The sequence below is a fragment of the Hydractinia symbiolongicarpus genome, chromosome 13 (genome assembly GCF_029227915.1).
Source record: "Hydractinia symbiolongicarpus strain clone_291-10 chromosome 13, HSymV2.1, whole genome shotgun sequence".
Taxonomy (NCBI): Eukaryota; Metazoa; Cnidaria; class Hydrozoa; order Anthoathecata; family Hydractiniidae; genus Hydractinia; species Hydractinia symbiolongicarpus.
In genome coordinates this window covers 18,235,433-18,357,328 of record NC_079887.1, presented here as the reverse complement: position 1 = coordinate 18,357,328, position 121,896 = coordinate 18,235,433, and the positions used below count along the sequence as shown (strand labels likewise).

The 121,896-nt window shown below is 35.4% G+C and overlaps 2 protein-coding genes and 1 long non-coding RNA gene across 6 annotated transcripts; 2 read left to right on the top strand and 1 right to left on the bottom strand.

Moving 5' to 3' along the window:
- Positions 1–206: 206 nt before the first annotated feature.
- LOC130623394 (uncharacterized) lies at positions 207–6,359 on the bottom strand. Its single transcript, XR_008981136.1, has 2 exons — positions 6,267–6,359; positions 207–3,181 (listed from the first exon to the last, which is right to left on the bottom strand). It is a non-coding gene; the product is annotated as an uncharacterized LOC130623394 (long non-coding RNA).
- On the top strand, positions 5,629–7,360 carry LOC130623393 (uncharacterized). 2 transcript variants are annotated; one of them, XM_057438871.1, is made up of 3 exons: positions 5,629–6,801; positions 6,874–7,006; positions 7,103–7,360. In XM_057438871.1, the coding sequence occupies exons 1-3, from the start codon at positions 6,735–6,737 to the stop codon at positions 7,314–7,316; spliced, it is 414 nt and encodes a 137-aa protein (XP_057294854.1). In that variant the 5' UTR covers positions 5,629–6,734; the 3' UTR covers positions 7,317–7,360. The 2 variants fall into 2 exon arrangements, with proteins under 2 accessions (XP_057294854.1, XP_057294853.1); XM_057438870.1 differs by having other exon boundaries at positions 5,629–7,006.
- A 2,865-nt stretch (positions 7,361–10,225) lies between these two features.
- LOC130623391 (sphingomyelin phosphodiesterase 4-like) lies at positions 10,226–91,790 on the top strand. 3 transcript variants are annotated; one of them, XM_057438867.1, is made up of 19 exons: positions 10,226–10,367; positions 10,827–11,018; positions 36,202–36,371; positions 56,293–56,508; positions 56,585–56,684; positions 57,093–57,154; positions 57,305–57,450; positions 62,014–62,089; positions 62,371–62,427; positions 62,631–62,782; positions 63,721–63,811; positions 64,118–64,203; positions 64,368–64,491; positions 64,583–64,619; positions 70,309–70,433; positions 88,852–89,070; positions 89,527–89,673; positions 90,565–90,693; positions 91,006–91,790. In XM_057438867.1, the coding sequence occupies exons 2-19, from the start codon at positions 10,841–10,843 to the stop codon at positions 91,327–91,329; spliced, it is 2,439 nt and encodes an 812-aa protein (XP_057294850.1). In that variant the 5' UTR covers positions 10,226–10,367; positions 10,827–10,840; the 3' UTR covers positions 91,330–91,790. The 3 variants fall into 3 exon arrangements, with proteins under 3 accessions (XP_057294850.1, XP_057294851.1, XP_057294852.1); XM_057438868.1 differs by having other exon boundaries at positions 10,259–10,397; XM_057438869.1 differs by lacking the exons at positions 10,226–10,367; positions 36,202–36,371 and having other exon boundaries at positions 10,880–11,018.
- Positions 91,791–121,896: the final 30,106 nt, after the last annotated feature.

The window sequence follows — 121,896 nt, the reverse complement described above, 5'->3', positions numbered from 1 at the left end:
AACTGCAACCGTCATACATCGACTCTGTAGATAGTGTTTCTAAAAAATAATTTTTTTGTTATTATCATTATTGCCCTATATCTGAGTAAAGTGGATAGAATATTTGTACGAAAATATATTTTACAAAAACCATTATATATAAATATTTTCTCGTCTGTTAACCTGAATTTTTTCTTAATTTGAAATAATAAGTGAGTTGCATGTGAATTTGAATAAAAATAATTATTTGAGGAAAATTGCCATCAAAATTGGATTTTGTCATTGATATACAATGAAGATCAATTTTATCTGTGATTAGCACAAGGACCTTTAAAGAAGGAAAATGCGATGACTGCAGCTATGTGATAATTGCAGGGAATTTGATAGCAAGCAATAATTAACGATAACTATTTAGCGATAATTAGATAAAAAACAATAAATTTATTGCTAAATAAAAATTGATCACTGTATGGCCACTTGATTTGCTACATAGCTATAAGCAATGCTAAGCAATATTTATCATTTAGTTGATTTGTTTTCTCTGCCAATATCGATAAAAGCGCTATATTGCTGATGCATAAATTTCACAGCTAATTAAACAGGAAACAAGTAAGACAAAATTCTTTGAATGTTTGTTGATTACACATCCTGCAAAACAGTGTTTTTAAAACAAAAAATGGACATAGCTAGTCTAGCATATTTTTTGGAATGACTTAAGTTGTGATCAAAACAAGTTGTGCAGCTAAATTAGGGATTTGTACTACTACTATTACGGTAACGAACAACCAATATTCTTCTGTAACATACCTTGTGCTTAAACTCTTTTCTTTAAAAATAAATTTACTCCCGGAGAAGCTTTAAGTTTCTTCAACCACCGTTAGGTTCGTTTATGGCATAAAGACAATGGTAGACAAAGTTGGAGGGTCTTTTTAAAAAGCTGTACATTGGTACACATGTTGATGTTTTTATTTGTGTTTATCCATCATTCAACCTTTTTCTCATCTGAATGTTTTACTTTTCTGTTTTTAGAGAATTTTTAATTTTAAAATTGAATCAAATAAGCATTTTTTTACCTCAAATATTTTTTTATTTTATAAGATTGAGTTAAAACCCAACTTCAAGAGTGATTTTTTTACTACTGTTTAACAGTAGTAAAAAAATCCTGAAAAAAACGCTGATCATGCCTTGAACATGGTATTTTTGATACCGCAATTTTGTTAAATATAAAAAAATCTTCAGGCACTGACACAATATAGCTTGTCATTCTGCAACTAATTTTACTCACACTTGTTAAATTACACAACCCTTCATCAAATTTACACTGCATATTCCTCTGAATTTAGAATTATGGTGCTACTTGGTGAAGATAAGTTTCGCTTGCTACTAAAAACTTAATGGTTTTCATGGTCTACTCCTGCATTGTACCTATAGTAATATATGTAAAAAAAGAAGATAAATAAACCTTTTCTTTTTGATTACACAATTTGTGAAGTTAGCTTTCAGTTACAGTCTGGTCTTTAATGTTTTTCAGATTTTTTTCACAAAGTTACTTACTTGAAAGTGAAATCATAATGACCCCATTATTGGCAAATAATGAGGTCATTACATTAAATTTTTCTTTTCTCTATTATCATAATTTTAATTTAATATAGTGTAAAAATGTTAGTACAAATCAAATTTTTTCAAATCAAAAACATCTTCAAATTTTGCCCCAGCCTTCAAATTTTGCTTCAGCAAATGCCAAATTATAAGCAGTTATAAGGCTTTTTTTATGATTATATATTCAAATTTTTCATACTCCTAGATCCCACCACAATGACAAAAAACTTCTCACTGCTCACTTCGCTAATATATATTTTTTTAATTTTAAAAAATTAAAAAATCTGCAGAGACATTTGCTTTTGACCATTGTCTTTGGCAGTTTTTCTGCCACAGTGATATGTTACTTCTGCAATCTTTTATATCTGACATTCGAAGACTGTTGCCCGATATGGAGGAAAATCCAGTTGATAGGGAACAGCCCCCATTCAACCTGAATTTGTTTCTACTATTAATAAATCATTCAAATTCAAAATAAGTTATCATTATTTTTTACCAAAGATTTGTTTAGCCTCAATTATAATGTATCATCAATAAAGCATTTGCATTTCTAGTTAATATGGATTTAATCATTTTCTATAACAGCAAAAGAGACAATTTTAACCTCTGTGGAAAAAAAGCTAAATTAAAAAATAAGTTTCGAAGGAAAGAGCCAAATTAAAGAAAAATTTTCTGAAAAAAGATTAAAACTATTTTCTAGAGAAACAATGGAAATTAAAAAATAATTCTCTGAGAAAACAATGCAAAATAAAAGACTGAAAATCAATGCAAGATTTGTGCAAATGCTTACCTTGTTGTGAGCATAAAATTCTAAAGCAGCTGTTTCTAAATATGTCAAAAATAGCAACTTTGAGTACTTCGAAAATTGTATACTTTATTTTCATTTCAAATGGCTACAAGGTTTTTTCCCCATTGGAAAGAAGCTTGAATACATTCTGGGCATTTATTGACATGGAAATATATTCTTGGTATTTGTTCCTGATAATCGTGCTTCTTAAATTAGAGAAAAACTTTGTAACCAGGGCTTCTGAAATAACATCCACACCCAACAAACAAAATAAAGTACAATACTCTTCCCTTCAAAGACGACAACGAAATCAGTAAAAATACAATCAAGACACCTTACTCTCAAAGATTCAAACATCCTTTATGGATGATTCCATACATTTCAAAACAAAAAATAGCAAATGCCTTCTCCCCCAGCTTTTTTTGCAACAGAAGTGGCTCAATTTATTTCTTTGTAACAAAAAGTACATGAAACACACACTGTTGGAGTCCCTTTGTTTACTGCTTTTGTTAGTGATACAGTTTCCTAGAGAACGAATGTAAAAACACACATTCCGAAAAGGAAACAAAATGTATAAACAAGAAAATGCTGTGCATATTAACAATTACAAAGGAGAAACGATGCTTTTGTGTAGAAACAAAATTTATTATATTTCATGAATTATTAAAACAATTAAACAATTAAAATAAGAGATCAATTTGCACCTTTTTTCTGCACTTTGTGAAGGTAATGATGACCTGAGCCGAAACCAAAACCATCATAACTTTTTGGTCACTTTTGAAACTTGTGTGCTTTCTTAATCTAGAAAATCAGTATCTAAAAAGAAGAAAATAACATGGATCAAATATCCTAAAGTCCTGAATTTGCTAAATAGTCCCAATGTAAAACAAAATGCAGCTTAATAACTAGTTATATATCTACACTAGTTACTATGTAGCTATTGTTTTTCTCAGCAAGTATCATACATTACTTTAAAACAATTTGGATGGTGTTTAACACAAAAAGAGCAAATATTAACTTATTCTTACATCAATGACATCAATTTTTAATTAGAATGCATTTGAAAATGTGCTTATAGCTCATTAAGGTAAGGGGACACGAGGGATATTTTCATTCCCACGCTATGCAACATGTCCCATAGCATGCGCATGAAATGTTTTTTTGTGATGTCACTTCTGATTAGCTGCAGAATTGTCTTATGAAAAACTTTGATTTAAATGTTCCTACATCCCAAAGTATAGATGTGAAGTAAGTGTAAAGTTTATTCGAAGTTATTGGAGCTGTATGCGCTGTTGAAGTAACTAACCAGATATTATTATTTTTGTAGTATACTACAAAAGTATATCCTTACTATCCCATAATGCAGAATTTGTTTTATAAAAGTCAATTAAAATTGTCTTTTCCTCATCAGATAGCTTTGTCTTTTCATCCAGCATTTTTGCTTTTTCTCCTGTTTTCTCTCTTCACTAATGTTCGACTCAAGAAAAGCAATGTTTCTTGCATTTTCATTGGTCAATTACACTACATAGTGTAATTGACTGCCTCAAATGATTTTGCAAAATATTTGTTGCATGATATGGGGACACAAGGCACAAATGTGTCATAACAATAATTTTGTCCCAGGATGTTGAAGCAGGTGGTGACACGAGCAACATTTGCTATGCAACAAAATGTTCATCAAATTTTGTCCCCGGAGCACAGGTACAAAACAGATTCAGATATATTTTGTCCCAAAAGTTGTGGAGCAAAAAAATGTTGCTCCATGCAACATTTTTTGCTCCATTGCAGTACAAATTAGATATGTCCCTCGTGCCCCCTTAGCTTTACTATAAGCACATGATCATTTTTTAAAATTTATTTTAAATTGTCAAGAAAAAATAATTATAACCTTCAAAAAACTAACACATTAACTTAACATGAAGACAATTTTGTACCACCTAAAATTGCAGTTTTTGACACTATAGTAGACGAAAAATCACATGTTTATGTTAAACTGAAAATGACTAAATATATACACACTACATATACATCCCGTAAACGAACAATTGTAGCAATCATAGGTATACATTTATTGAGATACTACACTTCAAAATTGCTAAAATATTACTACAGGATTCCTGACAGTAGAGCTATATATATTTAGAATGACAAATTAACAAATTATCAAAAAGTCTAATAATTCTTAACTTATGAAAAAAAGATCATTTTATCATCTGGCATATATATTTATTATTCTGCATGCTCCTTGCAGGAAGTTCATATGAAGGAGCTTAAAAAGTTGTTTACAAATCTTTCCACTTTTTTGAAAAATCTTAAATGGTTCTAAAAATTTATTAGGCAGCATTTGTAAACGTTTTATTTCCACCCTGTTTAATGTCAATTGCTAAAACCTTGCTGTATTATATTAAGTAGTTTTGTAAGCATCTGTACATATTACTGTTTGTTTTGTATTACTGTTTTGTATTACTGTTTTGTTGTATGATTATGTTGTGTATTTGTGTGTGCTAATTTGTTTCTGCTTCTTTTTGTTTTTTTGTTTTTATCTAGCTACTAGTCGTTACAGGTTCGCCCGTCCTTTTTATACTGCATTGCATGTGTCTCGCTACTTGGCGCAGCTAAGCTACCATTTTGCGTGACAGACAGACAGATGTATATGGGTATTATAATATAGATGTAGCTACCTTTTTTACATATCAAGTCCCTAAATTGTCACCGGTCATAGTTTTGTGTAGTTGGGCCTCACATTCTTCGAACCCTGCTTCTTGTGGTTTCATGCTAGCTAGCTATAAATAGCGGTATGTATATTATTGCACTGTATATATTATATATATTATCTATTTAAATTGTGAAATATTTTTTTGTCCTTACCAATATATAAAATAGTTTTGAGCAAGCTACGAAATAGATGATTTACTTACTTACTTCGTCAGCTTTTATTCAAAAGGACTGGCCTGTGTGTCCAAAAAAGTGGGGAGCAGCTAGCTAGGTATAGTAAATCAAAATATCATTCTTTCTGTGATCTATTTATTAATATCAAAATACTTGAGTCATCTATTTTATAATCAGAAAGATAAAACGGTTGAATGAGGATGATCCAACATTACATTAACAATTAAGTCCATGCTCTGAGAAAAGACTCATACTCATACTCTTACTGTCAATCTACCATTATGGACTGCTCTATCTACCATTATGAATTATTTAATTCCGTACAAATAACCAAACAAATGTAACTCTAAAAACCATCAGCAGAAACCCAAGGGGGTGCCGAATAATTCAGGGGTGCCGAATATTTCACTACAGGATGCGGCGCTGACAGTCAGAGGTGGTGCACCAAGAGGTTAATAACAGGTGTGAAATGCAAAAGAAGCTAGAGCTCATAAAGAGTAGGTTCTTGTGAGATATGATAGAGGAAATGGAATCACAGGAGAGAAGCTCCGGATGTGATTGAGAGATTAGTTAAGCCAGAAAACACTACTAGGAGAAGAGCTCCGGATGTAGTGGAGAAGAGCGAACACTACTAGGAGAAGAGCTTTGGATGTAGTGGAGAAGAGCGAATTTATTGGGAACACGCACGTGAGCTTGAGACAATCTATCTATCTTCTCCTCAGCCTAGCATCCTCACTCGATTCCGCCAAATTATCCTCAGTTTATTCTTACAAAATTGAAATAAATTTTCTACTACAAGTTTGTGTTTTTATTGGGAACTACAGCAATTAATATGTCTATTAATCATTACATGCCATAGTTTGATCTATTGTTAAAGGTTCCCTCCGACGTTTTAATGATGCTACCTAATTAAGTTCTATTCATATAAGTATTTAAGAAAAGAACATTCGTTTTTTACAGAAAAGTTTAGTACAGCAAATAATTGTAAATAAACTTTCAAATTTTGAGCTACCTCACTTCATGCGGCTTTATCATGCTCACGCTTCTTCTCGAACTTTGAAATTCATAATGGCTGCATAATTGACGTCACAAGGACCAAAGAATTATAGGATGCCTTACGGTGATATATTCTACTGACTAAATCGTGTTTAGAATGCCTTGTTGATATGTTTCGAAGTATTAAATATTTATGAGATATAGAAGATTCATTAGCACTAGAAAAAAATTTTGTTGTTTGCTTAATGCAGAATTATTTGTTTTCTTTTAAAAGCAACACGTTTGTTAAGTAATGTAATCTTCGGATGAGTCGGAATCAAAATGTTCTAACTTTGTACTTGGCTTCCAGTTTAAACCTACACGTAGGGGGGATTTATCGGAGTCATCGTGGGTGACATATGACAGTGATAACGATGGGGAAATAGCAGAATTAAGGATTAGCCTTCACGCTACGTCGCGGTGTAAATGCAACAATTGCCCTCAAATGAGCACTGAAAATGAATGTTTTTGCTGTCACAAACTGGAATCAAGACATATATATAACCTACAAGGTGTGTACTTTTTAGCAGGATATACGAAACATTATATGCTGATTATTAAGTTATTAAAAATATATTCTTTAGAAATAAACTGTATAGTCAATCACGAAGATTTCGACCCGATTGTTTTAAGGAAAGGAAATCTCTGGACTGCTTTGGTTGGAATGTATGATAGAGAATCGACATATCTTCCTCCAAGAAATGACGTTCCCAATAAGTAAGTAGATGTTGTTCCAGTCAAAACACGCTGTTTATAGAAATATGGGTTATAAGAACATAAGTTTGATATTTCAGGTTAACATTTTTCTTTTAGAACATATTGCTATGCTGCTTACCGACAGTTCACGTGGTGGGTTCACAACAGACTTGGCAAATCTGTGCTAAGGGTCATCCCGTCATGTGCAGTGAAAAAAATTTGTGATGCTTATCCAGAGCCTGACGGGGTATACACAGGATATATGGAAGGGCATGTAGTTCCTGAAAATGAGTTAACATGGGTTTTCCATGATGCCGAAAATGTATTTTAACTTAATTAAAAAAATAAAAAAAAATAAAAAATAATAAGTACAAATTACATAAAATAAAACGTAAAACAAAATTATGTCATTCGTGAGTATTTAATTGAGTTTTCAAAAATTTCCTCTCTACAGAGGGTCTTTCGGCAGGGGTAATGAAGGCTCGTTTTCTTCCCGGGCGGCAATTACAGGTGCCTTTCACCTACCAATTATATTACATAAAATCACGTGACTTAGTCTTCTTTACCAACAAGACAGCACATTTTTTCCCTTTCCTTTTTTACCTCGCTAATAATCGCTCGTGGTTTGTTATCAATCACTAACCAATTCTGTTAAGCATGGCCAACAAACAAATCGAGAAAGAATTATTTAGAGGTAACCCTTTTGTTATAAACAGACCCTTCGTAATGACTGACCGCTTACGCCAGGTCGGGTTGTTTTGATTCTATCATGGATCAATTTCACTACCCAAGCAGAAAGTGGTATAAGAAACAAGGCCTGTGCGTCTGATGAAGCCCTTGTTTCTTAGGTCATCTCTTTACCCACACAACATCCTTTCTCTACATACGATACTTCGAATCCTCCACTGGAGAGTAGGGACACCCAATCAAAAATCATGTGTACAATATGAAAAAGAAAATATTTTTAAAGCTAATTAGAATTGTGATAGCGGAACAACTTCTTAATAATTAATTTCATATAGAAATCTCGCTTCGTCGTTTTTAAAGGTACTGTCCGATTAAAAAACAATATCTTTTCTTTTGTTTTATTAAGTATCAAAAATAACGAAGATTGCACTCTTAAACAACAAAGATTTATCCAATACTTAGCACCATCGTTTGTTTGTTTTGATCTTGCTGCACTAGCCTACCATCTTCACGAACTTTCGAACGCGGCAAAAGGACTGGGTCAATTCATTATTCAGCACATTTTTGCTTGTGACGTAGTTACCTGGCTTTTTATTAGGCGAACCCCCCCGACTTGCGCATCGAACGACTACATGTTTATTTATAATTTTTTTCCTTTGTTTAAAAAAGTTCTTCATGAAGATAGCAATGAATGAAAAATAATTCGCAGGTTCTAGGATTTCAATTCGAGCCGGAAAGAACAGCGAATGATGAGCTAGTTCCGACTTTTCAAGACGTAGACGAACATAACATTGGAAACCTTGTTGCTCCTACTCCTAAATGTGAGAGGATGCCCTCTGAAGTGTAGAATGTTTTTGCTGTCACGAGACAGGCTCTCAGTCTTTTTCAGGAATATTTGAGTAGGTGTGCGATGATTCGCACGTGTAAATCAAGTAATGCGTGCGATGTAAAACGCACGTGCAAAGAATGTTACGCCTGCGATACGAGCTCCGAGGTTATTTTTGTTGCGCATTCATTTTGCGGTAGAAAAGTGGGGGACGTTTTCAATCGTGAACCCCAAACACGATGATCGAGCGTCTACTGGTATAGCGACTCTCTCAATCTTAACTTCCTTTTCTACATGTCCGAAATAGTATGCATGACTATACTGTCATTTTTATATTTATTGTTTATTTTTCACAAGCAAATAGGCAAAAATATGCTTTGTTTTCAAATTAAAAAAAACCTTTATCCACGTGGCTTAAATAAAACTTCAAAATTCATTCAAAAAGTTCAGCTACACTTTAACAAAATTTTTACAGAAAAAAATTTATACCGCCCGTGGGTTTCGGTTTTACAGGCATAAAGAAAAAATCCATTAAATTCGGACCTGCTATGGTTTCCAATTATTTTGTCAAATGAAGAAATTATCTACAATTAAATCCATGATAAAATGTCTATTCCGCCTGTAAGTGCAGTTTTGCAGACCTGCTTCATCCGTGCTCCGTCGGCGTTCACCTCCGCATTAGTTAAGAACCGCATGGCTGGATTTCTTGTGTAAGACCTGGTTACCAACGACGAAGGGGCCAGGCAAAAGAGATTTATGTCTACGTAGTTTTTTTAACTAAGTCAGGAGTCGGTGAATTAGCTAGGATGGTCAGGTTGGCTATGAATAGGCTTGCTCGTGGATTAAAAGGACCAGGACTATTCAATAATTTCTGAGATCTAAAAGTGTCCGACCAATACGGAAATCTATCGGACGTTTTGTCTGACGACTGTCCAAAAATTATTTCGAGGGCTGCCATCGCACGCTACAAAATGGATTCTCTGACTTTTGGTTTTTCCTTATACGGAAGATTTTTTTTTGGATCCTTGAGAAGCGAAAAAAAAATTTTATCCTGTTTTTTTCGACTGTTGTTAGTGCAATTCACAACAGCGCACCACGACATTATTCTGCCTCTCAACCTTACTGAATGTGCGATCTGAGTCTAATCTCTCTGTGGCGGGACATCTAGTGAAGAGGAAACTAATTTTTAATTATTGATTGGTTGTCTTTAGAGTAGCTGAAACAACTATGCAACCCTAAGGCTAAAGTCATATTGAACTTCAAGTTTTATTAGCGAAAGCTTCTTACTTAGGTTCGTACAGAATTAGCACAGTGTGTGTTTACCTTAAGGTCTAGACACATCTCTCGCCTTCGATTTTTTAATTCCATATGAATAATTCATAAAAAGCGGTCTTTCCCAATTCAGGGGGTAAAATTACCAAAATTTTTAAACATATAATAAAATATCAGCCCTGGCCCACGTTTTATCTATTTTGGTCAGTTCGGCGCGCTCCAGGTAAATACGTCACACGCGACATATTATTTCAGCCTCGCTTTAATGCCTATCATCCGCCATCCATATAAACACTCGAAGCGAGAGACCGCATGCTTTTTTTGTAAACAAGAATGAGATATTGTTCAGTTGGTGTTAGGAAAGAAAACAAATAATTATTTAATTATTTTATAAAAATTAGTTCCAAATAAGAATTTTTTGTCAAAATTTTAGTTGATTTTTAATCGGACAGTATCTTTAAGCTGCAAGACAGTCTGTGGTTTTGGCTCTTGTGACGTCAGGAGGTATCCTGATGTTTTTATCAAGATTTTGAAGCGTGTTTTTAATGCTGCAATAATGGCGGTCGAAGCACAAGGTTTTATGAAAACATGGAATAAGTAAATTGTGTTTATGCTTTTATTTTGCAAGTAAATCATTAAATAATACTTTTTTCTATAATGTTTTAATGGTTTCTTTCAATTAAGATGAACTTGTTATAACTTCGGAGGCAACCTTTAAAATAATAGAAAGGGTTGCAAAGATGAAAAGAAGGAGATTATATAATAAACTTCTTGGAGGTCCCAAACAAACCCCTTAAATAAAAATGCAATTGTATTACTATCTTTTTAGAATTTGATTATGTGATAGGCACCAATCTTTTTTGAGCCCTTTGAGCAGTTATTGTTTTAAGTTTTTTTGTGCTTTTTCATAAAGTTATAACTCAGCGACTTATACTCAGTGACTTATACTCAGCGACTGGATAGTACTTTGAGTATTTTTTAATGGAATACTTTTTACTAATATACATGTATACTGGAGGCAAGACTTTAAGTTACACCATTAATATTTGATTTCAGGTATAGCTAAGTATATGGCACAGATTTTTCAATCAAATGACAGTTTAAGAGATGGCAATGCTCAAACACCCAATCGTGAAGGATTCTGCTCTTATTTAAACAAGAATGAGCTTTACCCAAAGCATATGGCACTAACAAACTCAAGACAACATAACCCTGGTGGATCAATATTAAAATTAAGGAGCATATTGGGTAAGTTATACATCTTAAGGTCTATACAAGCAGTGACTAAAAGATAAGTTTATACTTTTGACCTTGGATATTTCTTGGTACAGATTTACAAACAATTCAAAAAAAAATTGTTTCATATAATATAGATAGATAGATAGATAGATAGATAGATAGATAGATAGATAGATAGATAGATAGATAGATGTGCATATTTTACATGGCTAGCCTCACAAATATCGAGGGATATACCCTGTCTATTATTTCCAGGAGGGGCCATGGCGTAGATGGAGAGTCCTAGAGTATTTAATGCTCATTTTGAGCTACGCAGACCCATTTTGATATTGTTTCATTTTTTAATTACCATTACTTGCCATACAAATGTGAAACAATTTTAAAATTACTTTTCCTTAATGAAGTCGTTTCAAATCATATGGAAATCATTTCATAATTTTCTTATTTGTTTCAAAATTATGTTTATGTAATCGTTTCACACAGCATAATTCGTTTCAGCCTTTTGATATATATTGTTTTAAAATTGTTTCAGGATGTCAAAGAATAGTAAAAAAATAAGTATTATATTCATCAACTATATAACTAAATGGACATTCACACTTAAAAAGTAAATGTTTATGGAAAAAATTTATATTTCGTAGGGACGTCTCTCGTCATTTTAGAACAAAATGCAATGAGAATACTATAAATAACGGATTAAGCGCCCCTTACCCAGTAAGCGCTTCTGTCCAATTAGCTCTCCAGGATTAGGAAAGCGCCCCTGCTCTAATGAGCCCTATCCCCCTTGAGAAAAGGGGGCGCTTAATAGAATTAGCACAATAAATAACAATTTTTACCAAGACTGTAGGTTTTATTAAAATAAAATCATTTAAAAAAAGGTTGTTTAACTATTTTTAATTCATCAATTGTCATTTCAAAGTGGGTATATTTTTTCTTGATTTTCAAAATTTCTTCTGATAGAATTGTTGCAATTCTCTCGTCCTTGGTGAAGGCCTCAAATTTAGCACTACAAGTCCAACTTCCTGTTTCCTTGACCCTACAACTAAAGCCTAGCCCTGTGAATCCAAAGTACTGAAAGTTGACACAATAGTGCCAACGTTCTGTGGTCAAAGACCGGCAAAATTTTACGGACCTACAACGAAAATGAGGTCAGCAAAACCGATTTAGAGGCACTTCACAGGTCGGCACGTGACATTTTTCTGTACTATCGGGATTTAAATTACAAAATTTTCCTAAACTAATATCTTTTGCAGACGTGTTATTCTTCCTATTAATTGTTAACTTTGACTTTGTTTCCCTGAGAGGGGCAAAGTTGATCTTTTAAGGTCTGAAATAACTTAAGATGAGGATTCTACGTAAAGTTAAAACGGAGTGAAGTGGTTTTCCTTTGTCTGCAACAAATGATGCATTAAAAAATTAACGTTAGTTTTTTTTGCACTTTTTTCTACATCCTTTAAGGTGGCAGTAACCATTTAAAAAATCCAAAAAAAATTTTTTAAATAATTAGTTACGAAAGGTTATTTTCAGACTATATATTCATATTTTTTCTTTTATAACACACTTGTCACGATTTTATAGCTAAAATACTATATATTATATTTCACCAAAAATGTTCAGCCTCTTTAAAATAAAATTCATGATTATTTAATTAGTTCTGCCGAATATAGTTTAATTCTACGTGCTTCCGAAATTGTATAGAAAGAAATGACGTAATTATTAAAGAGAAACGTTAATAACAACAAAGATGGTGCATTATGTAGAAATTTAAGACGATCTTCATTAAGCTACACTGCACAAGCTTTAACTTTCGATAGCATTTTCGTTTTGCAGCGATGATACGTTGTGCAGAAATCTTTTTATTCTGAATATTTTTTTTAACAGTGTTTGATGCAGCAGGGGATGCTAACAAAGAATCTTTTGAAAAAAAACAAAAGGCTAATGTTGTTAACATATGAATGAACAAAAAAACTTCACACACCGTTTTAACAGTGTTAACCCAAGGTTCATTTAAAAACAGAAGCTGATGAAAAATAACAAGATTGTAAAAAGTTGGAGCTCGTAGAAGCAGAATTTTTTCTTGTTTATGATACATTTTTAAATAGAAATTTCTGCTGACTCAGCAATTTTGGTGTGAAGTTAAAATCGTTTTATTATGTATTAAGGGCTATATTTTTAGGAAATAGTAAAAAAAATGGTGTAAATAAAACACTGAGTAAATAATTCAGATAATTGGACAGCTAAAAAAGGGTTATGCCACCTTAAAGGTTAAGGATCGTCTCCACGATCGTTTCAAAAATAATTGGTTCAATTTGTATAATTTTTTTTTAAAACAATCTCTATACCAATTTGAAACTATTTTAATTTTTTTTTTGCAAAAAAAATCGTTTAAAATTCTTTTTCAATCGTTTCAAAATAGTTTAAAATCATTTTGTGGAAACGAAAATCGTTTCGCAATTGTTTCGCATTCGTGTCATAATCGTCTCACAATATCAAAATCAATGCGTTTCAACAGTTTGTTAAATTCAATTCAGTTCAAATCGTTTCTAAATCGCTTCAAATTTAACACCATTATTATTATTATTAAGTTTATCACACGCACCGATTTCTAAAGAAATTTTTTATCAAAATATTTAAAATATCTATATACATCGATCTATGTCGATGTTTTAGCTTCTTATCACCTTATTTTTATGGTTTTTAAACGATCTACGGCGATGTTTTTCGTTTCTACGATCGTGTTTTGATAATGTAAAAACCATCAAAACACGATCGTAAGTCTACGTTTTGCTGTACCGAACAGCATATACTCAGTTTTTCGATTTTTCTGGTTTAATATCAATTCATTATCTTACAGCAGGTTGCAATAGCTTGCATGTCTAAAGAAAGTTTTTCTTCGATTGTCACAACGTCTTTTCCGGGAGTACAGTACAGTCTCAATGTAATCTACTGCGGACGCGAAACTCGCATGAATAGTTACACAGAACAATAGCTTTTGTTTTTTTTAAGAAAATAATTGCCTCGCTGATAAACAATGACCCCGCGCGATCAATTGTTTAATCACAATAGGTTGCAAGATCAATTTTAGCAATCTATGTTGCGCGAACTCTTTTGAAAATTTTAATTGCAGTAATTAAGCATATTTTTTAGATCGCATTTTAAAAGTTTAAAAACGAAAGGCGGCGATAGAAATGTTTTTTAGATCGCATTTTAAAAGTTTAAAAACGAAAAGCGGCAATAGAAATGTTTTTTAGATCGCATTTTAAAAGTTTAAAAACGAAAAGCGGCGATAGAAATGTTTTTTACATCGCTTTTTAAAAGCTTAAAAACGAAAAGCGGCGATAGAAATGTTTTTTTAGATCGCATTTTAAAAGCTTAAAAACGAAAAGCGGCGATAGAAATGTTTTTTTAGATCGCATTTTAAAAGTTTAAAAACGAAAAGCGGCGATAGAAATGTTTTTTTAGATTGCATTTTAAAAGTTTAAAAACGAATAGCGATGATAGAAATGTTTTTTAATCGCATTTTAAATGTTTAAAAACGAACAGCGGTGATAGAAATGTTTTTTTAGATCGCATTTTAAAACTTTAAAATCGAAAAGCGGCGATAGATATGTTTTTTAGATCACATTTTAAAACTTTAAAATCGAAAAGCAGCGATAGAAATGTTTTTTTAATCGCATTTTAAATGTTTAAAAACGAAAAGCGGCATTTAATAGTTGTGAACAATGCTTTTCGTATGTTTCTTAGATTAAACGCGCTGGAATTTTTTTAAGTAATTAAATCAACAATACATTCTCGCGCAATGTATTATAAAACTTCGCGAAAGATTTTTATTATTTAATTACTTCACGCTAATACTTAAGGGAATAGCTTATCAATACATTTACACAATGCATCTCGCTATTAGAAAAAATATAATTGCTCCAATATTTTTTCGTGAGCGCATTGTTTTTTAACACGCAAATATAAACTCGCAAAACACTCAAGGGATTTAATTATAACAAAAGACAACTGACTGCCGTCCTCCACGCAAAGGTGTGATATTAGCGTGTACGCGGTACAGTACAGTCCAGATGTAAGCGTACGCGTACACTCAAGTTTCACACTTTTTCTCTGAGGCGGTAGTTGTTTGTCTTTTGTTCTTATTAATTATCTTGCGAGTCTTGTAAGTCATTAACTTGCACGTAATAAACAAAAGATTATTGAAGAAAAAATAGCTTATTATAACTGCGCGCAACTATTGTCAAATAGTGTTAACATAACTATTCCCAATAGCATATTGCAAATGTTATCAACTCTATCAATGTGACACGAAGAGCCATTGTTTAATATTTTTATTAAACAAAAGTTTTGCGTGGAAACTAAATAAACTAGCGAGAAGGCATTGTTGGTTGCACGGGTTAAATAAAGCTTTTAAGCGATAGAATTTATTATATCATAACAAAGATTGAAACTTTAATTTTGATAGAAAAGCTTTTTTAGATCGCATTTTAAAAGTTTAAAAACGAAAAACGGCGATAGAAATGTTTTTTTAGATCGCATTTTGAAAGTTTAAAAACGAAAAACCGCTATATAAAAGCTTTTTTAGATCGCATTTTAAAAGTTTAAAAACGAAAAACCGCTATAGAAAAGCTTTTTTAGATCACATTTTAAAAGTTTAAAAACAAAAAGCAGCGATAGAAATGTTTATTTTAAATATTTAGATCATTGGATTTGTTCTTTTTTAAAAGAGCTTGTGTTTTTTTAAATAAATCGAGATTAAAATCGCGTTACTATAATTAGTTTCGTTGTTAAAAAAATATAAATTCAATGGCCTTCGCGTTTAATTTATTCTCGCACAGAGTATTGTTTTTAAACAATGTTTCTTGCTATGCTTTTGTTTTTAACACGAAGCAATTATTTTCGCGCAATTTGAAAGGAACTCGCTATCCTATTGTTTTTTTAATGAAAGCAATTATTTTTGCAAGTTGAGCGTAAGCGTACGCTTACATCTGGACTGTACTGTAGATTACATTCAGACTGTACTGTATATAACACAGTGCAAACAGCTTTTTTTTATAATTTGTGACTGCTTGATATGATCAACTTATTCACTTAAATCAGAAATAACAGGGGTTGGAGTTTTAAGCACTGGGGTACTTCATCTTTAATTATGCCAGGTTGTGAGTTGTGACTGTTGTATGCTATAACACGCTTTCTATTGAACAAATAACTCGAGAACCGATTTAATTCAAGATATTTTATTCTGTATGCTAGTTTCTTCAAAAGCATTGCATGAGATAATGTATCAAATTTTTTACTAAAGTCAATAAATACACATCTACAAGCATTTTTTTTATCAACATATTGCCTGATGTCATTGGTAAATAAGGTGGCAGCAAGTTTGATTGATCTCTTTGCACGAAAACCGAATTGTTGTTTACTAGGTAATGAATTTATGGACTATCTTCTCAATAATTTTTCGACAAAAGTTGGTAATGTAGATATTGGTCTATAGTTGTCAAATTTATCTGTTGGCCCAATTCTTATGGAGAGGTGTTATTCTTACAACTTTCCACTCATTTGGAAAAACACCAGTACGTAAAGATAGATAGGTAATGAACGCAAAAGGTTGTGCTATTATTGAGTCTTTCCACATGCCTGGGTGAAGATCGCCTTTTTTCTATTGATTATATGTAGATGATTTGGCACTTCCAGAGTTCAGATATAACTGAAACGAAACTTTGAGGTAGTTTGTGATAAAAGACGTTTTGGTTTCCTCTAAATAAAGTCAATGAGTGGAAATGCAACCTTTTTAAGGTTGCTAACAATGTTCGTAATGTTCGTAAAGTAATCACAGAAGCCGTTTGATATTGCAATTGGATTTGTTGTCATATTTCCCTTTGATATTGAAAGATTGATCGAAACGACTATTTTTTGATTTGCAAGGAAAATTTTTTTTATATTGTTCCAAAATTTTCTTAGGTTATTTGCATTTTCTTCAAGCTGTGTTCTAGCGTAGTTTGATTAAGCAGTACGTATGATGCTATTTACTTGATTGCGTTCTGCATTCATGTTTGATTGCTCTTACATTGGACTTAGGAGATTTTTGCAACAGTTTATCAGGTTCGTTCGTAACCTTTTAAATCATTGGTGTTAACCAAGGAGATAATTTCATCCGAGCTTGCTTTGATATTAGGTGTAAATAAGTTGAACGCGTTTGTCAGGTTATTTAACATGTGCATCCATGCTGTATTCACATTTTCAGAATCGTATCAATCAATCTTGTGTTCGTAAGTAGTCATTTAATTGTTTCAACTCACAATCTGCGGCGATGTTTTAGCTTCCTACGATCTTGTTTTTATGGTTTTTAAACGATTTACGGCGATGTTTTCGTTTCTTACGATCACGTTTTGAAAACTTTTGAACAATCTATGGGGATGTTTTAGCTTCCTACGATCCCGTTTTTATGGTTTTTAATCTGTCTACGGCGATATTTTTGCTTCTCACGATCGCGTTTTGATAATTTTTAAACGATTTACAGCAATGTTTTTGCTTCTTACGATCGCATTTTGATAATTTCTAAACGATCTATGACAATGTTTTAGCTTCTTACAATCTCGTTCATCATGAAAGCGATTTTGAAACGATTTGAACTAAAACGAATTTAACAAGCTGTTGAAAGGAATTGATTTTGATATTGTGAGACGATTAAGAAACGAATACGAAACGATTGCGAAACGATTTTTGTTGCAACAAAATTATTTTAAACTATTTAGAAACGGATTTGAAACGATTTTTTTGGCAAAAAAATATTTTAAAATTGTTTCAAATTCGTATAGGGATCGTTTCAAAAAAAATTATCGTGGAGACGATCCCTAAGGTGACCTATTTTTTTAACTTTATAACAAATACAACAGGTTCGTTTTTTGTCATCTAAGAAGACGATGCATCTATGTGTAACTTTAGTATATCCCTGTCTTCGATATTTTTTGAATGAAATTCTGCGATTTTTAAGTTTCGCAGGCTCATTTTTGTGTCATTTTGAAATGCAAACAGAGATTTTAAGCTTTGCAGGGTCATTTTAGAATAAAGTACGGCGGTTTTTAAGCTTTGCAGGGTCATTTTTGTGTCATTTTGGAATGAAACAGAGATTTTTAAGTAGTGCAGGGTCATTTTTTAGTCATTTTAGAATGAAATATGGCATTTTTTAAGTTTCGCAGGGTCATTTTCTCGTCATTTAAGATCGAATGTTTAAGCTTCATAAAGTCTTATGTTTGTCACTTTAGAATAAATTATGGCATCTATAATTACGCCATAGATTTCCTAGAGAGCATCGCATTACGAAAACTTTTTAAAATATCCAACAATCCTTGTTTCTGAATAAACCATACGTTCTGATGTAAAATTCTCATACCTTTTTCGTCCAAGTAAGGTTTCTAACACCAGTATAAATCAACTGCTAAATAGACCAGGACAAAATTCGATATCTCCACAATAACAAAAGTTCAAGTGCAATATTTCTTTGTTCTTGTACATGTTGAGTTTGTTGTATTAACGGATAAGGATTCATATGGTTGAGAACCATTTAAATCTAAAACATCTCCATTCAGTGAATAACAAACAGAAGTTGTCTTGACAAAGGATGGCTTTTTAATGCAAATTATAAAAAATATTTTTACAGCGACGTGTTACACGATTGCCCTTAATGCTGCTGTCTTGAGAGTTTACTTTCGCAATGAATGAAGACATTGAGTAACTAAGTGAAGTTTATGTACAAATAAAGTTTTTAAAACTTTTTATTATTAAACAAAAGTTCTCACCATAAATTTCAGATACTGTCAAAATTGCAAAAAAATGCAAAACTTATATTCGCTTTTTCTGGGTGATTTTATCAGTAATATTTCCATATGACATTTTGACTTTGTTAAAATATTTGATTTTCTAGCTATTAAACTTGAAAGGCTTCCCCTGTGTAAGGTTCTTACAACAAATCTTTTAGTTATGTTCTCTTGTCGACGAGGCTAGCCGTTACCTTCAAATGTAAATTACTTGGAAAGGAGGCTTTCCCCTGCAAGGTTCTTATGTCAAATTTTCTGCTTATTTTCTCCTCCTTCTCAAATAACATGGAAACAAGGCTATTTATTACGCCACACTCCGTAAAGTCAAGTCTTTATAGCTATAAATAATTGGTTGTACATGATGTGGCAACCATCCTATAGGAACTGCACCTTACAACATTGCCCACAATTTCGAAAAAGTGTGGTGAAGTTGGCACTTTTGTTTTTGTTATCTTTTTCTTTTATTCATCATTATTTTTTAATTTTGAAGACAAGTGGGGGGGGGGGGACCTTTTAACTTTATAGCTCAAAAATCTTTTGTTCCACAACGTCTTGTCCTCCAAAAATTATACTGATGCATACTTATAAGTTTTAGTAAAAGGAGGCTATCTTGTTCATTCAGATAAAGATAGTGAAATGGTAAAATTTAAAATTATTTCAACTTACATAATTTTGTCTATTTTCGTCACCAGGCCTATGTATTTGTGTATCTTTTATGATAAACAAAAACACTCTGAGAGTACTGGAAACAATGTTGTTTGTCAGATTAACAAATAATTACAAGCCTTTAACAAAAGAAAAAAACAACATTAATGTGAAACCTGTTGTTTAAATTATGTACAAGAACAAAATTTTTGAGCATTGGAAGAAGAAAAAGTGAGGAATAAGCATAATGCAAAAGTTATTATTGCCATGACACATGTGGTCTATGTAAACAATATTACAGGTATTTATTAAGCCACCTACTTAAAATATATTTTAAATATTATAAAATATTGAATGAGTTGGAAGTAAAATTAACTAACTGTTACTACATGAACACACTGTCTGAGTCATTGCTATTGTTTAAAAGAAATATTAAATAATATGTATAGATATTCTGTTAACACTACATATAAGCAGTGAATGATGGTTCACTGCTTGTCAGATCATTTTTGTCGTAGGATTTTGCAATTACAGTCTAATCACAGAATAACAATAAATAGTTACAATTCTAAAAAGGAAAGTGGTCTTGAGACCAGGGCATCTGTATGCAATTTACTGAAAAAATTTTTTACCTAGAACTGATTTACCTAGAGCTGTGTGCGATCCCAGTTGACATCAGTTCAGAATTCTTGATTTTATTGACAAGACAATGAAGAATAACGATGAATGACTGCAAGGACATTGAGTACATGTTGACCGAAAATTAATCATAATAATAATCATCAAAAATTAAGTCATTGAGAAGAGGCCTAGGGCGGTTACGTCAGGTCATCAGGAGATTCACGGACCACAAATCAACAAAAAAAATCTGAGGAAAAGTAATTATATAAATGACTATTTTAATAACCCCTGAACTTTTCAAAATCACTATATTTTCAGGATGAAAGGGTTATATGTGTATTTTATTAAATTGAATACTATAAATATTATCATGTCATGCGATCCCAGTTGACATCAGTTCAGAATTCTTGATTTTATTGACAAGACAATGAAGAATAACGATGAATGACTGCAAGGACATTAAGTACATGTTGACCGAAAATTAATCATAATAATAATCATCAAAAATTAAGTCATTGAGAAGAGGCCTAGGGCGGTTACGTCAGGTCATCAGGAGATTCACGGACCACAAATCAACAAAAAAAATCTGAGGAAAAGTAATTATATAAATGACTATTTTAATAACCCCTGAACTTTTCAAAATCACTATATTTTCAGGATGAAAGGGTTATATGTGTATTTTATTAAATTGAATACTATAAATATTATCATGTCATGAACAAGTGAGTTTACTCTGGGCTACATTTCGACAACTACAGTTGTCATCGATGGGAAATGATCAAAATCAATTTCGGCCATTTTGGGCCAAAGTTGAGGAGATAATTAGAGGATCGAAATAAACCAAACAGTTCACAGCAATTAAATTAATTAACTATTTTATGGACCTGGATGGAAACAAACAATTCAACTGATCTATTGTGTTAAGAGGAGAGAAATTTTGTGGAACTTATTTATGCGATTGAGAAGCCTATATAGAATAAAAGTGTGAAACATTCTTGCAGTTGGAAGCTCTCCTCAAGGCATCCATGAAACTAATGTCTAGGCAAACAAATAATTTTTCTCATTGACTATTATCTTTTTTACGTTTAAAAGAGCTACCAAAAAGCTGTTGGTTTTCTAATTTAGTGACTTACACCAAAGTCGAGCTAATGGTGGTGGAAAAATTTATGATCACTGACGACAAAAACAACTACTTAATCATCTTAAATGTCATATTGGACATTCAAATATAACTAAAAATGACAGAAGTGTTCCCTACATATATTGGATATCCATGATTTATTCTACTTACCTTGCTTTTAACTCAAACTTTTGAATAAAATAAACTTTAAAGGAAACCCGAGGTATAAAATGATGTTGGACTTATATTATAGAGCTTAAAAAGTTAGCTAACAAGTCTTTTTAAATTTTTTAAAAAGCTCTTTTTGTTCTCAAGATATTCACATTTAAAGAATTTCAGAATTAATTATGCTGCATGAATTATGATGTCATATTTCAATAATAGCAAATTTAGACATTTTCATTCATCAGTAATTTTAGACCTGTTAAGGGGTGTGCATTCAAACTTTATCAATGCATAGATATTATAAAGGTTAATTGATTAACATAATTTTTTTTGCCAAAATGACACTTGTTTGCTCGTCCCAGGCCTCTTAACCTTTCCTGTCCCGTTCCCGGACTAGTCCGGGATATTGCTGCGCCAAAATAATCCCGATCTTGGACAGGTCCGGGATTTCACTAGGACCACTTTGAACGGCCCACACAGCCGGCCTGTATCTTTAAAACTAACAAGATCGATTTTTTTTAACACTAGAATAATTCATCTTTCATTTGCGCCCGATCTGACGATTTTTAAATTCAGCTACTGTAAGTTATGCAGATTTGCTTTTCAAAATTAAAACAAAGATTGCGACTGGATTTAGCGCATGCTGTGGCTCTGGATCTTCGCCTTTTAGCAGCAGTAATGCATCATTTGGCATCTCTATTAATGAACTAAACCTTGAAGAGGATGGCGATGAGGATGTAGTAGCAAGTGATATCCAATTAACAGATTATTTGGCCAGAGTGATAGTGAAGACAAAGAGTTTTTGGGATTTTCTGATGGTGGGGAAGAATGTGTTGATGAAAGTTCAACTGATAATGATGAATTGGCAGAACCTAGTTCACAAAAAGGTAGAAAGGAACCACACTATCCTGGTTGGAACATAGGGCAATGGAAATCTGGTGACAAGAAGTTGCAAGAGTTGCCCCATTCTGCTGCAAATCCTCGAATAAATGTTGATATTCCTGAGGATGCCGACGAACTTTGTTTTTTCAAACTGTTTATCACCAATGAAATTATTTATGATATAACTACTGAAACTAATTGCTATGCTCATGAATTTCTTTAAAAAGCTGGTGATGGTCTTCCTCCCTCTTCAGACCTGGCTAGATGGCCTTTAAATGGAATCTCTACTGAAAAAATGTCAAGCTTCTTGGCTTTGACTTTTTATTTTGTCTTATTGTTTTATTTAAAGTCTTATTGGTCAACAGACACTATTATTTCTACTCCATTTCCAAGAACTGTCATGTCAAGAATGGATGCTCTATCATAAGTATAAAGATTTCATTGGTAAATATATTCAAATGATGTCCGAATAGAGAACTGAGAAACCGATAACGTTTTAGTATATACATTATGTTTTATATATCTCAAAATTATGTTTTATATATTTGATAAGAAGTTCCTCCTACATTCCTTTTATTTGCTGGTCTAAAGCACTAACTAAGCATAGGTTGTGGTCCGATAAGCACAATCTAAGCATGGCTAATAGACGGATTGCCAACTTTCCTTTTATATACTTACAATTCTTACTGATTTGTCTATTACCGGAGTCGAACTGGGACTTAGATAATGCTTCATGACCATTTTTTAAAAAAAGAGAAATACCTTACATGCATTTTAAACATAGTATATGCTTTAAATTAGTTGTTAAGGTTTATTTTAGACTAATATTATAAAATTTACGAAAAATGTGTTTTTTTACTAAAAATGCCTGGGATCAGGGACATAATGTGTTAAAAAATGCCTGGGGCGTGAAAGGTTAATGTTTTCATGACGAACTCATAACTTGGGATATGCATGTCGGTTTGCAATCAAATTTTGTGAGTAAACATATAGGGCTTATACAAGCTTATATCACAGATATTCACATCGCACTTGTAAATTTTGCTTACGAGTGCGATTTTTTGCACACCATAGCACTCGTAATTTTGATAGCGGGTGCTTTGTGTAGCTCTGGCATAGTTTTATTTAAGAAATGGCCTGCAGACTCAATTAAATTTTGCAGTATTTCTATCAACAAGCGTATGTGGAATATCACCTAAACATTTGAATTTGAACCATCCTTTGGCTAAAAGCATATACAGATTCCATGTTTATTATCACATTAGACGGATATTCAAAATACTGGAAGTCTATCTACCATATCAACAAGGATTTTCTGCTAGTAATAATACTTTCACAAGGGATAAATATTTGCAATTATGTAGGGAATATGGTGTTGACAGCAATTATAATACATGGAGAAATAAAAACTATATGAGTTCATACCAGAGTAAGAGACCAGATTTTAACAATACTCCTGGTAATGCATATTATGATTCCAACAGTTTTGCTAGATGGATTATAGAACATTCGAGAGGCATTTCAACTATTGGTGTACAGAAGCTTAGTGAATCTGTGAGAGCCTATTCATACCTACTACTAACGTCCTAAACTTCTTCAAGATCTAGTATTCTTGGTAATTCGGGTCCAGCTTTAGATTGTCGACAAGTATTTCTAAACTAGTTTGAAAACATAATTAATAGACATGTAGATATAGCAGAGGACATCAAAAGGTTCCAGGATACACTACAATATGCTAGAAGTAAAGTTGATTATGTTGTTGGTGAAAACGTGTATATGTTGCCAAGTGATATGAACCTTAGAATAGGCAAAGTTAATAATTATAATAATGAAATCCTAGTATCGAAATCAGTTTTTGGCTTGGGTACTAATCTTAAAATTAATACAGAAAAGAAAACGGATCCAAAACCTATACCAAAAGAAAAAAACCCAGATCCAACTACACCAAAGAAGAAGAAGACAGATTCTACAATTCCAAAGAAGAAGACTACTGATAATACAAAATCAGAAGTAAGTACCGATGAAATAACTCATGAGGAGGAGAAAATAGCGTTAATATTAACTATAACTACTGTGTTTTCAATATGGTGGTATCTTTTTTAGATAGATTCCCTCTTTTTCTTGTCATAAAGTATGTATAGATTAACACACCTATACCTGTAATAAGTGCCCATGCATTTTGTGATAACTATTCAATGGCATCCTTTGGTCTATTTAGTATCCATGCGACCACGGATCCTATTATACCTGGTAGTGCTGCTGCTGCTTTTCCTGCTAATTTACCTAGCAGGCCAGCGAGTGCTTTCAACTTGCTCTTTATCCATTCCTTGGCACCTCATTTGCCACGAGGTGTATCACCACCTCCACCAACAGCTGCCGCTGCTGCTGCTGATCCACCACTGGTTAATGCTTCAACTAGGACACCAATAGTCAATCCAAAAGCTGTTAGAATTGATACTATTGTTACACCCTGTTCATGAAAAAGATTTTTAATCCTTTCGCCTAGTGTACTGGTTTCTTTATCTACAAAATGTGAAAGTGCATCTTTAATTTGTTGTATTTGTATATTCAACTTTTAACTTACTAAGATCCTCATTACTTTTTCTAAGATCTTCATTCTCTTCATCTATTCTATCTCTGACTTCCTGTTTCTGTTCCTCTGTATAGCTCTCATCATCTTCCATTACGTTAAGCTTTATGTACACCTTGTTTTGTCTATTTTTGGTTTTCTTTATTCTATCATATAGAGCTTTAATTCTATCTATGAGTTTCTTAAATGCACTATTTCTTGATTTTAGTTCTTTATTTAGTAGAGAAGTATTTTCATCACTAATAAAGGATGTATCTATAGTATGTGTTAAATCATCTACTCCTTTCAATGCTTCTGATGCTTTTGTAATATCATCCATTTCCATATCATCATCATCATCATCATCATCATCATTCCCGGTTTAACGTCCGTTTTCCATGCTAGCATGGGTTGGACGGGGTATATTAAGTACCCCGTTCCAATCTGATCTAGACTGTGTTAGATCTAAACTCAACTTCCTTTGTATCAAGTCTGTCCTTATAACCTCCTGCCAAGTCTTTCTCGCTCTGCCTCTGGGCTTTGCCCCAGGAACTATCAAGTCTCTACACTTTCTTACCCAATTATCCCCCTCCATTCTTTCCAAGTGCCCCAGCCAATTCTATCTTCTTATCTGTATAACATCTTAAATTCTACGGATACTTAGCCTGCTTCTTAGCTCATCTGAACTCTTTCTGTCTCTCAGACTGGCGTTACACATTCACCTAACCATTCTCATATCATTCCTTTCTAAACGGTCAAGATCTTCCTGCTTCACTGCCCATTTCTCACTATCGTACAAGATAACACTTCTTACACAGGCCTCATACAACCTACCTTTTAACTCAATTGACAAGACTCTGCTAGTCAACAAAGGAAGTAACTCTTTGAACTTTTTCCAAGCAGAACCTATCCTGCAAGTAACACTTCTTCCAACACCCCCTTCACTGCCCAACATATCACCCAAGTAACAGAAGTTCTCAACTATCCCTAACGAGCCACTGTTGTACATCAATGAAGCTGGAAATACTTCATTCTCTATAATCTCACCTTTGCAACTCTTGCATACAAACTGAATGTCAGCTCTTAACCTTCCACCAATACTACTGCACTTCTTATGTACCCAATGCTTGCAAGTTTGACAAAAAATTGAGTTACTACCAACCCCTTTCCTGCAAACTCCACAAGGCCACTTTTCAACTACAAGGTCACACTTGGCTGCAGTGCTACTAATCATGACTTTAGACTTTGCTGTGTTCACCCTTAGCCCTTTCTCTTCTAGTCCTTTCTTCCACTTCTTAAACTTTTCAACTAATTTTTCCATCGACTCTGCTATGAGAACCAAATCATCTGCATACAATAACTCCCATGGACAACCTGTTCTGAACTCCATCGACAGCGCTTCTAAGACTAGAACAAACAACAAAGGACTAAGTACAGAACCCTGATGTACACCAACATTTACACTAAATTCATCACTAAGTGAATCGTTAATCCTGACACGACTTCTAGCATTGCTGTACATAGACTGTACCATCGTAACTAGCCACTCATCCACACCTAATTTTCTCATAGCCCACCAAATAACTTTACGTGGCACTCTATCAAAAGCTTTCTCTAAATCTACAAAGGCAAAATAGAGATTCTTTCTCTTTCCTAAATACTTTTCGTGAAGCTGTCTGAGTAAAAATATTGCATCTGTAGTGCCACGCCCTGGAACAAAACCAAATTGCATCTTATCTATATCAATTCTTTCTCTAAGTAACTTATCAGTCACTCTTTCAATAACTTTCATTACTAGATCAACCAACTTCAAACCTCTATAGTTACCTCTGATACTGGCTACTTCCACTCTTTCCAAAGTTTCCTCTTTTCCTTTATACACTGGTCAACCTCATTATTCCACCACCAGGTCTGTCTATGTCTAGCTGGTCCTCTCGTCCACCCACATGTATCATCAGAAGCTTCTAGAAGACAATTCTTCAAAGTAGTCCAAGTACTTTCAACATTGTCACTATCAAACTGACCATTGCGGGCTAACTGCTGAACTTTTGCACTAAATTGTCTTGCTACAATCTCTTCCTTCAGCTTCCAGACTTTACGACGGGGCCTGTACTTTCCCTTGGCTTCTTTAACACTCTTCAAGATAATATCACACACCAGCAACTTATGATGGGAAACACACTCTTCCCCCGATATAACTTTCACGTCCTTCACCACTTTCTTATCTGACTTTCTAACCAGGAAGTAATCTATCTGTGTCTTACAGCCACCTGACTCATATGTTATCAGCCTTCTCTGTCTCTTACTGAATGATGTATTGCAAGCCACCATGTCCGTTGCCATTGCAATCTCAAGCAATCTCTCCCCTTCCTTATTTCTGCTCCCAAATCCATAGCCTCCATGCACACCTCTATAACCTTAAATGACTTCCCAACATGACCATTAAAGTCGCCGCCCACCATGACAAGTTCAGTGTCTCCAAACTTTGATGTGACTGCTATCAACTCATCATAAAACTTATCTTTATCTTCCTCACTGAGTCCACACTGTGGAGCATACACTGACAGAAAAGTGACAATCCTATTACCTATCAAAAACTTTATCACTATAATACGACTATTAACACGCATAAAATCTATTACTTTTTCTACCCACTTCTCTGCAACAAATATGCCAACTCCTCCATATCCATCACTATTACCAATCCAAAGAAGCTATACCTTGCCCTCCTACCTTCCACAAATCTCACTGAATCTCCTCTCCACCTGACTTTCTGAACACAACACATATCAACAGATCTACGTTCTAACATTTCAACTACTTCACCTGCTCTACCTCTCAGAGAACCAACATTTACACTAGCCATTCTCAACCTAGTGTTATCTACCTTGTGATGTGATAGCTGGGTAACGGTCTGAGGATGCTCACACCTGACATCTGTCCTACCGTGCCCGACACCTTCACTCCTTAGAGTTTCAGCCCCGTTCACCAGTTTGTCTGATCAACTGTTCTTACGGCCATTAGTAAAGAGTTTTGGCATTGTTTTACAGCTGGATGCCCTTCGTAGCGCCAACCGTTCACAGACCGGACTGGGTGTTTTTTAAAGTGACACCATCACTATGTGGCATTTCATGGGACTTCCACAATCGCCCCTTTAAACTAAGGTATGGTGGAGGACGTTCAACTCCTCTCTTGTGTCTTAAAGAGACCCTTCACCCATCAAAACCTTTATTATCATGGCCTGATCCTAATTTATTAAAATCTCCCTGTAGTTCAGTAGCCTTCTCACTTCTCACTTCTTTCTTCTTTTTCTTTTACTTCTGCTGATATAGATGAATTCGGATCTAAACCCATCTTCCTAAGAAGGGTTTTACCTAATATATCACCATATGTATAAGGTTTTTTCCATTTATTGTTATTTTTTAATAATTTAGTTTTTTTACCTTTTTCACTCTTGAATGAAATATCATCCCCATCAAAGAAAATCCCCTTATACAATATATTGGCAGCATTTTCCAATTTAACTGCTACCTTGTCACCATTTTTTAATATTTTATGTTCATTCCTTAGTATCCTTACTATATCTAGCTATCACTTCCTTTTCTTTTATTTGCCTTTTCCATTTCTTTATTTTTTCTAATGCTTCTTCATCAATCTTGCTCGGATCTTCTTTATTTATTTCATTTTCCTAAAATTTAATTCATTTTCCTCAGTAATTGATGCATTAAGATCGATAAAGTTAAAATTTTCATCTTCATCAGTATCTTTATTAGATTCATCAACATCTGGAATTTCCCATTCTCCTTCTGCCATTTTTTATAATCAAAATATATATATGGCTGAGAAAATATACCCTACATTACCTACCGCTCCATCAATGAATTCACCTGATCAATTTCATATTGACACCGTGAGAAAGTATCTTGAAGACTTGATTAATTTATCTTTGAGCTGCTCTGACAAGCGTTCCCACTAGCAGCTGCCGTATCATCTGTATTAACATTTTATTTCAAAAGGTAGAACAAAAAGATTGCTGAAACTGTCGAGCTATTAGACAGGTTGACCACTTCTATTGGTAAATTCGAACATCAGTAAATCATTAACTGATGGTTTCATCATAGATTCAAATTTCAATCTTGAAGTAATTAATGGCATTAGAAACCGTGACCATAAAATGAAATCAACTATCGAAGAAAATTATCAAAAAACAATTATGGATGAAATACACAATTTAAAAAACGTGATTGAAAAAAAGTAGTGTTTGCCATGAATTGCTGTATGTTTTTTAACTGCTTATATTATAAGAATGGATAAGATTTACTACTCTGATACTGGCTACTGGAGAGGTAAAAGTGCAATAAGTAAGTTAGCTAAAAAAGCTGGTACAACCAATGAGGAAGCAGAAAAATGGCTACTGAGACAACCATTGTATCAAATATATCTACCAGCACCAAGGTATGTTCCACGACCCAATTCCTCATATTCTATTTATGCTACACCCAATGATATACACCAGGTAGATGTCTTGTATCTTCCAAATGATAAGTACAAAAGAGAAACATAAGCATGCTCTCTGTGTTGTGGATGTAGCTAGTAGGTATCAACTAACCAGTAAAAAAAGCTCAAAAGAAACCGCTAAAGCCTTTGATTGGATATATGTTAATACCGAACTAAAATTCCCCAAAACATTGATTTGTGATGCTGGCAATGAGTTTTATGGTGATATGGTGATCTAATTGATATGAAACCTGCAGATGCTATAAAACATACTTTAGTAAAGCAAGGATTCTCACAGCCAATCAAAGGTGATAATGAAACATTACTTGATGTTGGTACTAATGTTAGATATCTATATGAACCTGGTGAATTGGAAGGACAAATTTAACTGGACAAACTGAGTGGTATAGTATAATTGTATAATGCATTGTCTGTATTATTAATGTGGTCACATAAAGTTTTTATCACATCATTGGGTACATCTTGATTCCCATCCCTCTTGTATATGCACTTCTTCCGAAAAGTACAACCTTCAAAAACACTGTATGAAGGTATATAAACAGGAATATCACTAACTACACCAGATTTTGGACAAACTAGTGTAGATGATGTTATGCTCTTTATCTTTTCCACCAATCTATATGATCTTATCATATAATCAGTATCACCAAAATAATCATCCATATGATACCCCATATAATCAAGTAAATCCTCATCACCTAATTCCAACATTTCGCTATCTGTAAGTTTATTCATCTATACTATACATACAGGTTATTTCTTTAAGTCTTAAACACATTGACCATCAGATGTAACCGACATTACAGTAGTATAGTGTTAAAAGTAAAATGTGAATATGTCTTCTTTCTTTTTTCAAACTAAATCATCTAAATATTTAAGCCCTATTTATACGTTTTTAAAACAATAAACAATAACATGATTACATGCACATAAAAGAAACATGTGTCTGGGCATGCCCAACTTGATGACGTCATATGATAAGTAGTACAGGAAATGTGTCCGGGCATGCCCAACTTGATGACGTCATATGATAAGTAGTACAGAAAATGTGCCCGTACCCCCATATCCTATACTACTTATATCCTTCGAAATTATGCATAAAAATATACAAGTTTATTGTACATAAAGCCAGTCTAAGCAACAACAATAACTTTAAAATCTTTTTAGAGGTCTTAATTACCGTCTTAAAGCTAAGAGATATTAATTACCTTCCTAAAGCTTCTTAAAGTAACATTTTTTAACAAATACAGCTCCTCGTGTTGTCTCTGTTCCCTCTTCAAACCAAACTGTCAATTTACTGATATTTAATATATTTTACAGACTGTAGATTATTTTACCGCCGAAGAGAATACTGAAATAAAAAAGTAGCAAATTCATCATAAAAAATTATTTATTTATAAACAGGTTGTCTTACAGTGGCCCACAACTGCCACAGCATCAGAAAAAATAACATGAAAAGAAAAAGTCACAGCAAAAAAAAAAGCCTTGGCAAAAGAAAAAGACACAGCAAAAGAAAAAGCCACAGCAAAAGCTAATAGGGCAAAAGCCACGGTAAATGTCGCAGAAACAGAAAAAGCCATGGAAAAAGAAAAGGCTACGGTAAATGCCACAAAAAAAAGAAAAAGTCACTGTAAACGCCACAGTAAAAGAAAAAGCAACGGCAAAAGGAAAAAGCTAGGGTAAAACATTAATGGTCATATTTTTGCTGTTTTGTGTGCACATGTTTGAGAAACATGGCTGAGAGCACAGACAGAGAGGACTTATTTAATGTGGTGGAGCATTTTGATGAAGAGATGCTGATTAAATACTGCTATAACAAAGGTTTTAGCTACCCTGAGTCACTGTGCTCTCTGGAGATGCATCATGGAATTGTAGTCAGCTATAGAACTCTTTTAGGACGTTTGAAGTGCTATAAATTACGCAGAAGACCAAAAAATGTGAACCTTCATTTAGTGCAAAAAAGAATAAAACAAATAATTAATGATCCAGTCACTGCTGCAGGTTATCGAATTATTCTGCAATTCTTTGCAGCTTGAGGTGATGAGGGTACCCAGGTTAATTGTGCAACGCATTTTTAAAGATCTGCATCCTGTCGGTTTATCAAATCGAAGAGGACATAGACTTCGAAGAAGAATGGTTGTGAACCCTGTAATTTTTCGTTATGGTATGGTAAACTTAAGCCTTAAGGATTTCAATTCACAGGACCATAGATGGATTCAGCCACAAAGTAATTTGGCTAAAATTAGCTCGATCCAACAATGCGTCTGACAACACTGCTTGCTATTACTTAAGCAATGGTTGTCCCATCGAGCTCATTACTGACGTGGGTACAGAAAACAGTTTTATTACACTTATTCATGCTTATTTCAGAGAACCAACGATTAGCGGCATGGTGGTCACAATTTTGCAAACTATGTTCTTCCCCCTCGAAACGTCTGGCAGGATAGTTCATATAAAAGTGGAAGATGAAAATGGAAAAAAATGCATTGTGGTTTTCCTTCTCAGAAGTTCTACGAAAAGGCTTAGATCACGTCAAAGATTTTTAGAACACTCATAGGATCAGAAAATTGTGACACCTAACTGAATCTGGTCATCCGGATTCACTTTATTTTTGCCTGAACAGCAGCAGGGATTACAAGCAAGAAGACGTTGTAGAAGGTGTTTCACGACATGTTGCGGTGAACAATTATTCCAACGAGTTCACTGAATATTTAGACTATGTTACTGATTACTACCAAATTTTGAAACCAACAAACTGAAAAGAGGCCTTTGAACTTTAAGATAAATTAGAATCTTTATGCGAGGACTATTAGGATATTAATTTTGATAGATGAAAACTTAATGAAAGCTTTGGTTTCTAGAGTGGACATGACAAAGGGATACTTAACAAGAAGACAAACATATAATTCATGTCTTTTAAACACAACAAAAGGTCAAACTTTAATAAAAAAGATAATACAAGGAAAAAATTTATGCAACAAAATATAAACTACAAAACGTATGTTTAACTTATATGAACAAACAAATGAAAGTGTTATGTAATTATATCTAATTAGTGTAACCCAAAAATCTGTCCTTTACAAACTGCAAGTTTAAAATACCTCTCAAAGTCAGCAAATGTTCCCATGTGCTGTACAGGTAGTGTGATTTCCACAGATCAAGAATGTACCATAGGAAAACACACTTGTAGCAATCGTGGTTAAAATTAACAGTGATGTCAAAGTGTTCACCACCTAAGGGCTTGTGACTTTGTCCTGTCATCCATTTTGGGATCCAAGCAGGTGATAAATCTACAAACAATTCTTTTTTCTCACCATTCATGTTATCACTATCATAAGTCATTTGCTCACTACGGCCAGTAATTGGTTTTTCCTCCAACATGTTTAAGAAATCTTAAAAAATAACCAAAGCATGTTCCTCCACCACTCTTTTAGAGCATGGCTCTAATGAGAATTGAAGTTTGAGAGTAGAAAATAACTTGAATCAACTGAGTTGTTGCCTTCTTTTTCTTTGACCATAAATAGTCACTTAGGCTTAAAATATATAAGCCTTGTAAGAATTAATTCAAGCAGTTAATTCTCCTTGTAGTTATTCCAATGATTACAGTGGAAGTAACTATTTCGATGTTTTCTCTCTTTATTAACTTTATGTATCCGTTCTCAATGACCAAATCAGTTTCTGATTCGCAATTTTTTCTGATTCTTTTGAATAGTTCTGCATCAGCAGGAATACAATGCTTTTCAAATGTCAAATTGTTCAGATCAATGTTTTTACCGTCCAACATCAAATCAAGCATTTTAGGATGTAACAGCAGAGGCGGAGGTCCTCGTTGAACAATTGATACAGCACAAATTTGCCCACAAGTACGAAAACTCTCATTTTGAATGTCAAGCATCGAGTCACGAGAAACTCCAATTTTGAATAGGCTTTCTCGCATTCCTTCCAAAACATTTGTTAAGAACTCACGGCGTAAAGCTCCATCATCAATCCTATTTTCTCTAGCATAATGGACATCTAATGCATTATTATTGCCTATATTGCTTTCACGCTTCTTTAGAAAAAGGCATGTTGCGAAGCTAGAATCCCGTCTAATGACAATGTAAAACTGTTTTCTTTTTACGATATTATTTCCAACTCTGACAGCAAGGCAGGCAGTGAAAAGACAAGTCTTGAGGTTCTAGACTTGGAAATTCTTTTAGATATTGTTCTTGCAGGGTTTTTTGCATACAGTTCATCTGCCAACACATCCTTCGATTAATTTTTTTGGTGGTTTTACCATAGGTAAGAGTTCATCTAGTTCAGGTCCTGCATCTTTACTATTGTCATCTTTGAAATAATCACGATTAAAAGGATTTGAAGCAATTTTTTATTAAGTATTGCATTATCAGAATCTGATAGAAGGTACAAAGTTATTGATTTAAAATCTCTCCCTACTTCTTCTTTGTATCTTCACAAATTAAATTAAGGGCCTTATACACATTGGGAAAAAATTATGTAAAGAGACAGAAAAATACGGAAGTGAAATTACTGTTATCATGCAACCAAATACATTTTTGGATTTTTTATCGACAAAAAGTATTTAAAATGTTTTAATATTATAGTAACTAGTTGATAAGGCACGTGGAAAAATCCACTGAGGCTTGTTTTCACATTGCCTCTATTGTGCAGAGCTTAAAATACTGATCAAGAAAATGTATATGATCATGTGCTTTTGATAAATGGTTAATGAGATAAGATATAAGAGTTTAAAGATTTTCCTGACGTCAGCAATGGCCTGTCAAAACCCATAACTTTTTTGTTAGAAGTTTGTATACCTGTTGCTTTCATCATATAGATCTTGAAACGCTGATCAAGAAAATGTATGGGATCATGTACTTTTGACAAACGATTGCAGAGATATTAGGGTTTGAAGTTTTTTAATGACGTCATTAACTCGTCCATTCCGAAACGGATTTGAAGACCGAGATATTAGAAATTACTTAAAATCTCTTTAAAAAATCTGCCAGCCTCAAACTCAAGAAAATCTGTGTTGTTGAAAAAGTCTCAGCTATGCACATGTTAGTGTTTGTTTAGGGTGTTTGTATGTAATTAAATCAGACCTACGAAATATAATGAGATTAAAAAGTCTTTCTTTCAATATTATTTGTTTTGTTTTGAGACAAAGTAAAAAAAAAATATTAAAATTAATTGTAGCAGAATATTATCCTTATAAAATAGTTTTCCGCCTCGTTTTAGCTAATATTAATTTTGCTTTGGAAGTAAACTGCCTAGTTTCGTTCTAAAACGACGGAAACACTGTCTTACGGTCTTATAAGGCTTAAATCTAAGTGTTTTTATTTTCAACATGCTAAACACATAACAATACAAAGCCCAGAAATTCCTAAAAACAGTTACGAAAAACCAGCCTGTGAACCTTAAAAACCTTTAAACATTGGACGATAAGAGGTCTGTATGAAGCTCAAATACCTTTTGTATACCGCCCTATTATCTTTACTATCCTAATAACGCCACCAGAAACAAAACGTGTTTCCACGCCAACGCTTTGTCTATGGATTGTTGTTTTAGTATAAATAGATGCTTGGAACATCTAACTTCCTGATTCAACTTAATCGCAGTAATTATTCGATTGAATGGTCTAATTTTGGGAGTGCAAGAATCAATCAACTTTTAGAAGACACTTAAAACAAGACATACTCAAACTGATTGGTCTAAATTGTTCAAATTAAAACGTTATATGTTTTGTATTTTAAAAAAAGTTTTCTTCATAAATTCTGAGTGTTTTTTAAGAGGGTAGCGATATAAGGACCGACTTTGAAATAATAAGACAGCCCGAAAAGATAGAATTTATGAATCCTACAACACTTGATGCAGTTCGGCAGGATAACGGGTTATTATTAGGGCGGTATACACTAAGTGTTTCGTTCTATAATGACTAAAACCTATCGTTGCCATATCTCGTTATAGCGTTACAAAAATTGTGCCATCTAAAAGGCTGTTCATATGGAGCCAATCTGGCCTGTTTGACAGGGCTGCCCTGCCTAGGCAAGATCCCGCCATGTTTCAAAAAGCCTTATAAATAGCATGTGTTTATGAAGCAAGCCAGCAAGCCTTGCAGAGAGTTCAGTTGTTTTTACTAAGTTTTCAGCAAGCCAGGCTAAAAGTTATTTTATTTGCAGAGAGCATGTTTTTCTGTACAGTTGTATTATATGTCTTTTAACCCAAACTTTCTAAAGCAAAGCAGTAAAAAACAGAAATAATTTTGCAATGTGATTAGTTAATCCTGCAAAAACATTTTTTGATAAATTTTGTTCTCTTTTATTGAACAGAATGTTGTTGTGCTGCATTTTATTGATGCGCATCATCATACATGAAATAGTAGTTATCTGGTTAAAATAAAGTACTGGGTTTCATGGCAATGTTGTTTTAAGAAAAAATAGATACTTTTATTACCAATAACCTTTTACAGAGTGCTGCTGCTCATGGATGTCAGCCATTTTTCAAAATTAAAATTTTATTATTTTTCCCATACATAATATTGACTAGTCTTTTAAAGTTTTTGAAAAAGCTCATTGGGTTCTTAAAGATGTTTACATTCAGTTTATTCTGCAGAAATTATATGATGTCATGTTGGCCCATTTTCTATTGTCATTTTTTAAACCGTAAATGCTTATGGATTCAAACTTTGCCAACATAAGAGGTACTTAAACAATATGAAAAGCATTGCAATTTTCCTTAAATGACACTAGCTCCACAACATCAGCTTGACATCATTTACCACTCCATATCCCTTTTAAGGGAGTTTTAGTTAACCATGCAGATACACTTAGAAAAGTAAACACTGCTGATGTTTTACAGGAAATGAAAAACTGACAATCAATCCACAATTTAATGCTCTACAATCAAACAGAACATCTGAAATGCTGGTTTCGAAGCAAAGCACCTTTTTCAGTAGTCGTCATTTAACAACGGAATTTCAATCAAAGTGTAGCGAAGTTGAAAGAGAATGCAGTAAACTATCTGTACAGGTATGTCAAATCTCATTCTCTTTTTAATTTTTTATACTTCAGTGAAATAAAAATAAAAGCCCACCTAAGGTTTAATAACGAATGACTTTTATCACACTTTACAAAAATTTTTTTGTGAAAGGCTTTCATTTTCACAATTTCTGTGATAAATTTTGGTTCAAGAAAAGTTTAAAAAAATTATATATATATGGTTATTCAAATTTTTTTTTGTGCTTGTACTTCTATTTGAAAAATTGAGACAATTATATTCAAACCGAACGTTTTCTTTTGTTAACAAAGTCTGGTTTTTACAACCTTGTCACAAGAAAATCTTTAACAAATACACCTGATTTCTAAAAACCCAAACTATGAATGTTGTCCATTTTGTATAGAACTTATACTTTTATGTATCTGCTGTGAAGGAGCAACGTAAGCTCAGGGAATTAATTTGTCTCAAAGACGTTTTGTTTTGCTTTCATTAGCTATGCTGATGCCAGGTTATACAGCTTTATATAGACTGACCGTGTGATTAAAAATACACTGAGAGTGTGCGAGGTGTTACAAGTGTTACCACCCTATGCCTAAGATCACACTCCTAAAGGAGGTAATAAGATTCCTCTAGCGCAAGCATGCTTATACATCCATTGTAATTTAGAGTTATTATAGTAAACCCTGAGTGTGTTTAAAAACCTTTCATTTTTTTGGTACTTATTTTATGCAGTGCAAAAATTGACGGGTAGTATAGTAGTCACACCCGTACTTAATCACAAACCTTTTTAAAATCCTTTTATTATTATTCGGTATTTATTTTACACTGTACGGCATTTTAAGAGCACTGTATTATACCCTCTACAGATTCACGGGTATTTTAAAAACCCTGGTGTTACTTACTTCAATACTTGCATCCAGACTCTATATAAAAAAAACTAATGTTTATATAAAACAATTTATTGTCAGTATATTATTAGTTTACAATTTTTACATGAATTATAATTTGCTAACAAGGTTTACGAAACGAAAAACGCTCTAAAAATAAATATGTACAATAAAAACTCTGAAAGCCAACAGATGCATTTGAGCTCAATTTAGGAAATAGTATTGAACATAAAAAATAAGTCAAGCAAGGCCATATTACTGCACTCTATTTCTTTATGTGCAAAATAAACTTTTGAAAGATGGGGAAAGTATACAGAAAATGATAAAATATTTTTTTACCTGCACAACAGATTAATTTAATAATCTTACTGTAAAAAAAGGTATTAAAGTGAGTAGAATAAAATCGAATCCTCACTCCTCTCCCCCACCCCCCCCCCCATCCCCCGTTGGATACTTCAATCCATTCTACTATTAACTCTACTCTACTTCCCCTACACCCCAACTGACTCAGAATTTAAAGGGTTTTGGATTCGTCTACCCCACTTCCCTATATGGAATCTGCATAAGATAACTCGAAAAATTTAACTATTCCAATACGATATAAATAGGGACAATTTAAGGGATTAAAGAAGATATTTAAGTTTTTGGAAACAGGTAATGCTGTGACAACTTACAATTTTGATGCTACTGAAGGCCTGAATGTCAATCGTTATATAAGGATGTGTAAAAAAGGCTTACATAAAGTTATAAAAAAGGAACATAGGGTAGCCCTCATTGTGATATAGAATTAAAAAAATGAGACCCAAGTACGGGTAATTACAAATGCGACAAACATTATCTTCAAACACAAAAGAAAAAGTATTTAAACGATCTAGTCAAGTTGATGATATATTTGAGTAATTAGTACGTCAAATATTAGAAAGACTGGAAAAAGTAGGTGATTCTAATGGATCAGGTTGGTTAATGTCAAAAATCCTAGGCATGAATTGATATGTTTAAACCATTAAGAGGATCAACTTATATCGATCTACCACAAAACTAAAGAAAACCATGGCATTAGTAAACGTTAAAAGCACCAACGATAAATGTTTTATGTACAAGATATTATCAGCATTGTATCCACAAGAGAGAAACCTCCAAAGACAAAATAAATATAAAAAACTACCTCAACGACCTCATCTTTGACAACATTAAATTCCCAGTAACCATCAAAGATATAACCAAATTCGAGAAACAGAACAATATATTGGTGATTGTGTTTAGTTATGAAAATAAAATATATATCCAATAAGACTCACAGACAACGAAGAAGCAATTAACCTCCTACTAATATCCAACGAACAAACCAGTCATTATTGCTGGATAAAGAACATTTCAAGGCATCTTCGCAGATAGTATCTTCGCAGATAAATAAAAACAAAAACAAATTTCATATGTAAACGTTGCATCAACCCCTTCCAACTAGAGTCCGCATACAAAAAACACATCGAAACATGCAAAGGAAAAGATGCCATCATGGGTTGACATGCCAAAACCATATTCAAAACTAACTTTTACTAATTTCAATAGATCAATGCTGGTGTCTTATGTGTTATATGCCGACTTTGAATCCATCACACGAAAGATTAAATCGGAACAAGAGATCAATAAAGATAAATCGTATACAACAAAATATCAACATCATAAGGCATACTGATTTTGCATCTATGTCGAAGGTCTAACAGAGTATCAACCAATCCTCTATCGCAGAGAAGATTCTCCAAATATATTTGCTAGAAAATTAGAGGAACTAACAAAAACAATATACAAAAACCATCTGAAACCCAAAAAACCACTAGAAATGAGCAAAGACGATTGGAAAAGATATTAGGATAAAGACTGTCACATTTGTAATAAACCAATAGAATACAGACAAGTTCCATCCAATGGTCAGCCAGTTCATTTAACATGTACAAAAAATAAAGACACAGACACCACAATAATAAATTGGAGAGAATAACTTACAACAAAAAATTGTCACATATGCGACAAACCAGTAAACAATACAAAAGATCACGACCACATCACAGGAAAGTTTAAAGGTCCTGCACAGAACAACTGCAATCTAAACTTTAAATACCATTATTCTTACCATTAATATTCCACAACTTACAATGATATGACTCTCATCTATTCATAAACCAACTGGGAGAAATAGAAGTTGACATAAACTGCATCTCGATGAATGAAGAAAAGTACATCTCGTTCTCAAAAAAGATAACCGTTGACAACCACATCTACATTGAACCAAGATTCATAGACAGTTTCTAGTTCACGTCATCATCCCTCGACAAACTATCCAGCAACCGAACACAAAGTATATCAAATCACTACGAAGGTAAACAATTAGATCTAATAACAAGGAAAGGTGTTTATTCCTACGATTACATGGATAGCTTCGATAGATTCAACGAGATGTCATAACCACCCATTAAAGAATTCTACAGTAAATTATACGAAAAAAACATATCTTCCTTATTTATAGTATAATCTTTAACGGCTGCACGAATAATCTCAGGATTTACATACCTTTTCACGGTATCCACAATAAGATTAATATTAGGGTTTGGAGGGTTATCCCTAATAATATTCAACACACCTTCAGTATTTAATGGAGATGGGTTATCCTTTATAATCTTCAACACACTTTCAGTAGTGTGGGTGGGTTATCCTCGATAATCTTCAATACTTAATTTATGGAGTTAGATGATCTTTTGTAATCTTCACACCTTCAGTATTTAATGGAGATGGGTTATCCTTTATAATCTTCAACGCACTTCCAGTAGTTAATGGGGGTGGGTTATCCTCGATAATCTTCAATATATCTTCAGTATTTTATGGAGTTGGGTGATCTTTTGTAATCTTCACCACACTTTCAGTATTTAATGGAGGCGGGTTATCCCTAATAATACTCAACACACCTTCCTTATTCAAAGCAGTTGGGTTATCCCTAATAATCCTTAACCCACCTTCACTACACGCTTTTTTATAAGAATAACTTCTATAAGAATATCAGGTTGATAATTGCCTAAATTGTAAGAATATCTTAAGAATATTTCCAGGGTGAGTTTGCTTAGAATAAAATTGTTAGTTAACCAAAAAATTAGGGAAATCAAAATGAGACAAGTGTTTAACCTGTTATATTTGGTTTGATAAACATAAAACATAAACATGCTGTAAATGCCTAACAGTGTACTAAAAAATATGTGTGAACATCTCATTAAAAAGAAACATATTCAGCTGTTGTGAAATAGTTGTTCCTGTGCATACATGTGACAGAAACTTTACTCTGAAAAATAAGAATATATTAAGAATACTTCACCCTCATATTTCGCCAAATCATAAGAATACTTAACCCTCAACGAAAAAACACTATTCTTATAAAAAAAGCGTTATTCAAAAGAGTTAGGTTATGAGAAATAATCTTCTTGACCCTTATTTCATCCATCAACTGCTTATTAAAATTATACTCGACCAGAATAAATCAACATTTTATTATCTACACATTATCAGGAATAATCTTCTGCTTGACAAGAAATTCCTTCGTAAACATGGACGCAGTGACAATCCCAACCAACTTGACAGAGTCACGTAAATTCGGTGCGGGGACTTTAAAAAGAATTTTCAGCAACATCGCATAACCAATACTTTCCACTAACAACGGTGGCATGATAAACATCATTCTTAACTTCACTCATTTACATAGGGATTTTTTTAATCCATTTCATGAACCACATTGGATTTTTCCTGGGTAGACTCCTGCACCACAACGGGTTTCGTCATCTCCACATCACGACTCTTCCTGAAATACCAAGCACTCTCACACAATAAAACAACCAAAGCACCAGCAAAATAAATAAGATAACCATTATCCCTCTCATATTCTACCTCCCTTTTCTCAATATGTTCCACACCCCTCAATATCTCCTCCTTCCTTTTCTGATTAAACTCAGCAAGTTTCTTCCCCTGTTCCACTCATTTTGGATTCTTTTTTTTCTTCCTCACTGTCTCCATTTTTATCACTCCAAGATTTTTTTAGATAATGTTTTCCAGTTATAACACTTAAAGGTGCAAGATAGGAACTAAACCTATAATACAAGTCACACTAACTCTCTGCAAAGTTGCATTCAAAAAGGAATCATTTCCCAGATCATCCTCTAACTCACTATCATCAAAAAAGCAAAAGCATTTGAAACAACACTTGAAAAGGCTAATAATTGTTATCCCTAATGATTTCACCATTGCAGCCCCCAATCTAGATCATACTGCAAATGAAGATTCTCAACATCATCTACCGACAAAGCACTAATCTGTTCCTCCTTATAATGTTTCCCGAGATATTGCTTCACACCACTACCATTAACACAGGCAATTAATCCTTCTAATTTCACACTATCACTACCACAAACATCAGCAAAACCTTCCATAACTTATTAACCTCCAAAGTCTCCAAAACACATATGAAAATCCCACAAACAAACTGGCACTAATAAAAAAATTCAAATACTCAATCATTTAATAACCAGCTAATCAACTACCACACAACTACCTAACCAACTAGCTACCAACAATTCACAACTAGGTAACCAACAATGCACAACTAGGTAACCAACAAATCACAATAAAAATACAACGAAAAACAACTACATCCCCAACAAAATCAAACAAAAAACACGACAAAAGATAGCCTGGTTGCCAACTCAACTAAACGACCAACAATTCCTCCCTCACAAAATACCTCTTCACTCTATCTAAATAATACAACGTTGGTTGATTAACACTAATACTTCTATTCACAATCTGATACACATCCACCGACCAATTTGGATCTGTTGCCCTCCTCCTGCCACCCTATAATTCACCATCTTTATACAAATATCTCACAGAGGTACCCACATCCAACAACACCTCACCATGCTTCCTTGGCTATGAAAAACCCTGATAAATACTATCCACCTTAACCGCATTAACAGGTCTCATTCCAATAAGTCTAGTCTTACTTCATTAATACCACTCTGCAATCACTCAACATTCCTCCTCCACCATTTTTCATCTCTTTCCTATATTGATGACTAAACAATCTCTCCCCTAACGTCCTATTAAACCTTTCGACAATACCCTGAATTCTATGTTGTTTTGGATCACCTCTTTAGATGGATGTGGAATGATTCTTAAATAATTTTGTAACATCACCGTAAAACTCCTTTCCCTCAGCAACCATTATTAGATCAGGGTACGTTAATGGTGTAGTCTTGTATATTTTTCGAATGCAGTCATCGTCCCCTTTGTTGTTTTTAAGGTAAGTTGGTATGCTGCTTTGTATCTGGACGCAACATCAACAACACACAGAGCGTATTTGTATGTTTTTTGTTTATATTTGTCATGAGGAAGGTATAAGAGGTCTGGTTTTAGGAATAAGTGATATGATGAATTTGGTCTTAGTATGTACTCTGGTTGGGGTAAATAAATTTGGAATGTTGGTTGTTTTCTTAACCATTTCTCATCATCATTCCTACTAACCTTGCAAACTTATCCACTGCTGATAAACCCTTCCAATACCCACCAACTCCATAATAAATCCTCTTCAATTTCTTATCCATTTATATATAAAAAAATATGAAGATCATGCCAAAGAATGCAGCTTCGACTCGAGGCCTTCCATTTTTTCCAATATAAGCCTCATTTGATCGTTTTTTGACTTGATACTTACTTTACTTATTTCCCTAGTAATCCTAATGTATTCATCCCTTATCTTCTTAAACTCATCACTAACATTACAGTCCTGTGATATTAGAGTATCGATTATCACTATAGACGAGTTCAGTTTATCGATCAGGGTTGAGTATTTGTGTATCTTTTTCTGGCATATTTTGATGAATTTTGATGTCGATATAGGATTGATAGACCGAAGGCTGTGGATAGAGATCCGAATACTAGAGATGCTGGTAAGGCGATGACTGTTGGTACTGATGCTAATGCCCCTGCACCTAAGAAAGTACTAATACATTCAGCCCCACTAAAATACTTACATGCTATGTACGACCTCCTACAATGTTTTTTATACTTGTGCTGAAGATTCTCCTTTGTTGTAATTCACTATAGTATCCGTTTCAATATATATCTGCATTGAAATTTACTTCTTCTGTTGGAGTGGATGGAAGTTTTGGATAGATTTCTTCGACTCCATTTTTATTTGAAGATATTTGTTGATAATGTGGGTTTTGATGATGATGAAAATACTGATGATACAACCGACAGAAAGCTTCTTATAGTGATCCTACACAGACTAATACTGAACAAATAGACAAGGGGAGTACATCAGGATTGTCTTTAAGGACTAGATTAGATAGAACTAAGGTGAATGATCTTTATGAAGAAATCGAGAAAGTTCGGGTATTAGACGATTAAAAACTCTTGGCTTTACATCCGATGAGTTGATAAGTGCTTTGAATTGAGGAAAAAATCGAAGCAAATATCATTGGAAGAAATTAAGTTAAAGGAGATGGCGAATAAAGATGCCAGATAACAGTGAAATAGAGTATTCGGATCGTAATGAGTTGTTGAGGAGGCAGATAAGATTGTTGAGGTGGTCGAGACTGTGATTAAGGATGGACCGACGCTCAAGTTTGAGAAGTGTTTGCGGGAGATAATAGGTCATTGCGGGATATTAGGGGTGCATTGAAGACTGCTACAGAGAAATATGCTATGACGAAGGCGCATTTGGATAAAGAGTAAGGGGAAAAAGAAGTTGTAGGATGATTATGAGAAACAGAAGTTGATTGATGGGGAGAGTACTGAGTTGCGTAATGAATATCTAGGGTTGAAGAAGGAGGTTGAGGATAGGATTGTGGAGCTAAAGGATGATTTGAATATGCATGAGGAACAAATTTCAATCTTAAAGGATAGTTGTCTAGTGAGGTTGTGAAGATTAAGGAGTCGTTTAAGCAATTGATGAATGGTGATGTGTTGTTAAGGGAAAGGGTAAAGACGTTGTTTAAGGAGCAGGGGGTTACCATTGCTACTCTACTGACAGTTATTGGTATGACAATTAGTACTATTGTATTGACTGTGGAAGGTGGTATTGGTGGTGATGTTGTTATTATTGGTGGTAGTAGTGGTGGTGGTAAGGGTGCAGGTGAATGGATGAAGATACAATTAAAATCTCCATCAAAGTTGTTTGGTAAATTTGGGGAGAAGGGATTGGATGCACTGCCTGATCTTATTGGCTCTGTTGTGGCATGATTGTTTAATGCTGCAAAAGAAACCGTAAAGTTTGTTGCCGATCAGTTATGGACAACGCTTGCTGGTGTCAGTGGAATAGTTTTATTATAATATTATTGATGAGTTTTTCAAGTAATAAATTATTCATTGATTTAGTTTTACATTAATAAACACGGAATAACTTTATTTTTGAATTCCTTGTTCTTAATACACAAAATCGCATAGCAAAACTAAAAATTTAAAAGAATTGTGTATTTGCGTGTTTTAAATGTTTTTGGGTGCGTTTGCGTTCTGAGTTTGTACTCGTTGTCAATAGTGTCAATGATGTCATGGTGGTGGTAGGGAAATACCCTCTACGATTGCACCACTGTAATGTTTTGCGTAAAAGTGACTATATAAATATCAAGTCAGACCTTTATTAGAATTGTCTTGTGGTGGACAGACTGGGAGACCACATGGAGCCTTTATTTTAGGAGGAGTGAAGATGCGCAAGAAGTAAAGGGTAAAATGTGTTTGGATACTTCAATCCATTCTACTGAAGTGAAACAATATTATATTAGACAGTACATGTTTTAAAGATAATTAACTCCTATATATACGGAGGTGTGGCACTCAAGGGCTAAAATATGCTGATATCAGGCAGAACCACATTTTTTCAAAATTACCCAGGGTTCCTCGACGTTGTCCATCATATTGGCTAGTGCTGAAACTTGTGAACGAGACGCGGTGGGAAGCTAATGAATCGTGGCTTGGAACTGAAGACATGCAATGATATGCCATGAGTAGTGCAAGGGAAAGAAGAGGAAGTCTTAAGTAATTTTTTTTCATTGGATTTATAAGAATTTGAGGTACCCCACAACGAGAAGTGAAGAACAGAAATGCCTTTCTAATGTCTGATGATGAGGGATGGTCACATCTGGATAATATTTATTTTGTGATTTTAAGCTACCTAGTTAGTACCATGCCAGCACTCCAGGGGCACATTTTTTATTAAATAATTAAGTGATAAAGTACAAGAGTTAAATATATTATTTTTATGTAGCTAGCTACACAAAAGATTTTTCAAGGCATTCTGTCATTTTAAATAAAGATAGCTAGCTAGCTATTTCGACCTCCCATAACAGTGAACAGTTAAGTATATAGCTAGTCAGGTATGCAAGGCATTGCATGTTAGTTAAATATGTTGTCACGACAAACAGAAACCTATATTTTATAAATAAATTTCTGCAAATGTTCAGGTTTCTTTTATCGAACGGGAACCTATTTTTCATAAATAAATTTTTGTAGATTTTCAGGTTTCTTTTATGAAATAACAAAATTTGGGAAAGTATAGCCAGAAGTAATATTCACCTGGAGCGGGAAGACCTAAAGTCTCTGTCCAGTTTAAGACTTAGTAAAGGGTAAACTGTGTCACACGGAGGACACTTACTGTAATGTGTTACAAATCCAGTGGAGCGCTTACTGTATAGCATTAAAGGTGTAATATATTTTTCATAAACCAACATTCACAAGACTTATGATAAAGCCTATTGTTACTTCTGCAAAGCTAATACAGTTGTTTAGCATTTTTCATTTTGCATAATAAGTTCCTGTGGATATTCAAAAATTAATTGTGAGTGGCACCAGGCTGAGCGATTAGTGCAAGTAAACGCTTGCAGATCCAGGTGGAGAAAAAAATAACTTTCTAACCACTTTGTATTTATGCGGCATAAAATTTAGATTATGTATTTGGCACTGTGTTTAGAAGCACATTCACACTTTCTCTGAACTGGATAAGGTATTTGGTCCTAAACCTGCAACACATTTTATCTGTTTGAATTATTTTTAATCCTGAGAATCACTTTGAATGTTTTCTGTACACATGACTTGTCAAAATTGATATTCTGTCAAAAACAGTTTATAAGGCATCTCCAAAAATGGCTAAATTCAGGAACTCAGAAACTATGATAGTAGTAAAAAAAATTTTGGGTTCATTTCATCAAACTGGTCTAAAAACATATAATACCAAGTTTTAAGTCATTATTTCAATTTTTACCGAAGTAATAAGACTTTTACTTAGTATAGTTTTAGCATAGTTTTTCATACCGCTGACACCAAAATGGCTGCAGGGACTAATCGGTTTGAAATTAATTTATAATATTTTAATAATAAACTTTTTCTCTTTATGTGTTTTTATTTTCCTGCAAAAGTTGTTGCATAGCTTATGCATATGACATTAGCATAGGGATGAAAAAGTTACTGTTGCACATGGGTTTTAAACCTTAAAAATTTTTTCCAGCGAAAAATTTGAAAACTATTTAATGACAAAATCGCAAAAGTTTATTGTAAAAGATTTTAATTTTTGTTAATGTTAAAGTAATCCACATAAAAAAGTTTCTGATGTTTCTTATGAAGAAATCTTCCATATTACCCATATGGGGTAACTTGATGAACAATGAATTTTCCCACAGGTGTTCTCAAATATGTGTAATATGATTTTAAAAACTGTGATGTAATTTTCCTCCTAAGTTTTGACTTTTAACCGAGCTAAAAAGCTAAAAAATTATGTCATTGGCTCACTCGTTACGAATGACACCACGTAACAAAGAAACCGTGCTTTGCTATTTCCAGTAACCTATACCGAGATTTGGTTGTGATATATAATAGAATTAATTGTCTTTAATAGAAGTACATAAATTGTTACACATCGTCACTTGAAACTGACCCTGTACCAATATATTGTGTACAAATTCAGGTTAAATGCATAATAAAGCCCTTAGAGAAGCAGCTAATGCAAAAATAAGTACAATATGTGTGAAATCAGTATATATTTCCAGTGTTACCTATTCGATTTGAACTTACTTAAGTATTGCTAACAAGGATTGGATATTTTTCTATTATATCTTTGATTGTCTTAAAACATCAGGCAACAAATTCACACATCGTGTTAAGCCACAATTAAATGTGTGACTTCGGCATTAGGTTACAGGCTGATAAGAGCCGTAAACTGTGCTATACATTCAGGGGGAGCGCCTTAGTAAGGTGTACAGCATGTTGTAAATCAATTGCAGTGCACACATCAAAATGTTTCGGGTATAATATAATTTTCATAAAATAACTTACCCGTAACTTTAGCCAAAAAAAAAAACGCAGTTTAACAACCTGTTGTCACCCCGTCATAGAAAAGACAGCTGGCCGACATTTTTTTTGTGTGGAATAAGTTCCTTTTGTGTGGAAAGTTCCAAAAAAATTAATTGTGCAACCGGGCTGAGCACTTCGTACCGGTGAATGATGTTGCACAACCATATGTGGAGTGCATGATATTGTAGTACCCTTCTTCTCAAAAAAAAATTGCAGCTTTGGTTTAAATAAAAACACATGAAACAGCCTGTTATTTCCCACTCAGCTAAAATAATCACTCAGCAACTTTATTTGCAAAATTCATTGCCAGTTCCAATAAAAACACATTGTAAAGCCTGTCGATACAAAATTAATTGTGGGTAAAATGGTAAATCGAAAATGTTCTCATCAATAAACTCTAAGACTTATATTATATACAGTAAAAGGTGTAGCTAGCTAGCTAGCTAGGTACCTAACTGCATTTAGCACAGGAGGATTATTTGAGTCAGATTGGCGCAGATAGTACAAAAATAACCAATGTTGGCTAGGATAAATAGCTTTTATATAAAAATGAAGAAAAACCTTAAAAGAAATAGCAATAAATAAGATAGCTAGCTCGTAACTTTAGGACACTACCTTACAATCTTTGTTTGTGTAGCCAAAGTTTTAAAATTGGTTAAGATCTATAATTGGATAGAAAACGTGACATTTATATCTTATATATGTATCTTATATAGTATCTTATATATGTATCTTATATATGTATCTTATATATGTATCTTAACATGTGAAAATGTGTACAGAAAACAAATATTACAAAAATAAAAAGCTTTCAGAAGAAACGAAAAATCAAATAGAGACCTACTTACAAACCATGACCACGATTTGGTTGCTTAAGTGAACTTGCTAAATTTCACACTACCATTTTTGTCATTTAGCGAGGCGTAAAACAGAAACGTGGGCAAAAGTAATTTAACAATAGGGAAAGGCAGGCTACAAATTTCAAGGCTTGTTAATTGGTTAATTTACTCCGAAATTTGTAGCTGCCAAAATGCGCTGAAAGAGGAAAAATAAAATGAAATCGCCGTACGGTAAAAATAGTAAATAATCCAACGAAATCAGATGATAGTAAATAAGTGTCAGAATAAGTTTACAACATTCCTCCAAACCTCCTCCAGTAGAATTGAAGATATTAATACCACGCTTTTTATTATAAATATATAGGTTACTTTCTGTCAAAGCTGGGAACCAAATAGTTTAGTACTCCCACTTTATAAATCAAATTTATAATTAAGCAAATACTTTTGCAAAGCGACAACTACCATGTTGACCGCCGTGAAGTTGGGCTTATTTCGCTGCTGATGTGGTGGCAGGTGGTGGTATAACATAAATTTTCCAGAAGATTAACTTTGCAAACGATTGATAATTAAAAGTAGAAGCTGTTAAACTCAGATTGATACCTGTAGATTATTGAGATGGCTCTTCCCTTATGCAATCAACTTCACTATGATAACACCTCCACGCTAATATACTATAATAACAAAAGTAAATTAAAAATAAGATTAACGTTGATGCTGTCTTGTGAACGCCAACAAGCATTAAAACCCATTGGATAATCAAACCATCCACTAATGCAAATCTGACACACAATCATAGAACTATTTTGTATTTCTAAGAATCCAGTCATTCTCGAAATTATGTAAAAAAAATTTTTTTTTTCTTTTTTTCTTTAGAATTTCCACAACTTCTTTTATTTACAAAACTCTAGGTTTAAAAATGCACCCTTTCTGAGCATATTTATTAAACCCGCTGCCGATGTCCCAGATTTTGTCATTTAATCAGCAAGTTGATTTTGAGTGACTATACCCAATTTATTTTAATTTCACCAAGTTCGAGCATTTCTCTTATTCTTCCTATATCAACCCATAATCATAAATCTTGGATAATCTTAGTGCTGTGAAGATGTTTTTTTAATGAGTTGTTGACTGTCAAGCATAGTACTTCCAGAGATTTTTTCAGACCAAAAACTTCTTTTGTCATTGAAACAATGCACCATCCAGCATCTTCAGATTCACTTCGAGCCATTGTTTCTGATGCCAGAGGACTCTTTGTAACCCTATGATGTTTCTTGATCTTCGGGTAACTGGGGTAGTCTCCTTTAGCCATTGAAAAATATGTGATCTTTCAGAAGTTCTGTTAGGCAAACTTGCATGTGTTGCATCATCATTCACAATAATCTTAAGGTTTTCTGAATTACCAAGACTTTTTTTCGAAGTCAGTTTCTTAACAGCTTGTTTGCATCTACTATATTTCTAACCGTTGGATGTTTTCCATAGTTACTCACAAAACAGCTATCAAATGAACAATCAGCTCCTGTTTGTGATGTAACCCACAATAATTGTCCACTTAATTACCACAATGACGTGTTTTTAACATCAGTCAATTGGTTTCAAAGTGACCACATATTGGTCTTAATCAACAGAATATGAAGTCATCAACATGATTTATCAGAATACCACATAGCAGGCCATTGTGATCATGCGATAGAAATTATCATACAAACTCTTCTTTCCACCAAGGTCAAGTAGCACTTTTTCAACTCTATTATACCACATTCCAGATGCATCATTCAAACCATAGAAACAACACAGCTTCCAGATTTTCTCTTGTGCTGTGCACTTTTCCAGAATGCATATGAAGACTTCTCTTTATATTTCATCACCTTGTAAAAATACAGCTCTTATGTCCAAACTTTCTAAATTCCAACCCATTGTACAAGCAGATACAAATACCATTCTTAATGCTTGTCGACTATATGTTGGTGAATCTGTTTTACCAGCTTTTCTTTTTTCAAAGCCCCTTGCCACCAGTCTTGCTTTCAGCATATTTTAACCATCTTCCTTTTCCTTTTCAGTAGTCACCCATTTACAAGATACTGTCTCCTCACCGTTATTATCAACCAAAAGAAAGACTTACTTATCTTCCAGGTTTTTAAATTCTTTTGACTTTGCATCAATCACAGCTTAGCTAATTTTATCAGAAGATGTCAACAAAAGAACATTCTCTTCATTATGAAGCTGTTTCCACCAAGATATTTCCTTCCAATTAATGCTACTTGCATCATTTTTACCAACTAATTTCACATTAACACAATCTCTCGAGCTTCCAGTTCTTTTAGACTGTCTAGATAAAACCAATGCTCAACTACTACTACCATCTTTCTTCATAAATCGAATTTTTGTATTACTTTTTTTGTTTGTAAAAACTATTACGCTATTCTCACACCCACTATTCTCATCACTGCTTGAATTATTGTCCGCAATTTTTTCTTCTTCATACACATTACATTATTCTTTTCTTTTCCATTTGTCATCTGTCTTCATTTTGTTTTTCTGTGATTCTTCAGATACGAACATCCTTTGGTGTATCATTTTCCTTAATTGTATTGTATCACCTTCATTGATTGACATGGATGACATCTGTAAAAAGCACTTCCATGATGCACAGGAATAAAATTTCCATCTACTCCAAGAACTGTACCACAACCTTTCCAACCTTTTGTCACTATATTTTATGCCTTATGCACGTCTTATCCTTTCACTTGATTCAGCTTTTGATGGGCACTGTGTAACACATTCAGATTCTTTCTAATTATCTCACTAGAACAACAGGTTCTATAGCTGGTGGCAAATCAGTGATAACAGATGATAGGTTTATGTTTGCTCCAAAAAACAAGCTAATTTGGCATTCTTTGGTGATACTGCCCCCACAAGGGCTGTCTCCATTTCACACTTTGTATCATTCATTGTCTTCATCATTGACTCATATAAAACTTATTATTCCTTTCCACTATACACTGTACTTGATTTAATACTTTTTATCGTTCATTTCTTGAATGACATAACCGGCGATGCAATTTTAATGCCTAACACAAAATGTAAAACAGAACGGTTTCTGAAGAGCAAATCCAAATCAACAAAAATCAGTTCATTCAGCATATTGTATGTTGTATATTGTCTTTACCCATAAAGTTTTACACAAAAGTCAGTCATTTCAGTGTATTGCAGATAATACATATATATGTATATATAATTTTTGATCATCACTAAATATTAATTATCGCAAAATCCATTGAACTTTGTCAACTGCGTTATTTTCTCCCCTTAAAAAATTGTGATAATAAAGTATATGTATACCGAAATGACTTTTTTTCTAGATATAAATTTAATATTTCAAACTCTGGTTTTTTGACATGGTGTCAAAAAACATAAAATATAAAACAAAAATTAGCTGTGTAAGCTGATGTTTGTTTTACAGTTGGTTACAGTAAAGTATATTTTGGCAAAAAACGTTTTTCAGTATATTGCATGTGATCTTATTTCCACAACAGTTTACACAAAATTAAAAAAACAGCAGTTTGCAACACGAATGATATAAGTGGACAACCATACCATCCTGTCATAAACTTTTTTAACCTAAGTCATAAACCGACATAAATTTCCATTTAAATGTCAACAACCCCTGTAACCCCCTCACACTATCCTAAAAGTTCAGTATGTCTTTGAAAGATTTTGTAGCTTGCTTGTTACATCATAATTCGTGCTCAAAAAACAAGAGAAATTTGACTACTAAGGTAGCTAAAAAAGAGGAATAACAACATAACTCATAAGTTAGAGCTAGCTATGAGATGGAGCCTTGAAGTTAACATAAGCGAGCTAACAGTAGCCAAGACTCCCAGTTAATTATAGTTAAACTGGGGAGACTTAGCTAGGTCTTTAGCTATCTAGCTATTTATGCTTAGTAAAGCACATATAAAAAGAAACACTAGTGATGTAAAAATGATAACATTACGGTGAGTATAACAAACCGAAGTTTTCTGTTTGGCCAGCAAATTTGTTTGGTAGCCAGCCAACAGCTTTTTGTAGCATTTTAAATTTTAGGACAAATACATTAGTTATGCACCATTAATTACGCAAAAATGTAAACAAATTAGCTTTTTTATGTAAAATGCGGTAAAATTTAAAACTTTAAGAATTTGAGGCTCTTAAGTGGCTTTTTTTTGGAAAATGATTCTGCTTGACAACTTAAAGTGTGCTACATAGAAAAGCTACATAAAAACTGAAAGTCTAACAATATCACATTTCAGCTTTACTTTATTACATCTACCTCCACTCTTTACATCTGAAGTAACTTCTCGTAGCTTCTAACTCCACTTTTCTACTTCTATATCTAGCTAACCTTTGTACTTGATAACCCCACACTTTAATTCTTTACTTGGATTCTTCTTTCCTTTTCAAATATGCATTTACTACTTTACTTTTTCACTTTAATTTTTCTTGATTTGATTTTTTGCACTTTTTGGACCGTTAAAATTATATCAGCAAATCAAATTAAGTCATTTTAATCACGTGACGTAAGCAAAGTAAACCTGCTGCCTTTTTTCTGGCAAAATGGACATACTTTTTTAAGCGACTTCAAAGAAAAAGAAAAACACATCCACTCCGCCTGACACAGACAGACGTATACACTCTTCGTATTATTATGAGAGATTTTTTTAGATTGACTCCACTGGATTACATTCCAACGAAAATAATACAGGAAAATTCTGACATTTTTGGAAATGTTTTGTGCAATAGCATAAATTATAACATCGACCAATCCAATTTTCCAAAAAGCCTTAAGAACGCAGACGTCATTCCAGTTTTTAAAAAGGAGGACCGTACGGAAAAGTGTAACTACCGCCCGGTCAGTATACTGCCTAATATCTCTAAGATTTTCGAAAAATGCTTATACAAACAAATTGAAGCTTTTTTTCAACCCATTTTTAACAAGCAGCAGTGTGGTTTTCGGAGAGGTTTTAGTACGCAGCAATGCCTTATAGCAATGATCGAAAAATGTAAAAAAAGCCTAGATAATAAAGGGTCTTACGCAGCGTTATTGACAGACTTGTCTAAAGCTTTTGACTGTATAAATCACAATTTACTTATTGCTAAATTGCACGCTTATGGGTTTGACAAGGATGCTTTGAGATTAATACATAGCTATTTAACTGGCCGGAAACAAAGAGTTGAAATAAACAACTCATTTAGTACGTTACTGGACATCTTATTTGGTGTGCCACAAGGGTCTATTTTAGGCCCACTACTCTTCAACGTTTTCCTGATAGATTTATTTCTGATAACGATTGAAACTGATATAGCTAGCTACGCAGATGACAACACCCCATATACGTATGGGTCTGATAAAAATCAAGTTGTAGAAGACCTTGAAAAAACAGCAAAAAGAATGTTTATATGGTTTGCTGAAAACGGTATGAAAGCCAATGAAGCAAAGAGCCATCTTCTTTCTAGCTTACCACTTGATACAAAAGCTGTCGTTGGAGACACGTACATTGAAAACAGTGACCAACAGAAACTGTTAGGGATAAAAATTGATCGGAAATTAAAATTTGATTTGCATGTAACGGACTTATGTCAAAAAACCAGCCACAAACTACATGCGTTAGCGTGTGTTGCACCTTACATGGATACTCAAAAAAGAAGAGTTATTATGAAGGGTTTTGTTACCTCTCAATTCAGTTACTGTCCTTTGATATGGATGTTCCACAATAGAACATTGAATAACAGAATTAATAATCTGCATGTAAGAGCACTTCGAATAATCTATTGTGACCATACATCAACATTTAAGGAACTGTTACATAGAGATAAATCAAAAACGATACACGAAAAAAATCTTGAAACACTAGCTATAGAAATATATAAAGCTAAAAACAAACTCTCACCTGATATAATAAGTGATATTTTTCTGTTCCGTAGTAGCACTTATAATTTGAGAAATGAAAGAGAACTTTGCTATCGCACAGCAAAAACGTCTACTTATGGCACTGAAACTATCTCAAATTTTGCGCCAAAATTGTGGCAGATGATACCATCAAATATAAAAACATCTGAAACGTTACAAGAGTTTAAGTCAAAAATTAAGAAATGGAATCCAGAAAGTTGCCCTTGTAGGTTGTGCAAACCGTATATTAATGGATTAGGTTTTATTTGACAGGCAGACTTTTATTTAGTATTTATAGCATTTTGCGATTTGTTTTTGTTGTGTTTTTTTTTTTTCCCGAATTTTCTGGCATACCACTTCCTTGCAATATATAGGATCTCAAAAATAAAAGCTATAGTCTAACCATCCTTTATCTCAGGATGATGGTATGCAAAGCAAAGAAGTCAAATTAACTAAATTAATTGCCTTCTTCATTGACTTTAATTAGCGACTTTTCCCGAGAAGCTAGAATTTTTTTTTATTTTTTTTTACACGTCAATGTAAAAGAAATTGTTAATAAAAAATAATAATAATAATAATAATAATAATAATAATAATAATAATATAATAATAATAATAATAATAATAATAATAATAATATAACTGTTAAGTTAAGAAAATAAGCGCAGAGATGAGCAGACGTTTGATGAATATGAAAGGTTGAGGTTGAAAAATATACCAAAAAACGAACTTTTGATCTGCTGTTTCTAAACGAAAGGTTGTTGCTATGAAAGTTTAGAATCTGTAGATAGAATAAGAACATTATTTTTAGGAGGTCGCAGGAAAGTGCAGGTAATCTAATATTTTTAATTTGTCAATACAGCTTCATAAATTTGTAAATTATTTTTCAAATCGGTCACAGAATATCCTGCCTAACCGGTTGTTTTATTTATCATTTCATATTATACTAGTCATTAGCTTATGTAAAATTCCACAGTGTGTCGTCCATCACTACTCAAAAGTCTTTAATTCTCCTCAATTTTGAAAAGTCTCCTCCAAGTCTTCTAATATTAGTTTTTTTTAACATCTTTAAAATAATGGTAAACCTGCTTGCCCACCTGTTAACTTGAAGTAATAACATTTGCTTGAACAGAGGTTATTACTATGATTATAGGTGCGATTATTATCGTGTTATCTGATTACAAAACCCCTTGTTTTTTAATTGGCTTACAGACTGACAGTAGTATAATATAGATCTATACTTGGTATATATATAAAGTTTATAGAAATATTTTGCATTTCTATAATTTCACAATTAATTATAGCAAATTATTTGATATACAAATAAACCTATTTATTATGCGATCATCAGATGTACTAAAAATACACCTTAAAACGTTTGAAGATATATGCAACGAGACCTTACAGAATCTTGACAATACAAAAATCTTAAAACAGTAAATGCTATGAAAGATAATTACTAATCCCGAAGAACTGGTTTATGATTTATCAAAACTATTTTGTTCATGTGGCGACAATTAGAAATTAGTTCTGATCTTTTAATAAACCAATGTTTCAGGTAATGACATGGTATTTCTCCGTTAAATGCAAGTTCAACCGGGACATCCTCTCGCTTTCTATTGCAACTTTTATGATAATGCTGGTGACCAAACATGTTCCCAGACCATTTTGATCAACAGAATTGACATTGAAAATCATGCGTAAAACATTGATCTCATGGCAAGCAGCTTCTGTAATGGAGAAAACTGAAACTTTTAGACTGCACTTTTCATTTATTTATAGCCTGCACTTAATGAAAAAAATATTTGTTGCCACACATGATGCAGTATTGCTGTACATTATCTTCAACTGTTCTTGTAGACAGCAGACTTTGAATATTGTTATACTATACTTGTAAAATTGTTTAACTTTTGCTCTTTTGTAGGAACTAACTTGCATATACCCTCGTCTGTTAAATGATATATTTGGTTTTTCTGGTGGTAAAGGTTGGGGGTTAAACCTATATGATGCAAAATATCATCAACGCGAATTTGATGCAGCTTATAATTTTCTCTCTTTTGATGGAATTTTATTTCAAATCATTGGAAAAATAATGATGCAACAAGAAGCATATTTTCAGTTCCCATGCACACTTTTGCCAGTAAGCATTTTTTAACAATTTAATATATATTGTGAAAGCATAGATTGAAGTTAAGTTCTTGTAATCATTTCTTCAGGTTGGCATAGCAGAGTTTATAAACAAGAAAGGGCAAATGTCTGCTTGGTTTGAGAAAAAGATAATTGTGTTACCTGACAATAAGGCTGTTATTAATTTTGGTATCCTTTTCTGAATAACATGAAGGAAAAAAATATTTAAAGGAGAACTTAAATCACGATAATCGAACTTTTTTTCATTTATTAAAATCACGTACCATTTTATAAAATATGTTTTACTAGACAAGTTTATTTATACCCAAATTTTTTTATGACCGTCTTGACCGTCCCCGTAAATATTGGTCACAGAAAAAACACTACCTTAAGGAAAGAAATTACTGTGCAAGAAAAGATTTCGAAATTAAATTATGTTCAGCCTTAAATATGCTTATTCTTTGCTTAAATTGTATGGAATCTCAGTCTACATATGCTTATAAACTTTATGTATGTATTTTTGTACAGCTTGTGAGACAAAATTTTGTTTTGTAGGCATTATTTCTTAATGTTACATTTTCTTTAACTCGTGTTAAGATGCTATGGAATATTTTCTGGCACTCTTTGCCTGCTACGTAATGAATCCAGAGAAAGTTCAGGTAAGAATTTAAAATTTGCATATGCAAAGAATACTTCTTCAAAAAATGTCATCCTTTTTTCTCTATTTCTTTGTCTTTAATTTCACCATTTATTTCCATATTTGACAAATCATTCTTCATATCCCAATGCATACTTTATTTCTTGTTTAGGACAATAACCACTGGAGTAATATTGATGATATTCTATATGTCAGAATACTGGAAGATTATTTGAAGTCTTTTTTCCCAATTCCTGAGGAAAAAAATTCACGCACAAAGTCGGTACCATCCACCAGCATGATGACTGCAGATTTATGGTATGTCTATAAGTATTTAAAGTTTGGATGATAAATGAATTGATAGGTTAGAGGGATACTAACGCAAAAAATGATTTTTTGTTTGTTATGGGGGATAAAAATTGGTTAAAAAGTCTTTTGGAATTTTTTAAAGTTCTTGTGATGTCATATGATGCCTCTTAAAAATGTTAATGTTACATTTATACCTGTAATTCAAAATATAAACATTATTCAACTTCCAAACTTTGCTTATGTAAATATATCAACACAACATCAGTCCACACTAGCACAGTTGGGTTAATGATATAAATTAAAAAAGTCTTGCTTGTAACACACAATTTTATCGTAATCATAAATGTACTAGTCGATAAGGCCCGTGGAAAAATCAGGCAGAAAAGAACCAAAAAAGATCCGTCATTTAAATTTTGATGACGTCAACAATGACCTGTCGATGCTCGAATAATTTCACAATTTTCTTTACCTACGTCATCAACCCTTCAGTTCCGAAACGTGTCGGTTGAACCAGCTTTAGAAAATTGGTCCTAATTTGGTCCCAGCTAGACTCTAGTTACCCACTCAGGAGTTGACATTAGTTACTTCCACCCATTTCCAAATTATTTAGCCTTAAACTTAAAAGAATAGACAGGCAGGCAGCCAGGCAACCAGGCAGGCAGGCAGGCAGGCAGGCAGGCAGGCAGGCAGGCAGGCAGGCAGGCAGGCAGGCAGGCAGGCAGACAGACAGACAGACAGACAGACAGACAAAAGTTTTATTATAGTCGTTTTAGCCCGTGGAAAAACCCACTTAGGCAGTGGAACAATAAAAAAGATCCCTCATTTAGATTTTAATGACTCAGCAATGATCAAAAAAAAAATACTTGTTGCCTGTATTTTATAAAACCTGAGAAGCTAATCAAGTAATGTTTAAGATCATGTGCTTTTAACGAACGGTTAAGGAGATGTAAGGGTTTAAAAATTTTGCTGACGTCAGCAAGATCTGTGCAATAAAGAAATTTTTTTTAAAAAAATTTCTCAAACATCTTATTGCTATTGTGTAGAGGTTGAAGCGCTGATCAAGAAAATGTATAGGATCACGTGCTTTTGACGAACGGTTACAGAGATATTGTGCTGTAGAGGTTTTTTGATGACGTCATCAACCTGTGCATTCCGAAACGGATTTAAGTTTTCAAAACTTACCCAATTTGGTCCCAGGGTGTCCCTAGTTACCTGCGCGGTGAAATTACAGACGTCACCACCTCGTTTTTAAGTTATTTGGCTTCAAAGTTATAACTGCATTGTAATGGCTTTATTAATTTAAACTAGCTGTATGTCCATGGAAGAATCCACTGTATTTCTCATTTAATTCATGTAACAGATACGTCCATCAAAAAACAAATAATACGGCAGAGCAAATTATATATTGCATTATTATATAAGTGACCAAAAAAATTAAAGGTGTCTAACAACGGCAGTTATGTGATGTTTACATTACTTGCTCTTAACCCTCTTATAATGCGAAAATTATTCAGAAAGAAGTTTAATAAAGCATTTCAAAATACATCTCACTCTTAAAATTTAAATCACTAATAATGTCACATACAAAATGTCTCACAAAAAAGCTGATCAGTGTCAAACACAAATCTTTCTCAATGTATATGTTAGAATCAGTTAGTTTATTGCAAACCCTGCCAAAGGTGGCACACAATGCGAAAAATAAACAATGAATTGTGCCTTTGGCAGAAATTTTTATCTGAGATGTAAAAAAAATAATTGCAAGGATAAATTATAATTGCATGTACTCTTTTCCCACAAAAGCTTCACAAAGTACGATTTGGAACGCATCAAATTTAAATCAAGAAGGATCAGCCATTTCGGTATGTTGCACACAGTCCTCCCTGGTAAGAACTTATACAAAATATAGAAAAACACAGTTGCAAGGTGTAAAATCTAATTCTTCTTCTGTCTATGGTCTTTCCTCATAAAATTAACATGAAATCAGTTCTATCAGTATATGTCATGTATATAATTGTCTTCCACAAAATGTTCACCTTAAAGTTTCACAAGCCACAGCCTGTAAATTAAAAACAACTAAGATCAGGTATTTTGGTCTATTTCATACCATCCTGTCTTAAAGAAGTTTATATAGAATGTGAAAATTGAGCGATAAAACATAAATTGGCAAAATTCCATTATTTTAATATGCATATTGTATATGCCTTCTACAACAATAAGTTAATCCAAAATGTCTAAAAAAAATAGCTTACAAAGAGTATAACAAAGTAGCTCTTTTGGTGTATTAAATATGGCCATACACACAAACGTTTACACTAAATGTAAAGAAAAGGTAATACTAAATCCACAAAAGTCAGTTCTTTCAGCATGCTAATTATGTCCTTGCCCAAAAACTCTTATATACATGGAAATGTCAAAACCACAATTTAGAACAAATTAAATTTACATTTTAAAAATAATTAATTCTATACTTTATTTTTAGAAATTTTTGCAGGAAAAGAACTTATATATGGAAAGTCACCCCAGCCTTACCTGTACATTTTCTTACCCTAAATGTAAAAAAACATGTAAATCCTTCCCCCACCCAAAAATATAATAAAAAATAAATAAATAAATTATCAAAAACTCATGTAAATACTGCAACAAAATCAAAAAATGTGAAAAGGCTACGCAAATTTTCCTCGGTGTCAAAATCTCTGTAAAATAAGAAACACAGGTTTTTCGATGTTAACATGTATATATATAGTACTCCCTGAAAAAAGTTTAAACTTTTTTAAATAACACGTAATGTCATAATCAAAAATATTTGAGTCAGTACATCTAGAACAACAAAAAAACACCACACTTACGCTACCAGACTTACAATACGTGTTAAATATTAAATATATTACATAAAAAAGGTTTCTTAAACTATCCTTAAATATTATTACTTTCTTAAAAGGTGTTGTGGCCTGTTATGTCTTTCAATTTAAGCTTAAAAGGTCAAATAAGTTACAGCCATATTCCTAGCAAAGACCACTAAGATAACTACAGTAGCTAGCTAGCTACATGTAATAGCAACATAAAACTCACAAGTTTAGCTAGGTACTGGGGAGCTTTAGTTTAATGCTAACATTAGCTAGTTACAGCAAGTAATAGCTGGTCAGTTAAATATAAACTAGAGAGTTAGCTAAGTATAAATAACATGGCTACATATATATAAATTAGATAGCAATTCTACTTTCTAGCTAGCTAGTTGTTGTTGGTGGCTGGCTTTTGTGATGATAGCTAAGAAACCCGTCTCGCATCAATAATTTCATCAAAACTGAAAAAAACACATGAACAAGCCTTACAGAAACCTTGCTATGACTAATCTACATAATGATGCTTTTCTTCAAATGTTTCTTTAAAGATTTATTTTGAAGGAAAGAGTAGAAAATATTCAAAAAGAACAGCCATCTTTTTTGTAAACACAGCTTCCGTTTCTTTATGCTGGGAACTTCATTTAACAGTCTGTGTACTTTGTGAATATCTAAGCCCGTTAATTCAAATGTAGCATATATATTCCTATATAGGTACTTTGTCATATGGTATATATATTTATATAGTACATTGTGGTTATATATATAGTTATAACTTTTATGTGATTTCTATGAAGTAACAGTCTAACTATTATGGTGAAATATTAACGTAACGCCACGCTTTAGGGGGCGCATGCGTGATCTGTAAAAAAGTGACTGGTAATTTTTGTCATTGGCCTCACCATGCGCATACACACACGCACAAAGCGTATTAATATATAGAAATGTTTAAACTAAATGGAATGCATACAATTCTTAAATATACAATGCTAATAAAAAATGATAAATACTGATAGCTAAACAGAAAAGAAAAGCTGACGAGAGTTGCGTTAGTTCGCTTCAAAAAATATATTGATTTAAATAAGCATTGTTCTTGTATTTGAATATGTATAAACTTTGAGACAAACATTTTTTCTACAGATGTTGCTAAACGTTTAATAGAATATTGAAATGAATCTATATTGAACATAGAACCGACACATGCAGAAAAAACAAATCCCTAATGGCACAAATGTAAACAACGAACATTTAATGACAATAAATGTGCCATGAAATAACCATAACAACACAAGATATTACGACAAGACATAAAAAAGAACTTCGTATTTAGGCGAACAAATTTTGATGACAGGCGATAAATTTAACAAACACTGCCAATATTTTTTAATTTTGTGAAACTACAAGATATTTAAAGAAAATTATGCTTACTATTGCATCAAAGATAATGATGTCATAAATCAGATGGAAATCTTTGAAGCTAAATATCTAAAGAACGAAAAGAGATTTTTAAAAAAAGACTCGATAAACAACTTTTTATACTCTGTAACATAAAATAATCAGTTTTCCTGTTATAAACGTTAGTTGCATAGTTATTCATAAAGTTTATGCGCATGGTTTCACATAACGTAGTTCTCCTTTATGTTGCTTTCAGTAACTATTATTTAGAATTTTTTGTAACTTCGCATTACGTAGTTAAGATTTTGTTTAATAGTTATGTGATGCTTATATATTTTAGGAAGTCTCACCACGCACATGAAAGTTCTGCTTCAAATCACCAGTTTAATTTGATACAAAGCGAAAGTTTTTTGCAGGTTGTCTTTTTATATGGTCTGTTAAACAAAATTTATGGCAATTGAACCCTAATCTGTAAGGGTTTTATTTGGACTTTGTGTAAGCACGGGGAGGAAGGGGGAGTGCCGCCCTCTGTAAATTGTAACAAGGTAGTACTTTTGTCAACAAAATTTAGCATTTTAATAACAATAAATTGATATAATTATTGTAAATGTAACATTGTATCAAAGCGTTTTAAATTTGTACTACTGTCTTCAGGGGAGCATTGTTACCAAGCCTGTATTAAAATTTAATGTTTTAGATTTTGTGTGATTTTTGGCTGACTTTGAATACAGAAGAATTTACCCAACTTGACCAGGTAAACACATAAAACAGCACAACACATTAAATGCTTACTTTGTAAGTCTAATGTATTTTCGTAGACTGCATTTCAAAGATATTTATTTCATAGATATTTTTCATTGTTTGACAGCCATCCAATAATTCATGTAGGAAACTTCAGTACCTTCTATATGGTAATGAAAAGAGTTTTTAGCCAAAAATACTACTTTCTTCCCATAGGAGTATAAACTACCCTCTCTGAATCACTCACACGTGGTGAGAATTCTTGTCAAGTATTTGCATTCGTTTGTCAACAGCACTTTCGATCAACAGCAAATTCAATCATTAGTCAGTGTGAATTATTCATATGCTCATGTGGAAGAACTAAAAAGGTTTGTGTCGAATCTTGATGCAACTGTGTTATGGAAGAAATATTTTTGTCTGGTTCATCCAATGTTTTTGTTAATATTTATTTTGAGTATTCCTTTTCAAATTTTGCGTAATTAAACTCTGAAATTAGCCGTACTAAAATCCTAAATTGTGTTTTACTTATAAAAGAGACCTGAGTACAAAATTTTAACCGGTCTCTTAAATTGATTATAACCCATATCGCTATGGCAACAAATAATACTCACATTGCGCATTTTTGAAAAACACGAACAACAGGCGACAACGGCCCGTTTAAACGGCCCTTCAACTATATATGGCTACACATATCTTATAATCGACCTCTTCTCACTCGAGTAGTTGTCGTAGCAAGACATACATACGCAAGATATACATACGCAAGATATACATACGCATCATGAATCAAAACGATCCTTTAAGTTTGTTTCCGTTGCACGACATTAAGAACAGTAAGTTGAAAAAAGAAAATTGTTTTTACTAACTGATGAGAATACCTAAGCCAAGGTATGGCCCACTATCACGAGGAGTTATTGATTAGTCCGTGCTAGAAATCAACTGATGATCTCATTATTCAGTTAGTTTTTTTAAAAAAGAACGAAACACAAATTGCCAATATCAACACTTATATATTGGTAGATAACCAGAGCAAACTACAACAACATGTTCGCTCGAACAAACTTAAACTAAACCAATTTGATTGTTCAATGTACGATGGGGAAAGCGAGAGGGAATAACACACTGATTTTCACACAAATACAAATATGGCAGCTTCGGATGCGGTTCTTATTATGAAGAATTAGGTTGTAGGTTTTATTTCATATTTTCATTTAATGTTCATGTAAACTAGTTTCAACAGGTTGATCAACATCCTGTCGAAATTCATAGATGAGGATTATTATTAATAGTCTGTCCTTTTTTACAGTATTGTTTTGCCTGCTGCCCTGAACACAAAGTTATACATGTATTTGGCATATTGTTTTGGACACTGGCAATTGGATGCGTCATTTAGAATGGTAAAGTATATGACTGTATCAAGTTATCCAGAAGTTCCAAAAAACGATTAACGTTAAGTGTAATTATAAGGAAGTCTGGAATTTTATAAACTGCTGTACTAATTTGTTAAGACCTCCTAAGGTCATGTCATTTAAAGAAAATTCTAACCTATTTGTGTTCCGGTATTTTTTCTTGTGTATCTATCAAGCATATTCAGATGGGACCATTAAGTTGATTTGTCTATTAGTCAATAAACGTAACTGAATGATTGAAAAAGTCAGAAATCTTTGAAATGCTTAGCGAGTGCTTTTTTGCGTTTTTTGTAGGTGCTTGAAACTTGGTTGAGTTTTATCCAACCTTGGCGATATACGACAGTGGGAGAAACGTCCTCTGACACCAGCCTGTTACCATGGTAGAGATTCGACAATGTTTATCTTTCATTGGTTTGAAACAAAATTCTAAAAAATGTCAAAACGAACAAGCAGTTTCTTTGCGTTTAAAGTTTTCGACATCGATGTTGCATTGAACGTATATAATTTACAACAGTTCAAAGATTCCCAATTTATTTGTTTTTAGGAAGGGGTTTATTAAAGAAAACATCGCCTTCTACTCTTCATTATTTTACAGCTTTTTGAGTCGAGCATTAAGATCAGATTTTTATTCTTGTGGTGATGTGTACCTCATGTACCGTGTTTTTAAGGTATTAAAATGTTTTTGTTGTTATTTTTTCAACTGTCCTGTCTTTCTTTACTATACCATATGTATGTACAAATGATTACGGCGTTTTTTAGGTTTTTTCTCAGTCAGCACTGCCACAATTGTTAGAAGGTAAGCATAAAAATCTTAGTGACTCCTTCATTATTGAATATTCATTCTTAGTTTTTTGTACTGATATAGCACCTTATCTTACATTCGTGCCTCAAATTACTGACTTTAAGCTTAAGTAAGGAGATGCTAAATGAAAGTTATCTTCCTCTGAAATCTTTTTACGATGCAGTTTATAAGTTCATAGCAAGGGATTAAAAACAGGAAAATAAAATAAAAAAAACTAGACACCTGCCTTAAATGAAACATTGCAAGGTTAAAAACATAAGATATAAAAATGATAAAAAAATTTAACATTGTAACTATGTTATCAGGTGTATTAAATGCCTAAGTTCGAAATAATGTTGAACTCATATTGGAACAAAAAGTTAAATAACTAATACAATAGCTAATTTAAAAAAAAAATATTCGATCAGGTTTATTGGTGCATAATTTTTTTCGGACAGTACTGGCCAAGGTGTTTTTCTAATGTTTTACTGAACACAGTTAAAATATTTTTATTGATATGAAATTACCAGCTAGCTTCAATGATATCAAAACAAAGCATCAACAAGTCAGTGTTTATAGTTTCATTAACATTAAGACACCAACAAGCCTTCTTTAATTATCCTTTTTCAATTTCTCAACTTACGTTTTTTTTTCATTTTAGCTAAATTTAATTTCTGAGAACAACATACAACACTACAAGCCTAGTAAAAAATCATAAAATCTTTGTTTTCCTGCCCTTACTGTACACTCGTAGCTTCACAGAATTATTTTTTTGAGAATTTTGTCAAATAACATTGCGTTTTTGTGTCAGTGATACATTGTTGACCTGATATCACAGCCCACATTCTTAGTACTTTGAATCCTTACTTCATATCCTTTTTCATGACCTTACGTTTTTCTTTCAACTTACAGGAAATTAGAGGGGAATTAAGATTAGTATAGTCTTATTCTCCTAGTGTATGAGATCAGTTCCAAAAATAGTGTGACATTTTTTTTCTCTTAAAAAAGGCTAAAAAATTGAAAATGTGCATAAAATTGACTTACTTGGTTATTTTAGCCTAAAATTTTTATCACTGGTAGAAATAGCCTATTTAAATTGGTGTATGGCTTGAAAATTGCGATAGAGGTGCTATTTTTTGACTTACAACAGAAAATGACTAGGTATATTTAAAGTAAGTCAAAAAATTCACATTACATATTTCTTTAAAATATTCATGGAAACTTAAACCTTATACCTTGACATATGTGCAAATATATAAAGGATGAGATATATTTGAAAACACAAACGTTTTTCTCTAGTAAACAAGTGATTTTGAATTTTGCATTTATTTGAAACAAAATCATTTTAATAGTAACTGTATGAAAAACTTTCAAAGGAAACAAATCACTTCTCTAAAAATACAGAACAAATTAAGTCTACAAACCTGAGTAGACTAGAATCTTAAACTTTAATAAAGAACAAATTAACTATCTCATATATTAAATGTAGGAAAGTCCATTGCCTTCAATAAAATTCAAGATTTCGACATACTCTTTGATTGGCAAAAAAGTCCTTTCTTTGTAGGCTGAAATTGAACAAAAGGGTAAACAACAGATTCGCGAAAAAGGATGTTTTGCACAGACTTGTTGATTTTAATGAACCATACTGTTTCATTTGATGCTCCGTCAGCAGCAAAAGCACAGTATGAGTCTGGCAGGATCAGGTCATCATCTAACCCTTTTCCCATGTTGGTGTTTGATAATGGTACTTTTACTTCAGATCTAAGGTGGTTCTTCTTTAAATCTGCTGTTCGGAGTTGATGTGTTGTGAAAAGAGAGCACGACCCATACATTTGTTTGCACAAATCACACATGCACAATTGAGTAGCTCCTTTGAATCATGTTGTATAGGGAGTAAACACAATTACTTAAAATTTATCAGAGCCTTCAACAGTAGGAAATCTCTTCAATCTTGCTTCAGCTCTTCTTTCTTCCAACTGCTCCTTTTTAATCTCCTTGACAATCACGTTTTGGTGTGTTTTGTCAGCAAATTTATTTTGAAAGAAGTCTACACAATCTTTGGCAGTACGAATCAAGCCCCCAGTTCCTATGAATCTTCTTAAAGCACATTTTGCCATTCCACCAACATGATCTACTTCCCCTTTGCCATGTCCAGTCACACTAAAAATATTATTATTAAATATTATTATCGTATTACAGGAATATTTAGTTGGTTGGCGATGCATTGTATATCATCGAAGTGTTGGGCTGATTTATACTGAGAACTGCAGTTGTCACTCTCAATTGCACACATTTCTGAAATGGACTCAATTGTTTGTAGCAATTGTTCTAGGACTGTTTTTCCAACTTTTGCTCATGTTTTTTTGTCGTCAGAGATGTATGGGTGATACCAGAATGTACAGTGATGCTTTCATGATGCCAGTGCATAGACGGCTCAAACTTCACTGGAAAATTGAGGTTTTCAGAGATATCAATATCTACGAAAAGAACATCAAAATGCTCTCGAAAGATATTAACAACACCCCTGAAGTGTCTCAAATGGTTCCGGTGGTTTATAATTTTGGTTAAATTCGCATCAAGAAACATAACAATGTTGCGTAACGAAGATTCCTTGGTTTTTGCTTTTAAATGCTTGGCTGGTTCCCTTCTTTTGTTAAGATATTCAACCTTTTCAAAGGTTGTGAAAGGAATGTGGATGTTCTCGTTTGATGATACTTTTAATTTTGTAGAAAGGTTACACCATATCTTTTGAATGTGTTGACAAAGATCCTTTTTATTTAGGGTGCAGGCCCAAGGAATGTATGTTGTTTCTGAATCTCCACAATCCGTAGCCCAGAGTTGGAAGAATGATTTGTAAATAGAAAATGTGAGATCTAAACCGTGCTTTTCTACACACACAATGATCCCTTTGATTGCCCACTTTGCATGCAAGTGCAACTTGCAGCAACACATTTCAATGTCCTTTTCTGTCTCAGCCCTTATGTAAAAGGGTTTGAGGGAGACCTTGTGATCAGGGTAAGACCTGTTAAACTTGATGGATAGCTCTTGGTATGTTGAATGCAACATCATCCAGTTATTTTCGTAAAACTGTTTACATCGTTTTGAAATGATAGTTGTTGTGCTTACAAAGTTCAAGCCAATTTGAATGTTATTTCTCTCAGATACTTTTAGTTTAGCAGGACGCGAAGTAATGGTGGAAGGTGTAGCCTGTTGATAGTAAAAGTCCCATATAACTTTCCTAGTGGCATAAGAAGTCATTTTTCGGCAACGTGTCTTAGAAAAAGTGTTTGTTCCCAACTTTCTTTAAAATTCATTAGAGAGTCCAAGTTGATTTAATAATAAGAGAACGACATCAGCAATATGTCCTTTTTCTCCAAGACTCCAACCTTCTACAAGTTCAGAGAGTTCTTCAGCTAACCTGGACTTTCTTTTTCTTGTGTTAGGTGTCATAGCTTTAGCTGAGATTACATCCTTTGTAGGGGTCTCTAACAATGATGAACTGGTGACTGTCTCTTGATCGGTTGGTTCTTGACTACCTTGATACTCGACACATGTATGTCTGTTTGCTGCATTTCAGTGGGCTAATAAAAAAACGTTTCATTTCTAGCTTCAATTTTTTTATTGCACACATTCACAAGTCCAAATTAAAAGCCAAGTCTACTGTAATTTACTAAAACTCCTGAACTTGGTTCTCATTCTAAATAAAACTTTTGACAAACACATTCGTAAAACAAGTAACAAAAAAATAGCAAACAAACCTGTTCTTGGTATCTTGCTATGTTGGTATTCGGAGCTGTTTCTGGAACAGTATCCTCAGTGAATGCCATACTTGGAACAAACATGTCCTCTTCATCAGTTCCATTTGTAACGTAACTCAGACTCCATTGAACCATCTCTTCAAAATCTTTTTCTACTGCATATAGCTCACTACTAAAGTTATTTTCATCCATGCTCCTTCTCTGTTTCATGTTACATCTGTGGACTTTAAAATAGGCTTTCCTTGTAAACTGTTTGTGGCAGGAATTGCAATTCAGATTTCCTTTTTGCCAGAATGTATACTTGCAATGTGACGCTTCAAATGCCACAATTTTAGAAATCTTTTGCCACACTGGATACAATCTGGCAACTGGTTCTCTTTGCAACGGTGCTGTTTTAAATACCATGCTCTTTAAAATGATTTCAAACAAATTGGGCATTTAATTTTGCCACCTACACCACAAACTGACTTGTGATTTTGAAGACTTTGTTTGTGCTTAAATTGTTTTTTACAGCCTGGACTTTTGCACAACCAGATATTTGTTTTTAACTTCATTTTTACTAAACTTTTTACTAAAAACAATAAACTAAAGTTAGCATCATCACAGACTTTTTCTACCAGCTTTTGTATCAAACAACCTAAACATTCTATTTATAAAATGTTAGAATACAGAACAATCTATTTCTAGCAATGCAATGACTTCAAATTTCAAGTAAGTCAACTTTTAACATAAATTCTGTCATCAGAACATTACTGTATGATAGTCTGCTTGGTTAAACAAAATGGAGTAGATCCATTTCAAAGTTAACTTATAGTATGATATATGAAACAGTAAGTCAAATCATGGTCACTTATCATAAATAAACACACAGAGTAAGTCAATAAATGACACATGTATTTGGTCATAAAAACTTATTTTTATAACTAATAATTAAAGGTTCTAGCACTGATTTATCACTAAAAATGTTTAAAATTATCAAAAAATGTTCCACAAAAATAATAACAGTAAGTCAAATAAAGTCACCTGTATCTTTAAAGCATTATGTGGTGGCCTTTAATAGTAGACAAAGTAAGTGTGTGCGAGAAAAAATATAACCAACCTATCAAGTATTTTGTCTGCTATGGAAAATAGAAAGTAAGTCATGTTTTGCCACATATAACCAAAGTAAGTCAAAAATGATCACTCACTATTCACTTTAACCCTTCCAGGATAAAATGACAGCATTTCCTCCCCCAAAAAACTAAAGTAACGTCTTATAATTGCCCATCCTAGTACAGCTATGTGGTAAGTCAAATCCAAAAGTAAGTCAAAAAAAGTCACTTGCATTATCTATGCATAAAATGAAGTAGAGTAAGTCAATTTGTATTGTTCCTTCACAGCCTTATAGCTAAAGGACGTGTCCTAAGTTTAACACCAACCAAGGTTTGGTAAGTCAAAAATTGTCACTTTCAGTCTATTTTAAAGTCAGAAATTGAAAATGTCACAAAAGCCTCCTTTATTTTTGGAAGTGATCATGAAAACCCTACCAAGTCTTATTTCTCTAGTACTGTAAGTTCGGATCAGTGAATTAGAACTATTGTGAAATTGGGGCAATGAAATGACAGTAGTTTCAATTTCCTAATAAAATAAAGAATCTGAGATATGGGAAAAAAATTCAGATCGGACAATGTTTGATAAAAAAGGGAAAAGTCACAGGAATTGTCCACGGGAGAGGATGTTTTCTTAAGATTATATAGTATTTGAAATAAATAGTGAGTTCACTATGGCAACATGGTGGTCGTATTCTGTTAACCCCCTAACACCATCAATGTAAACAAGGCTATGCCATGAGTATATGCTATATTAATTGTATGTGCAAGTAGCACAAACACGACGGCGAACCGCATTGGTTTCACATAAACCTAATGGTTTCATAATAATTAAAACGTCTTTTTTCGCTATTTTAGAAATTGATGCATCAATAGCGCAAACCTCTTTTCTTCAACAGAATTCGGCTAAAGTTGGACTAATCTCCAATTGGATGCGACCACAAAACAACACAAGTTTTTATTTGCAATCAACTAAAAATAAGGTAAGTGTTGCATCTTGTGGAGACCTGTTTCTTAATTTTACTCTTAAAAAATGTGTGTTCTCGATGAGCAAATAATATGAGGAAGTAATAAATTTAATTAAATTGCACATGTAGTTAAAGCTTGCAGTCCTCCCATTTTTGCTTATGTGGAGTCTCAACAATACAATGCGCATTGCCATGTGATCAATTGCAGGAAATAAGTATTTAAAAATGACAGCAAATCTGGAAGTTAATAAGCCACAGTTGTCATTCACAGCATATTCCTGGCGCTGACTTAAACGAAAAGAGATTCTCTCCTAGGTATGTGCCAGGTCGCTCTTATATAACATTATTATTTAATGTTATTAACATTATTATGTAACATTATATAAGGATATTTTTTTCCCAGAAGCGGAGAATACTCGTGTTAAAAAAAATGATTTCTGTTTATACAATAAAAAGTTTTGTGGAACATTTTACACTACTTCGCAGTGCCAGCTGCTTCTGGTTGCCCTCACTCTTTGAGATCAATACTTACAGTGGTACTTAAAACTTATGCTGCAAGGCGGACATACATACTGAAATGGTGTTAATCTTATGTGTTCAGTAGTAATTTTAGGATGTAACTGAAGGCGAAGCTCTAAATCTTTAGAACCAGAATGTGCAACGTTGTTACTGCCAGTGTTACCGAGTGCGACTGATCACAAATAAAAAAAAATTCACGATCATAAGAAAATATGTTTTTTGTTTTATAAACAATGTTTTTCTCTTCGTAATCTACAGGTATAAATGCCTCATGCTTTTACGTATTTATTAGATTGTGCGGTTTGCTGAAGCTCTGTCAGAGTTGACAGCCATAAGAAGAACAAAAGCCTTTCAGAGTAAGGGGAAGGATTGAGTGGAAGTGACACTTTTAGTGGCAAAATTGGCTAGTTTGAATTTCATAGGATTGTAACTTGGAACTTAAAATACTAAACGTGTGATGCAAATTCATAGTTTTTTTTCAAAGTAGTATAATTTAGTTCTGTGTTACCTAAATCCACATATCCAATTAAATCACCTGTGGGCTTATATAACACTAAATCTTCCAAGATTTTTATTTCGTCCGCAAGGAGTATAACATCTCTCTTGTTCTGAAAAGTTCAGTGGCAAAGAGTTTTGTCAGCGAGCGTAATCTATTATGTTTTCAAGAGTTGGTACCTGGTTACACACCTGTACCGCCATTGGTGATTGGAGATCCTGCATGTCCATTACTTCCCAATGTAATGAAGGGATTTGCTACCTGCAACAATGCAAAAGAAGTAATCTCTTATAATAATACGGAGAGTGTGTCCGTCTGTCTGTGACAGGCAAAGTGGATGTGTTTATTTTCCTTTGATGTAGCCGAAATTTCCTTTGAAGTCTCCGAAAAAGTTATATCCATTTTGCCAGCGGGTTTACTTTGTTTACATCACGTGATCTAAATGAAGCAACTTGATTTGCTGAAAAAATTTTAACGGCTAACTCCCGAAAAATGGTAACCCTCGACACAAAAGCAACAACAAGAAAACAGCCCCTTCGTCTTGAAAAATTGCAAAAAGTAATTCAGAGAAAGAAAAGTCCAAGAAATGAAGTGAGAAGTGGTAGCTAGAGCTAGAAGTAAAGTAGTAAAGTTAGAAGAAGAAAATAGAAGCTAGAGGTTGAAGTGGATTTGAAATCACAAATAGTAAGAACTTTGATGTTTTTAGACGTTTAGTTTTTATGTCACTGGAGCAAGCAGACTCGCATTTTCCAAGAAAAGCCTCAAATTCTTGAAGTTTCATATTTTAGCGCTTTTTTAAAAACAAACCTAGCCACCATATTTGTTTATGTTTTTGTTGCATAATTAATGTATCCCCTGGTGCGTAACTAATGTGTTTGTCCTAAAATTCAAAATGCTACATAAAGCTGTTAGCTGACTAACAAACGGAAAACTTTGGTTTGTTGAACTTACTGATCACTGTAATGTTACATTACTATTGTTTCTCCTTATATTTTTTTTTTTTTTTTTTTTTTTTTTTTTTGACATTTATTCGGGTTCCATTATACAATGGTTATTATCCCTATAATAACATAATAATAACAACAATAAGAATAAAAAGTTTAGAACAAAAATGATACAAGAAGCATGGAGATCTAGGTTTCAATAAGAGTTGTAGATTTAGGTTTTGTTAAATGGTTGTTGATAGATTAAATAGAGGAAAGGCATAGGCTATAGTTGTATATCGGCGGAAGGTCTCCTTCGACTCTGAAAGACTTCGTTAGAGATAAAACGTTGGCTGTGTTGAAATAAACAGCTCATTGAAACCGTAGCAGCCAGCACTTATTGCATAATAAGGATTTTTTTTTTTTTGAAATGTGATAACTATATATATATATATATATATATAAAAAAAAAAAAAAAAAATTCTATAATATAAAACCCAAGCATAGGAAGGCTCACTGTGGAGGCTCAGAGATTATCGTATGGTTCGATATGTCTAAACGAGATTTGGAAATAAGAAAATCTTGGTAACTTGGTGGAGGTTTTACTAAGCATAAATAGCTAGCTTTAGTTTTAGCTAAGTGTTCCCAGTTTAAGTATATTTAACTGGGGGTCTTAGCTACTGTTAGCTAGCTAATGTTGTCCTCCATGGGCTAGCTCTAACCTATGACTTATATTGTTATTCCTCTTTTTTAATTATCTATAGCTAGCTACCTTAGTTTCCAAACTTATTTTCTTTTATGAGCACGAATTATGATGTAACAAGCTAGCTAGCTACCTACCTACAAAATCTTTAAAGACTTGAACTTTTGCAGATGTATTTTATATTTCTTTTCGCATTTCCTGTAAACTTTACAAAGGGACCACGTGCAATATGACAAGTGGAATTTTTTTTTTCCAGAATTTAAAGCGTGTGTGTTAAGTTATTTTTTATTGTTTTGTTTCTGACATCCTGTTTAACTTTCGTCAGCCTACATGTAAAATGCCAGGTTATTTTTACAGGGGGGTGTAGCTAGACATTTGATTGGAAATTTACATGGGTTTTTGACTTTATTTTAATTTATGAGAGGATGGTCGTTCGGTTCGGGAAGGTTGTTCGTGTTTTTGTTTGTGTTGCAAACTGCTGTTTTTTAAAATTTTCTGTAAACTTTTGTGGGAAAAAGACCACATGCACTATACTGAAAGCACAAATTTTGTAGAATTGGCCTCCACTAAAGGCTGTTGTGTAAGCTAATGGCTTTTTCATAGTTCGTATTATAAACTTTTGTTGGGGAGAACTAAACTGTATGTGATGTCATTTTTGCTGGAAGAAAATTCCATGGTTTCACGTTTTTGTTAAGAATTTTATAATTGTGGTAATATATAACTGTGTTTGGTGATGATGAAAAAACTTTTTTGTTTTTTATATTTTATGAAATGCCTGATTTTTCTATAATTTGATGTGTTTCATAACCTTTTTGTGGAAGATTTATGGGCAATAGCAATATAGAACATGCTAAATGAACTGATTTTTGTTGATTTGGATGTGCTCCTTAAAAACCGATCTGTTTTACATTTTGTGTTAACTTGTGTGAGGACGGACCGTATATACACTTTGTTTTCCAAAAGTAATATCTTTGTTGATTCAAATTTACTCCTTATTTATTTTTGACTTTCACGTTTAAAATGGTTGGTAAAGGTAACTACAGATCATCATACAAAGGAAAATTTTTTTGTGTTCTTAACCTGTTAATTTTTACAATTTGTGTATATTTTTGGGAAACAGGATAGTATGTAATTGAATAAATGTTTTCCAGATATAAATTTGAAGTTTTTTGACACTTCTGATTGAAATATTAAAGGTTTTCAACGAAGTAAATATTTGAGATGTGTTATTTCTGACTTTATTATTATTGTTAGTGTTGTACTTGATTCTAACATTATTTTGATTAGTGTTTCAAGCTCTACACATAATCTTTGTTGATTCAAGTTTATTCTTTGCTCATTGATTTTTTGACAATTATGTTTAAAATTGTTGGTAAAGGGCAGTGCGGAACTAAAAGAGAAAATTTTTGTGTTCTTAACTGGTTGATTTTTACATTTTGTGTAAATTTTTGTGGGAGAGGATGGTAATGCAACTAAAATGACTGACTTTTCTAGATTTAAATTTTATGTTTTCCAAACTACGGCTTTTTCATATTTTTGTATAAGCGTAAGGGAAAAACAATATTTAAAATGTGTAAAAAACTTATTTTTCCTAACTCTTGGAGGCCTCCTTTTTGACACTTCAGAATAAAATACTGAGGGTTTTCAACATAATCACTTATAAGATGTAAATATTTGAGATGCGTTATTTTTGAAATTGTTATTATCCGTGTTGTGACTGTTGGTGTTGTAACTGTCGGTCTTCTTACTGTCGGTTTTGTGAGTTTAGTGTTGTGAGTGTCGATGTTGTGAGTGTCGTTGTTGTAACTTTTTATCAACTAGATTTTACACCTTGCAAGCTGTTCTTTTTTATTTTGTGTAAGATTTGTGTGGAGGATTTAATGTGATTTGATATTTGACATTTTGTGTAAGATTTTAAGAACATTTTTTTGTATATACACTGCTGACGTCAGAAAAACATCTAAAAGAACCTATTTTCCCATTGTCCTTCTGCCTAAGTGGATTTCTCCACTGGCCTTATCAACTAGTCTCTATAATAATACGCTAGGTGTGTCTGTCTGTGTGTCTGTGACAAGCCAAGTGGATGTCTTCATTTTCCTTTGATGTTGCCGAAAAATGCATGTTTAATATGTTAAATTTTCTGACGTTACGACGCGACGAAAATAACACTACTTTAACGTCAATATCCTATATTAAATTAATGAAGCCATTACAGTGCACCTAAAACTTTGAGGCCAAATAACTTGGAAACGAGGTAGTGACGTCAATGATTTTTCACCGCGTGGGTAACTAGGGACCAACTAAGACCAATTTGGGTAATTTTCCCAAACCTGGGTCGCAGAATCCGTTTCGGAATGGACGAGTTGATGACGTCATCGAAAAACCTTCAAATTCTAATATCTCTGCAACCGTTTGTCAAAAATACGCGATCCTATACATTTTCTTGATAAGCGTTTCAAGACCTATACAATGAAGGCAGCAGGTATACAAATTTTTTAAAAAAAAATTTGGGGGGTTTGACTGGCCATTGCTGGCATCAGCAAAATGTTAAAACCCTTATGTTTCATTAACTGCTTATCAAAAAGATATGATCATATACATTTTCTTGGTCAGCGTTTTAACATCTGCATAGTACAGGCAACGAATAAACTAAATTTCGCCAAATATTTTTGTAATTGAACTGCTGACGTCAGCAAAAAATCTAAAACAACCTACTTTTCCATTGTCCTTCTGCCTAAGTGGATTTTTCCACGGGCCTTATCGACTAGTCTATATAATAATACGGAGCTTCTGTCTGTGACTTTTGCGAAGTGGATAAAATTTCTTTGATAAAGTCTATAAAAACATCGCCTATAAATTTCTTCTTTAAATTAGCAAACTTTGACGTTAAAGCAATATTGACGTCAAAGGAAAGTATATTAAGATTAGTGAAGCCAATGCATTGCACTTTTAAATTTAAGGCTTAATAACTTGGAAACAGGTGGACATAACTGACGTCATCTCCTGCGTGGGTAACTAGGGACTACCTGGGACCAATTTGGGTCAGTTTTTCAAACCTGGGTCACCAAATCCGTTTCGGAATGGACGGGTTAATGACGTCATAAAAAAACCTTCAAACCCTAATATCTCTGCATCCGTTTGTCAGAAGGCAACAGGCATACACATTTTAAAAAAAAAAAATTTGTGTTCTGACATGTCTCTGCAGACGTCATCAAAATTTAAATGACGGTTGTTTTTCTCTGTTATCCTGTCTAAGTGGATTTTTCCACGGGCTTTATCGACTAGTTTATATAATAATACGGAGACTGTGTGTGTCTGTCCGTAACAGGCAAAGTGGATGTGTTTATTTCCTTTGATGTTGCCGAAAAATGCATGTCTAATATGTTAAGTTTTCTGACGTTACGGCGCGACGTCATTAACACTACTTTAACGTCAATATCTTATATTATTAATGAAGCCATTACAGTGCACCTAAAACTTTGAGGCCAAATAACTTGGAAACGAGGTGGTGACGTCAATGATTTTTCATCGCGTGGGTAACTAAGGACCACCTATGACTAATTTGAGTAATTTTCCCAAACCCGGGTCCCCAAATCCGTTTCGGAATAGACGGGTTGATGACGTCATCAAAAGCCTTAAACCCTAATATCTCTGCAACCGTTTGTCAAAAGTACATAATCCTATACACTTTCTTGATCAGTGTTTCAAGATCTATACGATGATGAAGGCAACAGGTATACAAATTTCTAAATTTGTATCGCCGTATCTCATGGAAACAAGTTGTTTATCAACTGAAAAAAGAAAACCGAAGCGATGAAGGTAGTCTGTTTTTCATGTTAATCCTGAAAAAAGTTACTTCAAACAAAGCATGCTAATGTTTAATCATCATGAGGTTAGTTTAAAGCTTATATGTTTTTCTATATTTTACATTTTTGTGTTCTGGGACCGAGATTGTATCGCATTCTAATATGGCTGTAATGTAATTCGAATTTAAAATGTAAAAAACAAACTGTTGTTGTCGAACGAAATTAATAATGTTGTTGTCAGAAATATTTTTTAAAACGAAGAAAAACGTACGATGATATAACATCACAAAAAGAATTGATTGGAAATGCATCAGACAATTGTAGCTATACATTTTCAATTCGTTCTCTTTGGGATGAAGCGAAATTTAGTTCTCGAAGTAAAAAACCGATTGGACTACTGAGAAAGCGAAAGAAAAGCAGGTGTGTTCTCTAAAATTTTGATAGAGAATTGAATTTGGGTGTATAACGATTTTTTAGCCGTTTCTTTCAGAGCTAAATTTTTTCTTTAAATATTAAGTTTGTTGTTGTGTCTTGAGCCGAAAAATATTTCCTTTAAGCACTTATTTTGTAAGAATATACTCTGAAAAGTGGGTGAGAAGTTTAGAATATCCGAAGAATATGTCTGAGCTTGATAGTTTGAATATGAACATTTGTATGACGCACAAAATTGATTAGAAGTTTTACTTTTTTTATTGTATATCAAACGAACTAAACTTTTTTGTGTCCAAGCAATGGGCCGTTACATGTAGTAGAATTGCCATTAGCTAGCTATAGTAACTTATAGCATGCTTTATTTTATTAAGGCATTATATATTTTCAGACCATAGTCATGTTAAGAACATTGAGAATAATGAGGATAGCATTTGTCAAAAAAGTTAAGAACATAAAGGCTGAAACTAAAACACACTATTCTTATAAAAACAGCGTGTATACCCTAGAGAAGAATTTACATAAACTGTAAAAAGTAATTTTTCCGTGGTTAATGTTTTTAATACTACAGACTGTGTGATTCAGTGTTGATGTCGTTATAAAAAACCTAAACCTAAATCCTAAACTTAAATCAATGTCTACATCTGTTACGTTACGATCGTTTGAATAATATTCGATTCTTAAATTCGAAAACACTGCATTGTTATCTTCTTTGATTTTATGCGTGATTTTCTTGATTATAAGTTTGGGTCTGTTAAAGCAAACTGTTTTTTAATATTTTGGATTAAAATATTTTTGTAGATATACAATATACCAAATGATTCAAGTTTTTATATTTCTCTTTTTCATGTGTTTTCAATTATTATAGTTTGAGTATAACTTTGAAAGGTTTGCCGTATGCAACAGACTAAATAGCTGATTTTGTATGACTTAACAAAAAATGTTGGATTTTTTTTGATGTTTGGTATCCTTTTTTTTCCTGGTGTACTTCTGGAACGGCAAAGCAAGTATATAGTTTTGGCGTATTCCGCTTTTTACGTAACGGTTGTTTTACGCCTTTGATATTTTTGGACATTATTATTTTTTTATTATTTTTTGTTGTTGCACATACTTATATTTTTAGATTTTTATTTCAGCGTTTATAAACATAGAATAGTGCAGATTGTGAGCAACCTCGATCCCAAGGCTTTTTCTCTTTTTGCCATCCCGTTATAAAAGAGACAAAGAGCCGGGGTGGAGGTTGAAATGTGAGTTTTAAAAATTCAAATTACTGTTGTATGTTTTTGTATGGTATCCCTTACATCAGTTTAATGAGAGATTCAGTGGATTCTTCCACGGGAATTCGGCTAGTATCTCATTAACCGCTCATCAAAAGCGCATGATCATATACATTTTCTTGATTAGCGTTTTAAGCTCTACATAATAGAGGCTACGAATGAACAAATTTTCGGCAAATCTTTTTCTATATGTACTGCTGACGTCGACAAAACATCTGAAACAACCTATTTTTCATTGTTTTCTTGCCTAAGTGGATTTTTCCACGGGCCTTATCGGCTAGTCTTATATAATAATGCGAAGTGTATGTGACGGTCATAGTGGATATCGTCATTTTCCTTTGATGTCGCCTAAATTTTTAAAAAGTCGCCGAAAACAGTGTCTCAAATGTTAAATTTTATGACGTTACGACGCGACGTCAATAACACTACTGTAACGTCAATATGTTATACTAAATTGATGAAACCATTATAGTTCACCTAAAACTTTGAGGCCAAATAACTTGGAAACAAGGTGGTTGCGTCATGGATTTTTCACCGCGTGGGTAACTAGGGACCACTTGGGACCAATTTGGGTAAGTTTCCCAAACCTTGGTCCCCGAATCCGTTTCGGAATGGACGGGTTGATGACGTCCTCAAAAAATCTTTAAACCCTAATATCTCTGCAACCATTTATCAAAAGTACATGATCCTATTCATTTTCTTGATCAGCGTTTCAAGATCTATGCGATGAAGGCACCAGGCTTACAAATTTCAAAAAAAGAATTAAGGTTTTAACGGGCTATTTGCTGACGTCAGCAAAATTTTTAAACCCTTATATCTCATTAACCGCTCATCAAAAGCGCATGTTCATATACATTTTCTTGATCGGCGCTTTAAGCTCTACACAATAGAGGCAACGTAAAAACAGGTTTCTGAATTATTTTTTGTGTGGATGGGTTGCTGACGTCATCAAAATTCAAATAACGCTTTTTTTTTTTATCGTGTCTCAGTGGATTTTTCCACAGGCTTTATCGACTAGTGTTTAATGATAACTTACGCCGTGCACATTTCAAATTGAATGTGCTTTTGATCAATTGAAAATACGGTGAAGAATTTTAATTGCTGTGTTGATGGTGATTTGGGTTTTGCTCTGGAGTTATTATACTGGTATTTTGTTCTTCGTGATTATTGTTAAGTTAATAAGGTGATCATCCTGATTTGCTGCAAATGCAGCTTATGCCAAAAAATATTCTCGAAACGCTTAATCAGCTTTGACCTACCTTTGTGGTACGTACTGACACGATGCGAAATTACCCCCAACAACTCTACAAGATAGGATTTTAAAAAAAGTACCGTCAAAAAAGTAAAACCATAGGTTAAAAAAAAATCTATATACAAATACTCGTTAAAAAATATAGATACAAATACTATTTCTCGATTTATTTTTCACTATATGGTGTTCGCGGTAGACATAAATGCTGGTTGGTACTAGTAAGCACTATGACCTTGGGTGTTGTAAAATGGGTACATAGGAGGCTGTATCTGAGATTGAGCTTTCAAAAATGCATTTGCTAACAACCCAAGTCCATCTTTTATGCTATTCTCTATCGAGTTCATAGACTTTGTCATGCCTTTTATGGCTTCCTCACTTTGCTGCTGAGATCCTCGTGACTCGATGTTTTCCCGTTTTAACTCGAGTTCCAGCATCATGTCCCGTTGGTGTGCAGATAAATCTTTTGCATATTTGATATCTTGCCCCTGTCCTTAGGAACGGAGTCTTCGGTCACAGTTTCTACTTATTCCTCCTCTTCACCTAACAACATCTTGTTCTGCTGCTTGTAGCGATACCTATTCGTGGGTATGGTAGTAACGGATGGGCATCCACCCCATATCTCCCTAGTAGTTCGTAATTGTTAGCCATCAATCTCCCAGATCCTAAATGTGTAACCCGATCGACTGCTTGCTTGTAACCACGTCCTAACTACCTGACCTTGTTATTAACGAGCGTATATCCTTCTTGTTTTAGTTTGTTTAACTTTTATTATCCTTTTTTGTAGTAAATGTTTCCTTCATCCTTGCCTGTTCTTGGAATGGATTCTGGTCAAAAATCTGATATCGAAAATGATTTATTTATTTCGGACCGAAATGAGTCCAAATAAGCCATTTCGGTCTTCACAAAATCTGCTTCAAAATCTAGACCTTCGTAACTTTTGTACTTGTGTAGATTCTGAAACAATTTTTCAGCCATTTCATCGTTCCATATCCACCATTTTTCCTTCTTTGCCTTTTTTTATTGACCTTCCCTAATGCCTGACGATTATGCTACAGTCTGCTGCGGTGGTGGTAGAGGGTTTTGTGGAAATTTGCCAGCAGAGAAATAATCATCATGGACATCACTAGCGATGATGGTATTCAGCTGATTCTCAGTGCAGCTATAAAACTCGGACACAATAGATGCTAAGTAGGTTGTCATTGCGATTCTTCATCACCACTACTGTCATTATTATTTCCACAACTTGACATTTCCTTTATGGTAGCCGATACAGATTTTTTGCTGAAGTTATAATACTAGCTGTACATCACGAAATAAAAAGTAACCAGTGATTCTTTGGATAATTTAGAGTTAGCTTGGTATGCCTAGCTAGCTTGTTAAAAAAAATCATTTGGTTTATTTGGAGAAGTTTCTAGCTAGATAGCTAAGGAAAATTTGAGAACACTAGACTATTTCTATAGCTCTCAAAAAGAGAAGGCTCGCCTCAAACCTAATCTTCTACGTTTGAATCGTTAATAATAATAATAATAATAATAATAATAATAATAATAATAATAATAATAATAATAATGATAATAATAATTTTGACAATGTTACTCTTAATACCTACTTGAAGAGTAAAATGATGCAATAGATAAATGTAAGACTTTTATGGAATTAAAGTTACTGTTCCCCTTGAAAAAAGCACTGGCCTTTAAGAGCACGTTTTGGCAAAGCCTTGCCGACTGTTGAGTCTAACAATATAGTTTTGATGTCACGTAGTAAGCTGCACACATGGTTTGTCTACGGAAAACTATCCTGTACATAGCTGCGGCCGCTTTTACGATGCAGACCTAGATGCAAACCTATCGTTTTGTTCGCGCATGCCGTTTTTTTTAACGCTGACAATTTTCTCAATCTACGTATCTGAAGGAAAATGATTTAATAGCCGTTCAATTCGATGAAGGTATTGGAATTTGTCTAATGTGAACTAAAACTTACCAGAATAAACTGCGATACATACTCGACTTTTGCAATTCGAAAAGTATGTGCCACCAAGGAAAAAATGCCAAACACCCAATTCTTAAGGAGGAAGAAAAGATCAGTAATTTTTTTGAAAGAGCTATTGAATAAAGAAAAGTTAGTCAGGAACTGTACAAAAAACTGAAACGTCGTGGTAGCCAAGTACCGGTGGTATAATATGGTCTTGCTAACATTCGCAAGGATAACGTGCCTTCACGACCTGTACTATCGATGCCTGGCTCAGCGTTTTACAAAATTGCTTGTCAAGTAGCTGATAGGTTAGAAGTTGTTCCTGAATGCAACATAGATACGTTATCAAAACAGATAACAGATAGTTTAAAAAATATCGAACTAAGTGAATGCGATGAAATTATTAGCTTTGATGTAAAATCTCTGTACACGAATGTACCGGTGAACGAAGCCATCAGTCATTGTACAGATCTTCTGTTCTCTGGAAGATACCCGACACCACCTGTGGATAGAGAAACATTTAAGAGCATGAAATTTGTAGTTGTAACGTTTTGATGCTGACAAATAACTGATATTATTTGCAAACCGACAGCCTCGCCATGGGGAGTCCAACAGCAACCAATGGTTGCAAATGGCTCGATGAGTAAGTTCGATTAACGTTACCTTATACGTACGTTATATGGACGATATCATGCGGAACATTAATCGAAATTTAATTGAAATGAAATTGAGCGAAGTCAATGATTAACATCCGTCTTTACAATTTACTATCAAGAAGAAAAAAGACCAGACACTTCCATTTCTTGTCATGAAGATGCTGCAGACTAGAACAAAGATATCATTTACGTGTTATTCAAGCCAACCGGGTTAACGGGGATGAACTATCATGTACTTCCACCACAAAGATATAAGAGATCAGTTGTTTCAGGATTCATCCACAGAATTCACAGTGACTGTATTTCATGGAAAAATTCCCATGAATGGTTAATCAGTACCCTCCGTATTTTTATGATCCGATAATAAAATCGACAACTTTATCAATCTAGAAAGAACTAATGTAAAGGACGGCGAAAAAGAACCTGTTAAGGAGAAAATGATTTTTGTACAATACAGAGGGAAATGTTCTGAAAAATTCCTCGTTGAAGCGAATGAATGCTCTGAGCAAAGTTATATTTACCATTTGAAAGCTGAAATCAGTTCCATCGCTCAAGGCAAAGGTTGACGAGTGAAACGTCGTATGGTATCTATATTGTTTGTCCAAGTTGCGAAGCTTGCTATGTTGGTCAGACTGACCGACATATGATCACCCGACTAAAAGAACACTCGAACCCGACAAAAACCGTTCGTACCCTATGGAATGTGATATTAAACTAAAAATGGAACATGTGTCTATTATCAGTACAGCGAGAACAATAACACAATTATTGATTCTTAAATTCCTAGCGACCAAGCCAATAAAACCTGGACTTAATACCAAAGATGAATACCGTAGGCGCATATTGACTATCTCTATAATAATAAGCCAGTTCCGTGTGTCTGTAACAGGCAAAGTTGATATCGTCATTTTCCTTTGATGTTGCCGAAATTCTCTTTGATGTTGCCGAAAAAATTTTGTCCATTTTGCTAGCGGGTTTACTTTGTTTACGTCACGTGATGAAAACGACTCAATTTGATTTGCTGAAATAAATTTAACGGCTAACTTTTACCGCTTTTTTAAAAAAACAACCTAGCCACCATATTTGTTTATGTTTTTGTTGCATAATTAATGTATCCCCTGGCGCGTAACTAATGTGTTTGTCCTAAAAATTCAAAATGCTACATAAAGCTGTTAGCTGACTAACAAACGGAAAACTTTGGTTTGTTGAACTTACTGTAATGTTATTATTTTTACATTACTATTGTTTCTCTTTATATGTGTTTTACTAAGCATAAATAGCTAGCTTTAGTTTTAGCTAAATGTTCCCAGTTTAAGTATATTTAACTGGGGGTGTCTTAGCTACTGTTAGCTAGCTAATGTTATAGCCTCCAGATCCTACTCTTCCCATCCCCCCCATGGCTAGCCCTAACCTATGACTTATGTTGTTATTCCTCTTTTTTAATTATCTATAGCTAGCTACCTTAGTTTCCAAACCTTTCTTCTTTTATGAGCACGAATTATGATGTAACAAGCTAGCTAGCTACCTACAAAATCTTTCAAAGACTTGAACTTTTGCAGGATAGTAGGATGTATTTTTTTGAGAGTATAATTATTTTCACATTTCCTGTAAACTTAGCAAGGGGACCCAAGCAATATGACAAGTGGAATAATTTTTTTCAGAATTTAAAGCGTGTGTGTTAAGTTATTTTTATTGTTTTGTTTCTGACATCCTGTTAAACTTTTGTCAGCCTACATGTAAAATACCAGGTTATTGTTACAGGGTTTTGTAGACATTTGATTGGCAATTTACGTGGGTTTATGACTTTATTTTAATTTATGAGAGGATGGTATGGGTGTCAGTTCATATTGTTTGTGTTGCAAAATGCTGTTTTTTGATATTTTGTGTAAACTTTTGTGGAAATAGACCACATGCAATATATATACTGAAAGAACAAATCTTTGTAGAATCAAACTTCACTGTAAGCTGTTATAAAGCTGATGTCCTTATCGGTAAAAATAACAGCCATAGTTTACTAATTAAGAAAAAGATAAAACGAGTTTGAAAGTTAAAAAGTAATTATTTGTTAAGCTTTTCGTACACTAAGTACATCTTCAGACTATATAAACAACTTTGTCTTTATATTTCGTATACTATACCAAATGTTTGCTGATGATAAAAAAATTACTTAATGTTCTGACTGAAACTGTTTTTGTTTTTTATATTTTGTAATCTAAACGCGAGGACTGTATGCACTGAAATGACTGTTTTTTTAAAAATTTTGATGTGTTTCATAACCTTTTTGTGGAAGATTAATGGGTAATGGCAATATACGACATGCTGAATGAACTTATTTTTGTTGATTTAGATGTGTTTCTCAAAAACCGATCTGTTTTACATTTTGTGTAAACTTTTGTTTATGAACCGTATATATACAATGTTTGTTGATTCAAGTTTATTCTTTGCTTATTGATTTTTTGACATTTAGGTTTAAAATTGTTGGTAAAGGGCAGTATGGATCATCATACTAAAAAATAATTTTTTTTGTTCTGAATTGGTTGATTTTTACATTTTGTGTAAATTTTTCTATAGATTTAAATTTGATGTTTTCCAAACTATGGCTTTTTCATATTTTTGTATAATATTTAAAATGTGTAAAGAACTTATTTTTGTTGATTTGTGCTAACTCTTGCAGGCCTCCTTTTTGACATTTCAGAATAAAATACTGAGGGTTTTCAACATAATCACTTATAAGATATACATATTTGAGATGCGTTATTTCTAACATTGTTATTATCCGTGTTGTGACTGTCGGTGTTGTAACTGTCGGTGTTTTACTGTCGGTTTTGTGGGTGTTGTGAGTGTTGATGTTGTGAGTGTCATTGTTGTAACTTTTTACCAACTAGATTTTGCACCTTGCAAGCTGTTTTTTTTTATTTTGTGTAAGATTTGTGTGGAGGATTTAATGCGATTTGACATTTGAGATTTGGTGTAAGATTTTAAGAACATTTTTTTTTTGTATATGCACTGCTGACGTCAGCAAAACATCTATATAAAGCAACCTATTTTTTCATTGACCTTTTGCCTAAGTGGATTTTTCCACGGGCCTTATCGACTAGTTAAATTATAATTGCGCTTTAACATTTTCTAAATTCTATCCGTAAAAGTTATTTTAGTAAACTTTAGGGTGAAGATTTGATGTGAACACTGTATATTTTAAAATTAAATTATTTTATTTTTGGATCGAAATAAATTCTGAGATTAATATAATAAATTGTGGGACAATTATTTGCATGAAAAATTTACCTCAATATTTTTATATGTATCTTCAAGTAAGTTCAAGAGTTAATTGAGACTGACCGGTTTCAATGCCTAGTACAGATAAACCATGTCGCACGTATGGAGTGACCCTTCCAGGCGTAATGTCATTTTCTGTTTTGCGGTACAAGTCGCCGTGAAAGTTCAAAAATTAATTGTGAGTGGCACAGGGATGACCACTTAGTACATGTAAGCCATGTTGCTATCCGGGTGAACACTTACAGCCAAAGTATCAGAAATTAACCAAGTATCAGGAGAGGTTTTTTGCACAAACTACCTTTTATTGAATCAGTAAACTTTGCCCATGTTATATGGCAGCGAAAGGTGTAGCTACCTAGCTGCATTTAATATAAATAAGAAATAATGTTTGTTACGGCCAACTGTACTTGGCTACTTTCAGTATTTAGGAAGCCGTAGCTAGCCACAACCCAAATTGACGTATTCAAGAAGAATTTCTCCTAATCTGTTGATGATGTCACGAGTTATTAAACATTGCTCATAACCACCATACAAATAAGATCCCTGCGATTTTCACGGTTCTGTTACGATATATAAAATATGTCGCATTTTGAAATACTTATCCATTTTATGTGCAAGAATCCGCAGTCTTTAAACCATTTATACTGCTAACAGAACAACAAAATGAATAGCAAAATATTGTCTAGAACGATTACAAACGTGATTTTGTTAGGTAATCTTTTTGTCCATGATTGTAAAATTATTGATGTCGTCACACAAAAAACGCTGACATTGGCATTAAAATTGTTATGCTACGTTATTCTCATACTACTAGCCGGGGACGTCGAAAAGCCGGGCTAATCCGCAAAAACTTTAGCAGAAATAAAAACACACTTTACAACCCGTTGTTACCTTGTCGTAACAAAAACAATCTGTTAATTTTATTTTATTTGGGGGAATAAGTTTTATGAAAGTTTAAAAGTTAATCATGATACCGGGCTGAGCACTCAGTACATGTAAACCATGTTTAATATGCGTATGAGCGTGATACCCTTTTCAAAAAAACTTTATCGCAACTTTATCGCTCAGCCCGTCCTTAACGTCGGGCTGGGCGCTTAGCAACACACACACATCTGTATAGGCGTAATACACTTTTCCACAAAAAACTTTGTCGCCCCTTGGTTTAAATAAACACGGGAAACAGCATGTCTTAAACACTGGGTTGAGCGCTTAGTACGATCACTCAGCAATTATATTTTGTAGAATAAGTTTTCAAGACAGTAATAGAAGGTGTAGCTACCTAACTGCCTGCATTTAGCATAAGAATTGTTAATCAAGAATTTTGTTGTAGCCAAACTGCATTTGGCTACTTTCACTTTTATCCAGAGGTAGCTGATAAAGAGCTAGCTGCAACAACCCTAGGATGAAAATAAATAATGTTGACTAGAATAAAAAACTCTTATACCAAACTGACTAAAAACCATAAAAGCAATAGCTAGCTGGCTTTAGGATGCGCCCTCAAAATCTTAAAATTTTATAATTGGTGATTTAAGATTTGTATGTGGCTAAAAATCGTGACAATATATTTACCTTAACATGTGACAACATACAGGACAAATATTACAAAAATAAGAAGCTTTTAGAAGATAAAAAGGTCAAACAGAAACCTACAAACGTAGCACTGAACACACCATTTTCAAAATCAAAAGGGCCTGTACGGTTCTGCTTTACACGTTCCTTCGTCGGCATGTCGTGGCCACACAAATCTCGGATTAATTTATCGAAAAAATCGGACGTTATGATTGGTTGCTACATGTAAAAATATATCGCATTTGATTTTTCGTGCAGATATAAAATTTAGTGCATCATTGGCACGACGCGTCTCTTGGTCTCTATGCCTTTGTGATAAGTTATGAACACTTTGTGCCCCTTCCCTCATAATTCAAGGCTCAAAAAGTCCTTACTAAGTTGGTTTAACAATGTTTTGTTTATAGCCAAAATCTTTAAAGTAGTTCGTTTAATATTTTTACATAAAGAACGTGACGAATTTATAAATAGAAAGTATTTAGAAGGGGAAACGGTTAATAAGAGATCTCCAAACGTCAACATCACCAAACTAAATACAGTTGACTCTCCCTAATTCGAATTCCCACGAGAAAAAAATTTTGTTCGAATTATAGAGAGATTCGAATTATAAAAAGTCTCTGCAATTCCAACTTGTAGCTTCAGAGAGTGAAAATTCGAATACAGAGAGAAATTACGTTAATTTCAAAATCAAGAAAACATAATGGTTTCGTTCAATCTTTATTTTCATAGTTTACACAAAAAAGAAACTCTATTTGAAAAACTGCTGAATACTGTTGAATATTTATAAATTTATTTATAAATTTATAAATAAATTCGAATTATGGAGAGAATCGTGCTGAAGGGACTGAAAAACTGTTCGAATTAGAGAAAGTTTCCAATTAGAGAAATTTGAATTGTAGAAAGTTCGAATTATAGAGAATTATAGAGATTCAAATTAAAGGGAGTCAACTGTATGACCATTATTATCGTTGCTCTAATTGTTGTATGTTCCTTCATCCACATGTCGACGCCGTAAAGAATTTGGATTGACTATTCTTAAAAATGAAGCATTGTGATTGCGCAACTGCTTGCGAGTGGTCAAAACAGAGTCGTTGAAAATATGTCTCATTTGTTATATGTAGCTTGAACATTTAGTGCGTGGTTAGCACAACCCGGTTTTTGACGACAAAGTAGAACGGTTATTATTAATATAGAGATTAGTCTTTGTTCCGTAAAAAAAATCCACAGGTTTGCACGTCTACAGACTTTACTTACTTTGCGGAGGTTCCAAAATAAAGCTGCCGCGCAACCATTTTATACACACAGCCAAACTACCTATTATAATAGAGACTAGTCAATGGTTGCCCGTGGTTAATTCTACAAATTTGCCTGTTCTAATTACCACATTTCGTTTGCCCGTAGCGCAAATGTAAAATAATTCACAGACGAAGGGTATTAATATAGAAACCTTGCACTCGAAATAATAACGTGTTAGCCCCTATTCATTGTTGATCAATTTAACGGCTATTTAAAAAAAAATTTAGCAAAAATTATTAAAAACTTTCAATGTTGCTTTTTAGGCACAACAACTATTCGAGCTGATTGCAAGAACTGTTGACGATCTAAGAAATAAACTTTCAAGCCTAAAAAATAACAACGCACAGTACCCAACCATATTTGAGAAGATTAAGAATCTACTTTCGGAAACAGATAATATTCAATCTTTCCATATAAACCAACAACAAGAACTTCTCAGATATTTGGAACAATCCGGAGAGTTGTTAAGTTTTATTTTCCAGGTGACATTTCTTTCGTTAGTTACATTTAAATGCAGACCATTGCGACCAATCTTGAAACAACATTATCCCTTAAAATTTATTTCTAGTATTTTTTTGTGTTCTCAACCACATACCTATAGTGTCCTATTAGGAAAAAACTGTAAACCATAACATACTTCGCAAATACGTAAATACTATTGAAGTAATGCCAATGATTGTGGACACCCATTTAAATTGCACTGCATTCTATTCTCAAAATTTATTTTTCCACTCTGTTACTTTACCCTTGCATTGATGCTTTTGAAATTCCCTTAAACTTAAATATGTAACTTTTGGTTTTTTCGCTAATGTCGACAATTCTTCTACAACATAAAACTTCGCTTACATTTTTTCTTTTCATGGAATTTTAAGTTACTTTTTATAGAGACGCAATTTTTCGATTTTAATGTTGTTGGCTTGAATTGCTTCCTGTTTTAGCTTCGGGGGCCAACAGATGTTTCTTCTACTTATCCTTTTGACGAAAGGAAAAAATGTGAGTGGAGCAAAGATAATACATCGAGCCTTGGGGCAGAATATGCTGTCACAAGTAGTGGTGTACAACTCACTGATAAAGGAAGAATACAGGTAAATGAAATAATATTTTGCTCCTTTTTTTCTCTATAGGTTTTATGAATATGCAAATCTTGCGAAAATCATTTGCAGGGCGGGCAAACGTCTGTAAAATTTCCCGAAAAATCTAAAAATTGTAACCAAATTATCGATTCCTTCGTAACAGCTACTAAGTTGTTTTTAGTAATATGCATTGATTTTCTTTTAAAGTAAAGTGTGCGCATTGTAATTTTCACGGGACTGTGTTTGACTTAGCGTCTGTTACCATTTTTAAGAAAATTCAATGGTTCAATAAGACAGCAAATAAAGCATTACTTAAAAACAGAGACTGATTAGCCCACACAATATATGCATGTGTAAAGGGGGATTTTATGAAGCGAATTAGACGGCGAATTAGACGGCGAAATGTATCGGAGTATGCATAGTTTTATTTGTTTTGATTTTGCTTTAAAATAATTAGACTAGCGCAAAGTAGAAACAGTTTCTACTTTTTTTTAACAGTGAAATATTTCGCTGTACACTTTTAACCATTCACAGAGCATTTGCAGTATTTATTCTTAGAATGAATTCAAAATAACTGCCTTGTTTATAATACCCAAAAGAGTCATTACATTTAGAAATTTAAATTCGCCACATGTTTTTTGTTTCTCGTGAAAATGGAAAAGATATTTTTCAGCTAATTCGCCGCCGAATTTGCCATTTACAATTCGCTTCGTGGAAAGGTTCTAAGGTTCAGTTTGAATTGCGAGCGAAAAACATGCTAAGAAGCAGTGCGACGACAACAGACTTGAAATTTGCGGATCGTTATCAAATCAGCTTAAATTGAATTATTGCAGAAACATTGCCAATATAGTTTATTCGTTTTTTTCATTTTTTTATCACGTATTATTTTCTATTATTCGCTAGATTTTGCAAGGTTTGCAGAAGTTCGATCTGTTATATAGTGGTGATCCAGAGTTGCAACCACTTCGTAGTTACGAGTCTGAAACAGCTGTACGGTATCTGTTTCAAGCAGCTATAAAGATTAACGAAAAGGTGAGAACTTATTCTAACGTATTGCTTGACTTCACTTCTTTCTTTTCGTATATCGTTTTTCTTTAACGGTTTAGAGTAATTGGTCAAATCTACATTTTTTTGCTTACTTACTAATTACAGTGGTGTTGTTGATGTTATTTTTTGAGGTAGATCCTGTTAGCGTAGATGTATGATGTTAATAAAAATTTGCTAGAACTTTTCGTAGAAAAAGACGTTGTTAACGTGATTCTTATTTTACCAGCATGCAGCAAAAATTTTTGTTGTGGCTGTGTATTAACGCTGTTATTTTTTTTATTTCTCATTATTTTGTAGTTTGCCAAATCGTTGGAGCGCTTATTTAATCGTCAAGATACACTTGGACGTACGTTACGCAAGTTTTCGAAAGTAACACAGATTAATCATTACACAAATATGTCGATAAGTTTACCGAAACAAAGTCACACTCCCGTAAAACCACGCGTTTCTCTTCGTTTTGCTGGTTCATATTATTTTATGGTTTACTCAGGTTTGTTTCTGCTGTTCTCAGTCCTTTTTGGTGTCGGATCCATTTTTAGTTTACTTTTACTCTTTTTAATTATGGTTACATGTGTTATTCGTCACGTTGATGTGCCACCTGTCAAGTTTAAATCCATTTAACATTGAGAAACTTATTTGCGGACTTCAACACAATTCATTTCCTCCAAAAGAACAAGATTATTATTTATTTAATGTTCGCGCATCATTCCAGAGTCCCCCCTGTTAGAACTGCTTTTATCAATGCGAAGACCCCAAACAATGTCGTCAACGTCTAAAGCTACCGCAAAAAATGTTCGAACGGACAGATCTGTTTCAAGAAATGATCAACCTCGAATGAACACCAATCAAACAAAACAATAATTTGAACTCTCGATGCAGATAGTGAACAAGCAACAAGTAGGCAATTCTGTGAAGCATGTTGCCTGTTTGTTTTCATATCATTGAACAGCTTATTTTGGTTTTTGGCGAACGCACCATACTGCGTTTACCCTTAATGAAAATTTTATGTGAAATCATGAATCAAGCTGTTGCAAATTTAAACGCATTCAACATGATAGAAATAAAAATAAAAACTTCGTTTATTTCATTTTTTTTTTTTTGGATTTGTTTTAATTTTTGATCATTGCTTATTTAGTACAAATTTCCCGATATAAACTGACAATAAAACTCGCAATCTCTTTCCCAGAACACTTTTTTCTGGGCGCGTGAAATTCTAAATAGACTGGAATATGCTTATGCGTAAAACGCAACAGGCTTAGAGTAGGCTGACGTTTTGCTTATAGACGAAACAAACTAAAAACTTGAACTTTGCTTTATGATGGAATAACATGAAATCCTGTTTTTACTTTCAAAAGAACGGAGACAGAACTTAAGGTATAATCACGCAGGACAAGTTCAGACAGTTTAGGCATGGCAATTTGCTGCGTTTGACCAAAAAGAGAACTTATTGACATGTGAGTGCGCTGTCACCTTTTAAAACTTAACATGATATCAATAGACCTATTTCCATATCCATTTGGCTCCACAAAATATACATACTCAAAATGCAGAATAACATGAAAACGAGATTAGTTATGAGCAAATTTCGGGATGCTGGTTGTTTACATGCAAGTTTGAAGAATGTATCAACAAAATGTATCAACTGGCAGTTTCACATAATCGTATTTAACACAGTTATAAAGAGGGTTTTGGTAGTGGTACTGTTACAAAAACAAAATTAAAATATTGCAGATTTTAAGGGTGTATCTTTTGGTATATATTAAGTAGCTAGCTAAACCTCTAAAACCTCCTAGACACGTTAAATCTAGCCCCGTTTTTGGAATGATGTGAATACATTTTTATTTACTGTTTCCAAGTGAATTTAGAACTAAAACTCAATATACAGTTTACTAACGCTCAGTGGCACTTCTTATTACTTCTGATCAGTTAAAAAAATTAAAATTAGGTTGCTAGTATAGCTAAGCCAAAAAGTAGCCAGCAGCTAAGCTAAAACCCTGGAAAAACATATTGTAAATATCATTTTGAGCTCCCCATTCCCCAAAAATCAATATTGAATATGCTTGACAGATGCTAACAGAAGTATTCCAGAAACCTAAAGAAAAATAACATTGACTTCAGGGGAAAGGGGATGGCACAGTAAAGAGATTTCGAAGGCTGGATTTTCTTATAGCATTTTCACAAGTATTTTTTCCAGGGTTGGAGCTATAGCTTAGCTGCATGAGTTACCAATGAATCATTTATTGCGTAAACTGATATTTAAAATTAATATTTTCGGTATTGGCTGTTGTGATCATGTAATTGTCACACTTCCTCTGTCACCACTCCGTCTCTTACTGACTTTCAATAATCGTACATTTGTATCAAGCATTGTGATGGTTAACCTTAATACTTACAGTTTCTAAGTAATATGAATTGATAAAAATGGCACCTCATTTTTTCAGGTTTTTAGGGGAAAAAAGTTTAAAAAAATAATATATAAAAATTTCTGGATTTCTGCTGTAAACGTGCCTAATATTTATCAAAATCTCAGTCTCAATGTTCTTAAAAACCAGGTCCTTATGTATTTTGTTTTCTTGCTTTTTTGAAATCTTGAAAATTAATCTTGCAGAATTATTCCAATCGTTTATTTGCAGAAAAAAATCTCAATGAAATATTTCTAAAGTGAAAATACAAAACCAAAAATTTTGTTTTTGACATCACAAAAAAAGTTCACATTGTTTTCACTTAAAGTTAAAGTTAATTGTTTTCAATTATTAAAGTTCGACGGACAAAATTTTTCAATTTTTTGAAGTGATCCATTCAAGGAAATATTTGTTTCTGACAGATCACTGGACAAATACTGAGATGGTAACTCTCTGAATACAAAATTTAAAAATTAGGATATCATCCTTTTAGTCAACCTTATAGTTTGAAATTTTAGATAATTTTTTTAGCCAAATTCAATCTATGATAGAGGCTTTTAATTTAATACAAATAAGCAAGAACATTCCAAGAAAGTTTCAAAGTCCAACTTTTCCCACCAAGTCAAATTAGTATCCTAATTCTAAAATCACAAATGTGTAAAATGTGAGTTATAAATACTTCCAAAACTACCCTCCCTTGAAAAAAAAATTTAAAAATTTAAGGCAAGGTCAACTCAACTACTATTTTAAAACCACAGTCAGTAAGCATGGCTAATGTTATTTTCACAGATGTTGTTTAAAAAATGAAGTACACTCAATAACTGGACCTAAGATATATACCAGCAACATCATCAATTTTGGTAAACAGCTTGAAATTTCACGTTTGTTTGGAACAAATCAGCCAACCATCTAGTTTGCTATAGCTACTTATATCATATTCAAAGCTAGCTCATTTAACACCAAGAATAATAAGAAAGCATTAGAACGGCCCAATGGTACATGCTATCTATATAATAATTTAACACCAAGAATAATAAGAAAGCATTATAACGGCCCAATGGTACATGCTATCTCTTATAATAATAAGCCAGTTCCGTGTGTCTGTCTGTCAATTTTGCAAACACGATATTTTTTACCACCCGAATGCGCGAGTTTTTCGAGTTTTTTTGTTTTGTTTACATTTGTCTCGCAACCGTTAGAAATCACGTGATAGAAAATAAGCAGTATGATTCGTTCAAATACGTACTTTCGAACGGGACGGCATTCGAATAAAAAGTTCCGTTAGCGTAAAAACAAACAAACATAAAAATTTCTCGACAAAGTTCTCGACACAAAAGGCGAACTGAAGAAGCGGTTAAAAAATGTCTTATTTTCGACGATCCCTTAGTCACAAAAAAGTGCAGATATTAAAAGCAAGAAAAGTAAAAGTGGAGAAGTAGAAGTACAAAAGTAAAGTTAGAAGCCACGAGAAGTTACTTCGAAAGTGAAGAGTGCAGCTAGAAGTAGTAAAGAAAAGTTAGAAGTAGAAAATAAAAGCTTGGGTTTAAAGTCGATTTGGATTCACATATAGTAAGAAGTTTGATATTTTTAGACGTTATGTTTTTATGTCGCTAGAGTTACGTGTCAGGCAGACTCGCATTTGCCAGGAAAAAGTCACTTAAAAGCTTCAAATTCTTTAAGTTTTATGTTTTACCGCGTTTTTTATAAAAAAGCTAGCATTTACTGTTTTTTGCATAATTAATGTATCCCCCGGTGCGTAACTAATGTATTTGTCCTAAAATTTAAAATGCTGCATAAAGCTGTTAGCTGGCTACCAAACAAATGTGCCAGCGAAATAGAAAGTTTTGGTTTGTTGAACTAACTGCAAATGTCATAATTTTTACATTGCTATTGTTTTCCTTTATATATGTTTTACTAAGCATAAACAGCTAGCTATAGACTTAGCTAAGTCTCCCCAGCTTAAGTATATTTAACTGGGTGTCTTAGGTACTGTTTTGTTAGCTGGCTAGCTAATGTTAGCTTCAAGGCTCCATCCCATAGCTAGCTTTAATCTATGAGTTTTGTCGTTATTCCTCTTTTTTTATGTATTTATAGCTACCTTAGTACTCAAACTTCTCTTCTTTTTTGAACACGAATTATGATGTAACAACAAGCTATAGCTACAAAATCTTTCTTGAACTTTTAGGATACTGTGACACATTTTTATGCCCACAGAGAATAATTTTTTTTACATTTCCTGTAAACTTTACAAGGGGACCACAATATGACAAGTGGAACAAATTTTATAGAATTTAAAGTGTGTGTATTAAGTTATTTTTTATTGTTTTGTTTCCTCATCCTGTTAAACTTTTGTCAGCCTACATGTAAAATGCCAGGTTTTTTTACAAGGGTTTTTGACATTTGATTGGAAATTTATATATACGTGGGTTTATGACTTTGGGTTAAAAACATTTTTGAGAGGATGGTATGGTTGTCAGTTTATGTTGTTCGTGTTGCAAAATGCTGTTTTTTTGAAATTTTGTGTAAACTTTTGTGGAAATAGACCACATGCAATATATATACTGAAAGAACAAATCTTTGTAGAATCAGACTTCACTGTAAGCTGTTGTAAAGCTGATGTCTTTATCGGTAAAAATAACAGCCATATTTTACTAATTAAGAAAAAATAAAACGAGTTTGAAAGTTAAAAAGTATTTATTTGTTAAGCTTTTTGTACACTAAGTACATCTTCAGACTATATAAACAACTTTGTCTTTATATTTCGTATTATAAATTATTGTTTGGGAGAACTAACTGTATGTGATGTAATTTTTGCTGGAAGAAAATTCCATGGTTTCACGTTTTTGTTTTTCTTGAGAATTTTACAAAATTTTGTAGGGATAAATGTTTGCTGATAATAAAAAATTATATACTTAATGTTCTGACTGAAACTGTTTTTGTTTTTTATATTTTGTAATCTAAACGCGAGGACTGTATGCACTGAACACTGATTTTTTTAAATTTTGATGTGTTTTATAACCTTTTTGTAGAAGATTAATGGGTAATGGCAATATACGACATGCTGAATGAACTTATTTTTGTTGATTTAGATGTGTTTCTCAAAAACCGATCTGTTTTACATTTTGTGTAAACTTTTGTTTACGAACCATATACAATGTTTCCAAAATAATGATCTTTGTTGATTCAAGTTTATTCTTTGCTCATTGATTTTTTGACATTTAGGTTTAAAATTGTTGGTAAGGGGCAGTACGGAACTAAAAAGGAAAATTTTTGTGTTCTTAACTGGTTGATTTTTACATTTTGTGTAAATTTTTGTGGGAGAGGATGGTATCCAACCGTAATGACTGATTTTTCTAGATTTAAATTTGATGTTTTCGAAACTATGGCTTTTTCATATTTTTGTATAATCTTTTAAGGGAAAGACAATATTTAAAATGTGTAAAATGACTTATATATTTGTTGATTTGCGCTAACTCTTGCAGGCCTCCTTTTTGACATTTCAGAATAAAATACTGAGGGTTTTCAACGTAATCACTTAAGATGTACATATTTGAGATGCGTTATTTCTGAGATTATTATTATCTAACTGTCGGTGTTCTTACTGTCGGTTTTGTGAGTATTGGTGTTGTGAGTGTCGATGTTGTGAGTGTCGTTGTTGTAACTTTTTATCAACTATATTTTACACCTTGCAAACTGTTCTTTTTTACTTTGTGTAAGATTTGTGTGGAGGATTTAATGCAATTTGACATTTGATGTAAGATTTTAGAACATTTTTTTTTGTATATGCACTACTGACGTCAGCAACACATCTAAAGCAACCTATTTTTCATTGGCCTTTTGCCTAAGTGGATTTTTCCACGGGCCTTATCGATGTCACTTTTGCAAAATATAGACTATTTTTCGCGGCCTCAACATGCCAACGGAGGAAACATGCTACCCCTACAAAGGTCATTTTGGTTTGGAAGTGATGGTTTGAAATTTGTATGTCTCCTTTTGATCCTTTTTTCTTCTGAGTACTTTGTATCCTATAGGATTATTTAGTTTCTGTGTGTTTTCACATGTTAAGGTGAGTATAACATGACGTTTTCTAGCCATGTATAAATCTTTAACAAAACAATTTTGAGTGTTTAGCTAGCTAGCTAAAAACGTAGATTTTGAGGCCGCCAGCTAGCTATAGCTATTGTTATTTTTATTCCTATTCTTTTAAAGTTTTTTTTCAGTTTGTTATATTGTTATTTATCTTTATGTTAAAGTTGGGTCTACCTAGCTAGCTCCTTTTAGCTACCTCTGGCTAAAAAGTGAAAGTAGCTATAAATGCAGTTTGGCTGCAACACGATTCTTAATTCCTATGCTAAATGCAGTTAGGCAGCTACCAATTTTATTACTGCTATGAAAGCTTATGCTGAAAAATAAAATTGCTGAGTATATATTTTTTTAACTGAACTTGATAACGACAGACGGTTTCCTGATTTTTTTAAACGGAAGTCGCGATAAAGTTTTTTTTAAAATGGTGTTACGCCTATACTCATGTGCGACACAGTCTACCTGTACTAAGCGCTTAGTCCGGTGTTAACAACGGGGTGTTTCCTGTGTTTCTGTTTAACCGAAGTTGTGATAACGTATTTTACAGAAAAAAGTACACATTGTTTACCTATACTAAGCGCTCAGCTTAACATTTTTTTGAACTTTTCCCTGGAAACATTCCCTGAAAAATAAATTGGCCAGCTGCTTTCGCTATGACGGGGTAACAATGAATTGTAATCTAGGTTGTCGAAAGTTATTTTTTGAATAGTATATTACACAGGAAACACCATAAAGTTGTGTGCACTTCACTTGATTTTCTACACACTATATGGCTGTACTAAAGCGCTTTACCTGAATGTGTGGCACTGTTGACGGTTCTTATTAATCACTCAATCTGGTGTTTAATGCTGGGTAACAGCTACTTGTGCCTTAACTCGGTGTTTCACCAGAGTGTATCCTGTGTTTTGTAAGCCAAAGCTGCAATAGTTTTTTTGAATAGGGTCTTAAGCCTAAACGCATGTGCCGTGGTTTACCTGTACTAAGCGCTCAGTCCAGTGTCACAATTAATTTGTTAACCTTTACGGAAACTTATTTCGCAAAATAAAATAAAATTGACCAATTGTTTTTCCTATGACGGGGCAACAAAAAGTTGTAAATTGTGTTTTTATTTTGGCTAAAGTTGCAGTAGAGTTATATTTTCAAAAATACACTACAACCGAAACACTATAGTGTTGTGTGCGCTTTACTCGATTAACGACATACTGCATACCTGTACTAAAGCGCTCCACCTGACCGTGTGGGACAGTTTACGGCTCTTATTAAGCGCCCCACATAGTGTTCAACGACGGGTCACACCTTGACTTGTCACTTACCCGGGCGTATCGACGCCTGGTTTCCCGGCTATCTATATTATAATGCCCGTATACGTCTGTCTCTCATGCAAAATGGTAGCTTAGCTGCGACAAGCGAACCCGTGGATTTTCTACGGGCTAACAACTAGTTATCCCATATTATCACCAAATGTTAATAACAATATGTATCTTATATATTAATTCCCTTGCGTGAGTAAAAGTGTGAGTCCACGACACGGAAAACACGGGTCACATACTTATGACGTGGCTGTACGCTAAAATTTAACTAAAAAAGTTAGGCATGTACTTCATAGAAATCGCACATAAAGTGTAAATATATAACCCGCAGCTAATAACGATATAAATATATATATATATATATATATATACCCTTATGCCAAAAAATCTATATGAGCTTATATATATAGGTATCGCTAAATATGAAACGGTATTAGATATTCACAAAGGATACGTACCGCTAAATGAAGCTCCTAGCATAGAACAGAAATTGTGTTTACGAAAAAGATGGCTGTTTTTTTTAGTATTCTCCTCTTTCATTCAACATAAATCTTTAAAAAAACATTTGAAGAAGAGCATGGTTTAATAAGTTAATCATAGCAAGGTTTCTGTAAGGTCTTTTCATGTTTTTTTTTTCAGTTTTGATGAGACTATTGATGCCAGACACGTTTTATAGCTAGCATCATAAAATACCAACCACCGCCAACTACGTGTACAGACCTCTAAAGACTGTATTATGGTGTTTTGATGCTTAATAAAAGCCTTACACTTAAATCACGTGGTTCCACGTGCCTGCTCAGATTTCCATTGATCTAATCCTTCTACTCTCATTAGACTACGACGTGCCAAGTCGTTTTCCATTGCACCATGGCTTTATAACACCGTCAACTACGTGTACAGGCCTCTAAAGACTGTAATATGGTGTTTTGACACCTAATAAAGGCCTTACACGTCAATCACGTAGTTCCACATGCCTCCCCACGTTACCATTGCTCCAGTCCTTCCGCTCTCAATGGACTACGACGTCCCAAAACGTTTTTCCTTGCCCTATCTTTACAACACCGTAAACTACGCGCACAGGCCTATAAAAGCTGTAACATGGCCTTGTGATGCCTAATAAAAGCCTTACACGTAAATCACGTAGTTCCACGTGCCTGCGCAGATTACCATTCGTCTAATCCTTCCACTCTCAATAGACTGCGTCGTCCCAAGTCCTTTTCCATTGCGTCATGGCTTTATAACACCGTCAACTACGTTTACAGGCCTCTGAAGATCGTAACATGGTGTTTTGATGCCTAATATAAGCCTTACACTTAAATCACGTGGTTCCACGTGCCTGCGCAAGTTACCATTGGTCTAGTCCTTCCACTCCCAATGGACTACGACGTCCCAAAGCGTTTTCCATTGCGCGATGGCCTTATAACACCGTCAACTACGCTTTCAGCCCTCTAAAGGCCGTAATATGGCCTTTTTACGCCTAATAAAGGCTTTACAAATAAATCAGGTAGTTCCACGTGCCTGAGGAGATTACCATTCGTCTAATCCTTCTACTTTCAATAGACTACGAAGTCCCAAGTCTTTTTCCTTTGCGCCATGTTTTTACAACACCGTCAACTACGCGCATAGGCCTCTAAACGCTGTAATATGGCCTTTTGATGCCTAATGAAAGCCTTACACATAAATCACGTGGTTCCACGTGACTGTGCAGGTTACCATGGGTCTAGTCCTTCCAACTTAAAAAGACTACGACCTCCAAAGTGGTTTTCCATTGCGTCATGTCTTTACAACACCGTCAACTACGCTTACAGGACTCTAACTGTGGTTTTATGGCCTTTTGACACCTAATAAGGGCCTTAGACGTATATCGCGTGGTTCCACGTGCGATGCGCAGGTTACTATTGGGCTAATCCTTCTACTCTCATTAGACTTCGACGTCCCAAGTCGCTTTCCATTGCGCCATGTCTTTACAACTTCGTCAACTACGCGCATAGGCCTCCAAACGCTGTAATAACGCCTTGTGATGCCTAATAAAAGCCATACACGTAAAATACGTGGTTCCACGTGCCTGCGCAGGTTACCATTGGTCTAGTCCTTTCACTCTCAATTGAACACGACCTCCAAAGTCGTTTTCCATTGCGCCATGCCTTTTTAACACAGTCAACTACGTGTAAAGTCCTCTAAAGACTGTAATATATTCCTTCCGCTCTCAATGGACTACGACGTCCCAAGTCGTTTTCTTTTGCGCCATGTCTTTAGAACACCGTCAACTACGCTCACAGGCCTCTAAACGCTTAATATGGCCTTGTGATGCCCAATAAAAGCCTTAAAGGTAAAATACGTGGTTCAACGTGCCTGCGTCGCTTAGCATTGGTCTAATCCTTCCACTCTCAATAGACTACGACGTCTCAAGTTGTTTTCCAATGCGCGATAGCCTTATAACACCGTCAACTACGCGTTTAGGCTTCTAAAGGCCGTAATATTGCCTTTTTACGCCTAATAAAGGCCTTACACATAAATCAAGTAATTCAATGTGCCTGCGCAGGATACCATTGGACAAATCCTTTCACTATCAATGCACTACGACGTTCCAAGTCGTTTTCCATTGCGCCATGGCTTAATAACACTGTCAACTACTCTAACAAGCCTCTAAAGGCCGTAATATGGCATTTTCACACTTTGTAAGGGCCTTACACGTAAATCTCCTGGTTCCACGTGCCATGCGCATGTTACCATTGGTCTAGTCCTTTCACTCATAACAGACCACGACCTCCAAAGCCGTTTTCCATTGCGCCATGCCTTTATAACACAGTCAACTACGTGTAAAGTCCACTAAAGACTGTAATATGGTGTTTTGACACCTAATAAAGGCCTTACACGTCAATCACGTAGTTCCACATGCCTCGGCAAGTTACCATTGCTCTAATCCTTCCGCTCTCAATGGACTACGACGTCCCAAGTCGTTTTCTGTTGCGCCATGTCTTTAGAACACCGTGAACTACGCTCACAGGCTTCTAAACGCTTAATATGGCCTTGTGATGCCCAATAAAAGCCTTACACGTAAAATACGTGGTTGAACGTGCCTGCGCCCCTTAGCTTTGGTCTAATCTTTCCACTCTCAATGGATTACGACGTCCCAAGTTGTTTTCCATTGCGCCATGGCTTTATAACACCGTCAACTACGCGTTTAGGCCTCTAAAGACTGTAATATGGTGTTTTGTTGCTTAATGAAAGCCTTACACTTAAATCAAGTGATTCCACGCGCCTGGCCAGGTTACCATTGGTCTGATCCTTCCACTCTCAATAGACTAGACTTCCCAAGTCGTTTTCCATTGCGCGATGGCCTTATAACACCGTCAACTACGGGTTTAGGCCTCTAAAGGCCGTAATATTGACTTTTTACGCCTAGTAAAGGCCTTACAATAAAATCACGTGGTTCTACGTGCCTGAGCAGGTTACCATTCGTCTGATCCTTCTACTCTCAATAGACTAGACTTCCCAAGTCGTTTTCCATTGCGCCATTTCTTTACAACTTCGTCAACTACGCGCACAGGCTCGAAGCGCTGTAGTATAGCCTTTTGACGCCAAATAAAGGCCTTACACATAAATCACGTAATTCCATGTGCCTGCGCAGGATACCATTGGACAAATCCTTTCACTATCAATGCACTACGACGTTTCAAGTCGTTTTCCATTGCGCCATGGCTTAATAACACTGTCAACTACTCTAACAGGCCTCTAAATGCCGTAATATGGCATTTTCTCACCTTGTAAGGGCCTTACACGTAAATCTCCTGGTTCCACGTGCCATGCGCAGGTTACCATTGGTCTAGTCCTTTCACTCTCAATAGAACACGACCTCCAAAGTCGTCTTCCATTGCGCCATGCCTTTATAACACAGTAAACTACGTGTAAAGTCCTCTAAAGACTGTAATATATTCCTTCCGCTCTCAATGAACTACGACGTCCCAAGTCGTTTTCTCTTGCGCCATGTCTTTAGAACACCGTCAACTACGCTCACAGGCCTCTAAACGCTTAATATGGCCTTGTGATGCCCTATAAAAGCCTTAAAGGTAAAATACGTGGTTCAACGTGCCTGCGTCGCTTAGCATTGGTCTAATCCTTCCACTCTCAATAGACTACGACGTCTCAAGTTGTTTTCCAATGCGCGATGGCCTTATAACACCGTCAACTACGCGTTTAGGCCTCTAAAGGCCGTAATATTGCCTTTTTACGCCTAATAAAGGCCTTACAAAAAATGACGTTGCTCCACGTGCCTGAGCAGGTTACCATTCGTCTGATTTCTCTACTCTCAATAGACTAGACTTCCCAAGTCGTTTTCCATTAAATCATTTCCTTACAACTTCGTCAACTACGCGCACAGGCTGGAAACGCTGTAGTACAGCCTTTTGACGCCAAATAAAGGCCTTACACATAAATCACGTAATTCCACCTGCCTGTGCAGGATACCATTGGTCAAATCCTTTCACTATCAATGTACTACGACGTCCCAAGTCGTTTTCCATTGCGGCATGGCATAATAATACTGTCAACTACTCTAACAGGCCTCTAAAGACTGTAATATCGCCTTGTGATGCCCAATAAAAGCCTTACACGTAAAATACATGGTTCAACGTGCCTGGGCAGGTTACCATTGGTCTAATCCCTCCACTCTCGGTAGACTACGACTTCCCAAATTGTTTTCCATTGCGCCATGTCTTTAAAACGCAGTTAACTACGCGCACAGACCTCTAAACGCTGTAATATGGCCTTTTTACGCCTAATAAAGGCCTTACAAATAAATCAGGTGGTTCCACGTGCCCGAGCCGATTACCATTAGTCTAGTTCTTTCGCTCTCAAGCTACTACGACGTCCCAAGGCGTTTTCCATTGCGAGATGGATTTATATAACCGTCAACTACGCGTTTAGACCTCTAAAGGCCGTAATATGGCCTTTTTACGCCTATTAAAGGCCTTACACGTAAATCACGTGGTTCCACGTGCCTGTGCAGGTTACCATTGATCTAATCCTTTCGCTCTCAATGGACTACGACGTCCCAAGTGGTTTTCCCTTGCGCCATGGCTTTACAGCACCGTCAAATACGCGCACAGGCATCTAAACGCCGAAACATAGCCTTGTGATGCGTAATAAAAGTCTTACACGTAAATCACGTGGTTCCACGTGCCTGCGCGGGTTAGCATTCGCCTGATCTTTCCACTCTCAATGGATTACGACGTCCCAAGTCGTTTTCCATTGCGCGATGACCTTATAACACCGTCAACTACGGGTTTAGGCCTCTAAAGGCCGTAATATTGCCTTTTTACGCCTAGTAAAGGCCTTACAATAAAATCACGTGGTTCTACGTGCCTGAGCAGGTTACCATTCGTCTGATCCTTCTACTCTCAATAGACTAGACTTCCCAAGTCGTTTTCCATTGCGCCATTTCTCTACAACGTCGTCAACTACGTGCACAGGCTCGAAACGCTTTAGTATAGCCTTTTGACGCCAAATAAAGGCCTTACACATAAATCAAGTAATTCAATGTGCCTGCGCAGGATACCATTGGACAAATCCTTTCACTATCAATGCACTACGACGTTCCAAGTCGTTTTCCATTGCGCCATGGCTTAATAACACTGTCAACTACTCTAACAGGCCTCTAAAGGCCGTAATATGGCATTTTCACACTTTGTAAGGGCCTTACACGTAAATCTCCTGGTTCCACGTGCCATGCGCATGTTACCATTGGTCTAGTCCTTTCACTCTCAACAGACCACGACCTCCAAAGCCGTTTTCCATTGCGCCATGCCTTTATAACACAGTCAACTACGTGTAAAGTCCACTAAAGACTGTAATATGGTGTTTTGACACCTAATAAAGGCCTTACACGTCAATCACGTAGTTCCACATGCCTCGGCAAGTTACCATTGCTCTAATCCTTCCGCTCTCAATGGACTACGACGTCCCAAGTCGTTTTCTGTTGCGCCATGTCTTTAGAACACCGTGAACTACGCTCACAGGCTTCTAAACGCTTAATATGGCCTTGTGATGCCCAATAAAAGCCTTACACGTAAAATACGTGGTTGAACGTGCCTGCGCCCCTTAGCATTGGTCTAATCTTTCCACTCTCAATGGATTACGACGTCCCAAGTTGTTTTCCATTGCGCCATGGCTTTATAACACCGTCAACTACGCGTTTAGGCCTCTAAAGACTGTAATATGGTGTTTTGTTGCTTAATGAAAGCCTTACACTTAAATCAAGTGATTCCACGCGCCTGGCCAGGTTACCATTGGTCTGATCCTTCCACTCTCAATAGACTAGACTCCCAAGTCGTTTTCCATTGCGCGATGGCCTTATAACACCGTCAACTACGGGTTTAGGCCTCTAAAGGCCGTAATATTGACTTTTTACGCCTAGTAAAGGCCTTACAATAAAATCACGTGGTTCTACGTGCCTGAGCAGGTTACCATTCGTCTGATCCTTCTACTCTCAATAGACTAGACTTCCCAAGTCGTTTTCCATTGCGCCATTTCTCTACAACGTCGTCAACTACGTGCACAGGCTCGAAACGCTTTAGTATAGCCTTTTGACGCCAAATAAAGGCCTTACACATAAATCAAGTAATTCAATGTGCCTGCGCAGGATACCATTGGACAAATCCTTTCACTATCAATGCACTACGACGTTCCAAGTCGTTTTCCATTGCGCCATGGCTTAATAACACTGTCAACTACTCTAACAGGCCTCTAAAGGCCGTAATATGGCATTTTCACACTTTGTAAGGGCCTTACACGTAAATCTCCTGGTTCCACGTGCCATGCGCATGTTACCATTGGTCTAGTCCTTTCACTCTCAACAGACCACGACCTCCAAAGCCGTTTTCCATTGCGCCATGCCTTTATAACACAGTCAACTACGTGTAAAGTCCACTAAAGACTGTAATATGGTGTTTTGACACCTAATAAAGGCCTTACACGTCAATCACGTAGTTCCACATGCCTCGGCAAGTTACCATTGCTCTAATCCTTCCGCTCTCAATGGACTACGACGTCCCAAGTCGTTTTCTGTTGCGCCATGTCTTTAGAACACCGTGAACTACGCTCACAGGCTTCTAAACGCTTAATATGGCCTTGTGATGCCCAATAAAAGCCTTACACGTAAAATACGTGGTTGAACGTGCCTGCGCCCCTTAGCATTGGTCTAATCTTTCCACTCTCAATGGATTACGACGTCCCAAGTTGTTTTCCATTGCGCCATGGCTTTATAACACCGTCAACTACGCGTTTAGGCCTCTAAAGACTGTAATATGGTGTTTTGTTGCTTAATGAAAGCCTTACACTTAAATCAAGTGATTCCACGCGCCTGGCCAGGTTACCATTGGTCTGATCCTTCCACTCTCAATAGACTAGACTCCCAAGTCGTTTTCCATTGCGCGATGGCCTTATAACACCGTCAACTACGGATTTAGGCCTCTAAAGGCCGTAATATTGACTTTTTACGCCTAGTAAAGGCCTTACAATAAAATCACGTGGTTCTACGTGCCTGAGCAGGTTACCATTCGTCTGATCCTTCTACTCTCAATAGACTAGACTTCCCAAGTCGTTTTCCATTGCGCCATTTCTTTACAACGTCGTCAACTACGCACACAGGCTCGAAACGCTTTAGTATAGCCTTTTGACTCCAAATAAAGGCCTTACACGTAAATCAAGTAATTCCATGTGCCTGCGCAGGATACCATTGGACAAATCCTTTCACTATCAATGCACTACGACCTTCCAAGTCGTTTTCCATTGCGCCATGGCTTAATAACACTGTCAACTACTCTAACAGGCCTCTAAAGGCCGTAATATGGCTTTTTCACACCTTGTAAGGGCCTTACACGTAAATCTCCTGGTTCCACGTGCCATGCGCAGGTTACCATTGGTCTAGTCCTTTCACTCTCAATAGACCACGACCTCCAAAGTCGTTTTCCATTGCGCCATGCCTTTATAACACAGTCAACTACGTGTAAAGTCCTCTAAAGACTGTAATATGGTGTTTTGACACCTAATAAAGGCCTTACACGTCAATCACGTAGTTCCACATGCCTCGGCAAGTTACCATTGCTCAAATCCTTCCGCTCTCAATGGACTACGACGTCCCAAGTCGTTTTCTCTTGCGCCATGTCTTTAGAACACCGTGAACTACGCTCACAGGCTTCTACACGCTTAATATGGCCTTGTGATGCCCAATAAAAGCCTTACACGTAAAATACGTGGTTGAACGTGCCTGCGCCCCTTAGCATTGGTCTAATCCATCCACTCTCAATAGACTACGACGTCTCAAGTTGTTTTCCAATGCGCTATGGCCTTATAACACCGTCAACTACGCGTTTAGGCCTCTAAAGGCCGTAATATTGCCTTTTTTTAGTTTTATTTTTTTGTAAGGCCTTTGCCTTACAGAAAAATCACGTGGTTCCACGTGCCTGAGCAGGTTACCATTCGTCTGATCTCTCTACTCTCAATAGACTAGACTTCCCAAGTCGTTTTCCATTGCGCCATTTCCTTACAACTTCGTCAACTACGCACACAGGCTGGAAACGCTGTAATACAGCCTTTTGACGCCAACTAAAGGCCTTACACATAAATCACGTAATTCCACGTGCCTGCGCAGGTTACCATTGGTCTAATCCTTCCACTCACAATAGACTACAACGTCCCAAGTCGTTTTCCATGGCGTCATGGTTTTTAACACCGTGAACTACGCGCACAGGCCCCTAAACGCTGTATTATGACATTTTGATGCCTAGTAAAAGCCATACAAGTAAATCACGTGGTTCCACGTGCCTGCGCAGGTTACCATTGGTCTAGTCCTTCCAATCTCAATAGACTACGACCTTCAAAGTCGTTTTCCATTGCGTCATGCCTTTATAACACAGTCAACTACATGTACAGGCCTCTAAACGCTGTAGTATGGCCTTGTGATGTCCAATAAAAGCCTTACAGGTAAAGTACGTGGTTCAACGTGCCTGCGTAGGTTACCATTGGTCTAATCCTTCCACTCTCAATAGATTAAAACGTGCCAAGTCGTTTTCCATTGCGCCATGGCTTTATAACACCGATGGTGTTTGGATGCTTAATAAAAGCCTTACACTTAAATCACGTGGTTCCACGTGCCTGCTCAGGCTACCATTGATCTAATCCTTCTACTCTCATTGGACTACGACGTCTCAAGTCGTTTTCCATTGCGCGATGGCCTTTTACCACCGCCAACTACGCGTTCAGGCCTCTAAAGGCCGTAATATTGCCTTTTAAGGCCTAATAAAGGCCTTACACATAAATCACGTAATTCCACCTGCCTGTGCAGGTTACCATTGGCCTAATCCTTCCACTCTCAATGGACTACGACGTCCCAAGTCGTTTTCCCTTGCGCCATGTCTTTACAACACCGTCAACTACGTGTACAGGCCTCTAAAGACTGTAATGTGGTGTTTTGATGCTTAATAAAAGCCTTACACTTAAATCACGTGATTCCACGTGCCTGCGCAGGTTACCATTGATCTAATCCTTCTACTCTCATTAGACTACGGCGTCCCAAGTCGTTTTCTATTGTGCCATTTCTTTACAACTTCGTCAACTACGCGAACAGGTCTCTAGACGCTGTAGTATGGCCTTGTGATGTCCAATAAAAGCCTTACAGGTAAAGTACGTGGTTCAACGTGCCTGCGCAGGTTACCATTGGTCAAATCCTTCCACTCTCAATAGATTAGAACGTTCCAAGTCGTTTTCCATTGCGCCATGGCTTTATAACACCGTCAACTACGTATACACACCTCTAAAGACTGTAATATGGTGTTTGGATGCTTAATAAAAGCCTTACACTGAAATCACGTGGTTCCACGTGCCTGCTCAGGTTACCATTGATCTAATCCTTCTACTGTCATTAGACTATGACGTCCCAAGTCGTTTTCCATAGCGGCATGGCATAATAATACTGTCAGCTACTCTAACAGGCCTCTAAAAACTGTAATATGGGCTTGTGATGCCCAATAAAAGACTTACACGTAAATCACGTTGTTCCACGTGTCTACGCAGGTCGTTTTCCCAATTCGTTTTCCTTTGCGCCATGTCTTTAAAACACAGTCAATTACGCGCACAGGCTCGAAACGCTGTAATATAGCCTTTTAATGCCTTATAAAAGCCTTGTACGTAAATCACGTGTTTCCACGTGCCTGCGTAGGTTACAATTGGCCTAATCCTTCCACTCTCAATGGACTACGACGTCCCAAGTCGTTCTCCCTTGCGCCATGTCTTTACAACACCGTCAACTACGCGCACAGGCCTCTAAACGCTGTAATATAGCCTTGTGATGCCTAATAAAAGTCTTACACGTAAATCACGTGGTTCCACGTGCCTGCTCAGTTTACCATTGATCTAATCCTTCTACTCTCATTAGACTACGACGTGCCAAGTCGTTTTCCATTGCGCCATGGCTTTATAACACCGTCAACTACGTGTACAGGCCTCTAAAGACTGTAATATGGCCTTGTGATGCCCAATAAAAGCCTTACACGTAAAATACATGGTTCAATGTGCCTGCGCAGATTACCATTGGTCTAATCCCTCCACTCTCGGTAGACTACGACTTCCAAAATTGGCGCCATGTCTTTAAAACACAGTTAACTACGCGCACAGGCCTCTAAACGCTGTAATATGGCTTTTTTACGCCTAATAAAGGCCTTACAAATAAATCAGGTGGTTCCACGTGCCCGAACCGACTACCATTCATCTAATCCTTCCACTCTCATTAGACTACGGCGTCCCAAGCCATTTTCCATTGCGCCATTTCTTTACAACTTCGTCAACTACGCGCACAGGCTCGAAATGCTGTAATATGGCCTTTTAATGCTTTATAAAAGCCTTGTACGTAAATCACGTGGTTCCACGTGCCTGCGCAGGTTACCATTGTCCGAATCCTTCCACTCTCAATGGACTACGACGTCCCAAGTCTTTTTCCCTTGTGCCATGTCTTTACAACACCGTCAACTACGCGCACAGGCCTCTAAACGCTATAGTATGGCCTTGTGATGTCCAATAAAAGCCTTACAGGTAAAGTACGTGGTTCAACGTGCCTGCGCAGGTTACCATTGGTCTAATCCTTCCACTCTCAATAGATTAAAACGTCCCAAGTCGTTTTCCATTGCGCCATGGCTTTATAACACCGTCAACTACGCGCACAGGCCCCTAAATGCTGTTTTATGACCTTTTGATGCCTAGTAAAGGCCATACACGTAAATCGCGTGGTTCCACATGCCTGCGCAGGTTACCATTAGTCTAGTTCTTTCGCTCTCAAGATACTACGACGTCCCAAGCGTTTTCCATTGCGCGATGGCTTTATATAACCGTCAACTACGCGTTTAGGCCTCTAAAGGCCGTAATATGGCCTTTTTACGCCTATTAAAGGCCTTACACGTAAATCATGTAGTTCCACGTGCCTGCGCAGGTTACCATTGGTCTAGTCCTTCCACTGGCAATGGACTACGACGTCCCAAAGCGTTCTCCATTGCGCGATAGCCTTATAACACCGTCAACTACGCTTTCAGGCCCCTAAAGTCCGTAATGTGGCATTTTTACGCCTAATAAAAGCCTTACAAATAAATCAGGTGGTTCCACGTGCCCGAGCCAATTACCATTCATCTAATCCTTTTACTCTCATTAGACTACGGCGTCCCAAGCCATTTTCCATAGCGCCATTTCTTTACAACTTCGTCAACTATGCGCACAGGCTCGAAATGCTGTAATATGGCCTTTTAATGCTTTATAAAAGCCTTTCACGTGCCTGCGCAGGTTACCATTGGCCTAATCCTTCCATTCTCAATGGACTACGACGCCCAAGTCGTCTTCCCTTGCGCCATGTCTTTACAACACCGTCAACTACGTGTACAGGCCTCTAAAGACTGTAATTTGGTGTTTTGATGCTTAATAAAAGCCTTACACTTAAATCACGTGATTCCAAGTGCCTGCGCTGGTTACCATTGATCTAATCCTTCTACTCTCATTAGACTACGGCGTCCCAAGTCGTTTTCCCTTGCGCCATGTCTTTACAACACCGTCAACTTCGCGCACAGGCCTCTAAACGCTGTAGTATGGCCTTGTGATGTCCAATAAAAGCCTTACAGGTAAAGTACGTGGTTCAACGTGCCTGCGCAGGTTACCATTCGTCTAATCCTTCCACTCTCAATAGATTAAAACGTCCCAAGTCGTTTTCAATTGCGCCATGGCTTTATAACACCGTCAACTACACGCACAGGCCCCTAAATGCTGTTTTATGACCTTTTGATGCCTAGTAAAGGCCATACACGTAAATCATGTAGTTCCACGTGCCTGCGCAGGTTACCATTGGTCTAGTCCTTCCACTCGCAATGGACTACGACGTCCCAAAGCGTTCTCCATTGCGCGATAGCCTTATAACACCGTCAACTACGCTTTCAGACCCCTAAAGGCCGTAATGTGGCCTTTTCACGCCTAATAAAGGCCTTACAAATAAATCAGGTGGTTCCACGTGCCCGAACCGATTACCATTCATCTAATCCTTTTAATCTCATTAGACTACGGCGTCCCAAGCCATTTTCCATTGCGCCATTTCTTTACAACTTCGTCAACTACGCGCACAGACTTGAAATGCTGTAATATGGCCTTTTAATGCTTTATAAAAGCCTTACACATAAATCACGTAATTCCACCTGCCTGTGCAGGATACCATTGGTCAAATCCTTTCACTATCAATGTACTATGACGTCCCAAGTCGTTTTCCATAGCGGCATGGCATAATAATACTGCCAACTACTCCAATAGGCCTCTAAAGACTGTAATATGGCCTTGTGATGCCCAATAAAAGCCTTACACGTAAATCACGTTGGTCCACGTGTCTACGCAGGTCGTTTTCCCAATTCGTTTTCCGTTGCGCCATGTCTTTAAAACACAGTCAATTACGCGCACAGGCTCGAAACGCTGTAATATAGCCTTTTAATGCCTTATAAAAGCCTTGTACGTAAATCACGTGTTTCCACGTGCCTGCGTAGGTTACAATTGGCCTAATCCTTCCACTCTCAATGGACTACGACGTCCCAAGTCGTTCTCCCTTGCGCCATGTCTTTACAACACCGTCAACTACGCGCACAGGCCTCTAAACGCTGTAATATAGCCTTGTGATACCTAATAAAAGTCTTACACGTAAATCACGTGGTTCCACGTGCCTGCTCAGGTTACAATTGATCTAATCCTTCTACTCTCATTAGACTACGACGTGCCAAGTCGTTTTCCATTGCGCCATGGCTTTATAACACCGTCAACTACGTGTAGAGGCCTCTAAAGACTGTAATATGGTGTTTTGATGCTTAATAAAAGCCTTACACTTAAATCACGTGGTTCCACGTGCCTGCTCAGGTTACCATTGATCTAATCCTTCCACTGTAATTAGACTACGACGTGCCAAGTCGTTTTCCATTGCGCCATGACTTTATAACACCGTCAACTACGTGTAGAGGCCTCTAAAGACTGTAATATGGTGTTTTGATGCTTAATAAAAGCCTTACACTTAAATCACGTGATTCCACGTGCCTGCGCTGGTTACCATTGATCTAATCCTTCTACTCTCATTAGACTACGGCGTCCCAAGTCGTTTTCCATTGTGCCACTTCTTTACAACTTCGTCAACTACGCGCACAGGCCTCTAAACGCTGTAGTATGGCCTTGTGATGTCCAATAAAAGCCTTACAGGTAAAGTACGTGGTTCAACGTGCCTGCGTAGGTTACCATTGGTCTAATCCTTCCACTCTCAATAGATTAAAACGTGCCAAGTCGTTTTCCATTGCGCCATGGCTTTATAACACCGATGGTGTTTGGATGCTTAATAAAAGCCTTACACTTAAATCACGTGGTTCCACGTGCCTGCTCAGGCTACCATTGATCTAATCCTTCTACTGTCATTAGACTAGACGTGCCAAGTCGTTTTCCATTGCGCCATGGCTTTATAACACCGTCAACTACGTGTAGAGGCCTCTAAAGACTGTAATATGGTGTTTTGATGCTTAATAAAAGCCTTACACTTAAATCACGTGATTCCACGTGCCTGCTCAGGTTACCATTGATCTAATCCTTCCACTGTCATTAGACTACGACGTGCCAAGTCGTTTTCCATTGCGCCATGACTTTATAACACCGTCAACTACGTGTAGAGGCCTCTAAAGACTGTAATATAGTGTTTTGGTGCTTAATAAAAGCCTTACACTTAAATCACGTGATTCCACGTGCCTGCGCTGGTTACCATTGATCTAATCCTTCTACTCTCATTAGACTACGGCGTCCCAAGTGGTTTTCCATTGTGCCACTTCTTCACAACTTCGTCAACTACGCGCACAGGCCTCTAAACGCTGTAGTATGGCCTTGTGATGTCCAATAAAAGCCTTACAGGTAAAGTACGTGGTTCAACGTGCCTGCGTAGGTTACCATTGGTCTAATCCTTCCACTCTCAATAGATTAAAACGTGCCAAGTCGTTTTCCATTGCGCCATGGCTTTATAACACCGATGGTGTTTGGATGCTTAATAAAAGCCTTACACTTAAATCACGTGGTTCCACGTGCCTGCTCAGGTTACCATTGATCTAATCCTTCTACTCTCATTAGACTACGACGTGCCAAGTCGTTTTCCATTGCGCCATGACTTTATAACACCGTCAACTACGTGTAGAGGCCTCTAAAGACTGTAATATGGTGTTTTGATGCTTAATAAAAGCCTTACACTTAAATCACGTGATTCCACGTGCCTGCGCTGGTTACCATTGATCTAATCCTTCTACTCTCATTAGATTACGGCGTCCCAAGTCGTTTTCCATTGTGCCATTTCTTTACAACTTCGTCAAGTACGCGTTCAGGCCTCTAAAGGCCGTAATATTGCCTTTTAACGCCTAATAAAGGCCTTACACATAAATCACGTAATTCCACCTGCCTGTGCAGGATACCATTGGTCAAATCCTTTCACTATCAATGTACTATGACGTCCCAAGTCGTTTTCCATAGCGGCATGGCATAATAATACTGCCAACTACTCCAATAGGCCTCTAAAGACTGTAATATGGCCTTGTGATGCCCAATAAAAGCCTTACACGTAAATCACGTTGGTCCACGTGTCTACGCAGGTCGTTTTCCCAATTCGTTTTCCGTTGCGCCATGTCTTTAAAACACAGTCAATTACGCGCACAGGCTCGAAACGCTGTAATATAGCCTTTTAATGCCTTATAAAAGCCTTGTACGTAAATCACGTGTTTCCACGTGCCTGCGTAGGTTACAATTGGCCTAATCCTTCCACTCTCAATGGACTACGACGTCCCAAGTCGTTCTCCCTTGCGCCATGTCTTTACAACACCGTCAACTACGCGCACAGGCCTCTAAACGCTGTAATATAGCCTTGTGATACCTAATAAAAGTCTTACACGTAAATCACGTGGTTCCACGTGCCTGCTCATGTTACAATTGATCTAATCCTTCTACTCTCATTAGACTACGACGTGCCAAGTCGTTTTCCATTGCGCCATGGCTTTATAACACCGTCAACTACGTGTAGAGGCCTCTAAAGACTGTAATATGGTGTTTTGATGCTTAATAAAAGCCTTACACTTAAATCACGTGGTTCCACGTGCCTGCTCAGGTTACCATTGATCTAATCCTTCCACTGTAATTAGACTACGACGTGCCAAGTCGTTTTCCATTGCGCCATGACTTTATAACACCGTCAACTACGTGTAGAGGCCTCTAAAGACTGTAATATGGTGTTTTGATGCTTAATAAAAGCCTTACACTTAAATCACGTGATTCCACGTGCCTGCGCTGGTTACCATTGATCTAATCCTTCTACTCTCATTAGACTACGGCGTCCCAAGTCGTTTTCCATTGTGCCACTTCTTTACAACTTCGTCAACTACGCGCACAGGCCTCTAAACGCTGTAGTATGGCCTTGTGATGTCCAATAAAAGCCTTACAGGTAAAGTACGTGGTTCAACGTGCCTGCGTAGGTTACCATTGGTCTAATCCTTCCACTCTCAATAGATTAAAACGTGCCAAGTCGTTTTCCATTGCGCCATGGCTTTATAACACCGATGGTGTTTGGATGCTTAATAAAAGCCTTACACTTAAATCACGTGGTTCCACGTGCCTGCTCAGGCTACCATTGATCTAATCCTTCTACTGTCATTAGACTACGACGTGCCAAGTCGTTTTCCATTGCGCCATGGCTTTATAACACCGTCAACTACGTGTAGAGGCCTCTAAAGACTGTAATATGGTGTTTTGATGCTTAATAAAAGCCTTACACTTAAATCACGTGGTTCCACGTGCCTGCTCAGGTTACCATTGATCTAATCCTTCCACTGTCATTAGAGTACGACGTGCCAAGTCGTTTTCCATTGCGCCATGACTTTATAACACCGTCAACTACGTGTAGAGGCCTCTAAAGACTGTAATATAGTGTTTTGGTGCTTAATAAAAGCCTTACACTTAAATCACGTGATTCCACGTGCCTGCGCTGGTTACCATTGATCTAATCCTTCTACTCTCATTAGACTACGGCGTCCCAAGTCGTTTTCCATTGTGCCACTTCTTCACAACTTCGTCAACTACGCGCACAGGCCTCTAAACGCTGTAGTATGGCCTTGTGATGTCCAATAAAAGCCTTACAGGTAAAGTACGTGGTTCAACGTGCCTGCGTAGGTTACCATTGGTCTAATCCTTCCACTCTCAATAGATTAAAACGTGCCAAGTCGTTTTCCATTGCGCCATGGCTTTATAACACCGATGGTGTTTGGATGCTTAATAAAAGCCTTACACTTAAATCACGTGGTTCCACGTGCCTGCTCAGGCTACCATTGATCTAATCCTTCTACTGTCATTAGACTACGACGTGCCAAGTCGTTTTCCATTGCGCCATGGCTTTATAACACCGTCAACTACGTGTAGAGGCCTCTAAAGACTGTAATATGGTGTTTTGATGCTTAATAAAAGCCTTACACTTAAATCACGTGATTCCACGTGCCTGACCATTGATCTAATCCTTCTACTCTCATTAGACTACGGCGTCCCAAGTTGTTTTCCATTGTGCCATTTCTTTACAACTTCGTCAACTACGCGCACAGGCCTCTAAACGCTGTAGTATGGCCTTGTGATGTCCAATAAAAGCCTTACAGGTAAAGTACGTGGTTCAACGTGCCTGCGTAGGTTACCATTGGTCTAATCCTTCCACTCTCAATAGATTAAAACGTGCCAAGTCGTTTTCCATTGCGCCATGGCTTTATAACACCGATGGTGTTTGGATGCTTAATAAAAGCCTTACACTTAAATCACGTGGTTCCACGTGCCTGCTCAGGTTACCATTGATCTAATCCTTCTACTGTCATTAGACTACGACGTGCCAAGTCGTTTTCCATTGCGCCATGACTTTATAACACCGTCAACTACGTGTAGAGGCCTCTAAAGACTGTAATATGGTGTTTTGATGCTTAATAAAAGCCTTACACTTAAATCACGTGATTCCACGTGCCTGCGCTGGTTACCATTGATCTAATCCTTCTACTCTCATTAGATTACGGCGTCCCAAGTCGTTTTCCATTGTGCCATTTCTTTACAACTTCGTCAAGTACGCGTTCAGGCCTCTAAAGGCCGTAATATTGCCTTTTAACGCCCAATAAAGGCCTTACACATAAATCACGTAATTCCACCTGCCTGTGCAGGATACCATTGGTCAAATCCTTTCACTATCAATGTACTATGACGTCCCAAGTCGTTTTCCATAGCGGCATGGCATAATAATACTGCCAACTACTCCAATAGGCCTCTAAAGACTGTAATATGGCCTTGTGATGCCCAATAAAAGCCTTACACGTAAATCACGTTGGTCCACGTGTCTACGCAGGTCGTTTTCCCAATTCGTTTTCCGTTGCGCCATGTCTTTAAAACACAGTCAATTACGCGCACAGGCTCGAAACGCTGTAATATAGCCTTTTAATGCCTTATAAAAGCCTTGTACGTAAATCACGTGTTTCCACGTGCCTGCGTAGGTTACAATTGGCCTAATCCTTCCACTCTCAATGGACTACGACGTCCCAAGTCGTTCTCCCTTGCGCCATGTCTTTACAACACCGTCAACTACGCGCACAGGCCTCTAAACGCTGTAATATAGCCTTGTGATACCTAATAAAAGTCTTACACGTAAATCACGTGGTTCCACGTGCCTGCTCAGGTTACAATTGATCTAATCCTTCTACTCTCATTAGACTACGACGTGCCAAGTCGTTTTCCATTGCGCCATGGCTTTTTAACACCGTCAACTACGTGTAGAGGCCTCTAAAGACTGTAATATGGTGTTTTGATGCTTAATAAAAGCCTTACACTTAAATCACGTGGTTCCACGTGCCTGCTCAGGTTACCATTGATCTAATCCTTCCACTGTAATTAGACTACGACGTGCCAAGTCGTTTTCCATTGCGCCATGACTTTATAACACCGTAAACTACGTGTAGAGGCCTCTAAAGACTGTAATATGGTGTTTTGATGCTTAATAAAAGCCTTACACTTAAATCACGTGATTCCACGTGCCTGCGCTGGTTACCATTGATCTAATCCTTCTACTCTCATTAGACTACGGCGTCCCAAGTCGTTTTCCATTGTGCCACTTCTTTACAACTTCGTCAACTACGAGCACAGGCCTCTAAACGCTGTAGTATGGCCTTGTGATGTCCAATAAAAGCCTTACAGGTAAAGTACGTGGTTCAACGTGCCTGCGTAGGTTACCATTGGTCTAATCCTTCCACTCTCATTAGAATACGGCGTCCCAAGTCGTTTTCCATTGTGCCATTTCTTTACAACTTCGTCAAGTACGCGTTCAGGCCTCTAAAGGCCGTAATATTGCCTTTTAACGCCTAATAAAGGCCTTACACATAAATCACGTAATTCCACCTGCCTGTGCAGGATACCATTGGTCAAATCCTTTCACTATCAATGTACTATGACGTCCCAAGTCGTTTTCCATAGCGGCATGGCATAATAATACTGCCAACTACTCCAATAGGCCTCTAAAGACTGTAATATGGCCTTGTGATGCCCAATAAAAGCCTTACACGTAAATCACGTTGGTCCACGTGTCTACGCAGGTCGTTTTCCCAATTCGTTTTCCGTTGCGCCATGTCTTTAAAACACAGTCAATTACGCGCACAGGCTGGAAACGCTGTAATATAGCCTTTTAATGCCTTATAAAAGCCTTGTACGTAAATCACGTGTTTCCACGTGCCTGCGTAGGTTACAATTGGCCTAATCCTTCCACTCTCAATGGACTACGACGTCCCAAGTCGTTCTCCCTTGCGCCATGTCTTTACAACACCGTCAACTACGCGCACAGGCCTCTAAACGCTGTAATATAGCCTTGTGATACCTAATAAAAGTCTTACACGTAAATCACGTGGTTCCACGTGCCTGCTCAGGTTACAATTGATCTAATCCTTCTACTCTCATTAGACTACGACGTGCCAAGTCGTTTTCCATTGCGCCATGGCTTTATAACACCGTCAACTACGTGTAGAGGCCTCTAAAGACTGTAATATGGTGTTTTGATGCTTAATAAAAGCCTTACACTTAAATCACGTGGTTCCACGTGCCTGCTCAGGTTACCATTGATCCAATCCTTCCACTGTCATTAGACTACGACGTGCCAAGTCGTTTTCCATTGCGCCATGACTTTATAACACCGTCAACTACGTGTAGAGGCCTCTAAAGACTGTAATATAGTGTTTTGGTGCTTAATAAAAGCCTTACACTTAAATCACGTGATTCCACGTGCCTGCGCTGGTTACCATTGATCTAATCCTTCTACTCTCATTAGACTACGGCGTCCCAAGTCGTTTTCCATTGTGCCACTTCTTCACAACTTCGTCAACTACGCGCACAGGCCTCTAAACGCTGTAGTATGGCCTTGTGATGTCCAATAAAAGCCTTACAGGTAAAGTACGTGGTTCAACGTGCCTGCGTAGGTTACCATTGGTCTAATCCTTCCACTCTCAATAGATTAAAACGTGCCAAGTCGTTTTCCATTGCGCCATGGCTTTATAACACCGATGGTGTTTGGATGCTTAATAAAAGCCTTACACTTAAATCACGTGGTTCCACGTGCCTGCTCAGGCTACCATTGATCTAATCCTTCTACTGTCATTAGACTACGACGTGCCAAGTCGTTTTCCATTGCGCCATGGCTTTATAACACCGTCAACTACGTGTAGAGGCCTCTAAAGACTGTAATATGGTGTTTTGATGCTTAATAAAAGCCTTACACTTAAATCACGTGATTCCACGTGCCTGACCATTGATCTAATCCTTCTACTCTCATTAGACTACGGCGTCCCAAGTTGTTTTCCATTGTGCCATTTCTTTACAACTTCGTCAACTACGCGCACAGGCCTCTAAACGCTGTAGTATGGCCTTGTGATGTCCAGTAAAAGCCTTACAGGTAAAGTACGTGGTTCAACGTGCCTGCGCAGGTTACAATTGGTCTAATCTTTCCACTCTCAATAGATTAAAACGTCCCAAGTTGTTTTCCATTGCGCGATAGCCTTATAACACCGTCAACTACGCTTTCAGGCCCCTAAAGGCTGTAATGTGGCCTTTTTACGCCTAATAAAGGCCTTACAAATAAATCAGGTGGTTCCACGTGCCCGAGCCGATTACCATTCATCTAATCCTTTTACCCTCATTACACTACGGCGTCCCAAGCCATTTTCCATTGCGCCATTTCTTTACAACTTCGTCAACTACGCGCACAGGCTCGAAATTCTGTAATATGGCCTTTTAATGCTTTATAAAAGCCTTGTACGTAAATCACGTGGTTCCACGTGCCTGCACAGGTTACCATTGATCTAATCTTTCTACTCTCATTAGACTACGACGTGCCAAGTCGTTTTCCATTGCGCCATGGCTTTATAACACCGTCAACTACGTGTACAGGCCTCTAAAGACTGTAATATGGCCTTGTGATGCCCAATAAAAGCCTTACACGTAAAATACATGGTTCGACGTGCCTGCGCAGGCTACCATTGGTCTAATCCCTCCACTCTCGGTAGACTACGAATTCCCAAATTGTTTACCATTGCGCCATGTCTTTAAAACACAGTTAACTACGCGCACAGGCCTCTAAACGCTGTAATATGGCCTTTTGATGCCTATTAAAGGCCTTACACGTAAATCGCGTGGTTCCACGTGCCTGCGCAGGTTACCATTAGTTTAGTTCTTTCGCTCTCAAGATAGTACGACGTCCCAAGGCGTTTTCCATTGCACAATGGCTTTATAAAACCGTCAACTACGCGTTTAGGCCTCTAAAGGCCGTAATACGGCCTTTTTACGCCTATTAAAGGCCTCACACGTAAATCATGTGGTTCCACGTGCCTGCGCAGGTTACCATTTATCTAGTCTTTCCACTCGCAATGGACTACGACGTCCCGAAGCGTTCTCCATTGCGCGATAGCCTTATAACACCGTCAACTACCCTTTCAGGCCCCTAAAGGCCGTAATGTGGCCTTTTTACGCCTAATAAAGGCCTTACAAATAAATCAGGTGGTTCCACGTGCCCGAGCCGATTACCATTCATCTAATCCTTCTACTCTAATTAGACTACGGCGTCCCAAGCCATTTTCCATTGCGCCATTTCTTTACAACTTCGTCAAGTACGCGCACAGGCTCGAAATGCTGTAATATGGCCTTTTAATGCCTTATAAAAGCCATGTACGTAAATCACGTGGTTGCACGTGCCCGCGCAGATTACCATTGGTCTAATCCTTCCACACTCAATAGATTACAACGTCCCAAGTCGTTTTCCATTGCGCCATGGCTTTATAACACCGTCAACTACGTGTACAGACCTCTAAAGACTGTAATATGGTGTTTGGATGCTTAATAATAGCCTTACACTTAAATCACGTGGTTCCACGTGCCTGCTCAGGTTACCATTGACCTAATCCTTCTACTGTCATTAGACTACGACGTGCCAAGTCGTTTTCCATTGCGCCATCGCTTTATAACACCGTCAACTACGTGTAGAGGCCTCTAAAGACTGTAATATGACGTTTTGATGCTTAATAAAAGCCTTACACTTAAATCACGTGATTCCACGTGCCTGCGCAAGTTACCATTGATCTAATCCTTCTACTCTCATTAGACTACGGCGTCCCAAGTCGTTTTCCATTGTGCCATTTCTTTACAACTTCGTCAACTACGTGCACAGGCCTGTAAACGCTGTAGTATGGCCTTGTGATGTCCAATAAAAGCCTTGCAGGTAAAGTACGTAGTTCAACGTACCTGCGCAGGTTACCATTGGTTTAATCCTTCCACTCTCAATAGATTAAAACGTCCCAAGTCGTTTTCCATTGCGCCATGGCTTTATAACACCGTCAACTACGTGTACAGACCTCTAAAGACTGTAATATGGTGTTTGGATGCTTAATAAAAGCCTTAGACTTAAATCACCTGGTTTCACGTGCCTGCTCAGGTTACCATTGATCTAATTCTTCTACTGTCATTAGACTACGACGCGCCAAGTCGTTTTCCATTGCGCCATCGCTTTATAACACCGTCAACTACGTGTAGAGGCCTCTAAAGACTGTAATATGGTGTTTTGATGCTTAATAAAAGCCTTACACTTAAATCACGTGGTTCAACGTGCCTGCACAGGTTACCATTGGTGTAATCCTTCCACTCTCAATAGATTAAGACGTCCCAAGTCGTTTTCCATTGCGGGATGGCTTTATAACACCGTCAACTACGTGTACAGACCTCTAAAGACTGTAATATGGTGTTTGGATGCTTAATAATAGCCTTACACTTATATCACGTGGTTCCACGTGCCTGCTCAGGTCACCATTGATCTAATCCTTCTACTGTCATTAGACTACGACGTGCCAAGTCGTTTTCCATTGCGCCATGGCTTTATAACACCGTCAACTGCGTGTAGAGGCCTCTAAAGACTGTAATATGGTGTTTTGATGCTTAATAAAAGCCTTACACTTAAATCACGTGATTCCACGTGCCTGCGCAGGTTACCATTGATCTAATCCTTCTACTCTCATTAAACTACGGCGTCCCAAGGCGTTTTCCCTTGTGCCATTTCTTTACAACTTCGTCAACTACGCGCACAGGCCCCTAAACGCTGTAATATGGCTTTGTGATGTCTAATAAAAGCCTTACAGGTAAAGTACGTGGTTCAACGTGCCTGCGCAGGTTACCATTGGTCTAATCCTTCCACTCTCAATAGATTAAATCGGCCCAAGTCGTTTTCCATTCCGCCATGGCTTTATAACACCGTCAACTACGTGTACAGACCTCTAAAGACT

Bases quoted from the DNA above. Each gene is read 5' to 3' on its own strand.
- LOC130623391 (XM_057438867.1), top strand. From the start codon at position 10,841: ATGGCACAGATTTTTCAATCAAATGACAGTTTAAGAGATGGCAATGCT. The intron at 36,372-56,292 runs GTATGTCAAATC...GCTCTTTTGTAG, and splicing joins GCAGTAAACTATCTGTACAG to GAACTAACTTGCATATACCC. The intron at 64,620-70,308 runs GTAAGCATAAAA...TCGCTATTTTAG, and splicing joins ACTGCCACAATTGTTAGAAG to AAATTGATGCATCAATAGCG.
- LOC130623393 (XM_057438870.1), top strand. From the start codon at position 6,735: ATGAGCACTGAAAATGAATGTTTTTGCTGTCACAAACTGGAATCAAGA. The intron at 7,007-7,102 runs GTAAGTAGATGT...TTTTTCTTTTAG, and splicing joins AGAAATGACGTTCCCAATAA to AACATATTGCTATGCTGCTT.